This window comes from Danio rerio, chromosome 6 (genome assembly GCF_049306965.1).
Source record: "Danio rerio strain Tuebingen ecotype United States chromosome 6, GRCz12tu, whole genome shotgun sequence".
Classification (NCBI taxonomy): Eukaryota; Metazoa; Chordata; class Actinopteri; order Cypriniformes; family Danionidae; genus Danio; species Danio rerio.
Genome location: NC_133181.1, coordinates 52,152,928 through 52,274,419, shown reverse-complemented (window position 1 = coordinate 52,274,419; position 121,492 = coordinate 52,152,928). Strand labels below are relative to the sequence as shown.

Here is a 121,492-nt window from a genome sequence, read left to right as displayed (position 1 = left end):
CTAGATGTTTTTAAGACACTTCTATAGAGCTTAAAGTGACATTTAAAGGCTTAACAGGTTGTTAACTTGACAGGTTAGGATAATTAGGAAAGTTATTGTATAATGATGGCTTGTTCTGTAGACTATTGAAAAAATAGCTTAAATTGGCTAATAATTTTGACCTTAAAATGTTTTTTAAAAAATTAAATCTGCCTTATTTTAGCTAAAATAAAACAAATAAGACTTTCTCCAGAAGAAAAAAAATATTATCAGACAAAATATTATCATTTCCTTGCTCTGTTAAACATAATTTCAAGAGTTCACTTAGATATTGCTTGACAACTGTAAGCAGGTTTGGCATGCTGTCCCGGGAGAGAACCTGGAGCTCAGAGATAGTTGAGCCCAGGGCTCCCGCCAGGTCCATAGAGCATGTGAGGGGAGTACGAGATCAGGTGGTTCTCGAGAGCTCCCCTTTTTTGTAAAGGAGAAAAGGAGGAGAAAGGGGTGGATGGGGGGTTTCTTCGGAAAATGAAGATAAGGGAGTAATGTCTAGCTAGGCTACTTATAGTAAGTTAGGATCTATCTGATTGGCTAACTAATGAGTGTAGATAGGTGGCCAGCTGCAGTCAATTACATCACGTGCTCCTCTCGAAATTAGTTTAAAAACTTCACTTGGGATGGGAAATATTTAAAAAAAGAAAAAAAAATCAAAGGGGGGCTAATAATTCTGACTTCAACTGTCTGATAAGAAGTGGGTCTCAGACATGACAAAAAAAACTGCATTAAATTCCATTTCCCCCGCCACGTATGAGTTTATTTTACCCCAGTATTTTCAATGGAGTTTCTGCGGTAGCGCTTACATAATCTATCATCTCATTTTACGCTCGAACAACTAAATGAATGCTTAAGTCTATTTAAATTAATGTACTTTAATGAAATTACAACATCAATGCTCTAAAAGTAACCTTATGAAATTGACAATAGTCACATTAAGCTTTAATCAGAAGTTTATCATTGGCTGAAAACTCTAGCTGTGCATATAGCCCATTCCAAGCCCGACTTAGGCTACTCTGACAAAAAAATATCCTCAAAACTAAAACAGGAAATGAAAAGACATGCAAAATACTACATCAGGGGTGGCCTAGCCTGTTCCTGGAGAGCCACCTTCCTACAGATTTCAGTTGCTACCCATATCAAACACACCTGAACCAATTAATTAGGACCTGAACACCACGTGATAATTACAGGCAGGTGTGTATGATATGGGTAGCAACTGAAATCTGCAGGAGGGTGGCTCTCCAGGAACAGGGTTGGCCACCCCTGTGCAACATCATATAAATACCAAACACAAAAAGAAAGAAAAAGTAAAACATAGACATGGAAAACACAGCGAAAATGCTGACAGTGAAACTGTTTTAAAGAACAAACATGACAAAGGTTTTGGTCTGGGGCTTTATTGATTTAATTTATTAAGATGCTACATAGTCCAACAAAGTTGGGGTTTGTTTTATATACCATTATAGACTACTTGACTAGGAATATCAACCTTAATTTTCATCTTAGACTCATTATTTATTTATTTATATACATACAAAATGGTCACCTTCATGTTTACATCATATGTGAAGGTTTGGGGCACTATAATAAGGTTTAGGTGTAATTATGAGCCAGCTGATTGGCTGATAGGCCCCCAAAATCCCTCCCTCTCCATGGCAATCAAAATCCTTGGTGAACTATACATAAACTGCAGTCCCAAAAAAAATCACTATACCCTGAACATCTCCTAAAGTTACTTACAAAGCAAAGTTTTGCCGTTTCACAATACCGTAAGCTCCTCTGTTCTTAAAAAAAAAATCCAATATCAGCAGTAAGATGATCAACTGAAATGAAAGCTTCTCAATAAGGGGGGCTTAAGAGAAACATTAGCGAAAAAGAAACCCCCCACAACACCAAACTATGACACAAATACATATCAGGTCACAAAATGGTCCCCTGTAGGAAGAGTCTCTGTTCAGATGTCATTATTTCACAAAGATCAGACCGCTGTGCATGGGAAGATGACATTCTTTATATGTAGTGCATTTTTAATATCAACAGTTCTGTGCAATAAAAGCTTTATTCATAACTTAAATCCAAACATAACAACTAAATTAACATTAGAGGACAGCAAAGAAACAGAGGGCTCAGGAAAAAAACAGTGCAGAAATGTCAGGAGTGTGTTGTTGTTTTAAAGCCTTATGCTGCGAGATAAACCAGTGTTGTGTACATTTCAGACCACCGACAAGGCATATCGAAGCCATGCATTAATCTGGAAATGAGGTGTAGGCTCGGCATGGCTAAATTACAGGTTACAATACTCACACACGTGTCAGTTTTTAAAGGAATAGTTGGCTTGATAATGAACATTTTGCCACTGTGCACCACTTCTTACATTAAAACCCAAAAGAAGAAGCTGCATGTCTGATCTGCTCTTTTCCATTAAAATGGATGGAGATTTAACCTGATTTAAAGAGATAACTAAACTAAAAATTAAATCGTACTCGCTAATTACTCACGCTTAAGTGATTCCAAACATTTATGAGTATCGTTCATCAGTTGAACAGATATTTTAAGAACGTTGAGACATCCATATTAGGAAAAACTATATGCAAGTCAATGGTTACAGCTTTCCAAAATTCCTAAAAATATCTTGTCAAACAGGTTTGGAACGAGTCAAGCGTGGGCAAACGATGACAGAAATGTCACTTTTGGATGAACTACGCCTTTAAGAAGAAAAAAAACACACCATAAATATAATCCGAACAGCTTAAACACTACGATCTGAAGCCAAATAATAGCTTTTGGTGGACAAACAGACCCGAGTTAAACGGTTTTGACTCTCATATCTCATTAGCATCTAATTTAATATGCAAAACCTCATTAACATTCCATATCAAATGCATGCATATGCATATTCCCATTTACCAATTCAGTCCACGTCTAAAACAAAACCCGCATGGCTGCAGACATCTAGGATTATAGTAGTGTGAAAGATGTTTGGAGTAGTTTCATACAATTTCCACGATCTTTAGTTTGATCCTTTTCATAACGTGCATGTAATAAATCACCATCCATTTTTATTTGCATGGAAAAAAAGCATCTTTAGTGTTTCAAAGAAGCAGAACTAATCAAATGACCAAGGATTGTGTTGAACTATTTATTTTTTGTTCTTTTCTGCAGGGTAAAGTGAGAGGCGGCGGTGGGGTCAGAGTTGTTTACGGACCTGATGGTAAACTCTCCTCGTGGCGTCTTCAGATAGAAAGTTCATAGGGAGAGAGACCTTCAACCAGTTGCATGTACATGGTGCTTCAGAGATTATACTTAGCAGCTGCACTATTACTGTATAGAACGACTTGATCAATAATTTACTCAGGTCTACAGGCAGCAAAACCGAAACAGAGGCCCGAGAAAAAAGGAGATTTCACCTATGGAGCAGCTTAATAAAATATAAAGTATTTCTCGCTCACAACAGAGCCATGCATTCAAGCACATATATCCCTTACCAAAAACAAAAGCGTAAATCATAAAAGAAAAGTGAAAAATCTATTCTGAACTCGTTCGTTTTTGTGTGTGTGTGTGAGTGTGTGTGTGTGCAAAGCTTAATTCGGAAGTGTTTGTTTTAGAGACGCCTTCCTGACTTACAGCAGTTCACAGAGAAATATTGTTTTATTTTAGAGCGTGTGAACAGTTTCATCAAAAGTAGTTTGAAACATCCATCACTTCTGAAATCCATAAATAGCTCAAACTTTTAATCGCCAAAGCCACCGGTTTTGTCTTGAATGTCAATTGAAGGCTGATTGATCGCAAGTGAACACTGAATTTGCATGACAATTATCATATGCTAGCAGAACTGCACGATGTTTGACTTATATGTTGAATCATAATACCTGCTGGTACTCAAACATATCCGTCGGACTGAACGGAAAATAGAAAACATGTCTTCTGAGTTACAACGTGATTTAGAGTGATTGAAGATACACGATCTAAACTTCGGTGAACTGCTGCTTTAATGCAGGGTGTTTTTCGAGTAGGCATGAATTAAATGCACAGGTGACACTTCTTGTATACAATTTCAATTAGCTTCTGACCCACTTATAGATAGAGAGAGAAAAGGAAAAGAAATCAACAGTGATAAAACAACATTCACTCTACCACAACTCAATCTCACGTCTGGTGTTAGAAAATCCCTACGACATTTCGTTTTTAGTGGTTAAAATCTGACATTGGTTATCCGTTTTGCATCAGAAATGATTAAGGAAGAAGGGGCCAGAATGATTTCACAATTTTGAGGAGAGAGAGAGAGCTTGTATCAGATTATCATCATCATCATCATCTTTTTTTTTTTTTTGTGGTTGAATTTTTAGTTTGCACAAATTCCTTGATCTCTTTATTCAATTTTTACACACCTCGCTAAATCCAAAACTACCCAAAATGATAAGGCGTTCGGATTAAACGCGTTCTGCATTTTGTTTTTATCCGCAATGCATGCTTGTAGAGCTCCCCTGTTGGATTTTTTATTATTATGATTTTTTTTTTTTACAAGGCCAACTTGCCTACAATGACACCCACGACAAAAAACAGCACGATTAGAGCGATCACCCTGCTGCTCAGGCCCTCTTCTTTCACCCGCACCGCTAGAGATGAGTGCGGAGCGGACATTACTGTGCTCTTCCTCATCCGCAGGCCATCGTCTTCCTGCTGATAGAAGATAAAGAAGGTTAGACGACAGAAATAATCTGGAGAGTTATGAAACATGCTTTTGGCCCAAGAGCTCGACCACTCAAACAAGCAACTGTAATGGTTCGCAGCTGCAGATTCACTGTGCGCTGATGAGTAAAGACAGGTTATCTGCGCTTCCATCTCTGATACGCTTCACATCCTGTGGCTGTTACTAATTTAAACAATATGGCCAAAGAGAGAAAACCGTAATGCGGTGGTCAAACAGTATGGTTTGTTTAATGGTATCAATAGAGAACAGGGTTGTGGATTCATTCATTCATTCTCCTTCAGCTTAGTCTCTATTTCAGAGGTTGTACACTCATACACAATTTAGTTCATCCAATTCATTTATAGCACAAGTCTTTGGACTGTGGGGGAAACTTTACACAGAGTCAACCAGGACTCGAACCAGCGACCTTCTTGCTGTGAGGCAACAGTGCTAACCACTGAGCCACCATGCCACCCTTAATTTCTCGGTTATTCATTAACTCATTTTCTTTTCGGTTTAGTCTCTTTATTAATCTGGGGTCTCCACAGCGGAATGAACCGCCAATTTATCCAGGATCTGTTATACGCAGCGGATGTCCTTCCAGCTGCAACCCAGTACTGGGAAACACCCATACACTTTCATTCGCACACATAACACTATGGACAATTTAGCTTACCCAATTTAACGCATGTCTTTACACTGTGGCGGAAACCGGAGCACCCGGAGGAAACCCACGCGAACACGTGGAGAACATGCAAACTCCACACAGAAATGCCAACTGGCCCAGCTGAGGCTCGAACCAGCGACCTTTGTGCTGTGAGGTGGCATCGCTACCCACTGCACCACCACAACAACCACTTGTCAAATAATATAGTCAAATATATTTTGGTGCATTTAAATAAATCTGTTTTATTAAACAGCAATAAAAAAAAAATCATTAAAATAAGAGTTTGGTCACCTAACGTCTTTAGGAATAGAAAGGCAATGCATTTAAATTCAAATAAGTTAATGCAACACATATATATATATATATTTATAAATATATTTTTGTATGGTTTTTTTTCTTGGTTATTAATATTTGATCTAATATTTTTTCTCCAGCATGTTAAATTGGGTGTGCAAATCTTTAGACTGTGGTCTTAAGTTAAGATGATCTGATCAATCATCAGAAGGCGGTCTTTATGGCATTATTGGTTGATCGTTAGAAACACTTTGTGTTCAATTCTGCCTTCTGATTTTTGATAGACAGCCTCTCATTAGCACGTTGGGCTGAGGAAAAGTAAATACGGAACTATGTTCAGAAATGAATAAACATTTTAAAGTGAGGGTTACATTTTTTTTTTTTATCAAAGTTCGGTTTAGCATTATCTTATTGCCCCAATATTCATGTAATTTATTTAATTATTTATCTGTCCGTACTATGAATTATTTATATATTTATTTATTCAGGAATTTGAAGATTTAAATGTATATTTTATTTTACATTTCATGGTTTTAATTTCGTAGGAATTTGTGTATTTATTTATGTGTGTATTTATTTATTAAATAAATAAAAGCACCCTATCAGTATCTCAGAATTATTTCTAAAGGATTATGGGACACTGAAATAATATCTGCTTATTTGAATTAATAAATGAACAAATAAAAAACATCTATTTAAAATAATATAATATTAATTCATTAAGCAGTTTATTATAACCTTAAAATTATAACCAACCCCAGACTTTTAATATAATATCATATAATATTCATTATCTTTTCAGCTTGGTCCCTTATTAATCTGGAGTTGCCACAGCAGAATGAACCGGCAACTTATCCAGAATGTTTTACGCAGCGGATGCCCTTCCAGCTACAACCCATCACTGGGAAACACCCATACACACATTCACAAACATACACTAAGGACAATTTAGCTTACCCAATTCACCTATACCGCATGTATTTGGACTTTATATATTTGCATGGACACACATAACAAACCCACTCACCCTGATCTGTTTGTTCTCCTCTCGTAGCCGCTGCACCTCCGTCTGCAGTCTTTTACACTCCTCCATGATCTTCTTCACCTCTCCGTCATCCATACTGGAGGCCATGGACTTCATAGACAATGTGGACGATTCAGACTTCGACAGACTGGAAATCTTATTGCTTTCCATTTCATGCTGCGCCACCACAAATCAAACAAACACAGAAACATAAGCAAAGGCATGTCTATAAAAGACCTAAGAATCTGCTTTGTGTATTAGTTTTAGTAGACAGCATCATGAATGCAGTCAAGCCTGCATGAAAAAAAAAACCCATGCAACTCACTGTTTTCTCATTTTCAGCGGGCATGTCAAAGACACATCTCAGCTTGGAGTCCATCAGATCTTCAGGCTTGGCGTCCTTCCACTGAACGAGAGACAAAACACACGCATGCGTATGATTATACACCAAAATAAACACCTCTTGTGCCGTTTACAAACCCTAGCTTGATGCTAGGATGCTTGTTTACATCCTTGCTTGGTTTCTTGCCTACTTGGAATACTTCCAGAAAGCAATGTTGATTATAAAAATGACTTGCTTGCTTGCTTTTTTGCATGCTTGCTTGCCTAATTGCCTACTTGCTTTCCTGTTTGCATGCTTCCAGAAAAAAGCAATATTGATTGTAATATTTACTTGCTTGTTTACATCCTCGCTTGGTTTCTTGCCTACTTAATTGCTTGCATGGAATACTTTTAGAAAGCAGTGTTGATTTTAAAAAGTACTTGCTTACTTTTTTACATGCTTCCTTGCTTGCTTGATTACTTGCTTACTTGCATGCGTCCAAAAAGCAATTTTTAAATTACTTGCTTGTTTACATGCTTGTTTGCTTATTTACTTGCCTACTTACTTGCTTGCCAACTTGCTTTCTTGCCTACTCACTTGTTTACATGCGTCCAGAAAGCAATGATTATAAAAATTACTTGCTTGCTTATTTACTTGCTTGGAAAACTACCTGAAAGGAGTGTTGATTATAAAAAGAACTTGCTAACTTGTTTACATGCTTGCTTCCTTGCTTTCTTGCCTAACTGCTTACTTGACAGCTTAATTGCCTGCTTGCTTACTTGGTTTCTTATTTACTCGCTTACTTGCTTGTTCCGTTACATGGTTACTTGCTTGCTTGCTGTCTTGCCTACTTACATGCCTGCTTACTTATTTGCCTACTTGTTTGCTTACTTGCCTACTTAATTGCCAACTTATTCGTTTACATGTGTGCTTGCTTGCTTGATTTCTTGCCTACTTACGTGCATGCATCCAGAAAGCAATGTTTATAAAATTAAATTAAAACTTGCTTGCTTAGTTACTGTACATGCTTGCTTGCTTATTTACTTGCCTACTTGCTTGCTTGTCTATTGCTTGCTTGCCTACTTGCTTGCCTGCCTACTTGCTTGTTTACAAACACCCAGAAAACAATGATTCTAAAATTACTTGCTTCTTTACTTGCTTGCCAACTCACTGGTTTACATGTGTCAAGAAAGCAATGACTGTAAAAATGATTTGCCTTCTTATTTACATGCTTGCTTGCCTATTTATTTACTTTCCTGCCTAATTGCCTACTTACTTGCGTACTTGTTTGCATGCTTGCTTGGTTGGAATACTTCCTGAAAGGAATGTTGATTATAAAAAGAACTTACTTGTTTGCATGCATGCTTGCTTCCTTGCCAAACTGCTTACTTGATGGCTTAATTGTCTGGCTGCTTGTTTGGTTTCTTACTAACTCGCTTGATTGCTGGCTTGTTTGTTTGTTTACATGGTTGCTTGGTTTCTTTCCTACTTGCTTTTTTGCCAACTTACTTGCCTGCCTACTTACTTGCTTGCCTACTTACTTGTTTCCATGCATGCTTGCTTGTTTGCCTATTTACTTGCATGCGTCCAGAAAGCAATGCTTATAAAATTACTTGTTTGCTTGTTTACTTGCTTGCTTGTCTATTTACTTGCCTACTTACTTGCCTGCCTACTTGCTTGTTTACATGCGTCCAGAAAACAATGATTATAAAAAATACTTGCTTCTTTACTTGCTTGACAACTTACTTGTTTTCATGTGTTAAGCAATATATAAAAATTACTATATACTATAAAATTTACTTCCTTACTTGTTTATATGCTGGCTTGCTTATTTACTTGTCTGCTTAATTGCCTACTTACTTTTCTACTTATTTGCATGGTTGTTTCCTTGCTTAACTAATTGCTTGCTTGTTTGTTTACATGGTTGCTTGCATCCTTGCCTACTTGCTTTCTTACTTGCTTTCTTACTTGCTTGCTTGCTTGCATACTTGCCAACTTACTTGCTTGCCTACTTGCTTGTTTACATGTGTGCTTGCTTGGCTACTTACTTGCAAGCGTCCAGAAAGCAATGTTTATAAAATTACTTGCTTGCTTGTTTACTTGTTTGCCTAGTTACTTGCTTGCCTGCCAACTTGTTAGTTTACATGTGTCAAGAAAGCAATGACTATAAAAAATACTTGCTTCCTTAATTGTTTACATGCTTGCTTTCTTATTTACTTGCCTGTTTAACTGCCTACTTGCCTACTTGTTTGCATGCTTGCTTGCTTACCTAATTGCTTACTTGCCAACTTGCTTGCTTGCTTGCAAAACTACTTGAAAGAAAAGTTGATTATAATAAGAACTTGCTCGTTTACATACTTGTTTTCTTCCTTGCCTAACTGCTCGCTAGATAGCTTAAATGCCCGATTGCTTACTTGGATTCTTACTTACTCGCTTACTTGCCTGCTTGCTTGCTTACTTGGTTTCCTGCTTGCTTGCTTGCTTGTTTACATGGTTGCTTGCTTTCTTTCTTGCCTACTTACTTGCACCATAATAAAAATAAATAAAATAGAACAGAAAAGTGCCAGCCATATTATGCAAAGAGATGGAGAAACTGAAAGCCCTATTGAAAGCCTCTACCTAAATTATAAAGCAAGAAATAAAATGCAATTCATTAAAGTGCTAAATTACCAATACAAACATATAAAAATACACATAATTTAATTACAATGTCACACAAAAAATACAATAAAAACTAAATTAGTCATACCATATGTAGAATTTAAAAAATAAATATGAAAATAAATGAAAAATTTTATTTTATTTTTTAAAACTGTATAAAAAACAACCTGTTTTATAAGTATGGGATGATAAATAATTCCATATTTTAATACCTTTAAATCACATTAAATATTTACTACTTTCTTAAACTGAAAATTGAAAACAGAAGAGTAAAATAGCAGCGAACCTGACAATTTACTTTAAAACACATTCTGAATTGCTCTGGCATGTTTCCCTTAACTTGATAGCATTGATCCATTTTCTGCATGCCAGAGGAGCTGAACGTGGATGTTAGTTGTGTTACAATGTAAAATCGGTATTTGAGTTTTATATCAGACAGCAGACGGTGAGGCAGCTCTGTCGCTTTTAGAGCCATCAACAGTAACAGTGGAAATAGCTCAGGACAGTGAATAAGTAGCCAGATCGCTGCTCTACATTTTCTTTCTGCTCCTCCGTCCTGACGTTTTCATAACCTATTTATCGTTACATCTGTACGTGCATAAATGTACAGGCTGATCTATTTGGAGAGACATTCAGAGAGCTTGGAAAAATCATGCATGTTGGATGGCACTGTCTAAGATCATCAAGCACCATCAGGGTTATATGACATTTATTTTACTAGAACAACAAACTAACAACATTTTTACTAAAGGTTATACGATATTATTCTCACTGGCAATTTTAGCACAGATGACTTTAACTAAAAAGTACAAAATACTGTTTCACGAACTTCATTCATTTAAATAAATCTAAAAATCCATTCTTGAATAAAGTTTTTTTTGTGCTATTTTGACACTTTTATGTGGCATTAAAAAGTGTAATTAAATAAATGTTTACAATACAGAACACACAGTTAAAGTAAATTAATGTATTAACAACCATGAACAATACTTGTACAGAACTTATTAATCATATTTGAACATTTCCTAATTTAAACTTATTTTTAAGCTTTAATATTTAGGCATTTTACCATTAATTAACATTACCAAATAATTAACAATTAAATGAACAGTACCAAATAATTAACAATTAAATGAACAGTATTTCCACTAGCTAACATCAACAAACGTGAATATTGTAATAAAACTGTTTTTCATTGTTTGTTCAGTAAATAAATTAACTAACATTAAACAAAATTTCTGCAAACTATTGCGAGTAGCTTGTAGAAGGATACCCAAAACATTTGACCAAAGATATACAGTTTAAAAGCGAAGCTCAAAAAATACCAAGAAAATGTATGTACACTTTTGACTCTCTAGAAATTATAAAAAAAATTCTCCTCAAAAAAATTCTCTCATTTTTCTGGCATTTAGCAAATATAAATCATTTAGGTAATCCTAAAATACCTAAAATAGACCTAAAATAGTAATTGTTTAGTATGATTTACCATCAGACATTTTTTTTAAAAATGGTTACGTTACTTTTTTTTTAAGAGTGTATGTAAACTTCTGGTTTCAACTGTACATGTATTTACAGGAACATCTGTGGTGAAATACCTTTTATAGACAAGGGTGCCAAAACTTCTGACGACAGCTGTAACTATCCATATCCACATTAGTAGGAAAATAAACCATTTATCATCTCACTCTCAAGTGGAGTAATTAAAATCCATTTGGACACCACATATAACCAAAAACAATATGTATAAAGCCTTTTAGACTTCAACAATGGTTGTATAATACATTACAAACCTCATAGACGGTGTTACTAAAAATAGGAGCAAACGCAAGCAAGAGAAAAAGCTTGTGAAAAGGCGGAATAAAGCCTGAGAAGCAGGTGGCAGAGATCAGCACTCACCACTCCCTCAGTGTCGGTCATGTCAGGCGGAGCCAGCAGAGACTGTACCATAAACTTGTGTTTGCTTTTCTCATTCGGGTCATAATCGAAGGGCTGCAGCATCACTGTGAAGACAAGCACAAACAAGAACATGGATACATTATTTATTTATCATATTTTTGGGGAGGAGGACAGGAAAAAAATAGGAAATAATGGAGGGGATTTTGGGTGTACGTACATACAGTTAAAGTCAGAATTATTAGTCCTGAATTATTAAAATCAGCAAACAACAACATTAGCGGAATATCACATGCAGTCAATGTTGAGGTTTTAAGCGAATTCTAATAACGTTCACCCTAAAAAATAACTCAAGAGGTCTCTTACCATTACATAGTTTAATACATTGTTGTAACTTAAAAGTTTTAATCTAATCAGGAATTTAGAATGTTTAAGTTGTCAGAATAAATAGTTTTCACAACAGGAAAATATTGATCATTACATCAGCAAAAAATGTGGCTAATTTAAAGGTAAACCTGTCGGTCAGTTAGTTGGAAACAATATTTAACTTTTAGCAACCCAAAGAAATTAGGTTAATAACTCCCTTTTTCCACACAGATGGAGTTCTGGATTTCTAAGCTCCTCCCCCTTTAACAAGCAAGAAGCAAGTCTGGACAAGTTTTAGGAAACATTTTTAGACTGTTTGGCACAAAGGACATTTTAAGGGTGAGATATCAGAGTTGTATTTAATTTTCAAATCAATTTTCTCCGTTCCACTAGAGTGTTGGCTACTCCTGGTAAATACAGTTGATGCTTTCTGACTCGAAAAAGTTTTTTTTTTTTGCTTTAAAGGAATACACAAGAATTTGAAGAGGACCTTGAAAGGCAAGTGATGACAATTGCCATCAGTATATTTTGTAATTGAACCACAATACATGAGAAAGGCATGAGAATGAAAATCATGAATGGAATGGATCTCAAAGTGCTGTGCTCTGCTGATGGCCATTATATATGCTTTGAATCTAGGCTACCTCAAGGAACTTAAACATACTTGGGAAGTGTCTTGAACTTGATAAATACCAGTGCAAAAGTAATGTGTCCACACTGAAGTCTACTTATTTCAGAGTGGATTTTGCTCATTATGTTGCACTTTATGTTGTTTTGTATTTTTAAGTCTACACACTGATGTTTTTTTGTTATTTTTCATACAGTTTATATGAGATGGTACACATTTTTGTTTTGTAAAATATTGAAAAACTGTGGTGCAAAATTAAATAGAAAAATTTAAAATTACTGAAAAACAAAAATGTTGTTGAATATATTTCTTACAAGAAACTAAATGAAATTAAAAAAAAATTAAACAACTTGGGCTGATTAATTTATTTGTGGTTAAAACTTGCATGTATAATTATGGTAATTAAGTACATAATACTGGATTTATTTTAAATTTTAATAAAGGTCATTTGGCTAACATAATAAAGTTTGTTGTCTGAACTTTTTGTCGTAATTTGAATATATTGATGCAAACTGTTGCATTAATTTTTGTTTTTTTTGGTCTAAACAATATTATTTAAAGTGTACATTTGTGCAGTGAGCAGTGAAAAGTTTTTTCTAGTCATTTTTATCTCTGTTTAGTTATAATAAGCAAAATGTCAAAATTTAAAAAGTATTTAGATATCTGATTGATCAAAAAATGATTATCGAAATAATTGTAAAGAGAAATCGTGAGCTTTTTGATGTCCTTACCCAAAATGGGCATAAAAATAGGTAAATGAAAACATGAAAACGATGAAAACAAACTGGAGTTTATAAACAAAAACAGAACAAATTTTCATATATTAATTTTACTAAGTTTTTCAAAAAAATTATAGCTAAATCATTTGATTGATTCGTAAACCAGCAACATTTCAACTTTACCTAACCAGTCTAGCTATGTTTGTTCATGTTAAAAACAAATAAACAACAGATTGTTTTTAGAAAAACGTCTCTCGTTTGTCATTACGTGTGGTGACTTGGGTCACGCGATTACTATTTTGCTTTTCCAAACTTCTGTTAAGGGCACATAAGTGCATATAGATGCATTGTGGGACTTTTTAAGGCGCAAACGTTTCAGTGCACTAGAAGAGTTTTGCGATTAAGAAAGTGCTTAAAAATGGCTGGCGACTTGATCAGTGCACTGACTACTGAACAAAGGAGCTGATTGAGATGCACCCGAGTCAAACCTATACTGCCTGCATCAAATAAAATTTCCATATATTACAGAACAAGAAAGGACTAAACGTCATACCATTCAAACTTCCAGTACAGTCTAAATGTGCTAAAATATTAGTTCGTAAAGCATCCATAATATACAGAAATGACATTACTCTGCAACAAAAAGATTTAGCCATTCCTTTCATGCGCTCCGACTACAAATGTTTCTGATAAAACTTCAGCGACCCAGAAGAATAATTTTCTTACAGCTCCTAAACAGTGCTTTTTCGCATTAATAATAAAATAAACACAAAATACAAAGAATAAAATTATTAAAAAGTGTTAAAACAAAAGAAAGACATAATAGTATGATCTGCCTGATGTAGCACAGTGCTCCTTCAGTAAAGGCACAGCTAAACAAATGTGCTTTAAGTCTTGATTTGAATGTGGGTAATGTTGGAACTAGGCATGGGACGATAATCATTTTCAAGGTAGACCGTGGTTTGGAAAAGTCAAGGTTTTGAAACCGCCAAGATTTTTCTGTAATACCATTCCTGAGGTATGTGTAAGATTTTTTTGTTTGTTTGTTTTTTAGTACAACATTATCTCCAGTAGAAAAGATATCCAAAGATGTCGTTTTAAATTGTAAAGAAATCTGTGTTTTTGAAACTAATGAAGACAGCAGAAGTCAATAATTCATTTTCATTATTTAGCCTGACATGTTTACTGATTTAACATCTTTTAAATCTTTCAAAAAATATAATATATTGTTTTCAATGAGGATTTTTTTTTTTTTTTTTTTACTCAGACATTTAAAAAGAATATATTTTAGAGCAGTAATCACAATACCGTGATATTTTTATCCAAGGTTATCATCCCGTCAGAATCTTATACCAGCCCATGCCTAGTTGGAGCTCATCTGATCATTTCCGAAAGCTGATTCCAGCATATTCAAGAGAGATTCAACCTAGTACTGTCTGCATCAACAATAATTTCTGTATTTTACAAGAACAAGAAAGGAGCAAACGTCATAGCATAAAAACGTCCAGTACAATCTCCAAATGTGATAAAATATTAGTCCATATTTCACAGAAATGACATTACCCTGTAGCAAAAACATTTAGCCATTGCTTTCAAGAGCTCCGACTACAAACGTTTCTGATAAAACTTCAGCGACCCCAGAAGGGTAATTTCTCTTACAGCTCCTAAACAGTGTTTTTCACGTTAATAATAACACATTCAGCCTTTAACTCGAACCAGGTGCTAGTGTGAGGAAGTTCACGTCTGCAACCCCATCAGCACCATCCAAAGAAGGTTATTTGATGTCATTCCAATGAGCAAAAGCTAATTTAGAGCTGTTAGCATGATTTACAATGATCACTTTCTTATGGCTGGCGTGCGAGGACTCTGGCATGGTTGAAATCTGAAGGCCGATTTTCCCTCCATCGCCCTTTTAAAAGACAAAATTCGGATTCAAACGAGTCGGGGGTTAATGTGGGTGCGTAATTTTGGAAAACTATTGCTAAGTTTCATTAAAAACAAATGATCTCTTAATTTCAAAGGCTCTCTCAGATGTGGCTACTACACTGAAGGTGCAAGCCAACTTCCCCCCGCGAGTCAAAAACCTCACTCCGGTTTTGTGTGCCATTATGGCAATCAAGCAACGTCGATATAGCAAACTGAAAACAGACGCCTGAGACAGATTGGGAATGTCCTGTTTTGTCGGTCTTGATCTTTGCACTTGAAAGAATTGCGTTTGACTATCAGCATCAAGGTTATTTTTACATGCATCTGTGGAGGAAGAGGGCTTAAATGAATCCTGACATGGCTTTATTTGTACAGTTCACATTAGTAATATTAGTAAAAAAATATGTGTGGTATGTAGAGATTCAGATTTCTCACACATGGCAAAACCCTTGACCTAATATGTAGGGAAAGTCAAAGCATCAGTTCAAGTTCACGAGTTTTTTTTTTTCATTGATGAAATGCAATGTTATGTTATTAAACTGACATATAGGCTGTGTATAGAGTATAATACGTTAATTAGGACAAACAAAATAATGAAATAAACAATAGTGAACAATATTAACATGTAAATGTCATATATTTAACTGTTTACAAAACTGCAGCACAGCTTCAGCTTTCACATAACAGGTATACATTTACTGGCCACATTATTAGGTACACCTGTCCAACTGCTTTTTAACTCAAATTTCTAATCAGCCAATCACATGGTTGCAACTCAATGCATTTAGAAATGTAAACATGGTCAAGACGATCTGCTGCAGTCCAAACTGAGCATCAGAATAGGGAAGAAAGATGATTTAAGTGACTTCATGACCAGCAGGAAACTGAGGCTACAATTAGCACACCAAAACTGGACAATAGAAGATTGGAAAAGCGTTGTCTGGTCTCAGTCTTGATTTCTGCTGCAACATTCTGATGGTAGGGTCAAAATTTGGCGTCAACAACATGAAAGCATGGATCCCTTCTACTTTGTATCAATGGTTCAGGCTGGTGGTGGTGGTGCAATGATACGGGGAATATTTTCTTGGAAGACTTTGGGCCCATTATCAATTGAGCATCATGTCATTGCCACAGCTTACCCGAGTATTGTTGCTGACCATCTCCATCCCTTTATAACCACAGTGTACCCATCTTTTGATGGCTATTTCCAGCAAGATAACACGTCATATCATATAGCGCAAATCATCTCAGACTGGTATCTTGGACATGACAATGAGTTCACTATACTCAAAAAGCCTCCACAGTCACCAAAGCTCAATCCAATAGAGCACCTTTGAGATGTGTTGGAACGGGAGATTCGCATCATGGATGTGCAGCTGACAAATCTGCAGCAACTGCGTGATGTTATCCAGTACCTTTCCAGTATCTTGTTGAATCTATGCCACGTAGGATTAAGGCAGTTTTGAAGGCAAAAGGGCAGTAAGGTGTACCTAATAAAGTGGCCGGTGAGTGTATCATTTTAACAATATATTTCAATGCAATATTTTTAAATGAATGCACTTTAAACTGTCTTGTCAAAATACAAATTTACAAATATTTTAAATTAAATAAATACAGCAATGACAAGCACTCCTTCAAAAATATTTCAATTAAAATCACCAATCTACAATTTTTTATTGTGAGTGTATATCGAATTTCATAGCAACGACTTCAGTTTAAGATCAAAATAACAAAAATGTCTATTCTTTAGACTGAAACAAGCAGATTTAATTTCAAACTATGTGAATTAGTAAGAACAGACTTCTTGACATTTTTCCTGACGTTCAGACTGCGATCCGCTGAACAGATTTCAGTTGGATATGCCAAATATGTTGAGATTTTTTTTTTTTTCTGCTTGTCTAAACAAAACCAGTGACTATCCAGCGTAAGAATGAAAGGTTCTTGTTCTGAACAATAAAACAGGCGGCTCCTCGTGGACTGACTGACAGCTCTTCCTGGCAGATCCCAAATGACAGAATCCAAGAGCAAGGCAGTGATTTAATGATTGTTAAAGCAGAAGAGCATGCTTTCTTTAACAAAGAACATCTTTATGTGATGCTTCAATCTGAAGGATATGGAAAATGTTAGTCTTAAGATGGCTGGAAAGTTACAGAGAAGATAAACCAAAGCAATCTGTAATCGTTCTCCAAATATTTGGCCATTTTACAGTTTTGTCTATTATGATAGCTGTCAGGCTGTTATTATGACTCCCAATTTTTGTTGTGTTGTGGACAAGAAACATTATGGTGTTGCTTCCCAACCAATTTCATGTGAAGACGTGAATTTGAATGTCATCACATGTGAAAATTAAATGTAAAACACGAGAACTTTCTGAAACTAGGGATGGGTTCCAAAAGTCGGTATTTTATCATAACTGGTGCTAAATATAAAAGACCAAAGTATTGATGAGCTTTGATGTTAGCGGTTCTGCTATTACTACAGGAGAATTAAAGCTATCTAAACTTTACCTATAGCAGCATAATTTAACTCGCCAACCTTTTTTAATTTGCAATATTTGATACTCGTTTGCACTGTTGGCAATCTCACGTGAGAAATGCTTGTGTTTCCGCCCTATAGTCCAACTACGAGTGAGTCGAGAATAAAAACCTTCACAGTTCTCAGCTGTCACGCACACTCAGTGAAAACTTGCACTGCGGATCCAGGCGAAAGTATAAATCAGCCTGTACACAGAGCTTGCTCATGCCAAACACGAGACTCGCGAGGATGGCGATAGCTGAGAGAACTAAGCGGTCAAGATTATGGTTGTATTTTCCGAGTGAATACCGAAAATGCTCGGTGCAACAAACACAACAAGTTGTTTTCTTGTAAAAGTGGAAACAAAAGCAATCTGGCCAAGCATCTTACAAAGTGCATTAAAAGCGACAGACAAACGCAGTTTTCGACTGCCTAGCTGCAGTACCAACCTTACATGTTTCACATAATGAACTAATGCTAGCAGTCAATTACACAAGGTCTCTCTGAATTAGTATAATATTAATAGTTTAATAAACACACATCCAGTTACATTTAAAAAAAATAATAATTCTGTAGCAGGCTAAATAAAACTTAAACAAAACATTAAAAATGCTTTTACATCACTGTATTTACAAATAAATAAATAATAAAATATGAAATTATTAAAAAAAAAAAACAGTTCCATTAAGTTCCATTAAAAAAATTACAAAAAGTACTTATAAAAGTACAGAACCAATAAGTATCGATAATTGTATCGATAAAAGTAGCAATAGTGTTAAAATCTTAACGTTACCCATCCCTAATTTAAACCATATGTGAAATGAAGATGAGAATTGTGTGTTTTTGGAACATTTATTTGTGAATCCCGTGCGATCCCATGTAAAGCACATGTGAAATTCATGTGACTTCTGTAAGGGAATCTCTGCTTATGTACTGTCAACGAGTAAGCAGGACTAGTGACTTACTACAAAACAAAAATGCAAATAAACAACGTTTCCATCCAAAGTCGCGAATTAAACTTCGCTAAAATAGTCGCAAAAATAAAATCTTGTATAAAACGTTTGCGAATAAATCCCCGTTTTCATTCAATCAGTTAAAAATGTAATTTGCTGCAGTAGGAGACAGCATTGTGGCCCTTTTTTCTTATGTAATAATTTACTTGCGCCTCAGAATGCAAAACACAATGAATGTGCGGTGGGATTTGGAGGCACAATATGCTCTTTGGGAGCGCAGATGCTCAAGGCATTTCTGGAGGTAAAAATACTGAACCACTTTGATGACAGACTTTGGCTGAGGGATTGCAGAATGATCAAAAGACATTAAGATGTTCTACAGTGTAGTCGGTCCACTGATATGTCCAATAATGCTCTCCCAACCAACCCATTTTTGGCATCATATGATCTGCTAAAACAAAAATCACAAGACTTTTTTTGAGACCAATTCTGGAATTCATTCGGTAAATGTGTTTATGCATATTTTTTTAATCTGAGTTTATACTTCTCAGTCAGCACAAGCTTTTTATGTGCTTTTTCAAAATGTATGAGCATCTCTGCATTTCCATTAACCATTTTTTAGGTGATATTACAAAATGCTCATAAAAATAGGTGGCTTTCTAGTATAAAACATATTCCCAATATATGTTTTTCAGAAAAACCCAATGGCATAATTCCACCAAGCTGCACCAATACTGTAGTCTCTTTCATTTCACTCTGTTTGAATCATTTTTATGTAGAAGCTTCTGTGCTCCTATTGGTCAGTATCTCATGTGACAAAACTCATAGTGGAGGACCGAAGCTAAACTTAAGCTCGTGTTTCTCTTGGGCATCCCAGATGTACAATTGGCTCTAGTCCAACATGACAAACTATACATAATAAAACAATCCAGGGCTCCAGACTAACATTTGAGAGCACTGGGAGCAGTGCCAGCAAGTTCCAATACTTGATTTGGTAGCGCTGCACATGTAATAACATTTTTATGTAGAAATGTTATATCTCCTAAATTTGACAGTAGCTTGAGTTGAGAGTAGCAGTAGAAATCCATATGTAAATTTATTTCTTCACAAAAAACGTAACATCTGTAAAAATTCTAACAGCCTTATATTATACAATTGCAGATCAAGATAACTACAAGCCTAACAATCTCACAAACATAGCAAAAAAAGTAGCTTAACATTATTTTCTATGCAATTCATCATGAAAAACAATAGCTTAATGTACGCATGAACCGGAAGTTGCGACTGCTTTTTTTCCTCCAGATTGTGACACTATTACTATAAAAACAGAATATTAAATGAGAAAACAGTGGGTGTGGCTTGTTTTTTTCTACTGCGAGCTCATTGGATATAATATAGTAGGCATTTCATTCAGAAAGATTGAGAAAAGGGTTTTAAAACAGTCATTACAACCTAACAGACATCTCCTCCTCACCATTTCTGTTTGTCAAAACTGACAGTTGGAAGGGTGTGGTTAAGTATGTTAGCCACGCCCAATACCCAGACAGACGTAATCTGAGAATTTAAATGAAAACAAACAGAAAGTGTCTTTTCAGATTCAATTTGTTTCTTAATGATATGCACAGGCAAATTGTTCAACACAAAACTAGCAATGTGAGCTAACAAATTCAGGGCTTCTGGTAGTACCTAGCAGAGGTGGGACCAAGTCATTGTTTGGCAAGTCACAAGTAAGTCTCAATTCATTGCCCTCAAGTCCCGAGTCAAGTCCCGAGTCAAGACAGGCAAGTCCCGAGTCAAGTCCCGAGTCAAAGGCAACAAGTCTCAAGTCAAGTCCAAAGTCCTATAGTTTGATTTTCGAGTCTTTTCGAGTCTTTTTAACAGAAAAATGAACTGTAAACAGATTATGTATGGTTGTAAGATCTGTATTTATTAAACAAACCTTTTTTTATGAAAGAACATTGCTCAGATATATAAAAACACAAATGTAATTTTCTGAAAAAGTGCTAAACAGTGCTGCGTCTCGTCTACACAGCACATTGCACAAGAACGAGTTCCACTACAATAGAGTCCATTTTGCCTCACATCACACAGAAATTGCAGGTCTACTGCTGTCTAATTCATTAAGTTTAGTTGTGCTATGTTATGTCTTCTGTGATCAACTTGTGATTAACTAAAACTACATAAACAACCTCAATGAGGCAGCAGTAGACCAACAACTCCTGTATGCTGCAAAGTAAAATTGAGTGAACTTGGTATTTTGTCAATTGAATCTCGTGTGTGCTGAAGAGATGAAGATGCAAATCTGTCTAGCAGCAATGTAAAATTGTGGCACATATTCTCAACGAAGTAGGCTACTTTATACAAAAATTAACGTTGTTTTCTTCACATAACAATGAAGAACTTTGCTCTCTACCTTGTGTGACGCTCGTGCACCGATTTCCTCTGTGGACAAAACTGCTTGCGAGTTCTGAAATATACGCTGCTCACGCGCAAATTTTCTCGCTCTCAAATATGCACTGCTCCACACACACATTTTCCTGCGTGCTCTCAGAGATTATATACAGAATTTGAGTCTTGTGTTTCCTCTTCCTTTCGTGCTTTTTGATATGATTTATATTGAGGCACTATTTATTAACAATAACCAAAATACTAAAATAGACTTACATATTAAATTTTTAATCTAATAAACCATAACATTTTGGCTGTATGTTTTATGATGAGATATTTCCAGTTACAAACACTTAAAGACACAGAGAATAGATGTTGGATGTAAAGAATGCATTTTGTTTTACAAACATTTATTAATCACCCGAAAGGTGTACCATACTAATCAAATAAAAAAACATTTAAACAAAAATATAACTAACGCAAGCAGAAATGTAACTGTGATAAAAATAAGGAAACCATTATCAACATTGATAAACCATATCAACATTCTGGAATAATCAATTTATCAGGAGGATCTCTGGAGAGCAAAAGCAGGAAAGGTTTGAGGCGCCAGTGTGGACAAAAGTCAAGCAAACGCAGTGAGACTGAATACGTGCACGAGAGACCAGCCAATCAGATTGAAGTACCTGCCCACTGGTGAAAGTAATGTCAGAGCCAATCAGGTTTTTCTTTCTTTTTATAAAGAACGGGGTTCAAATCCCACTTAGGCACTTGTAAACTATCATTTTAGACCATTTTGTCAAAAATCCCTACTGAAAAAAACAGCTTGAACCAGCCTAGGCTGGTTTTAGCTGGTCGACCAGGCTGGTTTTAGAGGGGTTTTGGCCATTTCCAGGCTGGTTTCCAGCCATTTTTTTAGCCTAGACCTAGCTGGGAGATGACCAGCTAAAACCAGCTTGACCAGCCTAGCCAGGCTGGGAGCCCAGCCAAAACCAGCTATGTCCAGCTTAAACCAGGCTGGTCAAGCTGGTTTTAGCTGGATTTTGCTGGTCAGTTTCCAGCCTGATCAGCTAAGACCAGGCTGGAAATGGCTGGAAACCAGCCTAGAACTGACCAAAACCCCTCTAAAACCAGCCTGGTCGACCAGCTAAAGCCAGCTTACCAGCCTAGGCTGGTTTAAGCTGGATTTTTCTGCAGGGATATTGTAATGTTTAACAATTTATTAGAGCCACAAATTATCTAAAACTTGTTTTCATGTTTGAATAGGCAATAAATGTGCTAAATAAATTAAAATAGAAATACCCACAGTGAAACAGTTATATAAATTTAAATATTAGTTTAAATACATTCATAGTGGTTTTAAATATCTTTTAATATGTAGAGTTCAAATTCAACAAACTGAATAAAACAAGTCTTCGTTTTTAGTTTATTTAAAAACAATTACAAATGGAGTAATTCAACTCACAATTAAATGATCTCATTGAGTGATGGAATAATAAAGGTAAAACTTTAATTGAATGATCAGTCAAGTGTTTTCCAATGAAATCTGTTAAAATAAGAGTCCTACAAAACAGGAACAAAGACACTCATGAAACGAAATGTGATTGTCAATTGTATTTTTTATTAGATGGTTGGTTTTAAGTACCTTAAAAATAGTAGATAAGCCTTAAATATAGAGGGGGAAATACAGAAAAACAAACAAACAGAAATTCAACAATATAGATGCATTACATTACAATTTCACAATAAAAATTTAATTAAAAACCATGTAGAGGACTAAAATATTGGTAAGAGGCATAACATCAACAATAATACAAATACTTTTAAGGTTTTAAATAAAAATAAAAATTTTATTTAAAAATTCTAAATAAAATTAATAGTATCAATCCAAAATATAAAAAAGGTAACACTTTACAATAAGGTTGTATTAATTAATTAAGTTTATCTATGTACTAATGTGAACAAACAATGCAGTGAAGTACAGTTACAAATCATTACAGTATTCATTAATTAATGGAAATAAAATTATTGGTTAACCTTTGTTAAATCACAGTGCATTAACATTAATGTTAACAAGCATAACTTTAAATTGTAATAATGCAATAGTAAATGTTATAATAATTAAAAATTAAATAGTAAATAACTATAATTAATAAAGGTTTAAAAGTATAGTTCATTATTAGTTCATGTTAGTACATAGATTAACTAAAAAAACCTTATTGCAAAATGTCACCAAAAATAACAAAACACTTTTTTCACAGTTTTAAGAGCTTTAAAAATAAATTATATATATCTAGTTATTATGGCATGTAATTATTATTACTACTAATTAAATAGTTAGAAAATACTGTCAGAGGATGGGCAAAACACAAAAATAAAACATAATATGCGAATTGACACAAACGACCAAGTGCAAAAACATAAATTACAGCCATGTTCATTCATAATTATGTGAAATAAATGAGGAGAGGGTAAGTTTGGTTAAAAAAACTGAAGTTTATCGACTTATGCACAACAGTAAAACAATGCTTTTGCACAACAGTAACACATTGCGAGTAGTAAAGTCTCTTACCTTTGACAGATGTTGTAAATCCGCTCAATAAAACAAAAGGAGCAGATCGTGGATGTGTTTATTTCATTCTCCGAGTCAGAATGAAAATGGCATCTTCAAATTTCCCGCTGGTGCAAAAACACGGAAGTGCGCCACAAAGCGCTAGTGGTTGAAAGTATGCGTGCATGCTTTCTGTCACACACACACACACAGAGATAGAGCGCTCTGTGTCAACATACTTTTTATCTTTGGGCTTTTTATAGAAAGTAGCAAGTCTTTACAAGTCAATAGGCGCAAGTCCAAGTGAAAGTCCGAGTCATTTATGTTCAAGTCCAAGTCGAGTTGCAAGTCTTTTCATATTTTGTCAAGTCGAGTCTGAAGTCATCAAATTCATGACTCGAGTCTGACTCGAGTCCAAGTCACATGACTCGAGTCCACACCTCTGGTACCTAGAATAGCAAAGTTGAGTAAGGTAGGTCGAGCCTTCTCCTTTATGGCTCCTAAACTCTGGAATAGCCTTCCTGATAATGTCCGAGGCTCTGACACACTCTCTTACTTCAAAACTAGATTAAAGACCTATCTGTTTAGTAAAGCATACACTCAATGCATCACTTAGCGGGTTTCAACACAAGTTTCTACATCTTGTTTATATACACTATGAACAGCAGCTACGCTAATTATTCTCTTTATTCTCCATTTCCATCTGGGGATACTCATCCCGAGGTGCTCAGATTATGCAGAGTCACTGATTGGACCCAAGACCAGCGCCGAGATGATCCCAAGGTGTCCATATCCGGGACCAGGCCGTATCCTGAGCTGCTGCTGCGCTGTTGGTCATGGGGGATTGGAGAGCATGAGACTGATTCCAGTGATGCTCCAGGGACAGACGAGTCTTCGCTGAGGCCAGCTTCCAGCCTCCTCTGCAGCTCTGCACAAGACTTTTGCCCAGCGGAGAAATTAAAACGGTCATGCCGAACTGAGTCTGGTTCTCTCAAGGTTTTTTTTCTTCTTCACTCTCCTATTGGTGAAGTTTTTTTTCCCTCTCCGCTGTCGCCACTGGCTTGCATGGTTCAGGATCTGAAAAGCTACTCATCAGTGAATTTGCTCTTCAGTGTTTGGACTCTCAATAATGACTTCAAACCACAGTGAACTGAGCAAAACTGAACTGAACTTAAACACTAAAAACTAAACTACCATGATCCAGTTACTATGACCATTTATGTGAAGCTGCTTTGACACAATCTACATTGTAAAAGCGCTATACAAATAAATCTGATTTGAATTGAATATGGTTAGTTTTGATTTCATTTAGACTTTAAAGACATTTAGAAGAAATTCAAATGCAAAACTAATATTACTTGTTTACAAAAATACTCTTGCATAATTGTCTTACAAAATTATCCCACATATTCTCTTAATATTATTAATAAAAAATTTAATATAATGCAATTTGTTGCTATTACTCCACATTTCTGTCAGTGGTACTACAATTAAACCAACAGGTGATTTTTTTTTCAATCAAAAATCTTCCAACCTTATAATTGTTGAATAGGTTTTTTTGTTTTGAGGAAAATGTTGGTGTGCTTTCATTTGGCTTTACACAGGTTGTAATGTATCAGAGATCTCTCTAACAAACTCAAACGCTACTTACTGGATTTTACATGTAAACGACTGGTCTGGTGAAACGTTCTCTTAGGCTGCAGATGCATTTCAAACACGACAGAAAGCCATTTTTCATCAGTTCAACATCAGTATGATGGTATTGGCAGCACCATAGCCTCAAACAAAATTTAGTCAGGTAAAAGGTCACAAAATACAAGTGGCAGAAGTCTGGAGCCCTGCAATTGATTTTTACATCGTGATGTCCATGGTTTACGAATCACCCACACACCCTAAATCAAACGGATGATGCCAAAAACTGGGCTCATATTAAGCTCTCAAGCATGCAGACTGTTTATCAGATATCTCTATAATGCATATCTTCACTGAATGTCTTTCGAAATCTCAGTTTTTTGCTTTGAAAGTAAGCGCATTTGGCACACACTCCTTTTTTACACAGACTTTACGAGCTGTCTGCACAAACTGTTCTTGTATTCTTAGAAGAGAACTATTTCTAATCATGTTGAGCTTGTGTGTGTGTGTGTGGCCATCTTTAGAGCTGTTGTCAACTGCATAATAACAAATGTTGCCTTGGGTCAAGTGAATTCACGCGACAGCTCTGGTCATCTAAAGCAGAAACCACATCAAAACACCTGACCGCCGACAATCATTCCTCTGCGTAATTAAACTGAATCCCTGGAGATGAAAAGCGAACAACTCCATTAATTATGAAACATGACCTCGGAATCCCCTCGGCAAAAACCTAAATGGAGAGCAGGAGAGAAATGTGAGGAAATCCAGACAGCACTAATGCTTTAGGAAGACACACCTAGCTTTCAAAAGCAGAGGTTTTGAGTCATGGCAGGGTATTGATAAGTGTAATCGCTGTGCAATTTGATATCGCCATGGCAGGATAATGTGAACAACATTCAATTAACCTTAATCAACTGTGTTTAGCCCAAAGGTCATGGTGTCTGCACCTTGTCTGATGCGATGTGCAGCTAAAGAAATATTCTGGGATAAAAATAGCATGTCGTGCAATGGGTAACTGCAGGAAATGATTCTGACATGATGTTTATGGCATTGTATACGTTTATGGTTATTATATTACAAATGTAATAAAATACCCATTTTAAAATACACAAACTTTTATGTAATAAATATTAATTAAAATAGAATTTTTATAATATGACGTTATTATAGAGACAGACGAATAGATACACAGATGGACGGACGGACGGACGGACGGACGGACGGACGGACGGACAGATAGATAGATAGATAGATAGATAGATAGATAGATAGTTGACAGATGGTTAGCCAGACAGACAGAAAAATGAACAGACAGATGGATAGATAGAGGGATAGATGGATAAACAGATAGATAGACATTGGTAGAAGGATAGACGGATGGACGAACACAGATAGACAGACAAATAGATGGATGGACGGATGGATATATAGATGGATAGACAGAGAGATGGATAGACCGTTTGATAGAATAGGCAGAAAGATGGATAGACAGATGGACAGACGGATGGATAGACAGATGAATAGGCGGACAGACAGAAGGATAAACAGACGTATCACGGAAAGACAGATGCATAGACGGACAGACAGAATAATAAACAGACAAATAGATTAACAGACGGATGGATAGACAGATGAATACGGACAGATGGATGAATGGATGGACAGAGATGGATAAATGGACAAACAGATGGATGGATGAATGGATACAGACAAACGGATAGACAGACGGATAGACCGACTGATAGAGGATAGATGGATAGACAGACAGATAGATGGACAGACAGACGGACAAACAGAAGGAAACACGGACGGACGGACGGACGGACGGACGGACGGACAGACGGACAGACGGACAGACGGACAGACGGACAGACGGACAGACGGACAGACGGACAGACGGACAGACAGACAGACAGACAGACAGACAGACAGATAGATAGATAGATAGATAGATAGATAAAAAGAATAATGGATGGAAAGACAGAACTAAGATAGACAGACAGACAGACGGATGGATGGACGGATGGACAGATGCATGGGTAGACAAGACAGATGAATTGACAGATTGAAAGAAGGATAGATGGATAGACAGACAGATTGATGGACAGACAGACAGACGGATAGATAGAAGCATAGACAGATAGATAGACATTGACAGGACAGACAGACAGACAGACAGACATATAGACAGACATATAGACAGACATATAGACAGATAGACAGATAGATAGATAGATAGATAGATAGATAGATAGATAGATAGATAGATAGATAGATAGATAGATAGATAGATAGATAGATAGATAGATAGATAGATGAAGACCTTTTAGATTCAAGTTCTTCTAGACTGAGCGTTTAGTCTTCAGATAATGTTAAAGTGAAAAAAATACAGTACAAATGACTCGACAGAGGCAGAGTTTCTTCAATCACAGCAGATTCACGAGGGATTCAGAGTCTAAAGTTGCTCCTATTGAACTTTCAACAAGTAAGTTCCAAAGGCAGACTGACAGTGATGTCTGAGGGCGGGTGGAGACGCGAGGCTTGTCTCATCGGTCTGGATAAAAGTCAAAACCCCATTAAGAGAAATCCATTGTGTATCCCCTACAATAAACACGCCAGGGACGACTTAAAAACTAGTCTGTCATTGATTCACATACCAGTCAAGGCAAACTGAGTCATAGTACTTGTACACGCTGACAGGGAGCAGGCATCTCACCATGGAGAGGAATCACCAAACACTGGAATAAACCCGGATAATGAGAGCGATTGAAGAACATTCGTGAGACTGAGATTTCAAACGAGTTGAGTTATTAGGGAAAAGACTCAGAGGCCAACAACTGGTGTTACTAAAATATCTCTCGGTTATGTAAAGACTTCAGTCAGGCACAAAAGAGCAGTTGGGTATTGGATATAAAGGTTGTGAAACATAAACATTTCCCGCATTTTGCCAACTGGCTTTACACGTATGAGCTTATTGCAATAAAATTAAAATTTTCTCAACTTTCATTTAAATAGTTTTAAATAGCTTTTCAAATGTTTCTATTAACTTTATTTCATTATTTTAATAATTTTAGGTTTAGATTTAAAGTTTCTAGTATATTTCTGGTTTAAAATTTTCATTTAAGTATTTTAAAACCCACATTTTTTACTAATAATTATTAAACATCCTGCTAATCACTTTGAAAAAAAAATTCATTTATTTTTACCCTTGTTTTAATTTTAGATTTTTTTGTGTTTTTTTATTTAAATTTTTATTATTTTATTTATATTAGCTACACTTACTGTCCACTTTATTAGGTACACCTTACTAGTACCCGGTTGGACCCCCTTTTATCTTCATAACTGCCTCAATCCTTTGTGGCATAAATTTAACAAGGTACTGGAAAAATTCCTCAGAGATTTTAGTCCTTATTGACATGATAGCATCACACAGTTGCTGCAGATTTGTAAGCTGAACATCCATGATGTGAATCTCCCGTTTTAGCACATCCCAAAAGTGCCCCATTGGATTGAGCTCTGGTGACTGTAGAGGCCAAATAAGTACAGTGAACTCATTGTCATGTTCACGAAACCAGTCTGAGATGATTTGCACTTTATGAAATGACGTGTTATCCTACTGAAAGTAGCCATCAAAAGATGTGATCATAAATGGATGAACATGGTCAGCAACAATACTCAGGTAGGCTGTGGCATTGACACAATGCTCAATTGGTACTAATGGACCCAAAGTGTAACAAGAATATATCCCCCACATACACCACCCCCACCAGCCTGTATCAACTGTTGATACAAGGCAGGATAATTCCATGATTTTGCTGTGTTGATGCCAAATTCTGACCCTACCATCTGAATGTTGCAGCAAAAAATCGAGACTCAGACCAGGCAACGTTTTTCCAAGCTTCTATTGTCCAATTTTGGTGAGCCTGTGTGAGTTGTAGCCTCAGTTTCCTGTTCTTAGCTGACAGGAGTAGCACCTGGTGTGGTCTCCTGCTGCTGTAGCCCATTTGCACCCACTATTTCCTCTTTTTCAGATCATTCTCCGTAAACCCTAGAAATGGTTGTGTGTGAAAATCTCAGTAGATTAGCAGTTTCTGAAATACTCAGACCAGCCTATCTGGCATCAACAACCATGCCACGTTCAAAGTCACCTTAATCATCTTTCTTCCCCATTCTGATGCTTAGTTTGAACTGCAGCAGATCGTCTTGACCATGTCTACTTGCCTAAATGCATCGAGTTGCAGCCATGTGATTGGCTAATTAATAATCTGAGTTAATAAGCAGTTGCTAAGGTGTACCTAATACATTTTATTTATGTACGTTTCTCATCTAATATTTACATTTTTTTAGTTTCATTTTAATACACAAATGTCATTTTATTTTTATCTATTTTTATTTACTTTTATTTAACAATATTTACACTGCTTCCTCTGATCTGAATGCTCAATGCCACAGTTTTTATAGCGCCAGTATGTAACTATTATAATTGTGTTTAATATTACATTATTAAAATTTATACTACATTATTATAATCAAGTTTTTAAACCAATTTTTATTTTATTTATGTATTTAACTACCATAACCGTGCTAATGTCTAGTACTTGTTTTAGTCTTGAGTGAGATTTTGCGTCATTCTCAGCCTTTTGTTCAAAAACAACAAAACAAAAGGTGTGTGTTTTTGATGAGAATACTCCCTGTGGCTTCACACATAGTCACATCACCTTGTTACTGAAACCAAGATGTCGAAGAAAAAAGAAAAGAAAAATAGTGTCTGCAGAAAGCAGTAACACTTCTAATAGATACTGAAATCTAGATCCACACAGACAGAAAATCTCTACAGATATGTCCAGCAGTCAAGCAAACAGACAGACCTGTGACAGAACGTCAGAAAAGATTCAATATTAAACAATTTTTCTCAAAACTCTCCTAAATCCACAACTGCTGATCAATTACCTGATGGAGAAACAATGATTTGATAGCAATGTCATGTTTTTATGGGTCATAAACAAAACAAAATTATACTTCCCTTAATCTACTGACATAGGAAGTCTTCACATTATAAAACTTTCCTGTAAATTTCAGAACTTGCATTCTCGCTAGTCTAAAAACAGCGTATATTGAAGCCAATCTGCCAAAACAACAGGTTCTGGAATTACTACATTATTACACAACAGTGGCAATGCAGTGGCGCAGTAGTTGCTGTCGCCTCACAGCAAGGTCGCTGGTTCGAGGCTCGGCTGTGTCAGTTGGTGTTTCTGTGTGGAGTTTGCATGCTCTCCCCACAATCACGTGGGTTTCCTCCAGGTGCTCCGGTTTCGCCCACAGTCCAAAGACATGCGCTATAGGTAAATTGGATAAGCTAAATTCTCCGTAGTGTTTGAATGTGAATGAGTGTGTATGGATGTTTCCCAGAGATAAGTTGCAGCTGGAAGGGCATCCGCTGCATAAAACATGTGCTGGATAAGTTGGCAGTTCATTCCGCTGTGGCGACCCTGGATTATTAAAGGGATTAAGCCAAAAACGAATAATTGAATGGATGAATTACACAACAGTGCCTCTAAACTCCGCCTCCATAGAGGAAGATCAAAGTCTGCTTCTACATCACTGCTTGTTTGACTCCGCCCTGCTTGTTCAGCTTCATCTGCCTATTAGATTTACTACATTTTTTTTAAGGTATGTGGTTGCAAACAATTAATATGGTCTGATTTTAAAAAAACAAATTAAGTTGAACAAAACAAAATTTATTTGTTTGTTTAAAATCAGCCCATATAAATAAATAAAAACCTGTAGCAAATCCAATGAATCCTTTCTTTGTCTATGTATCTACACTGCAGTAGGTAAAATACCAGAGGTAAAAACAGCTCAGCACAGAAACCAAATGATAAAGATGCTCAGGAGAGAACAAGATGCAAATTTTGAAGAAAAAAAATCTCTTGACATTGGAAAAAAAAATGGATGAACTTTATTTTAATAAAGCTCTAGATGCAAAAGTTGGTACTTTATGGACTTTATTTCACTGTAGATCTGTTAACAATCAAGGTGGAATTCAATGCTGGATTTTCAGAAAGACTGAAAGTAAGATGGAGCTGTGGTGAATCTGTTGGATCCTGCAGTCTTAACACACCACACAAGTGTGAGAAACTTTTCATTACGAGACCACCATTGCTTTGTCTGTTATTACAGTTGGATTGATGTGTTCTCAGTATCCATGCATTTTTGACACCAACTGTATTTAGATGTAGGCTCTCAAAAATACAGTTGTAGTCAGAATTATTAGCCCCCTGTGTATTTTTCCCATTTTCTGTTTAAACAAATTTCTAAACACAATAGTTTTAACAACCAATTACTAATAACTGATTTGTTTTATCTTTGCAGTGATGACAGTAAATAATATTTGACTAGATATTTTTCAAGATGCTAGTATTCAGCTTAAAATGACATTTAAAGGCTTAACTAGGTTAATTAGGCAAGTTAGGGTGATTAAGAAAGTCATTTTATAATGATAGTCTGTTCTGTAGACAATTGAAAAAATATTGCTAAAGGGGGCTAATAATATTGACTTTAAAACGTAAAAAAAATATTTTATTCTAGCTGAAATAAAACAAATAAGACTTTATCCAGAAGAAAAAATAATATAGGAAATACTGTGAAAAATTCCTTGCTCTGTTAAACATCATTTGAGAAATAAATAAATAAAATAAATAAATAAATAAAATCACAAGAGAGCTAAAAAATTAAAATTTTAACTTTTTAAGAAGATGTTTACAGTGTTGGACACAGAGCTGTAGTTTCCAACTTTGGGATCTTAACTTAAAAACAAAGCATAAGCAAATTTAAAATACACAAAACTGTCAGCCAATCACAGCAGTGGTGTTTACTTCAGAATCTACAATTAGAGTCAACTATTCAAATAATCTTAACTGAATACTTCTATATGAAAAACTCTCATAACATAACTGGACCTCAGAGAACAGTAAAAAGCAAAGGGGGAAATGCAGTACATGGCCCCTTTAAATACTTGGCACTTTGTAACACTGCAGATGGTCACATGACATTTAATGCCGACATCATCATCTTAGTCGAAGCAGTTCTTCCACATTACAAAGATGTGAGTCATGACACTGTTTTTTTTTTTTAATGTAATGAAGCTGCATCTGCAACATTCACAAAACTCAAACATTTGAGTCACTAAAGCTCTGTCTGAATTAAAGGAAGCAGCGCATGAACACATGATAAAAAGATTTCAGCTTGGCTTATCACAAAATGGGCAAATCAATAAACAATGCTAATGTAAAGTTAACATTATTATCATTATCATCATAATCAAATGACAATCAAACACTAAATATCATTGGAAATAAAATTAAATATAAACTACATGCAATAAAATAGTCATATTATTTAAACTACGTTACCAAGTAAGAATAAACATAGTAAAATAAATTTTATACATCTATACGGTCAATATTTATATTATTTGCTTTTTATTATATTAGTAATATTTATTGTTTTGATTGCTTTACAATTAAAATAATGACAATTAATTATTGTCACAACAAGAACAAAACAATTCAAATAAAATGTTAATAATAACAAACTTCAAACTCTCCAACACGCAATATTTGGTATTGGTACTTAAACTGGTTCAAGTTAAAGATTTTGTGCAATAAAAGCCTGATCCATTGCTAATAACATCAACACAACAAACAAATAAGAACTGGGGAAGAACTGGAACACTTGTTTATTACGTTATACCCTGGGGAAAATGCCAGAAATGTTCCAACTATACAAATACTAAACACAAAGACTTTTGGTAAGTAGCAGAAAAGCCATAATTTGAAAATAATTCCAGGTTGTTCCTCTGACAAGGGCTCAATGCATAGGAATTGTACAGCACCATAAATGCCAGAACAAACAGACTGAGAAATAGTACATATCAGGGCTGGATGATAAAACGGTATCGGCAGGGGCGTTGCTAGACATAAAGTTCTACTGGTTTTCTGCGCACATGATGCAGATATGCGTCAGTTTGCTTTTTGATTAAACTACATTGCTTTCACCAGCATTGGTTCGGTTGCACATAGAGAATAACGTCTTTATTCCGGGATTACCACTCCTAATAAAAACACTTGTATATAAAGTAAATCATATCTCAGATCATTTACTGGGGCACGGGTGATTTCTACTGGGGCACGTGCCCTAGTAAATTGGGTCTAGCGACACCCCTGGGTATTGGTATTAATTACAAAAACCATTGTCAATAATGATTAAAAAAAGTTTGGTATAAAGTTTCGGTATAAAGCTATAGTTTTATTAAAATTGGCACCTTGGAAGAAAAAGCAATAGACTTAAGGTTATTTCCAATTGAGAAGTGTGGCTAGATGTGCACATGGCACCCACATGACGCACTCGCAATTTCCATGTACACCTATTTAAAAAACACGTACTTAAAATGCCACGAGCTCCTCAATGCATAGAAATTGTACAGGACAATAAATGGCAGAGCAAACAGACTGAGAAATAGTCCATATTTCAGGGCTGTTGTAACAATGATAGATATTACATTTTTTTTACCTTTTTGGCCACCATTTCACTTTTTTTACTTTAAAAGCTGTTTGCCACTTTCTATGCACTTTCTTTACTAAGTATTATTTTTGTTGTGTTTTTATTTTATTTTTTTTAAATCTTTTTGCTACTTTTATTGTTGTTTTAGACAAATAGAACTGCAATGAAAGTAAGGGCAAATGTAAATTGTATTGTTGTTTTTTAATAGTGCTGTCACGATACTGGAATTTGAAACCAATCTGTATTTTAAAAAGCCCATTTCCCACTAACGCTTGAGCAGGTTTAACGATTTGTGCATTTTAAAGCCGCAAAGATCAGTCAATTCATCACCGAATCGCTTGTATGTCTGCTCATGAACAGACTAGCTGATCTTCATGGCTTTAAAACACTCCAGTGTCCCTGTATCTGCAGTACCATTCAGTAAACAGCTGGAGTTTGGTGAACTGATGACCTTCATGGCCAATCACAGTCGTTTCTGTTAAGCATGTGTACCCTATGGCAAATAAACGCTGTATAAGAACACGCTCAACACTCAAATGTTTGCGGAAATGGATGTTTTTAAAAATGTCAGTACTGATTGGTATAAAATTCCAGTATCATGACAACACTATTCTGTACAATGACAATAAAGATTCTGATTCTATAGAAAATACACTGTATGGAGAGACTGACGTATGAGTGAAGACTTGATTCACAAAAGTGCAACAAGCATCAAGAAAAATGGACAGAGCATGTCATTGTTAACAATATGTGATGATGTGCTTCAGATGAATTGTGACTTGATTTTGTAACCTCCTATGACAACCTCTTTGTTTCTTCCCACCCCACTTTATTCCTAAATAAAAACTGTAAAAAAAAAAAAAAAAAAAAAAAAAAAAAAGACAAAGGAGGTGCATTTACCAGAGACATTGATCGAGGTTCCGGCATCAATCACTCCACTGTTTGGCCGCACACAGTATCGGCGTGGTGCAGTCGTCTTTACTTTAAAGCACACATTTCTGTCTGTGGGATTAGCAAGCTTTAGGGTGGTGGTCACCACATCTGTAAACGGACCTGAGGGCAGAAAGAAAAGACAATTAGTTGTTTTTTTTTTATGTTACATTTTTAAATTCACAGAGATGATGCTATTAAAGTGCTATTATGGTTTACTGCAACAATATCTTAACGTGATGATCAAGAGCCACATCTGCAGCCAGACTGCTTTAAAAGAGCAAATCGATTTACCACTTGTAACCGATTTCACCCCACCTAACCGTAATGATTCAAGACGAATCACATTAGTGGCACATTACAAAATTAGAGATACATCAAAAGGCCAAAAGAGCACAGTATTGTTCTCGATTCTGGCACTCGCTTTACACTGCAGCAAACAATAAGGGACTTTCAGGAAAATAGAATAAACTGAATTTGTTCTGCTCAAAGGCTGAAGCTAATCAGTTTAATAAGACAGAATCAAATGATTTAAAGACTGAATAGTATTACGACTGAGAGAACACTGCTTTGCTAAATCTTGGGGTTGGTCATTATTATTATTTTTTGATCTCTTATAGACCATTTTGTGGGATGTAAACAACAACAATAGTCCCAACGTATCTCCTCAACGCATCTACATTTTTTATTTCTATAGATTCTGAGAATCCAAAATGAGCCACTAATTGATAAATGATGTTATGATAGCTGTTTTAACATGAAGATATGATTGAATTGCCTCTTGTTACAGTTATGAAACAGTTTAATAACAAACAGGAAATGTTCATGGGCCAATGACATGCCATAATTGAAATGGTCTATCAGTGTTCCCACACTTTCATAGCCACCAAATTCAAGGACTTTTTAAATACCTAATAATTTTCAGTTGAGCACTTAAGTAATACACACTTCCAACATATATAGCGGCATGAAAGTCCTTACTGTACTTAACATTTCACTTACACTTAATATTTACATTAAAATGTCCTTATGATGATGTTTTGAATGTGTCGTTTTCACAAATGTTGAGCGTTTTAAAGTCATGTTCAATAAACAATCAGTTGAATTCAATACTGGTAATATTCAAATCCGGTTTCTGAAGTATTGATAAAATGCAGTATTTGTTATAGTTCATGTATAATAGAATTATAAATAATATATTAGAATATACTTTGTAAATGAAGAATTTCTTAGTTTTTATTCAGTTTTTGAAAGCAGCACATTACACTTGTTGAAATAACACAATAAACTTTCTATTTAAGCACTTTAAAGAACCTAAGTTTGTTTTAACGTAGTTTCCAGGCCTTGAATGCATGTCTAAAATTCAAGTACTTTCAAGCATGGGAATCATTTCTTATGCTCAACAAGGTAGCATTTCCTAGAAACATTGTGCAATATTGTGAAATATTATCACAATTTAAAGTATGCGTGAACTGGAAGTTGCCGTTTCACTTTTATTTGAGTATGTTGATGTTCTTTCAACTAAAACAGAAGATGGAGTAGTGAGTGGGTGGGGCTTTCATTTTGAGCTTCATTCCCTTATAGCAAATTAATGGTAAGAAGGGCGTGGTTATGAATATTGTGGATGAAGCGTCAAACTGAACTTCACACTCAATCACAGTCATATCTGTTAGGCATATGAACCATAGACTGTAAAATATATGGACGTAGTGTCCGTGACGTCACCCATAGGTTTCTAAAAAGCGCAAAAGAAGCCACAAGTAGGCGCGGCCAACCGTTGCCATTTTGTTCGCACGTCATCACACCCACGGCGGGATACCAAACAAGGGCAAAGAGGCGGAGAGTCAGTGGAGCTACAGACACCTGCTGGCATTTAGCTTGGACCTGGTTCAGACAAACTTTACTTTGGGAGAACGCTTAATACTTTATCACCTGTGACTCGTTTGTATTCTGACCACTTGTGCTTGGCTGTATACTATATCAATAAAGTGTTTAGACTTTTAAAAACACTGCTGTAATACATTGAGCCACTAAACATTGTTCTTATGATGTTTTTCAACAGGAGGAAAACGCGAATTACTTCCAAACACCTCAGATACAGTCTGTGTTAGTTAATGTAAGACTATTGATGAAATCCAGCATAACACTGTATGATAACGCTTCAGATGACTGTTCTAGAGCCTACAGCTAATCAATTCGTCAGATACTGGAGTGCATTACAGCTCTAAATATTATTATAAACGATAAATGATCTTAAATAAAACAAATACATGTATAGAGATGGTATATAAGTATATAACTTTACTCACATGGGAAACGGAGGCCACGTGAATGGTTTGTGAGCACAATTAAGTGCAGAGCATGCCATGCCATCTAATAATTGTAGGAAACAAGTCCAAAAAGCAGTTGACTGTGTAAAGCCACATAAAACAATACAGAAATACGATAAATATGCCGAGTTCAGTGGCTAATCTGCTGGAGTCAGCTGAGGTGATGTGACGGCGACCAACGAGACCTAGCTGTCAGTCAAGTGGCCACGCCCTTAAAATGCAAACTTAATATAACCTAATATAAAGGAAACGGATGAAAAAATTCACCCCCCTCACAGTTGTCATGAAGGGTAATATTACCTGTATTAACCAAAATCTTTTTTTGTACCAGGCTGTAAACACCTCTTTTCTGCTGTAAAGTTGGCCATTCTAACAGTGGGCTCAATTGAAATGTGCTCCGTTTTGGAGCCAGGAGCGGCCAGGACTAGCGGAATTTCGGATGAATTGCAGTTTTAGTTACTTCCGTATTGGCTTCCTGAGGGAGAGCGGGAGGTTGCCGCTTGATGTGAACACAATGGCCAATCAGCAGTGTTTAAAAACATGCTTTATAAGCAGCGCTCAAATGTTTTAGCGGAAAATTTCATTTTAAAACCTTCAGCATCGATTGGTACTGAAGTCCTTTACTGAACTTTTGACTATCGGGCTATTTTTATTTATTCCAAACTTCTGACATTCCCCGTTATTCAGCTAACTCTATGCTTTTTACACAGTATAATGAAAGTCCCCCAAAAATCTAAATTTACATAGTTTTGAATGTTTCACAGTGGCTCAGTGGTTAGCACTGTCGCCTTACCTCAAGAAGGTCGCTAGTTCAAGTCCTGGCAAGTCCAGTCAGCATATCTGTGTGGAGTTTGCATGTTCTCTCCATGTTGGCGTGGGTTTCCTCCGGGTGCTCCGGTTTCCCTCACAGTCCAAAGACATGTGCTATAGGTGAATTGAATAAATTACATAGGCCGAAGTGTGACTGTATGAATGTTTCACCTGGAAATATGTTGATTTTGTCATGTGTTGACATTAAATCAAAGATCAAGCCATTCTAATCAACACAAGCTGAAAGATCAAAACGCTAACATGACATGACTATCCATGATGTTTTTTTCTGTAAAAGGATTAATCATATAAAACAAATATATTAACCAAAACTATATCTATGTTTGTAGGGACACTATATATTAAGGCTGTGCGATTTGGGGAAAATATCTAATTGCGATTATTTTGACAGATATTGTGATTGCGATTTGATATGCGATTTGATTTTGTAGTCAAGCTTCAGCTCAATAATGTGTATGAGCTGTGGCATCAATTCTGTGACAGCTCTTAAAAATGGCCCGTTTTTGTTCGGTGTCTGTGAATTTGAAACCAAAATATTCCCATATTACCGATGTCCTGTTTATCTTTTATATTAATTCAATATATTAATAACTTAATATAACTTAACATATTTATTTGATTATTTTTTATTAACAACAAATACAGAATTATACAGTAATATCTAAAAATATATGCCAGGGTGTACTTAAAAAACATTCAGCAATTGAAAATCTTATATTCCTTAAGAATATTACAAGTCTTCTTCGCTTTTTTATTAAGTGTTCTCCAAACTGTAGTCCTTAGTTGAAGGAAATGAACAAAATTTGGCTTTGATCCGGTCCATTTTTTTACATATATGAAATGTTCCCATAATAATAAAAAGTACTAGAAAGGTTAATTTTTTTGCATGTATTGACATAATAAATGCAAATATCAAAATGTTGAATCTTGAATACAACATTTGTTTTCCTTTAAAGAGTATTTTCCACATCCACCCAGAAAATCCTCATCTACACTCACAAAGCACATGGACAATAGATTCCTGTTCCATGCAACAAAATCACAGGAATAATCAATATCCAAATTAAATCTCTCTTAAACCTCTTTAGCTGGATTTATACAAATCATGAAGCCCGACGATGAAAAACACATGGGGACACTCAATGTAAAGTTTTGATAAACAAATGATTGGGTCTCCCCCTCATGGTGCAGCGGTCCCTGCTCAAACACAAAGAGCAGATAACATCTCTGCTGGCCAAAGGCGACTTCTCAAGCTCTAAGATGCCTTCATTTTTTCGAAGATTTCTCTTAACATAAACAGAAAAAACTAACACATGTGGCAACATTTTTACACACTGCACAATTCATCGTTTTAGTATCGATATCGTTGGCAATCATCACATGGCAGGATAAGCAATGCTGAGTCTGATCTACAAGCATTCGGCCATGAGAAACTGTACCATTTGTAACAATAATACTCATTCATGTTAATGAAGTGTTTATACAACAATGTCTATGCAGTATTACTTTACATTTGATTATTCAAATTACTGTACCTGGATACTGTTAAACTCCTCGGAAATCAATAAAACATTCTCTGTTTCATTTGTATTTTTTTATTGTTTATTATTTTATTTTTTTACTTAATCTAAACTTATGTGTTGTTTATTATTAAGGAATCATCTCAATCAATCTAAAATAACCAATTCTTGAATGTCAAAAATGTCTTGAAAGTTATCATAGAATAACAATTCAAAATATTGCAATGTTAGATTGTTCTGATATCGTTCATCGTGTGTGATCACAATGCTGTTCATCTCACCTGCAAATGCTTTCAGACTTTCGTTTTCAAACAAAATCATTTAAGTCTGTGTAAACAGGAAGTTGCTGAAGAGGCTTGCGTATGATGTTTGAGTATTGTGCATAATATTGAGTATATATTGAATATAATGCTGCTTATAATGTTGATAATGACAAATGTCTGTGTTTTATCAGTAGAAGCGGTTTGTTTGTATGTAGTTGATGACAAAGTGCAAGCATATGTCTAACATAGTTATTAATCCAACTGTGAAGCGATGTATTCTGATGACACCATTGGTCTGCACATTGGAGACCAGGACAAAAAAAAGTCAATTTAAGTCTACCACTCCAAGTCTATACAAAATTTGGCATTTTAGCCGTACATATAAAATTATTATTGTGTTTTTTTATTAAAACACAATTGGGTTTAAGTCAGGGCTCTGGCTGGGAAATTCAAGAATAGACCTGATACAGTGATCAATCTTTTATGATTGGTGTTGTTTTTAAATACAATAAATCTATTAAGATAAAATTTGTAGTGGTGCTCATTCATTTTTGATGGGTGCTTCTAAATTTTTGCTTGTGCTCTTATATTTTTGAAGTTAGGAACACCAGTGCTACCAAGTAAGAGCATTGTTTTATTCTGATGTCATCGTTGTCCTGTGCATTGGGGACCAGGACCAATTTAAAAGTCATGTAAGTCTATCACTTCAAGAGTAATTTAGCATTTTAGCCATACATCTAAAATTACTATTGTGTTTTTTTATTAAAACACAATTGGGTTTAAGTCAGGGCTCTGGCTGGGCCATTCAAGACCAATGCTGATACGGTGACTGGACTTCCCTGATTGGTGTTGTTTTTAAATACAATAAATCAATTAAATATACAATTCGCAGTCGTGGTCATTTATTTTTGATGGGCGTTTCTAAATTTTTGCTGCTGCTCCTAAATTTTTGAAGTTGGAAGCACCAGTGCTGCCAAATAAAAACTTTTTATTCTGATGTCATCACTGTCCTGTGGATTGGGGACCAGAACCAATTTTTAAATCAATTTAGATCTACCACTCCAAGTCTATACAAAATTTTGCATTTTAGCCATACATTTAAAAATATTACTGTTCTTTTTTATTAAAATACAATTGGGTTTATATCAGGGCTCTGGCTGGGCCATTCTAGCTGTACATTTAAAATTATTACTGTTCTTTTTTTATTAAAATACAATTGGGTTTATATCAGGGCTCTGGCTGGGCCATTCAAGAACAGTGCTGATATGGTACCCAGTCTTCCCTGATTGTTGTTGTGTTCAAATATAATACAACCATTAATATAGAATTTGCAGTGGTGTTCATTTATTTTTGATGGGTGCTTCCTAATTTTTGCTGGTTTTCTGATTTAACATTGTCCTGTGCATTGGGGACCAGGACCAATTTAAAAGTCAATTTAAGTCTACCACTCTATAATTTAGCATTTTAGCCGTACATATAAAATTATTACTTTTTATAATCATATGTTTGAGGATTACCAATAATTTTACTAATAGTAAACCAATTTTTTAGCACACAATATTTAAAAACTATTGTTACGTGAGTTTGTTATCAATATACGCATTGAATCGAGGCTTGAGTGGGTTACACCCCTAAAAGATAACAAATCAGGCCATTTCTGATTTCATGTCAAATGTCAACCGCACATGTTAGTTTGGTCTCCAACATCCCCCACTCTTTGTGCTATGGCAGTGCTACATCAACTATGCAACACCTCATCTGGGTTAATTCTATTAAACTGGTTAAATTATTGAGAGACTGTGACACTTGAAACCCATACTGAGCCTTATGTTGTTTGAGCCTTTATGTTGCGTGTTGCACAAGAAAAGACGCAGACGAACAAAGTGCCTTGGGCCTTTAAAACCTTTTATAGAGAGTCAAACATTGCACAAGACCTAAACAATGGTCTATTCTGGCCAAAAGCCTTGTGGTACATGCCTCTTTCATTCATGCAGACCTTATGGAGAAACTAATCCTCTTAAGGCAAATAATTGCAAAGCATGAGTCACGCAGAAAGGCATCATACTTTTTAATAATTTCATTAGGTAAATGATAACGTCACGTTACTGATCAATGCAAAGTGCCTAGTAGGAAAAAGCACTCAATTTATTAAAAAATAAATACGTTTATATATATATTTGGTAAGGATGGACATTCAGAAATTAGGTATTAACTGTAAGTATTTTATTGCTTTTTAATTTGAAAAAAAAAAAAAAAAAATCACACTGTAAAAAAATGTAATGACAAAATTCAAAACAACAAATACTTTTATGTTGCTTTAACTTCTTTTAATAAGGTTTCAACTCAAGTTTTTAAGCTAAACAAATTTTAGCTTAATATTTTAGTCAATTTGAGATGACTAGAAAAGTTCATTTGATTCAACAACAAAAAAAATTTAGACAGCAAGATTTTTTACAGTTTATTTAAATTACAACATTTTATACAACCATTATTATTCAGTACCAAAAAATAACAGCTTTTTTATTTTAAAGTGAAGTTAATGGACAATATGCATGAACAATGATAAAATATAGTAAATATTAAGACAGCAATAAACTAATATGCAAAACCGCTAATATATAGTCATGTACTCCAAATTAATGCACGGGTCCTAAAAAAGAGGAGGCTTTCAAGAATCAAACCAAAGAATATATAATAAATAAAACTTTATTCCTGGACATTAAAATGTGTTCTATTTAATTCTACTTTTTGTAAGAGAAATGAATGTCTAGCATTCAACCTTTAAACATGATATATAAAAGACTCCAAGTAAAATGTAATTCAGTGTTATATTAGTTTGTGTACCACAAATAAATACTTTGTTATAGCCATGTAAGTTTTATCCATTTGTCAGCAAGAAGCTTTTAAATATACAAAATCTAAATTTGATATACTTTAAATATACATTTTTACTATGCATGCATATTAATATTGATCTTACAAGCCGGTGCAGCCTTAGGAATCTTTTATCAATATTTAGATATTTTATTTTCACTAAAAGTTATTTAAACTATTACTTGCATTTCATTTTGTGTCTGCGTAAAAAATTAAAATAAAAATCACATCACAGGGCTCAAAATTGCAACCATTTTGGCCATATATGCTCCCAAAAATGTATATATGTGACCTCATAATATATTTAAGAGCATTTGTGTGACTGTATGTATTTGTAACAAAACCTGCTTTGATTGAATGGTAAACTTTGGTGGACATACATTTTTAGGTCTCTCAATAAGTTTAATTGGGCTCAGTTGGATTTAAGTGAGGGCTCTGGCTGGACCAATCAAGAACAGTGTTGATGCAGCGACCGGCCTTCCCTGATTGGTGTAGTTTTCAAATACAATAAATAAATTAAAATACAATTTGTGGTGGTGCTCATCCATTTTTGGGTGGGTGCTTCTAAATTTATTAAGTTAGGAGCACCAGTGCGACCAAATAAATACTTTATTTTAAACCCTGCAATAACACATTTAATTTAATGCAGACACTAACAACAACCTCAACTTGACTTTAAAGTCAGAAAGTTGTAGGATATTGGTGGACAGCCATTTTTAGGTCCCTACAGAGATGCTCAATTGGATTTATCTCAGGGCTCTGGCTTGGCCATTCAAGAACAGTGTTGATACAGTGACTGGTCTTCCCTGCTTGGTGTTGTTTTTAAATACAATAAATCCATTAAAATACAATTTGCGGTGGTGCTCATTCATTTTTGGTGGGTGTTTCTACATTCATGAAGTTAGGAGCACCAGTGCGACCAAGTAAGCAGATTAACTTCGAACCCTAAAATAATACATTTAATTTGATCCAGACACAACCAAGAGCCTCAATTTAACCTTTAAGCCAGAAAGTTCTAGGATATTCTGCAGACACAAAACATGTTCCCTTGCGCACCTTAAAAAAAATCATTGTACACGTCATTTAGCATCGAAGAGGTTTTCCAGCCAAATAAGGTACAACAGCGGAAAAGCCTTCAGTATTTAAGTGTGCCTTTGGTATGGTTCTGAAATACCCAACACATCTGCCTGCAGTGAAGCTGCGTTGATGGAGAGAGATACTTGGCATCGGCACGTGTGCAGATGTGACTCGTCTTTCCAAGCCCGGCATTTCAACATCTGCCTCTCATTTACACCCTGCTTTATAGCCCTAGAACGTATTTATTACAGGGCCGTTTCATGATCATTATAATAATTCAGTTACCCAAGGTCTGAATCAATGAGCATTTATGTAATTTTGCCACGTAGTTCAAGGTATTAGTGATACTGAACAGGCCAAAAAAAGGTGCAGACCTGCTAAATCAAACAGACGTCACCGTATTTTAACAGCTTTGCCCCATTACTTCTATAACTGGATGGCCTCAGAATCTCAGAGGGATCAAACCACCTTTAATACTTTGCAAAAATCACATATAATTATTGGCTGGGGCTCAAACTCCACACTCTTAGACGCTTAAATATAAACTGCCATGTCTGGATGGTCAAGTTCTTGTTACCTGAAGTTAACTACTACTAAAGAGTATTTTAGGGGCGGAGTCTTTGGTAGGAGGTGTGGTGTAATGCTAATGATTTTAAAAGGTTACTTTGGCCCCATTATGGAGCAAAACCAATGCTAGTAGCGTCCTCTGGGGAGAAAATGTGATGTCCAGTGCTTAGAAATAAATGCACTGTGCCTCATTTATAAATCATAAGTCTGATCCTGTGCTTTGGACTACATCTAAAGACTACAGTAGACGCAGTGGATCTGACATCTTTTCGGTTTGTTAAACAGTCTTCTTTTGAAGTCAGATGAATAAACTCTTGACAACAACAGAATAAATGTACGGTTCTCCACGGTGCAGTGCTTATCGCTTCTGTTTAGATTGATTTTATATTATATTGTGTTTTATATTTGTTCATTATATATTATAATTTTATTATTATATTATTATTATTTTTTATTATTATTATTTAGTTATTTTTTAATTAAGTATTAAAATAGACAAAAAGGCAACAGAACTGACAAAGCCAATGTAATGCTCATGGTGCAAAATGATGAAAAGTACTGCAATATGACGCCATCTAAAGCACATACATGCATCAGGAAAATTACAAAAAAATGTATAACAAAATGCAAAAACAGGATGAAAAATCAAAAGAATGAGATCTGAAGAAAATGATTGATGTGTGTGTTTTGTAATTTAGGTTTAGTCTAGATGCCATTTACATACACTAATGCGTTTTAATTTTAAAATGCATATGTTTCGTTATGGCTACGTATTACATGTTTGACTCACACAAAAAAAAAAGAGCTAAAGACCCCATTTCTGTTTGAACAGAACAGAAATTCAAACTTCAAAACAAAATTTAAAAAATGAGGGCACATTGCATATTATTCAATGATTCATAAAGCCACTCTTATGTGGTCTCCAATAGTCTCATATCGTTTTTCTGAAACTCAAAAAACCGTTAGTCTGGCCAAGGAGCATTTTGGAGCAAACAAAACATACTAGTGTGAACAGCACCTTACAATTACACACCAATGAGTTTTGGTTTTAAAACATACATTTTGCTATAGTTATGCTTATGCCTTCCGTCCACACTACCCCTGAGTTTTCAAACCCTGAAACTGAGCTTTTTGAAAATGCTGAAAAGGCCATTTTGGTTTTTAAAATGCTGCTGCTCTCTGTCAGTGTGGATTGAGGGAAAATAGATACATCTGAAAATGAAAGCGTAGCTGCAGACATTCATCGATCTGATTGGGGCTTTTCCTCAATATTAAGTGCACAAAGTTCAGTCTTGCACCCTCTCCTTAAGTTCGCAAGTTTGATATGAAAAACAAACTGAGAGGACACATCGGGTAAATCTTCAAAGGGAACAGTGTAGATACTTTATAATGTCATTCACATCACCCTGGCTATGTTGTCACTATTTTAAAAAATTAAAATGAAAACATGATATAAAGAACTGCATATTTTCATTTTGATATTAAAAACATAACAGAGAGCAGAAATGTTGAGGCGTCGTGTAGCTACATATTTATCTGACCGTCATCTTCAATGTATGCATACTTATATTAAAAACAGATACTACATAACATAACTGCCTTTCATTTTCTTCAAAAAACACCCTGTCTCTTTTGCTGAATATCAGATTTAATAATCAATAATGGCCATTATAGAAGTATAACGTACAATAAGTTTATACAATATAGGAAATAAAGGCAAGCAATCGGTCAATATGCAAAATCAGTGTACGTGACTACATAAACTAATATATTAACCTATCTTTGCGCTCAGCCAAAACACGTTACCTGAGAACAAGAATAGATTCAAAAGACCAATGGATCGTTAGATAGAAACAAGATGAATTAAATATTACGTTTGACAACTATAGTGAGATGAAATCTAGCTGTGTATCCTTGATGAACTGTCTGACGTGCGCTGCTCTCACCTGAGGAGGTGTGCTCAGAGTACCCTCGACTGCCTGGAGCTCAGATGTGTGCATATGCTGCATGTGTGGTCATGTGATGTGCGTTTTCAGTGGTGTATTGTGTGGATGGAGATCTGTTCAGAAACCCTAGGTGAAACTAGGTGTGGACGTGGATTGTTTTCGTTCTGAAATGCCGTTTTAAAACTAAAATGTATTAGTGTAAATGGGGCCTAAGCAACCCCTGAATAAATGCTTGGTTTTTTTTGATCAACAATTCAAGAAAACCAAAAAAGTATGTGTGAAAGCGCATCCTAAATCAAGTTAGATTTCTCTGAACACCAGATTACATGATAATTGGTTTAAGTAAATGTATCTTCATTTAGGAATCCAGGAAATAAAGACAAACCTTGTGAGTAAGAAACATGCTCATGATGCAGCTTAATTCATTATAAAGATTTTGCATTAATTAAATACAATATTAATTGTCTGGGAGGAAAAACAAACAAAAAAATTTAATCCAAATTATAAAAACAACAACTGACATTTCACTTTTCACCCACTACTTAATCAGTAAAAATCTACAGGCGCTTTCTAAAACTGCCCTAGTTCCATAGTGGAACCAACTTGGGCTCATCTTGCTTAATTTTAATCTTTAATTAAATATCTAAATCCCATTCCCAGCATACACCTGATTTAAAGTCGACATTAATAGGCATTTACTTTTGAAGTTGCTGAAATTGAGGTGACACGAGTTGCTTCGGAGGAATCGTTCACTAGAACAGTATTGCACAACAAGCAAGATCATCAAAAGCAAACTATGCAATAAAAAGGTGCAATGGTTACACCTACAGTACATCAGCCCTGAATGGGAATGCTTATGAAAGGTTTGGACGTTGATAAGTAAAGACTGCTTGTGTTTAAAAGAGTGAGAGGTCCTTTTCGATGTTCATTTATCCCAGTATCTCTAACTTAAGACACCACTTAAGACAGAAGCCTTTATATTAAACAGTTAGCGATATGTATTTTGACAATACACTGTACACTGGGGAGACTAAACAGGATTCAGAGTATTCTGGCATCGATATACTAATCCTGCAGCCAAGAACATGTGTAATGTCACCTCACAGACTGCTGGTGTGAACAAACCGTAAAAGAACCACCCTTATTGTTACAACACCTACGAAACAATAAAACAAAACACTGACATCACAAACTATAACACCATTAAAAGGTTTACAAAAACACAGTTAAGCCTAGACAATTTACAAGGTGTCTCCTCTTGGCGATGTGCTAAAAATGTGCATATGTCCAATTCAGGCTGGCTCCACAGAGTATACAGGTAACCTGCTTCAATGACATTACAGGATAATTAATGATAATTCTTATTTCTCAGGAAATCAGCCAGTATGATATTACTCAAAGGGCATTTATCATGCAAAATTAAGTATACAGTAGTCAACATTTGATGTTTGATTGTGGATCAAAAAAGTAAAAAGAAAATTGTTATGAAAATTGTTTTAAAAATTATAGGACAAGAATGGGTGTTGTTTAATAGTTTAAGGAAAACTTTAATCAAATGCTTTGATCCCCTTCAAATGTTGACTACTGTAGTCTGTCCAAAGTCAAAGGATTGATTTAAACACAAGTATCTCTTTTAAAAATTTATTGTGGCGTTCCAATACTGATTGACAGGCGTATATTACCAAGTCTGCCAAGTGAATAATCATGTCCACAATAAAGGATTTGAAAAGAAATGGGATTAAATAGATCTGTTCCAACTTTCTGTCATTTAACCCTTAAAGACCTAGAGGTATTTTGAGGGCACCTAATGGGCCTATATTATTATTATTTTTTTAAAGCAGTTTTATTTTTATTTTAGCAGTCAGACTCAAGTGTCATATATTATTTTAAACAGGAGAACCTGAAGTTTCAATCTGTATCATTTAAAGGTCCAGTCTAAAACTTTTTTTGGTCCAAAAACATATGAACAGACAAAAAATATTCCAGAATTTTCCAGAAACGATTTTTAAAAAAAGTGGCATTTTCTAGTTATTATAAACAAAACCTTATGAAGTTTGTTTTTCTTTCTTTAGAAATACATATTATGATGTTTTATACTTCCACAATAAATTTTGTCTACATCCACCATTCCCTGAGCAAGTTATAGCAATTTATTTCAATGTTATTTCAAGGCGTTTTTCAATGGGGGGAAAAAAATGCATTTATTTACTGACAATGTATTTGCCCAAAAGTTCTGGGAATGAACTAAACAGGAAAAAAATGTTACAAAATAACAGAACACTGAAGCAAATTTGACTTTTTTCCAAATAATATATTTTTAGTTACCATAAACAACACCACTTATAATAAACAAATATAAAATAAGAAAATAATAAATAATGCGTCAAAGTCCAAATAAACATGGTGCAAATCCTCAGTAAAAAATAGATATAAATATTTACTATACTATAAATAGTTACATAACTAAACTAGATTCAATATGGACCATCCTTAGGTTTTATGTGCCAGCATGGATATGGTTGTCTGCGGATATGTAAAGTTATATGGTTCGCGTGCAATGCAGACAAACAGCCCAACCTTTATTTGCGTCCTTTGAAAACAACAAGAGCAGCAGTTCGTCTTTGCTGTGTCACTGTTTTGTCATGTTTTTGTGCTGTTGTGCATGCAAAAGTACTTAGTATGAGAATTATTTTATGCAAAACTTTTTTTAGCGTTTTATTTAGCCGCGCGTAATGTGCAGCCTATCTCTCATTCCGTGTTGTTCAAATAGCTGATTGTTGGTTCACAAAGCGAAACCTATGCTTATTGGTTGAGATAGAGCGAGTTTGAACCAATCTGGGCATGGAGGAGGGACAATGCATCCATATATCATGTCTGGTTTGTCCGGAGAGACAAGTGACGAGCGTTCCTTTGTCAAATCAGCGTTGTCAAAATTTGATGACGTAACCACACTGATTCCGGAGCCTCTGAAAGTCCGTGAATGTAATGTGATACAGCGATGGAAAGCTGAGATTCTCTTCTTTATGCCAATCTTTGAATTGTATGGATCGGATCAGCGGATCAAAAGTTATTAAACATTTAAGAGCAATACTTATTTTTAGCCGCGGGCGGCTGTCTCGGTCTTTAAGGGTTAACTGCACTTCAGAAGTCAGTAAGTGGTATACTTAAAATTTTTAAAGCATTTTAAAATAGTTTTTGAGCTACTTAATTCATAACCATTGGATGCACCACAGCTGCATAGCGTACACTAGGGCTGCACGATATTGGAAAAATCTGGTATTAGGATGTTTTCTTTTTCTGCTATAAATATTTTGATATGAATCCAGTTTCAGAAGATAGTTTGAATAGCACTATTTAGTAGTTTTTTTCTGGGGATTCTAACAGTATTCAAGTAGAGAATTTGAATAATCACAATATAAAACGCTTTTCTTACTTTGTTTTGTTTTGTTTTAATACCAAAAAATTGAAGTAAAATAATGTTTAGTTTTCAGCGTCAGGAAAAATTATTGAAAATTAAGAGTTTTTTTGTTGGGCTTATTCTAAGGAAATCACATAAATACAGTGTTTAAATACAAAAATGTGGCTCCTGGTCAACTACAAATCAGACTGGACATTAAATATCTTTGCGATGTGACTATTGTGAATGCGCACATTGAAATATCGATGCTGAAACAATATATTGTGCAGCCCTAGCGTACACAACTAGGCCTGTCACAATAATCAATATATCGACTTATAACCTCAATCATTTTTGACCACTCAATCAAAATGGTCCATCATGTTCACATAAAAATTAATGTCTTGATTACGCAGCTTCTGTTATCTCATCTCTGTTGAAGGTGTCAGTGGTTCAGGGAACTTTTCCAGGGATTTAACAGTCTTGAAAAGATGTTAAAGTAAACTCTATTTCAAATCTGCTGTCCACTTTCAGAAAATAGAATTATGATTCAGCACAGGTTTTTGTGCCTTGATTGTGTTTATGCCAATGTAAATCCTGTTTTAGAACCATTACAAAAAAGACATAAATTGGTGTTAAATGACAAAAATATCACTTTTTGCTATATTTTCTATGACAATATATGACACAACCAAAATGACTTATCGTTACAGCCCTATACACAACTATAAACGAGGACGCTTCAATCACGCTTGACTATAATGGATTTCTATAGCAGAATATTTACCTTGTAATAAATACTTACATATGTATCTGTTTGGTGGGGATCCTGACACATTTGCCCAGAGCAGATGAGCAGAAACTGCACAACCTGTTAAATGTGCATGCTTGTTTGCGTGTGTGTGTGTGTATATGTGTGCACAATGTTGCAATCTATGTGTTTCTCATTCAACTTTCTGAATGTGGTGGTAAGACTGTCAAGTTGCTGTGTCACTTTTGCTGTGTTTATCCTGACATCTGACCCTGGTTACCCTTCTCTGAATCGACACAACAAAGAGTGGGTGGGGAGTATCAGCTCATTTTCATTTAGGGCATACTCACACTTGGCACGGTTGCCTTGAAGCTATTAGCAAGCTATTAGCGTCTCCTCTCTCCCCTGATGGCCTGCACTCACACTGCATTTAACCTTCCGAGCCAAAGCATGCTTACAGAAGGTCATTGATGATGTGGTTCAGTTTAACAGAAGAGAAGCGCTCTCGCTTAACAGCTTTAGCAATAGCATTTTGTTTTATTTTAGTCGTTTTGGATGCAGTGACAGAGTTAAATATTTTGCCGAACAGATCCACAACTTTTGACGCCCATAAATTATCATAAATGTCCTCGCGCTGCAGGTATTAGGAAGTTGGCTGAAGGTGGCAGCTGTTGTGCAGTGAGGGTTTTGTATATTTAACAAAAATATGACAGTTTGTGTTCATTGAAAAGTAAGAATGATTAATAAATCCCTATGAAATTGTAAAAGAGGTCGGTGGGCTGAGCCCAGAGCTGGACACGAGCTGTGCTCTCTCCTCACGCGTGCATGCTGTGACATCACAAACAGACTCCTATTCACCTTATTCTCAGCTGACAAGTGGACGCTGCCATTTGAATCTTTTTGTCTCGCGACTTCCGGTCACATTCACTTCCATTCATTTTTTGACGTTAACAACTGCTCGTTACACTGCTTGATGTTGCAATTTAATATTTCCTTATTATATTATGCTACTTGGTCTGTGTAGTCATGCAAACATTTGTTTGTTGAGCAAGTAGTTTGACCGTTTTCTGCCGTTTATTATTCCTAGTCATTTCTCCCATAGGCGACTGAATCGGAAGTTCTAAGACAATCGCGAAAACAGGCGCACTTCCGTATTTTAGAATAAGGTCAATAGAGCTCGTACTTGATCATGCGCTGATCACGAGCACAGGCAGCCAATCAAAACGCAGCTTAGGTCTGCTGTACATTGAGACTGTTAACTGGTTTCATTCTGATCAGACAGAGAGAAAGGTTGCATGCTTTGCTTTCCGCCTAATTCCAGTCAGTTTTGTGTGCGTCAATGATGAGAAGTAAGTGTTTATGCATCATTTACATACCTGTTACCACTGTTTAGTCATTATAGTATTGTATTGAGATTATTGATTTATGCGCGAGCTCGTAAAGAATCGCGGACAGCCGCGGCTAGTATTAGCGATCTTTTATGTAAATATAATTGCTTTAATTGATAGTACATACATCGCCTATTTAATCCATGCTTTTTGTTATATTTCCGCCTAAGTTAAAAGCCTGTTAATAGTGAGAATTATTATTTTTATATAAGGTTATCTGCCTTGCTTCATCTACTTTGCTCATGCATGTCAGTTATAAATGTATATTGTTGTTTAGTGTTGTGTATAAATATTTCCTCTTGTTACTGTTATCCTTATTTTCTAAATTTACTTATTAATGTATATTTTCTTTCTTTTGTTTAGACCACACACACACACACACACACACACACACACACACACATACACACACACTCCCACGTAAAGGACTGTACCTATTAAAGTGTGATGGACATTAAAGAGCTTTAAATGGGGTTCAAGTCTCCGTGCTCTTACCGGCACTCTATGGCGACGATCAAATTCACCTAAAAACCAGCTAACTTCACTACAGAAATAGTCCATTAAAAATGACCTTCCGTCATCAGTTTCGCGCTCACACTACAAGCATACCATGAACTGTGCCCAAGTGAACCGCACTCTGGCCTCTAGCCACACCTCTTTAAACCGGGAAAGGGCCAGCCAACCAATCCGTGCCCTGGCATGGTACAGAGCACTCACACTCGTCAAACGAGCTGGGAAATGGGGATCTCAGGCACAGTTCAGATAGCCTAGAGTGAGTACACCCTTAAAGACACAAACAACTACAAATTTCTCTGACCCGAACTTGACATTTTCAACAGGGTTTAAATAATCTGAAGGGTATTTTGACCTGAAACTTCAGACACATTCTGGAAGACTTATAAAGACTTATTTTGCATCATGTAAAAAGGCCAAAATTGGAGTCATTTAAATTGTAATCTAGGCATGAAAATGAACTGTTCACTTTCTAGCTTCTATCCTGACAGACAACCATTTTTTACTTCCTTATTTCAGATGTATGTTTATAGAGAGTTCAAAGTAATAATAATTTCCCTGAGATGAGAAATACTAGAAAGAAATTTGAGATCAAATAGTGTGTAACATACTCATTTCTGAGCATATACAATTTTAGATGATATCAAAGGCTTTTTTGCCCATTCCCAGCACAAGCAGCTGATAAAATGTATAGCTTGAATTTTGTATAAAAGCATCTATCAAATGCATAAACATCATGTTGCTTTCTCTAAATCCTGTCATCATTTACTCACCCTTATATCATTCCAAACCCCGTGTTGTGAACACAAAGGAATATATTTTGATGAACGGTGGGAACAAAACAATATTGGAGTCCATAGACTACCATTGTGTGGACACAATGAGACATTTAAGAAACGTAAGAAACACTGAGGCATTTCTCAAAGTACCATTGTTTTAGCTTCCGCAGAAAAAAGGAGAAACAGTATTGGAATTACATCAGGGTGAGTACAATAGCAAAACTGTAATTTTTTGAAAAACTAACTTCAAGTTTTGCATGAATATGGGATGGCTGGTGAAATCTGATAAAGTATTTATTCTGCTTATACTATAAAACGTGACTATCATCTCATAAAACAGCCTGAATGGGTCAAACTGGTGAAAAGTAATGACACTTATGTCATTGGATTTCAAAGTTACGATGAAACGGAATGACCATTATGCCAAACATTCAAATGTAATGGGAGAAAAAAAGTAAATTAGAATAAGCAGATCTGCAGGTGCAGAGTTTAAGCAGACTAATGAGATTTTTACCCTACAAAGGTAGAATAAAAGCATTTACACAGCAATTATATATATATATATGATACACTTCAATACTAGGGTCTGAAGTGGATTACAGCTGGCATATTTTAGTCAGGCTTTTATGAATCATGTGATTCTAGAGAGTTATGATCGGGAACAGAGCATGTAAACACAACACATGTAAACTGCCTGACAAAAGCCTAGACGTCGAGCACAGCTGTAAGAGCAACAAATAATAACTTGAAAAGAGGCAGGAGGTAGACTTTTCTGATGAATCATCTGTTGAACTACATTTCATACATCATAAATCATAAATACTGCAGAAGCCCTCATGGACCCAATATTTTCATAGATATCAGTCAAGTTTGGTGACGGAAAAATCATGGTTTGGGGTTACATTCAGTATGGGGGCGTGCGAGAGATCTACAGAGTGGATGGCAACATCAACAGCCTGAGGTATCAAGACATTTGTGCTGCCCGTTACATTACAAACCACAGGAAAGGGCAAATTCTTCAGCAGGACACCACTCCTGCTCATACTTCAGCTTCCACAAGTTCCTGAAAGCAAGGAAGGTTAAGGTGCTCCAGGATTGGCCAGCCCAGTCACCAGACATGAACTTTATTGAGCATGTCTAGGGTAAGATGAAGGAGGAGGCATTGAAGATGAATCCAAAGAATCTTGATGAACTCTGGGAGTCCTGCAAAAACGCTTTCTTGGCCATTCCAGATGACTTTATTATTAAGTTATTTGAGTCATTGCAGAGATGTATGGATGCAGTTGTCCAAGATCATGGGAGTTATGCAAAATATTCCTTCTGTTTCCACTGCACCATGACTTTATATTCTATACTGTACATTATTTATGTTAAGTGACAAGACTTTTGTCTAAGCAAAGTCAGACCTTACTGTCCTAATGAAATAATTAAAAATTAAGGCATGATCATATTTTATTTTGGTAATAAATAAATAAATAATAAAATAAATTAAGAGTAATCTAGAGGCCTTTGCCCTTCATATAAGCCACTTCGGATGCCAAATAATCAACTAGAAGTCAAGTTATTATTTGTTGTTCCTAAAACTTTGATAGGTGACAAGCTACTTTTGTCAGGTAGTGTAAAGCAGTATCATATTTAGTGGTAAGGTGACATTAGTACAATAAATAGACCAGCATGCAGTCAATAAATCATTGTTAAGGGTCTATGCTGTGATTGTGAACTTCACGAGCTAGTGTAAGGTTAATTCTTATGAAAAACAACATGTTTTCAAGCTGGTTTGGCTCACAACGGCTTTGCTTCCAAAAGAATGTGTTCCTTGAAATGTCAAATATGCGAATTCTCATTGGATTAAAAGATTCTTATTTCAAACACCAACATAACTATGACATTATTATCTATAAAGTCGTATGAACTTTGAAGTTAGATAATAATACAGGTGTTTGATGTCTTCCTGACTGGGAACAGCATCAAGGTAGGCGGCCAGATTTCTCCATAAAAATATTAAACATCTTCTGTACAATTAAGCCAGAAATAAACAAAATACATCACACAAACAAGCATTCAAGTTGTTTATTCCTGCTTATGGCAGGAAATACATCTTGTAATTATCTGACCATGAGGAGAAATGTTCAGAGTGGATCAAAGAGAGAAGTAAATGTCACATAATGACAAAGAAAACTATTAAGACATGCATGTGGGATAAACAAAATGTTGCTACACAGTGTCATAAAAAACCCTCAACAGCACATTTTGTAAGTGACAGCAAAACACAAATGCAACATCAAGGGCATGGCAACATTGGTTGAACTGCTTCAGTTCATAACCAAATTAACCAACCCACCAATAGAGCGGTGTGTCAAGGCCTAAACAGACTAGCTGAAGCTAATGTCCTTGTCAGTCTTCTGCTAAACTTAGAACTACACATACTATTGACATTTTAAAAATTATGGCTTTCTTCTATGAGGGGATCATGCCACAAAGGCTTTTGTTTATAAAAGAACAAGACAAATACAAGTATCCCAGAAATGATGAGGAATGTAGCCAATGATATGGCGATTTAAAAGCTTGGAAAGTCATTCTTATTTTGTGAGTCTTATGGATCAGCTGATTGACATGGGCATGAAGTGTACAAGTGAAACTAGCATTAGTCTGTTTAGTGATAGTAATGTAATGATAGTCTAAATGACATTAACCTAGAAATCCTGTAAAAAAAAACAAATATGTAAATGGAAAATGATTTAATTTTAAATGTCGACCAAAGACCAATGTTTTATCCAAAACACCAGAATAGCTTTGTTTATGACATTAGTATCAACATGTCCACGTCATGCTGAACTTTGAAGTGGAATAATAACAAAGGTGTCTTCAGACTAACGCTAATAACTTCCTGACTGGAAGCAGCGTCAAAGGTAGGTTGTCAGTGTTGCCAGATTTCTCTACATGCTAGCTATTCTGACAAAAGAAGTTAAAACATAATAATAACCAATTGCTTCACCAAAAGAAACCGAAACACATCAACCCAGATTTTCATTATTGCAATATTTACAATAACAACTCTATCCTGCAAGCGTCTGCATAAGGGAAAAGATTAGCAATTGCCTTTGACAGCTCGCTCACAGCGGTCATTCAAATGGAGAAATCATCTCACAATGATGACAGAGATATATCATGACATGCACACACACTACACGTAGGATAAACACGCATTTCGCTATTGTATTATGTAAATAAGCAAATAGTGAGCACATCTGATTAGCGACATTTTACATGCGGACATGGCAACACCGGTTGAACCGCTTCACACTAACCGAATTAACCAGCCCACCAGCAGAGCCTGTATGTCAAGGCCTAAATCAAGCTAGCTCAAGCTAACACACTTGTCAGTCTATACAACAAACCACAAAGCGAACACCTTATCGTGTCACATTAGGTGTCATTTTAGCGGAGTTTGAATAATAAACCGATTGAGAAACACACCGCTGCGCCATAATATTATTATGATTACTCCAAGCACCGAGGCCTGCCAGAAACGCCATCTCGCCGCCTCCTTCAGCCCCCAACCACTAAAAAAACACACCCGCTGACCCTCCCTCTTCATCCAGGGCGTTTTATCCGCAAGTCCTCGTCAGTGTGGGGCTTTCTGGACTCACCTCGGAACCTGAGCTCGTGCTGCGGTTCCAGCAGCAGGACCTGCTCTGGCCTGGCCATCTCCCACTGCAAACGCTCGGACTGACCGCTCGGACTGACGGGGGCGACGGGCTTTGACGGCGGAGGCTGTAGTCGATGAGGACTTCTGTTACATTTATCGAAATAAAAAACTCCACGCGGCAGTGGAAATAGCTCAGTGTTACCCGATCCGCCAGCGACTGTTGTGATGCAGCAGGAAGGGACTGTTGGAGAGAGAGAGGGAGGCTGGCCGTGACGTCACTCCCTGCCCCTGCAGTATGCACTCAGTAGTGGCGACTGATGTGAAGGGTGGAGGTGCTGATCTTAATGGGTCATCTGTGCATCTTCAACACTGTAAAATATACTGTAAATGTGTAAATCTTATAAACTTTACAGGTAATTTAACTATGAATCAATTAAAATGATTCATTCAAATTCGTAAAACTCAATATTAAGTTAGCTTAAATACTTAAAGACTGATTGTGTTCAAACAATATCACCTATATACTATATAACTGCAGGTTAACTATGTTTACATATAATACCTTAATTATATAATAATTCAGTGTTAAACTAAATTAGCCGTAGTGCAGCTGGAAGGGCATCCGCTGCATAAAACATATGCTGGAATAGTTGGCGGTTCATTATGCTGTGGCAACCTCTAAAATAGAGACTAAGCCGAAAGAAAATGAATGAATGATTATTTTAAATTATTAGTAACTAATAAAGTTATGGTAACTAATAACCTAACTTTTCTGATTTTGAATGTAAAGCTGCTTTGAAACAAAAAATATTAATGAATTAAAATTATATTAAAATAGGTAACTAAAAAAGACTGATTAATTATGTTAATATAACATTTAAAAAATGCTGTCGTGACTTTTGATCATCTTTTTACACTGCATGTTATGGTAACTTTGCAACATGTGATGACCTCTAAAGAAAGTTGTACTGCTTTGCATGTTTAATAATTGAAAATAGTTCTTTCATTCATTCGTTCATTTTCCTTTGGCTTAGTCCCTTTATTCATCAGGGCTCGCCACAGTGGAATGAACTTCGCCAACTTATCCAGCATATGTTTTACACAGTGGATGCTCTTCCAGCTGCACTATGGCCGATTTAGTTCATTCAATTTACTGAGAGCGCATGTCTTTGGACTGTGAGGGGAAACCAGAGCACCTGGAGAAAACCCATGCCAACATAGGGAGAACATGCAAACTTCACACAGAAATCCCAACTGGCCCAGCCAGGACACGAACAAGCAGCCTTCTCAACAGTGCAAACCACTGAGCCACTGTGTCGCCTAAACATAATTATACAAGAGTTTTATTACTGTATTGTAAATACATCTCACTAAAACACCTGTATTTCTCTATTAGTCTCAATGAACAAAAGCATTATTCACACAAATATATTTGGGATATTTCTGAATATATTTTAGAAACATGCTATTATTGTGTCATAATTATTTTTTTTCACCTTTCAAAATGTTAAAAATGTAGCTGAAACTTTGAAATAAAATATTTTTAATAATGTATGCTAGTATACACTCAATGGCCGCTTTATTAGGTACACCTGTTTAACTGCTCGTTAATGCCAATTTAAATCAGCCAATCACATCGCAGCAACTCAATGCATTTAGGCATGTAGACATGACCTGAGAAACTGCATGAGAATGGGGAAGAAAGGTGATTTTCATGCACAACCATCTCTAGGGTTTACAGAGAATAGTCTAAAAAAGAGATAATATTCAGTGAGCGGCAGTTCTGTGGGCACAAATGCCTTGTTGATGCCAGAGGTCAGAGGAGAATGGCCAGACTGGTCCCAGCTGATAGAAAGGCAACAGTAACTCAAATAAGCACTCGTTACAACCGAGGTATGCAGAAGAGCATCTCTCCAACCTTGAGGCAAATAGGCTACAGCAGCAGAAGACCACATCAGGTGCCAAACCTGTCAGCTAAGAACATGAAACTGAGGCTACAATTCACACAGGCTCAGCAAAACTGGACAATAGAAGATTGGAGAAATGCTGTCTGCTCTGATGACTCTCGATTTCTGCTGCGACATTCTGATGGTAGGGTCAGAATTTGCCATCATCAACATGAAATCATGGATTCATCCTGCCTTGTATCAATGTCTCAGGCTGGTGGTGGTGTGATGGTGTGGGGGATATTTTCTTGCCACACTTTAGACCCATTAGTACCAACTGAGCATCGTGTAAACACCACATCCTACCTGATTATTGTTGCTGACCATGTCCATCTCTTTTTATGACCACAGTGTCCCCATCTTCTGATGGCTACTTCCAGCAGGATAACACGCCATGTCATAAAGCGTGAATCATCTCAGACTGGTTTCTTGAACATGTCAATGAGTTCACTGTACGTAAATAGCCTCCACAGTCACCAGATCTCAATCCAATAGAGCATCTTTGGGATGTGGTGGAATGGGAGATTCACATCATGGATGTGCAGCCAACAAATCTGCAGCAACTGTGTGATGCTATCATGTCAATATGGACCAAAATCTCAGGAATATTTCCAGTGCCTTGTTGAATCTATGCCACGAAGGATTACTAGTAAGGTGTACCTAATAAAGTGGCCGGTGAGTATGTGTGGTTATGCATGCATTTTAAAGATACACCACAATAAATGCAATTAAATGTTTTTATAAAAAGACATAATTAAAGTTAAAAAAGTAACCAAAATGCTTACATTTATCAAACATCAAGTTATTCATATACTACTGAAATATAGTCGTACTTCTCTAAAGATTTTGACTTTTTATGTAGATATTAGAATGTTTTTCAGATTCAAATAAAAAAATGGCAAATCAAATTGTAAAGGTTGCATAATGATGTTGCACTCTTAAAAACAAAGGATCTTTATTGCCATACAAGAACATTTATCATCTGTCTATTTCAAGGTTCTCTGCTATTTAAAGAAAAGGTTTATGAAGGAAACAAAAATGTTCTTTAATAGCATTAAACTGCTATTGCTGATATATTATTTAATAGAGTTTGTTCCTCAAAAGCAGTGCAAAAATCCAAAGGAATCTAAGAATTAACATGAATTAGGTTTTCCCCAGCCAAGTTTCTAGATCGCATTGTTAATTGCAGAATTAGCAGAGTTAATTTATGCTCGGACTGGCAGTTCTTAAAGGGCCGCTCGTTTTACTTTCCTCAGCACAATTAAAAGATCAGCACAGACCCCCTGCCAAAGGAGACACATACCACAAGTGTCATATTTATATATATAGCCCAGCAGCCAGCGCAGAACACATCCACAATCCCTCTGAACTCAAGGCAGACATTTGCACTTTTCTCCGATTGAATTTAAACCAATACAAAAAATAATCAGTGCATTTTAAATTTCATATCATTTTATTATTAATAAAGAGCCGAACAATTCCCTTTTGCACATTCACAAACGAACAAAAAACATGTTAATTCCAAGCCTTCTCCGCAAGACAAAATAATAGAGACACATAGATAAATGACAAAAAAACATTGGTTAATTTACGTCTGTGTATGCTGAATTACATTGGCAAGCTGTGGTAAAGTATATAACAATTGCCTGACTGCATCTCTGTTTATTTACACAGTTCATCCAATGTGTGGTATTATCTACAAGGATGTAATTCACAACTTTCTTAGGGCCAGCCCAAGACTGTTGGCACTGCTTTTCAACCTAAACGACCAATGCAAACTACACCAGACAGCACATCGAAGAATCCCATTCAAGTGTAGCATGTAGATCCATTCAAAGACATTAATGCAAAGCCTGTGTTCCCCAATAAGCAACTGGATAAGTGAACCACAGGTTTTGCACAAGGCAAAATATTTTTACCATTTCAATGCATCGTAAAGGCCCTTCAGTGAGATTAATAAATGAGAGATGTTTCCTTTTGTGATCAGCTTGACATGATGGAAAGAAAACCTTTGTTTGAGAGAAAGATAAATTAGTTTTTCACAAAAGCCATTGAAAGAATACGTTTGAAGGGTTTTCTCTGTGTTAATGCCAATAGAGAATAAAAGTTCAACTGTAAATAAAATACAGTAAAATTTACAGTAACTTACCGTACGACTGTAAATTTACAAGCACTCTGTAAATTAGTAATTACAATTTACTGTAAAAATTCACAGTAAATTAATGGCAATTTTATTTGCCAGTAAAACTGTAAATTTCTAAATGCACTAAAATAGTAATTACAATTTACTGTAACATTTACTGTACTTACAATTTTAGTTGCCAAGAAGAATGTAAATTTACACATGCACTGTAAATAAATAATTACATTTAGTATAAAATTTACAGTATATTACTGGCAATCTTGTTCAGAAAGAAGACATACACGTGAATTTACAAGTGCACTGTAAATTAATAATTACAATTTATTGTAAAATTTACAGTAACTTCCTAACAATTTTGGTTGCCAGTAAAACTGTAAATTTACAAGCACACTGTGAATTAATAATTAAATTTAGTACAAAATTTACAGTAAATTACCTGCAATTTTGGTGGCAAGACTTTAAATTTACAAGGACTCTGTAAATTAATAATTACAATCTTTTGTAAAATTTACAGTAATTTACTGGAATTTTTTGTTGCCAGAAAGACTAAATTTACAAGTGCACTGTAAAATAATAATTAAACTAAGTATAAAATTTACAATATATTACTGGTAATTTTGTTCACCAGGAAGACTATAAGTTTACAAGCGCACTGTAAATTAATAATTACAATTTACTGTCAAATTTACAGTAACTTGATGACAATTTTGATTTTCAGAAAGACAATAATTTACAGTGTGCTTGTAAAGTTACAAATTACTGTAAAATTAACAGTAACTTACTAACAATTTTGGTTGCCAGTAAGACTTTAAATTTCAAGCTCACTGCAAACTAATCATTAAATTTAGTATAAAACTTACAGTAAATTACCGGCAATTTTGGTTGCAAGACTGTACTTTCACAAGCGCACTGTAAATTAATAATTATAATTTACTGTAAAATTTATAGTAACTTCCTGGCAACCTTGGTCTCCAGGAAGACTAAATTTACAAGTGCACTGTTAATTATTAATGGCAGTTTACAGTTAAATTAGCAGTAACTTACTGATATTTTTTGTTTGCCAGTAAGACTGTAAATTTACAAGCACGCTGCAAATAAATAATTACAATTTACGGTAAAATTACTGCACATTTTTACAGTATTGTTTAAAGTGTACTTTTCCTCTATAAACACTCCAAGTAATCCTCCTTTTTATCTTCTAAAGGAAAATATTGTTGAGCTAAAAGTCAGAGGTTAACTACAATTACTGTAATAAGTCTATAAATCTCTCTGCTTTTATTACTGACAGCACATATTTTGGAGGGGAAAGTATAATTATTGCACTTGTGAGTTCCTGAAAACATGGCGTGCACTGGCAGCTCCGCAAATATAATCACAGTACAAAGGACGGGAAATGAAATGCCCAAAATATCCATTTTGAACACACATAATGTGCCTAATGCATGTGTAATAATATCCATGACAGACTTTTAAAGTACCAAAACATATGAGAAACTACAGAAGCGACATACTAGCAGAATATGCTGTTGTGTATTACACTGACATGTACATTTAGATAAAACACAATTCAAGCACATTGTATTCTTGTTATTGTGGGCACGCAATTGACAATTCAAAAATGTTATATTATTCACATACAAGTCGAAATTGTAACAGATAATGTTCAATTGGTTGTTAATCTATATTCTACATAGAGAAACCATTATGTTAATGCACTTCAACAAACAGTGTGCAGCATTTTTAAATGCAAGTTTCTAAGATTGTCAATAATAAGATGAGCAATGAACAATTCTTAAAGGGAAAGTTCACCACAAAAATGTAAATTCTGTCATCATTTACTGATCCTTCACTTGTTTCAAACCTTTATGAGTTTCTTTCTCTTGTTATACACAACAGAAGATATTCTGAAGAAAGCTTGAAATCTGTAACCATTGACTTCTACAGTTGTTTTTCCTATGGTAGTCAATGATGATAGGATTTCAGTTTTATTTGAAATGCATATTTTTGTGTTCAACAAAATAAAATACTTATAAAGGCTTGGAAACACTTGAGTTGAGGGAGAGTAAATATGGTGTACTTTTTCATTTTTGTGTGAACTATCCATTTAAGTTGTTTTTTTTAAGCTGTTATAGGCTCTAATGAAAACATTGAGGCTGAAAAATTGAGCATCAGCAAAATATTTGGTATCGCCTAATAACTTTAAAGAGTTTAGATGTCTTGTTGTTTGAAACAAGACTAGTTTCCAGATACAGTTCTTTCTTTTTTTTTTTTAAATCCCTGTCCAGATAATAAAAGCAAGTAAGATGTGCTGGCCAAACGTTATTCAGTAAGGGATGAAAAATGTTTATGAGACAATTTGGCAAGACCTCACTAAATCATTCAATCCAGTAAAATGTAATAAAAGGAACAGAAGGAGACAGACTGCCAACTAACACAAATGGTTAAAATGCTATTTCACACGGACGTAATGGACACAAAGAGTGCTGGAAAAAAGCCTAAAATGCACTAGAATTCAGGCATTTGGCTCATACCCACTAACATCAGAGTTAAAATACAAAAAACAGTTGGAGAAGCACATCTAATACTATAAAACTGCTATTTTTGTACATTATTGCCCAATTATGTACTGCAATCATTAATAATGGACATGCAACAGCACACATAAAAGTCTATTTGACCTGTTTGTTAGTCTAGAAAAAAGTTGAATTTTTAGTTAAGGATCTGGCAATCGTTTTTGGCTAACAAAACATCTGTTACTATTGTTAAATCAATACGTGAATACATGATTAAATCTGCAATGCTGAACTCACACATCATTGTTAACCTATTGATCGACAAGATCTGCATTAAACTCCTACTATTTCACCAAAAAATAAGCTTTATAGAGCTAGTAGAGATTATTTTTTTTAAGATTTGGCACTTTTGTGTGTGTGTGTGTGTATATATATATATATATATATATATATAACTGTAAATATAACTTCATCTTGAAAAAGAGCTGTTGGTAAAGGCTCAGACTCCTCTAACTAACACATATTAATATCCACCAAATAAATCCCAGAGTTATCTTTATCTGAATGTGTAGAACTGCCTCATAGTTTTATTTTTCATATACAAAATATAAATGAAAGCGCACACAGCCTTGTGTCCGGTAATGTGCAACACAAATACAAACAAACTGGAGAAAATCTCATGTAAACATGTTCATGCCACATATTATTTAAAGTAATATTTTCTGCAATTAAGCACAATTATATAGCTGTACTGTTCTTTATTTCTCTTAAATATTATTATACAGCAATGTGTTACTATTTTATACTAAAAGTTATTATATTATAAACACATTAGTCCTAATACCAGACGTTAACTTTACATTATGCAAAAAAATATATAATTATTATATGTGATTTGAGTATAATATGACCTGAATATGTTTATGAGATTTATTTTCATCATATAAAGATGTGCAAAAATAGTAAGACAAGAAAGCTGTGTTGCTTGCATCTGGAGTGCTGAAACCTTTAAAACCTACACTCATATAGTCAAACTACATAGAGTAGGACAGCATCTGATCTGTTAAGCGAGTGGTTTTGTTGCTGTTTGAATCTGGGTTGAGATCTAGAACAGAAATGAATCTGAATAAGGTACAGCAACTGTACATTTTCCTCTTTCTCACAAAAAGTGAACATTGCACTGGGATTCAGAATGTAAAATCTCATTCTATTCTTAACTGCAATTTGTATTTGGCTCCAAAAGGAAGTGACGTTAAGTAACTTCCCCAATGACATCACATTCTTCATTTGCTATTCTTCTTGGTTACTAAGAGAAATAGGGGTGAAAGGCTGGAGAGGATCTGGCTTTTTTATGAAGGCGTCAGCAGCAAGTGCGTTCTCTGGTCGATACTGATGGTTGGCGACGGAGTTTAAAACCCTTGACTGCAGACCCGCCCTCCGCATCTAAAACCGGGATCCTTTCACCTGTAAAAAAAGACAAAAATTAAAATGAGAATGACAACATTGTGTATAAGGGTTGATTTGTTTGTTTTAGAAGTCACAAAAACCATGTCATGCAACCACCAGATATGGAGCCAGATCAGTCTAAAATAGAATACATTCACAAAATATAATTCCTAACACAATTCACATTTACAAAATCCAAAGCAAGTTCACAAAACAGGATTAAAAAAAATGCATATCCTATTCAAAAATACACAAATCCAACAAAAAACAATTCATAAATGCACAAATCCAATTTGTAAATTAAAAACACGATTCATAAATACACAAATCCAATTCATAAATTCAAAACACGATTCATAAATACACAAATCAAATTCGTAAATTTAAAACACGATTCATAAATACACAAATCAAATTCAAAAATTCAAAACACGATTCATAAACACTAAAATCCGATTCGTAATTTGAAAACATGATTCAAGAATACACAAATCCAATTCATAAATTTAAAACACGATTCAAAAATACACAAATATAAATAAAAAAATTTAGAACATGATTAATAAATACACAAATCCAATTCATACATTTAAACAAGATTCAAAAATACAGAAATCCAATTCCTAAATTCAGAACATGATTCATAAATACACAAAACCAATTCGTAAATTCAAAACACGATTCAAAAACACACAAAAATCCAATTCATTCTGCAAAAATATTTAAGATTTTTACTTGTAAATTCACGAATTGTGTGTTGTATCAAGGAATGCATGTTTGCTTGTTTTTTGTAAATGCGTTATTTTTAAGACTGATCTGGCTCCACACAAGAAAGCTTGTTCCTCAATGGGGAAACTGCCAAGCTCAATGGTAAAAGATCTGTATCCACTGTAACCCATCCACCGCCCTGGGTCCAAGTGGCAAGAACAAGTATCCACCGAAGCACTATTCTCACCACCATCCGGATCAATTATAGATCATGCATTCATTATCATTTTAATAATAGATGGGAGTTGCAATAAACCTGCTTGATTAAGAAGCTCACTCAAGGAAAGACAGAAACAATTAAAAATCAGAGATATGAATGAATGTTCTTGTTAAAGAGACAGTTCACTTAAAGATGAAAATCTGCTGGTTATATATTGATCTTTTTTTTCTTCAGCACAACATTCATGCAATGCAATACCAATGTTACCACCAATTAGAGAGTTCAAAAAGAAAATTTCTGGCAAAACAATGTTAATACCCGTGTACCTGTCTGTAGAGGATGAGAGAGCTCTCGGATTTCATCTAAAATATTTTCCGAGGCTGAACGAAGGTCTCAGAACGAAGGGGATTGGATCGACATGAGAAAAAGTAATTAATAAAGTAATTTAAATTTATGTGTGAACTAACACTTCACCTGCAGATTTTCATTTGTAGAAGAACTATTCCTTTACTGAAGCAATGCACCTAGTTCACTCACTTATCTGTGTGAAGACCTCATTGATGTTAATGGCATTTTTGGCACTGGTTTCGATAAATATAGCATGAATAGAGTCAGCGTAGTCTTTGGCGTCCTTCTCTGATACCTCTCTGAAAAACAAAACAAATAAACAAGTAGTACTTGGTGAAATAAGAGATTTTACAAATATATAGTGTTGTCACGATACTGGAATTCAAAACCAATCAGTTCTGAGATTTTTAAAACGTTCATTTCCCGCTAACATTCGAGCGCTGCTGAGAGTGTTCTTAAACAGAGCTGATTTGCCATTGTGTTCAGATGCTCAACAAAAATGACTGTGATTGGCCGTGAAGGTCATCAGTTCACCGAACTCACCGCTGTTTACTGAGTGTAACTAAATATTGAGGGACACTGGAGCTTTTTAAGGCTGCGAAGATCAGTTGATTTATCAGTGTATAACTTCTATGTCAGCTTATAAACAGACCGACTGATTTTTACAGCTTTTAAAATGCTTTAGTGTCCCTGTATCAGTGGTTACACAGTAAAAATCAATTAGTTTAATGAACTGATGACCTTCACGGCCAATCATAGTCATTTCTGTTGAGAGCATTAACCATAGACTGTAAAAGATATTTAGGTAGTATCTGTGTTGTCACTCATGGGTTTCTGAAGAACGCAAAAGAAGCTACGAGTAGGTGTGGCCAATCGTCACCATTTTGTTCGCATGTCGTCGCACCGACTGCGGGATACCAAACAAGGGCAAACAGGCGGAGCATAAGCGAAGCTACAGATGCCTGCTAGCATTTTGCTTAGATGGGCTTTTCTTTGGGAGAAATGCTTAATACTTTATTACCTGCAACTTGTTTGTGTTTTGACCACATGTGCTTGGTTGTACACTGTATTAACAAAGGGTTTAGACTTTTTAAAATTTCAGTATATACACACACACACACACACACAACTACATATTACACATACATACATACATACATACACACACACACACATATATATATATGTGTGTGTGTGTGTGTGTATGTATGTGTATATATTTATCTATATATATATATATATATATATATATATATATATATATATATATATATATATATATATATATATATATATATATATATTAGCCCCCTTGTATATTTTTTTTTTTGCCCAACTCATTTCTAATAACTGATTTATTTTATCTTTGCCATGATGACAGTGCATAATATTTTATTAGATATTTTTCAAGATAATAGTATTCGGCTTAAAGTGACATTTAAAAGATTAACTAGATTAATTAGGTTAATTAAGCAAGTTAGGGTAATTGAGCAAGTCAATGTGTGATGATGGTTTCTTCTGTAGACAATCAAAAAATACAGCTTTAAGGCAGGGGTGTCAAACTCAATTCCTGGAGGGCCGCAGCCCTGCACAGTTTCGTTCCAACCCTTATTAAACACAACTAATCAAACTAATTGAGTCCTTCAGGCTGGTTTGAAACCTACAGGTAAATGTGTTGGAGCAGGGTTGGAACTGAACTGTTCAGGGCTGCAGCCCTCCACATCCCTGCTTTAGGGGGCTAATAATATTGACCTTAAAAAGGTTTTACAAAATTAAAAACTGCTTTTATTCAAGCCAAAATAAAACAAATAAGACTTTCTCCAGACAAAAAAATATTATAGGAAATACTGTGAAAATTCCCTTGCTCTGTTAAACATCATTTGGCAAATATCTAAAAAAAATAATAATAAATAAATAAATAAATTACATCATCATTCTGACTTCAACTTTTTATATTTGATAATTGTGAGCACTAACACACCATATTGAAAAGTAATCAGTTTCATAAATGACAACACTTTTAGAAACTCTCACAAAGAACGGAATGCAGATCTTATTCTAGAGATTTCAAACTTAAGCTTTTACCATTTAAGCTGTAACCAATGTGTGTGGGAGATTATCTGAGTGGGCTGAAGCTTGTAAAGCTCAAGCATTTTTTTGTGATGGCGGTGTATAACTAGCACACAGTAGCTTGTTGGAGGTAATCTATTGTGTGCTGGTTCTCTGTGTGCCTGTCACCTGATCACAGGTGCTGATCAGATTGCAGCCGTGCTACACGTTTCAGGCCCGTCACACTGACAGCGGATCAGTTTTCTAGCGATGCTTTGCTCACTTAGATTAACCCCTGGAGGGTGATGTTTTCCTTAAACATTTCAAATCGAATAGTTGCTTTTTTTGGATGCTTATGCAAAAAGTTGGTGTCATCATATTAGAGTGCATCCTCTACACTGCAAATGTTCACCTACAAATGATAATGTATGGAGCCAAATCAGTCTCAAATGTGCTCTGAGTTTACAAATTGGATTTGTGTCTTTATGAATCGTGTTTTGTGTTTACGAATTGGATTTGTGTATATATTATAGCGGGGCATCAATTAAAAAGGTGCCGCATGAGACCAGGAGCTCATCTCCCATTTCCAAAATGCATCACAAACTGCTTGAGAAACTGTTCTACCATGACAATTGGTGATGAAAATAAATGATTTTCAATAAGATGTACTTGTGTTTACTAACTATTTATTAAGTAAACATGAATTTTGAACTGTAGCCCTACATAAGCTCGAAATAGCGATTTCTGATCACCTTAATCCAATTAAAGTCATAACTGAACTAAACAGAAATGCAATTAAGACATGTGGAGTGTGCATATATTGGTGGCATTATTGAAGTAAACACTGTAATCAGTAAACACCGTCATGTAGGACTTTTCGCTATAATTTCCATCAAGATCCACACATGGAGCTGTCAGTAAAGGGCCGCATACGCACACAAAAACACACATTGAGAAATGAGGAAGTTTTTTTTTCTTTCCATCTGGCGTGCGTTTTTAAACTCCATAACTCTCTCACCAGTCCTTACTCCTTATTTGCGTCTAATACCCCAGTTTGTCACGGCGGCATGAATGAAATGTTCATGAGTGAATGTGAAACTGCCAAACTGCAGTTAAAGTCAGGCATGCTGCGGATTTGATTCAGAAGAGCTCTTTTTTGTCAGACGGCTCACCGGTCAAGTATACATCCGCACTAAAATATAGCTTGCCTAGAATAGACCCAGCTCCCAACCCAACTTTGAGAATAGATTAATGGCGATATTTTTTTTATCATGCGATAAGAGTCTTGTGTTAACGCAGCACGTTAATGGCTATAACGGCCCACGACTAGTATTTATGAATCATTTTTTGGGTTTACAAATTAGATTTGTGTGTTTATGAATCGTGTTTTGGGGTCAGGAATTGGATTAATGTATTCATGAATTGTGTATTGGGTTTATGAATTGAATTTGTGCGTTTATGAATTGTGTTCTGAGTTTACGAATTGGATTTGTGTATTTATGAATCGTGTATTGGGTTTACGAACTGGATTTGTGTTTTTGTGAATCATGTTTTGAATTTATAAATCGGATTTATGCATTTATGAATCAGGTTTTAAAATCATGAATTGGATTTGTTTTTATAAATAGTGTTTTGAATTTACAAATCGGATTTGTGTATTTATGAATCGTGTTTTAAATTTAGGAACTGGATTTGTAAATTTTTGAAACTGTGTTTATGAATCGTGTTTTGGGTTTACGAATTGGATTTGTTTATTTCTGAATCTTGTTTTAAATTTCTGAATTGGATTAGTATATTTATGAATAGTGTTTTAAAATTATGAATTGTATTTGTGTATTTACAAATTGTGTTTTGAATTTCCGAATTGGATTTGTGTATTTATGAATCCTGTCTTAAATTTACGAATTGAATATGTGTATTTATGAATCGTGTTTTGTGAATTGGAATTTGTAAATACGAGTTCTGTTGTGGATTGTATGAATTATATGTTGTAAATGTATTACTTTTGAGACTAACTTTGCTCCATAAGAACAGCCAAAGAATGTTCTCCCGTTTTAGTGTCACTGACATGTAAACATACGTGTTGGAAACTTCAATGCAAGTATATTAAATTTTTGCCTTCTTTTTCCACCAGCCAGAAATTGCACATCCAACAAAAATACTAGTTACATGATTAATTAATTTAAGTTTAAAGAGTATTATGTCTGTAAGTAGGAATTATTGTATTAATAACTGTATTTCCAAAATGAGCTTCCAGATTTACCTATGGAACAAATTTCTCAAACATGAACTAAAAAACTAAATGTGAAGAAAGAATAAATCTCAGCATTCAAAAGTGTAATAAATGATGTCTGTGGATCACCGAGAACAGCACCAGCTGTGCCAGAAAACGAAATATCTAAGCGTCATGTGCCAGACAGAACAATTGCAAGAATTTTCCCTGATATTTATTGCCCGAATGACTTGCGGTGTGATGGCTATTCCTCAGATTCAATGTCTCGGGTCTTTATGGTTTCGAAAAAGTGAAATACAACCGCACTGACAGCCGCCTAACACTGCCAAAAAAAACATTGGTGAACCAAGACATATCATTGGACCTGTGGGAAGAGCGAAGCAATTTAAAGTGGAAAGATAAATTACAGACCGCTGAAGAGTGGATTTCTTTTTCATCACAAGTTATGCTTATGGTAAACGCTATGTGTGTGTGTGTGCTTGTTTTCAATGAGTCGAGACAAGTTGACAGCAAATATGTGGGTCTTTTCCCCACGTCAAATTGAGTTGACAGCCACTGCGGGTGAATCCCTTCAAGTTGAATGGAGATGACAGGATGTGGAGTCTTTTGTGGCAAAGACGGTGGAATTCACCTGGCATCGGAGAGATCGCACTTGTTGCCAGCGATAGCCACCACTATGTTGGGTGGTCCGTGCTGGCGAAGCTCCTTCACCCAGTTCTTCAATGTCTGGAATGATTCCTGAATGAAAGATGAAGACAAGTGATACTGCTACATCATGATTAGACTTTAAAGTCAAATTTATTTTGCTAGCACACATTGTTATTCTTTAGGTGAAGAATGAATCCGTGCAAGTTAATCCACTGGAAAAAAAAAAGTTTGTTTTGGTAAATGTCAATCAAATTTGGAGCATTTGCTTCTGTGTTTGGAGTGGCGGTCCATCTCAGTTGACATCAGTTTGACGCTTCAGACACAATATTCCTGACCACACACCTTTTACCATTAGTTTGCCATGAAGGTGTGTAAAAAGAAAGCCCCGCCCCCTACTCAATATTCTGTTTTAGCTGGAAGTGCATCAACATACTGACATAAAAGTCTCAGCAACTTCCCGTTTACGTGGACCTCGAGATCATTATCTACTGAACTTCATGTTGCTTAAAACAGACGTCATCCCATTTCTTCTATTTAACATACAAAAGAAGTTAATTTGCAGATTGTCCAAGCTGCTCTTTTCCACTGAGTATAAATAGTAAGTAAAGGCTTTCAAGCTTCAATAAGCACCTATATGCTATAGTAGCCTATATGATTTGTGTACAATTTCAAGTCATCTTAAACCATATGATAACGTTGTGTAAGGAAAAAAAGCTGACATTTAAAGAAAGACTTTTTTTACAGCTCCCCTAGAGTTTTACCATTTTTGAATCATTCAGCCGATCTATAGGTCTGCCAGGAGCACTTTTAGCTTAGCTTGGCATAGATCATTGAATCAGATTAGACCATTAGCATCTGGTTCAAAAACAAAAAAAGTTTCTAAAATTGTTCCATGCATTTTTTATGTGATAGCATTCCTTGATTAATATACTGGATTGAGAGTATAGTTCCTAGCCACATTGGTCTATGAAATATACATTTTTTTCTACGCCTTGTTTCCACTGAGTGGTTTGGTTTAGTACAGTACAGTTCGGTACGAGTCACCTTTCTCAGTCTTGTGTCTCCACTGCCAAATGGTACCCTTTTGGTATAGGCGTGGTGTAAGACAGAATGCTGCGTTTAACGTCATGCTCGCTCAAAGAAAAGTCAAAGTAAAGCCATACAGACCGTTCACATGTTGCATATCAACCATTTTGAGAAGATCCTTAATATAAATAAATACTAAGTATAATTGTTAATTAATAACTTTTCTATGAACAGGATTTTATGCTGGCTGCTGTTCTGTGCTAGTCCGAATTACAGAACGTCTGAAATGATATAGCCTATATATAAAAACTAAAATAAATAAAACAAAGCCTATATGAACACATACAGAACCTTACAGTCTTCAAAATGTTACCAATTACTTCTAAATGACCGAAAACATACATCTAGGCCTTATTTGCGTTCAAAAACAATATTTACAATCTGTACAAACCTGTCATCTTTATTTTTCTTCAGCACCCGTAACCTCTTGTTAAAAAGTAATTCTGTCACTCCAAGTTCATAATACTTCAAAAGGCAATTATAATAAAAAACAAAAAATAAAAGAAATAATAATAATAATAAAAAAATTATTAAAATAAAAATAAATAGATGAATAAATGAAATAAAGTAAAATAAAAAATAAAATAAAATAAAAAAATTTTTTTAAATTAAATTAAATAAATAAATAAAATAAAATTAGCTATTTATTTGTGTGGTTTTAGTCTGCTGAAAGAATCATTTGCTTGTTTGTTTCGTTTGTTTTTTCGCTTTACTTTCGCATTTGTCCTTTTCTAAACGTATCTGAGAGACATTCAATAATCACGCTTAAGTTATCATCATAATCTCAAGTTCATTATTTCAAATATAGACGTGTGTTGGGTGAACGCAAACAGTGAGAGAAATCCTCGTAAACGTCAATAGAACACACACAGAAGATCCTTTTCTTATTTCTTGCCATGCGGCTGTTTGTCAAAAGAAAACAACAAGGACTGTTTGAGCTCGAGTCAACCATTGCTTGTTATACATTACTATTTCTTGTCTCAGCTGTGTACGCCTATTTAAAAATCTGCGTCTTAGTCCATCCTTTTGGTATTGTTCTGCTGTGCTGGTACTATTTAAAATGGTACCCAAAAGGCAGTACAATATGGTTCAGTTTTTTGGTACCTTTTATAGTGGAAATGGAGAAAAATATTATATTATACCACACTGCAACAAACCATATGGCCATTATTACATGACCTGGAGATCTGCTGAGTGAATTAAAAAAAATAGTAAAACGCAAACATTTAACTCTAGAGGAGTTGTAAAATGAGCCTATTTACAAAAACAGTGGAGTCTTCCTTTAACCCACTCTTCACTGAAAGTCTTACCTCAGCCCATAACTCTTTTAGTGTTCCATGGAAAAATATATATCTTATGTAGTTGAAGTGACATGAAGTTGAGTACATGATGAAAGAACTCTGATTTCTGGGTGAACTATCCCTTTTAATAGCTTTACCAGAAGAAAGATTTGTGTGGTAATAACGAAGAAATGTTTCAGTACCTCTTTAGTGATGTCATAGACGATGATGGCCGCAGCAGAGCCTCTGTAGTACATGGGAGCCAGAGCACGAAACTAAAAGTGGAACAGATAACATGCAGATGTGAGAGAAAAGACATGGCCTGTGCTTTAAAACAAACAAATAAAAGGAGTATTTAATCATCACTGATCACAACCAGTCATACTTTCTTATGAGTAAAGAGGCTGATCTCTGCAAATGCTTATTATATTTTTATGAAGTGTGAGAGTTTAAAGGAGTGAATTTACTGAAAGCTAATTTGAACCATTAAAATAAGTCAAATAATTTTTTTCTCAAAATTTGATCTCACAATTTACTTAATCTTCATTTCTATAGTGCTTTAACAACGGAAATTGTGTCAAAGCAGCTTAACATAGAAGTTGGAGCAAATTGAAACTGTGTCAGTCCAGTTGAAGTTCAGTTTAGTTTAGGTCAGTGTGGTTTAATTTTCACTGCTGAAAGTTCAGACACTGAAGAGCAAATCCATCGATGCACAGTTCCACAAGACCCAAACCAAGCAAGGCAGTGGCGACAGTGGCGAGAAACAAGCTTCAGAAATCGACAAAAGTAAAAGAAAAAAACCTCAAGAGAAAACCAGGCTCAGTTGGGCACTTTACTTCTGTCAGCTTTTTAAAGACAAAAAATATTATAGAGTTGCAATTCAGAGAAAAGGTTAATTCTGCAATTGTAAAAGAAAGAAATTGTGAGATATATAAATTCCCTTTTTTACCTTGCAATTTCAGGTTTATGTCAAGTTTATTCAGATTTTTTTCTCAGAACTGTGATTTCCATCTTGCAATGCTGAGTTCTTACTTAGCAAATCTGACTAACTATATGAATTCAGAATCCTGAGAAATATAGTCATAATTGAAAAAAGCTTATACATTTGCAATTGCTATTTTTAATTCTGAAAAAAAGTCAAAATTGTAAGTTTATAATAATTCAAATTTGCAAGCTAAACTCGCACTTCTGACTTTCCCCTCAAAATTAAGAATTTATCAGATATTTAATAAACCTTCAGATATTGAGCAATAGGCTTGCAGTTCTGTTTTTTTCTCTCAAAACTGTGATTTTGCAATTCTGACTTTTTTTTGGGAAGGGGGGGTGCAACTTTGTCCAGATAAGTCTAAAAATGAAACATTTACAAAATATAATTAATACATCCACAACATAATTTACATTTACAAAATCCAGTTCATAAGTTTAAAACACAAAAACTACACAATTCCAACTCATGAATTTAAAACACGATTCAAAATTACACAAATCCAGTTAGAAAATTCAAAACACGATTCACACACAAATCCAATTCATAAATTCAAAACAGGCTTTGAAACTACACAAATCCAATTGAAAATTCAAAACACTATTAAAAATACACAAATCCATGTTGTAAATGGAAAATTTGTAAATTCATGAATTTTGTTTTGAATTCACAAATTGGATTTTGTAAATGTGAATCGTGCTGTGAATGTATGATTTTTATTTAGAATTTTTAAAATGTATTTTATGTATTATTTGAGACTGATCATACAACTTCTATAGTATCTTGTGTCCTGAGAGGACACAACTATTAAATTTATACCTATAATTTTTGAAATGCAAACCTAAATTCCAATTCTCTCTTTTTCAAAGATGTGCAACTTTATATCTGTATTTCAAAATTGCAAGATATTAAGTCAAAATATTTAACAGACAGAATTGTGAAAAAGTCTGCAAACTTGAAAACGTAAAAATAATGTAACAATTCCAAGAAAAAAAGAAAGAAAAAGATTTCAACTCAGAATGTTGGCATTTTATTATCAGATTCCTGAGCTTGTAACCTACAACTTTAAGTTAATATCATACAATAATGACCTTTTTCTTTCTCCAAATCTTGAAACCTTTTTAGCTACCTTTTTTTTTTATTCCCTGACAAAAACAAGCTTCCTCACTCCAAGTTTCATGCTGAATTAAATGGACAAGTCAAACACAAACAAATGTGTGTTATTCCAACTTGTTCTCTTTTTAAACAGAACTTTTGGTGGTGGTTAGGAAAAACCACACTGAAAAAACCCTAGACATGAGCAACCTAAAGAAGAATTGGGTTTCAGACGGCCATGCCAAAGGGGCTTGAGTTGAGGAAGAGCACAGAAAGGCGTATCAACACATGTGGGAGCCATCAGGGGAAAGATGAGCACGACGTGTCAGAATAAGTTAACGTTTAATCATTACAAAATAGCATAGTTGGGTTGTTCAACCCCGGTCATCAAATATATACAAAAAAGTCTGAGATTAATAAAAACAAGCTGGATCCAGTATGCCATTCCACTGGAAAAAAAGAGGGTGAAAAGTGCATTGGAAAGTGAATTATTAAGAGAGAGACGGTAGTGAAAGAACGGTTCATTTTTTCCTGCAACATACTTTCTAAAGGCATGATCTAGGCTATAAAATAATTAAATAAATCAAATACACACTTAAGAAATGTATATTTTTGCCAAATTTACAGTTTTGGCAAATTATTGAATCAACGGTTATGAGCTGCAAATCGGTGCACGCTAAAATAAGGTAATAAAGTTGTCAATTATGCCCAGCTTCTTGAACAGAACAATCGTTTTGCTTCATGAAATCTCAATTTAATTAGCCACAAATATACAAACGATAACAATTAAAAGTGAGTCCTAGAGTTAAACTGTTGAGTTTTACCATTTCTGGCGAGAACATTTATATTAGATTAGATTAGCTTAGCATAATTCATTGACTCAGATTAGACCATTAGCATCTCGCTTCAAAAAATTAAAAAAGATGAATTTGATAGCTTTCCTATTAATAACTGGACTTATCTGTAGTCATATCATGTAATAAGACCAACAGAAAATGAAACATAGCTATTATCTAGGTTTATATGGAACTAGGAACTATCCTCTCATTCTGGTGTAATAATCAATGAATTGTGTTTTCATACCATGGTTGGAGCAGGCTCAATGACACACACCTATAGGGACTACTTTCAGGTTGTGTATAATTTCACAATTATCAAAAACTGAACTTTTTTTTAAAGCAAGATGCTAATGGTTTAATCAGATTCAATTATTTATGCTAAGCTAAGTTAAAAGTGTTAAGACCGAACTTGAAAATCGGCTGAATGACTTAAAAAAATGGTAAAACTCAATCGTTTAACTGAAGATGACTTGTATAATGAGCCTAATTACAAAAAAGTGGAGTGTTCCTTTAACGTTCAGCTGGAAAAAAAGAAAAAGAAAAAAGATTCCTTGACAACTTGGATGGCCTGAGAGTAAAATAACCATCAAATTTTCAATATTTGAGTGAACGATCCCTTTGAGGTAATAATTCTTAATAACTCTATTTATTTGACACAATACAATGTTTATTATTTAACTCGCACAAACTCTGAATATAAATTGAATTCATGTTAAAAAAAACAGATGACAGCTCTGTTTAATCCATCTCTTTCCCTGATGCAATGACATTACACACCTAAGGACTATTTTCAGGTCCTGTGTAATATCAATTATCAAAACTCTAAGCAAGATGCTAATGGTCTAATCCGATTCAATGATTTACGCTAAGCTAAAAGTGCTTACATCTGACTTACAAATTGGCTGAATGGATTCAGAAATGGTAAAACTCAACCGTTTAACTTATAAAATGAGCCTATTTCAAAAACAAAGTGGAGTGTTCCTTTAACATTCTGCAAAAAATAAAAAGAAAGGGAAAAAGATTCTGACAACTTGGATGGCCTGAGAGTAAAATAAACATCAAATTTTCATTATAAGGTTGTAAGATCCCTTTAAGGTAATATTTCTAATAACTCGATTTATTTGACACAACACAATGTTTATTATTTAACATGTACAAACTAAATATAAATTGGATTTATGTTAAAAATAACAGGTCAGAGCTCTGTTTAATCCATCTCTTTTCCCGAGGAAATAACATTATACACACATGGATTATTTTCAGATAGTATGTAATATCAAAATATCAAAACTCTGACTTTATGTAAGATGCTAATGGTCTAATTCGATTCAATAATTTATGCTAAGCTAAGCTAACAGTACTTGCACCAGATTTGAAAATAGGCTGAATGGAATCGAAAACATTAAGACTCAATCGTTTAACTCAAGATGATTTGAAAAAAGAGCCTATTTCCTAAATAAAGTGGAGTGTTCCTTATACATTCAGCTGAAAAACGAGAAGAAAGAAAGTTATCGACAACTTGGATGGCCTGAGAGTAAAATAACCATCAAATTTTCATTCATGGGTGAACGATCCGTTTAAGGTAATATTTATTAATAACTCTATTTATTTGACATAACACAACGTTTATTATTTAACTCATACAAACTCTGAATATAAATTGGATTTACGTTAAGAAAACAGGTCAGAGCTCTGTTTAATCCATCTCTTTCCCCGATGAAGTGAATAAATCAAGTCTGACTGACACGGTTTCTCACATTTATAGCTGTTTTTGGCAAAGTTTGCGGCACAAGGAAGAGGAAACGCTTTAGTTTGGCTTTTGACTAAAATTGCAGGATGTCTCCTCAGACACATCCCAGGATTCCAGACTGTGTGGTCCCTCTCCAGCTCTCCTCCTGCACTCTCTCTCATCCAACTTCCTCCAGTCACTCAAATCCTCTTGCCATCAAAGCAAAGAGTCAGTCTTAAAGAGACAGTTCACCCAAAACTGAAATTTCCCAATCATTTAGTCACACTCATGCAGTTCAAAAATGTAAAGAGTCTCTTTTATTAGCTGAACAAAAACATGATGATTTGAAGATTATCGAAAAGGGAAGTCCAGCAGGGGAAAAAATACCATGGCAGTCAATGGTTACAAGTAGTGTTTTCACGATACTGAATTTCGGTACCAATCGGTACACAGATTTTAAAAACTTTCATTTACTGCTAACATTCAAGAGCGTTCTTAAACAGCACTGATTTGCAATTGTGTTCACATGCTCAACAGAAATGACTGTGATTGGCCATGAAGGTCATCAGTTCACCACTGTTCACCAAGTGCAAATACAAACACAGGGACATCGTTTTAAAGCAATGAAGACCAGTCAGGTTATCACTTGCAAGTCAGCTCATAGACAAACCAGCTGATTGATGCGACTTTGAAATGTCCAGTGTCCCTGTATCTCTGTTTGCACTCAGTTAACAGCGGTGAGTTCGGGGAACTGATGAGCTTTATGGCCAATAAGTAATTTCCGTTGAGCACGTGAACACAATGGCAAATCAGCGCTGTTTAAGTCGCACCCAACATTGCTCAAATGTTAGCAGAAAATAGACAATTTAAAAATATTAATATTAATATTTTAATACTGATTGGTACCGAAATTCAGTATCGAGACATTCAATTTTGTGTTCAACAAAAGAAAAAGTCATTTGGAATGGGAGTGAATTTACTTCTTTGGGGTGAACTATCTTTTTTTAAAATGGACTTCCAAGCTATACACGCTATAATTTTTTTTTTTGTAAATACACCAAAAACAATGCAACAATTTATATGGGCTGTATTTAAACAAACAAATGTAGTAATGTTCAACTTAATTGGTTTGTTTAAATTCACTCAAATAAATTGTTTGCAACCACTTAACTTAAAACTATTGAGCAAAAACAAATAAATAGGGTTTTTTTCAGTGAACAGCATTTGGAATGATTAAGGTTTGTATGTAGCCTCTAATGTTCATCTAGGCTGTATTTAAGTGATCGAAAATACAGTAAAAACATTCCAAAAGTATTATTAAACATTTCTCAATGACAATAATGAAAATAGTTGTGCAGCTTTATGAATGGAAAGCTCAAAAGAGCTAAATTTAATTTATATACACTCACCGGCCACTTTATTAGGTACACCTTACTAGTACCGGGTTGGACCCCCTTTTATCTTCAGATGCCTTAATCCAGAGGTCACCAATCCTGGTCCTGGAGGGCCGGTGTCCCTTCAGGGTTTAGCTCCAACTTGCCTCAACACACCCCCCTGGATGTTTTAAGTATACCTAGTAACACCTTGATTAGCTTGTTCAGGTGTGTTTGATTAGGGTTGGAGCTAAAATCTGCAGGACACCGGCCCTCCAGGAACAAGTTTGGTGACCACTGCCTTAATCCTTTGTGGCATTGATTCAATAAGGTACTGGAAGTATTGCTCAGACATTTTAGTCTAAATTGACATAATAGCATCATGCAGTTGCTGCACATTGATGATACGAATCTCCAGTTCCACCACATCCCAAAGGTGCTCTATTGGATTGAGCTCTGGTGACTGTGGAGGACATTTAAGTACATTGAACTCATTGTCATGCTCGAGGAACCACTCTTCCAGCTGGAAGTAGCCATCAGAGGATGGGGACATTGTGGTCATAAAGGACTCCAAATTCTAACCCATCTGAATGTCACAGCACTCATCAGACCATGCAATGTTTTTCCAATCTTCTATTGTCCAATTTTGGTGAGCCTGTGCAAATTGTAGCCTCAGTTTCCTGTTCTTAGCTGACAAGAGTAGCACCCATGGTGGTTTTCTGCTGGCATCAACAAAGCGTTTGCACCCACAGAACTGGCGCTCACTGGATATTTTCTCTTTTTCGGACCATTTTCTGTAAACTCTAGAGATGGTTGTGCGTGACAATCCCAGTAGATCAGCAGTTTCTGAAATATTCAGACCAACCTGTCTGGCACCAACAACCATGCCACGTTTAAAGTCACTTAAATCCCCTTTCTCCCCCATTCTGATGCTTGGTTTAAACTGCAGCAGATCCTCTTGACCAAGTTGCTGCCATGTGATTGGCTGATTAGAAATTTGCATCAACAAGCAGTTGAACAGGTATACCTAATAAAGTGGCCGGTGAGTGTATATAAAACTTTTGGGGGGGGGTTATTAAAAGTTTCTACAGTACTGTCACAATCAAAAAAAAAAGAATTTTTGCTGCTTGTTCAAACTACTTAAATAAATTAGCTGAATCAACAATTCTTAAGTTTTTAATCCACTTAAATTAGTAAAGCCAATCAAGTTAACTGAATCTGTTTGTGTTGGGACAGCATGAAGGAATTGTGTGGAACCCTGCCTTTGTTACAGTGCACTCTTAAACTAAATGCATCCACAAAACCATTAAAGCAAAGAGCAAAAGTTGAAAACAGGTTTCTACAGCGCTGCTCTAAAGAGCAATGTGTTGGATAATTATCTAATCAAGAGCCTGACAGTCAGTGAAAAGCCTGATCACAGCTCTTGGAGGAGTACAGGAATCTGTGGAAAGAACTGTCTTCTTCTCACAAAATCACAATGGAGCTTGAAATTAGAAAAGAAAGAAGAAACACACTAGGAAAGAGGAACAGAGGGAGAGTGAAAGAGAGAGTGAAAGAGAGAGAGTACACTTCTAAAAGTCTGACAAGGCCTTAAGTTTCATCCCATCAGGCTCTGCAGCATCTTGAACAAAAGAAAGCAAAGAAAACTTGACCTGTTTAACCGCTCAAAGGCCATGATGATGAACCTGCACCATCTTTACCGGTGGGAAAACATCAAAGCGCTAAACAGGACCAGATGAGGGGAAAGAGGCGAGACAATCAGACTTTCCCATATGTTCAGAGTTTCATACTGAAGAGAGAGATTCAGACATTTGAGACCACTGCAGATATTTTGCAGCTCTCAAATGAAATAAATTTTAAATTATTTTATAGTTATAAGATAAATATATAACAGCATGATGGCTCAATGGTTAGCACTGTCGCCTCACAGCAAGAAGGTCGCTGATTCGAGTCCTGGCTGGACCAGTTTGGCGTTTGTGTGGAGTTTGCATGTTCTCCCTATACTGGAGAGGGTCTCCTCCAGGTGCTTTAGTTTCCCCCTCAGTCCAAAGACGTGCACTCTAGGTGAATTTAAGAAACTAGTCTGAGATGATTCGCGCTTTGTGACATGGCGTGTTATCCTGCTGGAAGTAGCCATCAGAAGACATGTACACTGTGGTCATAAAGGGATGAACATGGTCAGCAACAATACTCAGGTAGGCTGTGACATTGATACGATGCTCAATTGCTAATAATGGACCCAAAGTGTGGCAAGAAAATATCCCCCACACCATAACACCACCAGCCCGTTGATACAAGGCAGGATGGATATCGAGACTCATCAATCATCCAATCTTCTGTTGTCTTATTTTGGTGAGCCTGTGCAGATTGTAGCCTCAGTTTCCTGTTCTTAGCTGACAGGAGTGGCACCCGGTGTGGTCTTCTGCTGCTGTAGCCCATTTGCCTCAAGGTTGGACGTGTTGTGCGTTCAGAGATGCTCCTCTGCATACCTCAGTTGTAACGAGTGGTTATTTGAGTTACTGTTGCCTTTCTATCAGCTGGAACCAGTCTGGCCATTCTCCTCTGACCTCTGGCATCAACAAAGCATTGGCACCCACAGAACTGCCGCTCACTGGATATTTTCTCTTTTTCAGACCATTCTCTGTAAACCCTAGGAATGGTTGTGCATGAAAATCCCAGTAGATCAGCAGTTTCTGAAATACTCAGACCAGCCTGTCTAACACCAACAACCATGTTATGTTTAAACTCGCTTAAATCACCTTTCTTCCCCATTCTGATGCTCGGTTTAAACTGCAGCAGATTGTCTGGATCATTTAGACATGCCTAAATGCATTGAGTTGCTGACATGTGATTGGCTGATTAGAAATTTACATTAAAGAGCAGTTGAACAGATGTACCTAATAAAGTGGCCGGTGAGTGCAGAGCAAGTTTTTTAGATCAGAAAAAATATTAATTATTACCTGTTTATTTTAATATGATCATTACATAAAAAATAAATACATTTATTTTATTATAATCATTTATTTAACCTAATAAATAACTTTAAAAAAAAAAACAGCTCTCCTCTAGGGAAGTGTTATATCACAAGCAATATCGTATATCTTCCGCCATACAACCAGCAAAATTTTTAAGTGCAAAGGACATGATTTAAGATGATAAATGCCACAAATCTGCTACTAAAATTATCCCCAACATTTGTTTATTCTCCTTTATAGTTTATGCATGCTAAAAAGTCGCAGAAAGTGGACTCAGAGAGGCGAGAGAAGTAATTCCTTAACACTTGGTATGGTACTATTTTTTCTAGCAGCTTGTGTGGGCCGCTTGGCATTCTACATTTAGCATCACATAACATCACAGACAAACATGAGAAGAGATCATATTCCAAACAGCCTCAAGACAGCCATCAAATCATGACAAGCGTACGTTTCAGCTGTCTCTTCTAACACCGAGTGTTTAGAAACAGAAGAGCGTTTACAGATTTATTAAGAAGCCTGAACGCTTTCCAATGACATAAAAGGGATAGTTCACAAAAAATAAGCATTTACTCGCTATTTACTCAAGAGATTTGCGAGTTTCTGATTAAACAAAAAAGAAGATATTTTGAGGAAAGCTGAAAACTTGTAACCACTGACTTCCATAAAAGCACTATGGCAGTCAATGGTTACAGGTTTCCAACATTCTTCAAAATTTCTTCTTTTGTGTTCAACAGAAAAAAAAACTTAAATTGACTTGAAACAAGTGAAAACTGAGTAAATGATGACTGAATTTTCAATTTTGAGCGAACTGTCCCTTTTATGCTCGCATTTAAGAAACCTGCATGCAATACTGCCCCCTGTCGGATTTATAGAGACACCGCAAAAACAGAAGTGAAACAGAGCAAACATTGTATTTAATGGCTGTCAGCTTGTTGATGTGTTACCACAGTGTCTTTGTGTGTGTAGTGATTGTTACTGTTTACCCTTTCTTGTCCTGCTGTGTCCCAGATGAGGAATTTGTGAAGCTCATTTTGGTATTGCACAGTCTTTGTCATAAACGATGCTCTAAAAAAAAAATCGAAACAGGCATGATTAAAAAATAAAAATAGCATTAACTATATATCTAGACATGGGGGTTTTTCACGTTTATAACACATACGCACGCTAATAAGACTCTCAGCTTTGTTTAATACAGCTTTACTCTATTTAAATCTATTTATTATGTGGATCTACTTATAAGATAAATTCAGACGTTTTCAAGTGTTAATTCAATAATCTGAGCAAAAAATAAATACATTTTCACCCAGAAACTGCCATTCAATTTCACAAATAGCCACAAAAAATGCTGAATAGTAAAACTGTATTTTTTTCCAAACAAAATACCCCAATAATCTTTGTTTTATAATAATAAAAGTAAAACAACTGCTCTAAAAGTAGAATAGCCATGATTATAAATAGCATTAGGTTATAAATAGCCAGGTTTGACATTTTTATGACACATACACATGCTAATAAGTCTCTCAGTTTTGTTTAATACAGCTTTTCTATTTCTAAGTGTTTTACCAGATGTGAATTCAATAATCTAAGCAAAAATTAATTACATTTTTACTTATTACATTTCCCAAATAATTACAAAAAATACTGAAACTGTATTTTATATATACATATATATATATATATATATATATATATATATATATATATATATATATATATATATATATATATATATATATATATATATATAACATACTCTAATAATCTTGTTTTTTAACTGAAAAAACAAACAAAAAATTGTTTAAAAATAGAATAGTCAGGATTAAAAATAGCATTAAGCATTTTCTATTAAATTAAGGTATGCGGGTTTGCCAAGTTTATAACACATACACATGTTAATAAGGCTCTCAGCTTTGTTTAACACAACTTTTCTATATTTAAATCCCTTTATATCGGAGTGATAAATGAGGAAAATAGGAGCAAAAAAAAATACTTTTTCACTCAGAAACTGATTAATTATTTTTATGAATAATTACAAAAATATGCTGAATAGTAAAATAGTATTTCCCATATAGCACATTCAAATAATCTTTCTTTTATTTAAAATAAAAGAAACAAAAACAATTTCCATAAAAATAGAACAGGCATAATTAAAATAGCATTAGGCATATGCTATACAAATAGCCAGGTCTGCCAAGTTAATAACACATACACATGCTAATAACGCTCTCAGCTTTGTTTAATACACCTTTACTATATTTAACTCCATTTATATCTGAGTGATAAATGAGGGAAATATGTTAGTGACATGTGGATCTACTTATAAGATAAATTCAGAACAGTTTACTAGTGTTTTTGCCAGGTGTGAATTCAATAACAAGATTAAAAAAATAAAACATTTTCACTTAGAATATAAAATACTATTATATTATTATAATATATTAATATAATTATATTATTATTATTACATTAAATACTGAAAAAGTATTTGATCATACAAAATACTCCAACAATCGTAGCTTTAGTATAAAAAAAATATTGTGAAAACAAAATCTGTTGCAGAAAAAAACTCTTGGCAGTGACTCATTTTGAGCTGGATTTTTTTTGTCTTGAAAACATTTATTAGAATTGAACATTCAACTTGAAATACAGAAAAATCTTTATTGTTGAACACGAAGCCTGAAATGCATATCATTTAGACTTGTGTAACTCAATCGGGACAGTTCAGAAAAAAAATCTGTAACCCTCCTTATTTGTAATTATTATTGTTATTATTTTGTTTTCATTTTAATCAGTTAAAAGAACATGAGTCTGTTTTACATTCCGTTTTATCAGGCCAGCTAGTGTACCTAATCCCAGATACTGGCTTAACAGATATTGTTTTGTTATGTACAATACAGGATTATTATTATTATATTACAATACTAATAAAACAAATCATTTTTTGAGAAAACTCTTCCTGATACTCCTCCTGAGGAAGTTTCAAAACACCAAGTATCAACTTTGTTTGCTTGAAACAGTTTTGCTTTCAATTCAAGTTATGTCTTGCTGTTTGCTACGTGACAATCATTCAAAACCTGCACAAAATCACAGTTGGTTTGACATCAGTGAGTGTGTTTTGCTAGATGCTTACCCAATTGTTGGATTTATGTTTGGATCAAAACTATCCTCCACAAATCTACACACAATGCTTGACTTTCCAACTCCTGTGTCCTAGGAAACAAAACGACCATTAGTAACACAACACATGAATAAAAAAGTATACTATGGTAATTTAAAAAAAATTTGTGTAGACATACTGTGCATTTAAACAGCTTTATATGCATTTCTAAAAATCTGAATGAAAGCTTTTGATTTTTTTTTTTACTTTTATAATAAATATATTAATTATGCATCAATAATTACTTTTTTCAACCAAACTGAAAGCATAAACCATTAGTAAGCATCTTTTATTCTGTTTTATTTCATCAAATGTGATTTTAAAAAATGTTTTATAATACTACTTTTCAGAAAATGACAACTGGTCAGAATAACAAATGTTTTCATTGATCGAAAAATCAGGGTTCCCACAAATATTGATATCTTTAACCCTTCTGATATTAATATATTGGTATTGTGTCGTCTAAAACATATTATAAAATGTTCTGCAATTGGGCAAAAGACGATAACCATTTTGAAAGTTTACCATGGTTTTAAAATGTCAAGGTTTTAAAACCGCAAAAAATTTCTGTTATAGAAATCTAAAACTAGTTAAAGAAATATGTTTTGTAAACTAATGAATACAGCAGAGGTCAATGATTTATTTAAATTATTTAGCCTGACATGTTTTCTGTTTCTTAAAATAAAATATATTGTGTTCAAAAGGAAAAAAAGTTGTTGTTTTTTTACCCAGAAGAACATATTTTTAAGCAGTAATCACAATACCATCAAACCGTGAAATTGTGATATTTTTATCCAAGTTTTCATATACCGTCAGAACCTTATACTGGCCCATGCCTATCTGCAATCATGGCATTCATTTGTTTTCTTTCCAGCTTATTACCTTTATTAATCTGGGGTTGCCACAGCTGTATGAACCGCCAACTTATCCAGCATATGTTTTACGCAGCCGATGCCCTTCCAGCTGCAACCCACCACTGGGAAACATCCATACACACTCATTCACACACATACACTACGGCCAATTTAACTTATCCAATTCAAATACCACATGTCTTTGAACATGTGAGGGAAACCAGTGCACCCGGAGGAAACCCACGTGAACATGGGGAGAACATGCAAACAAATGCCAACAGAGCCAGCCGAGGCTTTAACCAGCGACCTTCTTGCTGTGTGGCGACAGTGCTACCCACTGCGCCACTGCATCACCCGTAATCATAGCATGCCATTGTTATTTAAAACAATGAAAAAATATTTAAATCACAAGCTTTTTATTTTAAATTTAAAAGAAATGTCATCAGTGGTTAAACGAATAAAACAAACATTGCGCTATAAACCAGAATGACTTTTTTTTTTAGATTTTCAAGCTGTCCCTAATTATTCATATATATATATATATATATATATATATATATATATATATATATATATATATATATACACACACTGTAAAAAAAATCTGTAATTTTATGGTTTATTTCTGGCAGCTGGGGTGTTGAAAAAAAAACATAAATAACGGCTGTTAAACTAAAGAAGTACCGTGAAATAACTGATTCTGTAAATTAAAATTTCTGGTAAATTTCTGTAATTCAACCGCTGCTATTTTACAGTACATTTCTGTAATTTAACGGCCGTTATTTATGCTTTTTCTGGCACCCCAGCTGCCGAAAATAAACCGTAAACGTATTGATTTTTTTACAGTATATATATATATGAGCAATATCGGCACTGGTGGGAAGCGTGCATTGGCACAAGGCCGCAGGGCCAGTGCCTTAGTGCCCCCACCAGTGCCGATATACAGCCATATCGCACTGCTACGAGTGTGATATTGCGTTTATACAACAGTTTGACGGCATAATTGTGTATAAAAGCAAAATCAAACATGGAGAGTCTCAAAAACCCTTTTGTATGAGGAACTACTTTCTTCCGGATTCAAATCATAAGCTGACAGTTTAACAGTTGAGCATGCATCTTTAAAAACTTTAGATCTATGTATATAATTGCACAACCATTAATATGAATTGGTTTTATTATACATTTATATTGTTTCACAGTTACATGACCCATGACATGTCAATGTTTTAGTGCATTTGAACAAAATTAATTTATTAAAAAGAGATATTTATTAAAATAATATTTTAGTCAACAAACTTATTTAGAAATCGAAATACCAAACAATTAAATAAAATTACAACCTACAAAATTTAAACTTAATTTTTAACTTTTTTCTCTAGATTATTCCTATTTTAAATGTGTATTTATGTTAGATTAGCTCCAGATTTGGCTTTAGTACTTACTAATCTAATGTATATGCACAAATGTAATATTGTAGCGTCCTATTAAAAATAGGAATTTAAAAGACAGATTTGTGAGGGATGTACTAATACATGCTGCACTGTGTAGGTCAAATATAGGTGAACGATTTTGTCAAATGGAATTATAATTAACCTGACATAAAGAATTAAAGCCTGACAAAACTACTATCAATCGATGAGGTAACGTTAAGCCCAGTTATCCCCTGATTAAAAAGTAACAGTTAACTTCTCTGACTTTTCTAAACATTGACTGTACACTTCTTCTGAATGGATGGTTTAATACGTCATCAGCCCACAAATATTACTGTAATGTTTTGGAAATCAACCAAAGCTTTCACAACAGAATAAAAACGCTGTCACGGTTTATTGGAAGTTAAAGCCAGCAATAACGCTGTGTTAGTCGAGCAACGGAGCAATAAAAACATTAAATATGCAATCCACCATAGCAACGTCAAGTCATAAAAAGTGGGAAAGAAATCTTACCCCAAGAAGGCATACTTTCAGCTCTCTTAGCGACATGTTGACCTCCAAACTAATGAAAACTTTCCAATCATTCCAAATAGTTTCATAAAGCTGCTCAGCAACTATTTCTATTTGACGTAAGCTAAAAACAACAACACACACAGTCTCTGTTCACACAACTAGTGTCGGATATCCACTGCTTTTGTAATATATACGAAGCCGATGAGGAATGTTGACATAACTGGTACAGTTTAAAGTAATACGAGGATTCAGATGTTATGTTAATGATCGATTAGTTGCGATATTAGCAGCTCTCTGGTCGCCATCTTGAACTCCGGTTAACGAGTCTAGTTATGGGAAGTCGTGCCCACGAATCGGTTCTTACGAACAGTTAGATTCACTGAACTGTTCAAAAGCAGTTTCCACTAATAAATTATTGCGTCATCACTTGGTAAAAAAAAATCTAAGATTCCTGAAATATTATGCAGAAAATTCTCGTTTTTAGTTGCCTTTCCTTATGGTTATTTGTTGAAATGTTATTGTAATTTAATTCGTTTAATTTAGTATTTATAGTATTATTATTTTATTATTATTAATGCTATAATTCTATTATTTTTCCTTTTCTGTCTAATAGTATTATTTGTATGTGATTTTTAGATATTTTTTCTTAAGACTATGTATATTATTGACCTTTTTAAAGATCAGTCTGTGATCCCTTGAACTTTGTTATGATGTTCTTGTATTTTCAGTGCAATTAATTAATTAATTAATTAATTAATTAATTAATTAATTAAATTTAAATTTAAATTTAAATTTAAATTTAAATTTAAATTTAAATTTAAATTTAAATTTAAATTTAAATTTATTTATTTATTTATTTATTTGGTTGTTTATTTATTGCTTGCACTGAAAATACAAGAACATCATAACAAAGTTCAAGGGATCACAGACTGATCTTTAAAAAGGTCAATAATATACATAGTCTTAAGAAAAAATATCTAAAAATCACATACAAATAATACTATTAGACAGAAAGATAAGAGAAGTTTTATTTAAAACTATTCATCGTTCATGCCGAGAATACTTTCATAAGATATAAAAAAAGATAATGATACTAATTGTTCATTTTGCAAGCAACACTCTGAGTTCGTAGTTCACTTACTTTGGCAATGCAGTTATTCTAACTTGCTTTGGAAAGTTTCTTCTCTTTTTGTAATTGAGAATTTGTTTGATTTTGTTAATTATAAACCAGAAACTTTACATAAAAAGAAAATATATTTTCTTAATCTTCTTACCTTATTAACAACAATTTATATACATAAATTAATAAATTAAATAAATTTTTAAACCAAAATTTTCTATATATATATATATATATATATATATATATATATATATATATATATATATATATATATATATATATATATATATATATATATATATATATTACTTACTGAAATGCAGGATTACTTTAAAAACAATTTCTAACTCTTTTACAAACAAATCTAAATTTACAAAATTGAATTAGTGCATGGTCTGATGATAAAATTAGGTTTCATGAATCAAAACAATTGACCTGTGGAATTTATTTATTTATTTTTTATTAATCCCCTGGGGGCAATTCATTTCGACATGGTGGTGCTTCACATACAGTATAACAAAAATGACACACTTAACATAATAAACATTAATACTTAACAACAAGTACACAAATTGATTAACTACATTTAACCTTATACATATAACCTAATTGCTTCAAGCGCAAAAGTAAACTTATAACGATTTGTGGAACATCTTATTGTCCTTAGACGTCGACCAAGGGGCATAGACTCTGTCTCCTAGTATTTTATGTGCCACCCTCAACACCTGCTGTTCGTAATAGTATGCAAGATTTTGCAGGGGAACTCCCAAAATCTTTGAACACATGATGCCTTGAAGACGACTCTAGTTTTTTATAGATAGTGAAGAAAACCAGCAAATAAAGGGAAAGGACAAGATACTTTCAATAAATGAATTGTAAAATGTCTTAAGAATAACATTCTCTACATTAAAAGAGTTAATGTAGCAAAGAGTTTCAGCAATAAAAACAGTCTTTGATGAGCCTTATTAACAATTGTATGTGTATTTAGATCAAATTTCAACCTGTTGTCCATAATTGTTCCTATACCTATATTCCTCCACAACCTCTACCTGTGTGTCATTGATTAGCACCCTTTGGAGAGTTGAACGTTATTTACAACCTTTTCAACTTCACAGCCTTGCCAAGGGATCCTGCATGTTCACAATAATCATATATGTATGCAATACACATGGACTCAAACTCACACATGAACTGATGCTGTTTGTTAACTTTCCACAGTCACACAAAGTGCATCATTCAGTATAAACATATGCTGCCAATTCCTTTTTGAATGTGAATTCAGCTGCTTGCACAAACCGATCTTGTCAGTTAATATAACTTCAATGAATAAAGTATGAGCAGTAGTGGAAAGAGTACTGAAAAATCATAGTAAAAGTACCATTACTTGCCCAAAAATGTAGCACAAGTAAAGTAAAAGTATCTGTTGTAAATATTACTTAAAGTATGAGTAAAAAGTAGCCTATTCAAAAGTACTCAAGAGTAGTGAGTAGTAAGTATTACCCTGTGAAAAGCAGATGCATTTACATGTAATTTGTGAATGTGTGTAAACGTAACATTCTGTAGTGCATTTACTTATTGCCCAGCAGGCACACAATGTCACAAGGACAACATTATTTTGACGTCTAATAATGACATCAAATGATGTTGATATTTGGTCGATTTTATTTTATGATATAAACTGACCAAAATCCAACGCCAATTCAACATCTTAAACCAAGGTCGTATTGACATCAAATACTGACATTTATTCGTCAGGTATGGCAGCCAAAATCCAACACCTGATAGACATTGTGGTAATGTCCACACAACGTCAAGCTGTAACATCATTAAACGTTGATACTTGGTTAGGTTGGACAATGACCTGATGTTGAGTTTTGACGTCAACATGATTTTTATGTTCAAACAAAATGCAAAGTCCCAATGACATGTCATGTTGACCTCTTGTGCTTGCTGGCTGTTTAAGGCCATTTTGGTCATCATACAGTAAACATCCGTCATCTTCTCATCAGTGCATCTAAACAGTCTCAGGGTCATTGTGTGTAAAGATTTTGGACATCTTCTCGTACACTTTTAATGCTTCCAAATAGTTTGCTGCAATTATAAATCGCCCATGTCTTGAGGTGGTTTAGTATGATGTGATTTACCTTCTATGTGTGATTTGATTGGACAGGAAACAAAGGACTAAACTTTCTAATCCCCATAGACAAGAAAAAATAAAGTAGTGACTGCAGGTTGAAAGAAAAGTAGTGAAGTAAAAGTACCGATACAGCACTAAAAATGTACTCAAGGGGAAGTAAAAGTACACATTTATAAAACTATTTAGTAAATAACAATTCCTGAGACAAACTACTCGATTGCTTTAATTTGAGTGTTTGTAATTAGTTACACCGCTGGTTGTAAACATTAGTTTAAGTATAAATAAAAGCCCTTTCAAAAGTACTCAAAAGCAGTGAGTATCCATTGAGTATCACATTGTGAAAAGCTGATGCGTTTACATGCAATTTGTGCATTTGTGTGGATGTAAACGTAACATCCTGTAGTGCATTTAGTGATTATTAAAGGCCGTTTGGCGATTTCAGTCATCATACAGTAAGTATCCGCCATCTTCTCATCAGTGATGCGCAGTCAAACAGTCTCTGGGTCATTGCGTGTAAAGATTTGCACATCTTCTTGGACACTTTTAATGCTTCCAAATGGTGCATTTCTAAAGGGCCCCTTTTCTATTCAGCCACTCCCCATTGACAAGAAAAACTAATGTAGAGAATGCAAGTTGAAGGAAAATAGCGAAGTGCCGATACAGCACTAAAATATACTCAAGTGAAAGTAAAAGTACACATTTTAATAACTACCTGGTAAATTACAATACCTGAGAAAAACTATTCGAATACAGTAATTTGAGTATTTGTAATTTACACCACTGAGTATCAGTATAAAGAGCCGCTGTGATTGCTTTTTATCTCTTAAAGTGTCAGTTGCTATTTTTGGCTTGTTATGTATAACCAAATACCACGGTTTGAGCTGAAATAGTACAATAAATACATTTTTGAAGAACCATTCATGAAAGAACCATTCAGTTCTTTTCTGTGAGACGGTTCAATTGATTCCCGGAAAAGATCCGACTCATGTGAACAACTCATTCACGAATCGGACGTCTGTAGACTAGTCACGTGACCGACATTGTCTTATTTTTTTCCTCACCGAGCGTTCGGTTGAGTGATACGGGAATTTGCGCTATTTACTCGCTATAAAGTGCTTTGTTTCGTTGACTTCCTCTTTGTTTTATATGTACTCGATCTTCACATAGATGCCGGGATTGAAATAAGAGCAGGAAATCTTTTGAGGAAGTGGAGTGACAGCGCCGCTGTAAATCAAGATGGCAGGTAACGTGCTTTAGTATGTTTATTTAAAGCTTTATGAGGCGGTTTAAAGAGAATCTGCTATGTTATCACTGTTGACTTTAATAATTTTTTATACCATTTTTACATTTCTGATGTTGTAAGAACAAAGGTCCCTGCCTGGGGAAATTTTAAGTGGATTAACACTAGTTGCGAGTTGGGGAGCTAACGGTAACATCCTGGGGTATTATAAAAAGTAACCTTACTGTAATAAACAGCTAGGTTTAGCCAACAAGGTAATATGTGATGTATTAAATAATTTATGGTGGAAATTATGTTGTACTTTGAATTAAATAGTACATACCAATGTAGTTTAGTTGACTGGAGCTTGACTGTCAGTTTGTTAGCCAGCCTGACCACCGGGGTCGATTCCGGTTAACACGCTTGGATAACATTAGCTTATAACCTTTAAAACGTACAAAATACGTGTCATACTTTAAGTACAGCCTGTATGCACTTTTACACTACAACATAAAGTGTTTCACACACACCGTGCCCTAGTAACTTACTGTTTAGCACGCAATGTCATGTAGTCATTTAAAGTTACCCTCAGTTGACAAGTGAGATATAGAGTAAACTAACATTGTGATACATGTTAAGCCTGTGTCATATAAGCTAGCATACTATCTTACGAAAATAAACAGCAGTTTTTGGACATTATGAGTGTTTTTTTTTAAGTTAAAGGCCTAAAATGCTGTCCAGCTTGGTAGCTTAGCTAGGACTGGGTTGTAAAAGACACAACCCAACTTTATGTGACAGATGCCAGCATGACTTTAAACTGACAGTTTATCTTCTTAAACACTTTTCACAAGTCAGCCTTTGATTTGAAATGTTGTGTTTGTTTCCCCAGGTCTGTCTTTATATTTTGAAGATGGTCATGATGATTTGGATGACTGTGAGTATACAGAACTCTTCAGCAAATTTTATCAGTGCGAATCTTATATATGGATTTGTTAATCTTATATGACCTTTTAGGAAAGTTTTATTTATCCTCAAATATTGATTAAAAGTAAAAATTACTTTGATTATTAAACTCAAGCAATTGTAATGCATTTATAAATACAAAATATAGTGCAAAAGACATTATTTCACAATACTTTTGTCATGGTAATATTTGCTGTACTGTCGAAATACTGATTTGAATAGAAAAAACCTTTGAGAAATTACGTTAACAGAAATGTTTTTTTTCTTAAATAAAAACCAGAGAAAAGAATATTTGCTTAATTGTGGTGAAAATGTTCATTTTTTACCCCTAAAATATTAATGTTTGTTTAATTGACTTTATAATATGATCTTTCAATGATTTTAAGGGTTTGTTCACACTGTAGGTTTTGATTTAACTAATAGAAACTCTCGTGCAATGTTTAGTTCATCTGTTGTGATTAAATATAAACACTGCCATCTGAACTGGTGCACATCAAAACACTGACAGAAAAATACTTTTAAGAAATGAGTCTGCTTTCAAACAAACAGTGGTGAACTGAAATATGAATGAAACATGAACCAAAGTCAGCTAAAGGAACAAAAACAGGACATGACTTAAGCATATCTGTTTTTGTCTCATGATAGTTGCAGTGTTGAAAACATACTTTAATTAATGGTAGATTTGTTGGTGATATTAGGAAATGTTTTTATTCGGGAAATGTTTAAAAGGGGTTTTCTGAAAGAATTTTTACCATTGATCAAACTGAAACAACTTTAAGACTTTTTATCAATGTTGTTATTTGTATATATTTTTGGACAATGAACGAATGATTAAGAAACCGTTATAATTGCAAATCACATATTGAATATTTAGTACAAGTATTGCCATGAAGAGTCAATGTTGCTGATGTGGCATTTTGCCCAATTAAATTCAACACAGACATTGGAAACGCATTTTCCCCTCCATTTTTAGGTTTCATGTTTAAAATGACAGCTGAAAGATCCAGGACCAAATGTTTAATTTTTCTTGTTTTGATCTAGACCAGTGGTTCCCAAAGTGGGGGTCATGGGACAATGAGGGGAGATGGGGGCCAAAAATCTAATTCATTTTATTAAACTATAAGAAATACCATAGTTTATCCATAGCATACAGAAGAAGAAATAGTAGTTAATTGACACATTAGTAAAACAACATGCAAATAAAATGCCATCAGCCTTTTAAATATTAATAGTATTTTTTTTTGCAACCCCTTTTAGTACGTTATATTAAAATATCAGATACAGCACATTTTAAAGCACCAGCTTCTACTTTCTGACACCGTTACGGCAATCGCATACATAAAAAAAAAATACAGGCCACAATTAAACATGGAGGATGTTCTCTGAGTGGTGTTCTCCAAAATTAAACAATGAATAGCTCCGTTCTGTGCAGGGTTTATGCCCAGCAAACAATTTTGTGTTTAATAGACGACTAATAACTAAACTTAGGCTGTCAGTGAAATTCTAATAGACATCTAAGAATAGCTCAAAACTAGACTAGTCGTCAAATAGACAGATTAGACGGACTTTAAATGTGTAGTCATTTATTTCTGTTTATTTGATGACTAGTCTAGTCTAGTCTTGGCCTTTTTTTAGACGTCTTCACTGAAAGCCCAAATTTAGCCTCGTTTTAGCCAAGACAACTATGTTTAGACATCTTTTAAAAACAAAAAATGCTTGCTAGATATTTTTATTATCACCTCAGAGGATATTAAGGTCACGAGTCACTGGCATTGTTATTTAGGGGGTCACAGGCTGAAAAGTTTGGGAATCCCTGTTCTCTTGACCAAAAAAATCAAGAAAGCCGAACAAGACTTGTTATTGCACTTAACAATCTTTCCTAGTTATTCTACAGACAGCTAAAGTGTAACCATCTTTGCAGGCAGAAGTTTATTGAATGAAATAAAAATTGATTTACTGTTCTTTCTACAAAAAATAAACCATTTCTCTTTTCATTAGAGTGGATTTCTAGTTCAATTTAACTGATTTGTCATTTGATAGGACCAATACACTGCATGTTAACTTGTATACTTGACCATTAACTGTCCCTATGGGTCTGTCTTGCAGTTGGATTCGATGACTATGGTTCGGAGTGTGAAGGGATTCGGATAACAGCATTCCTGGATGCAGGCCAGGATAATCTCACCCCTCTGGGCCGGCTGGAGAAATATGCTTTCAGTGAAAACGTCTTCAACAGGTGAGATGTGAAGCTCTGCAGTGTGAAACCAGTAACTGTGAGACGTGTTATGTGAGACCTCTGTGTTTTCCTCTGTCATGCAATACTTGGTGTTTTTTTAGGAGTAGTGTAAGATGTCCATAATGTAACTATCACTTGAATTCCAGTGTGAATCGATACAGAAGAACTTTTATGGCACAATGGTGGAACATGAGTTTCAAAATGTAAAGGCTTAAAGTACACCTGATATTAAGTTAGACCAGAAATAGCTGTAAGGAGCCAAAATTGTCATTGCAGAAGAATTTGGCTCATACTTAAAGCTTCTTATGTTATTACTGATATTATAGCTTGAAATTTGTTGGAAATATTGCGTTTAGACAATTTTGTGGTAAATTCTAATGTTATTGTATGCTTTATGTATTTTCAGGCAAATTGTGGCTCGTGGATTGCTGGATGTTCTCCGGGAGTTCAGTGCTAATGAAAATGACTTCATCAGTGTCATGGAAACGGTTGCCAGGATGTCTGAGGATGGAGGTTTGTATGGCTTTAGACTTTATTTGACTTGATTCCGTATGGTGGAACTCTGTGTAATGTCATAAATGTAATGCGATGTTACAGAACCGACAGTGCGAGCAGAGCTAATGGAACAGGTGCCAAACATTGCCATGTTCCTCCATGAAAATCGCCCCAATTTCCCAGAAGCTTTCTCACGGTACCTGGTTCCCATAGTGGTCCGCTATCTTACAGATCCTAATAATCAAGTGAGTTTTATTTAGCAAAAATATTTGTCCTGTGAGATGTTCTTCCTAATGGATGAAATAATTACAGATTTTTTTTTTGTTTATTTATTTGTCAGTATTGTTGTTGTCTGTATTTTTTTTTTTTGTATAATGTTTATTAAGAAACCTATGTTTGTAAAATGTCTATTGAATAAATGATATAGTGTATAATATAATACACACTACCTGACAAAAGGCTTGTCGCCTATCCAAGTTTTAGGTTGGTCATTGTGTATCAGAAGTGGCTAATATGAAAGGCAAAGGCCTCTAGATTACGCTTATTTTACCAAAATAAAATATGATCATGCCTTGATTTTTAATTATTAAATTAAGACAGTAAGATCTGACTTTGTTTAGACAAAAGTCTTGTCACTTAACAGAAATAATGTACAGTATAGAATATAAAGTCATGGTGCAGTGGAAACAGAATTAATATTGTGTCTGACTCCCATGAGCTTGGAGGACTGCATCCATACATCTCTGCAATGACTCTAATAACTTAATAAATAACAATATGGAATAGCAAAGAACATTCTTGTAGGACTCCCAAAGTTCATCAAGGTTCTTTGTATTCATCTTCAATACCTCCTCCTTCATCTTACCCTAGACGTGCTCAATAATGTTCATGTCTGGTGACTGGGCTGGACAATCCTGGAGCACCTTTACCTTCTTAGCTTTCAGGAACTTTGATGTGGAAGCTGAAGCATGAGCAGGAGCCCTGTCCTGCTGAAGAATTTGCCATCTTTTGTGGTTTGTAATGTAATGGGCAGCACAAATGTCTTGATACCTCAGGCTGTTGATGTTGCCATCCTCTCTGCAGATCTCTCGCACGTCCCCATATCGAATGTAACCCCAAACCATGATTTTTCCTTCTCCAAACTTGCTGATTTCTGTAAGAATCTTGGGTCCATGCTGGTTCTAGTAGGTCTTCTGCAGTATTTGTGATAATTGGGATGCAGTTTAACAGATGATCCATCAGAAAAATCTGCCTTCTGCCACTTTTCCAAATGGCATTGGAATGGCATTAACATGGCATTAAAACATCAATAAATGTAAATAAAATACATTTTTATTTTAAAGTTTAATTATTTGCCTTTTTTTAGTTCAAGAATGCTTGAGCTTTAGTGTTTTTTTTTACTTTATTTTTTAAATTTGTTTATGAAAACATTACACTCAATAGCGTACATAATTTTTATTAACAAATATACATTATCTCGGTGTTATTACCTGATACCACCCAGAACATGCACCAAAACAATGGCAAACAAAACAGCAATTATACAGCATCATCAAAAGAATCTCAGCCAGAATATTGGAATATTAAGCAAAATAGTAGACATGTAAAATGGCAGGAGAAAATAAAATATCACAGAAAAAAAAATTACAGAGCCTTGTAAATGGATCCATCTGAGGAAGGGGCCCCACATATTGTCATGAATCTTCTGTTTGCCAAATCTAGAAAAGTAATCTTTTCAGCTTGAGGGCAGAAACCATTTCAGCTAACCATTAAAAAAAAAAAATAAGAGGTGTGGTGGATTTCATCTCCATCAGAATCACTCTCTTTGGTAGCACCATGCCAAACATAAGAGAGGGTTGTTGATTTTTTGGCCAAGTTAGAGTCTTATTCAAACAATGCTAATTCCACATAAGTTTTAATGACTTTTTTGAAAGCCTGAGAATAAAGTCTGAAGATACTTTTCCAAATTTCAGATGCTTCTGGACAAAACCAGAATATATGACCATAGGTCACACAAAGGAGAGATAGAAGAATACAGCTTATTAAGTTTGGTTAGTGTTTTCGATTGAAAGTGCTTTAAAGAGGAACATTCAAAAATGCTGAGAAACATTTTTTTGCAAACATCATACTTTGCTTAATCCTTTACTGTTGACATGCTGAAAACTTTAGGGTTGAATTTCTAAACCTTCCTATTGTGTAATGATTCTGTACTACCAACAGATCATACCTCTTTTGTAATAAACTGTACATTTCACAACAACTATCAGATCACTTAAGCTATGTTCACTTTATTATTCATAATCTGAAGACAATATTAAAGTGGTTAAACTTATTATAGATCCTAATACCTCATTGTTGTTAAAATCTGTCTTTGTTTTTCCTTAGGTTCGAAAGACGAGCCAGGCTGCTTTGCTGATACTACTTGAACAAGGTTTGATGAGTAAACCAGATATGGAAGGAAAGGTCTGCCCTGTGCTTCTGGAGCTCACTGAACCCAGTAGTGAAGACGACCTGAAGATCGAGGCTGTAGCGGTAAGCTTTTGTGTTAAAGAGATTTATAGTTCACCCAAAAATTAAGATTTCCCATTAATTTACTCACCCACAGGTCATCCAAGATATAGGTGCTTTTCTCTCTTCAGTAGAACATTACAGAAGATTTGAATCTGAATCCATGGTGATTCATATAATGAGATCATCTTTTGACATAAAAAATAAACACATACAGACGAGTCCAAATTAATAGCTGACACACTGAGGCCTTGTGAAGCAAAATTATCTGTCCATGTAAGAAATTAAACGTTATTTACAATATTATTATGATCCACAACCTGGTCAAACAGTTCTAATCATAATCATGTTGCTTTAATGATGTTTGCACAAGAATACACGCTTGAACGTGAGCTCGGGTGACTCATTTTTTCAATAGATATTTGTGATTGTGTCATCAGCCCTTGTACATTCGTCTTTAAAGCGACAGGACTACAGTCTGACTACATTTGCACCTAGAACTGTTTGACTAGGTTGATAATATTCAATTTCTTACACGGACTGATCGTTTGGCTCAGACCTCAGTGTGTCATCAGGAGCCACAGCTATTGATTTGGACTTTTTTGTTTGTGAGATTTTTAACCTCAAAAGACTATCCCTATTGACTGCCATTTATATGAATCAACAAGAACCCTTAATTCAGCTAAAAATCTTCTTTAATGTTTTACTAATAAAAAAAGAGCACCTTCATCTTGGATGACCTGTGGATGAGTAAATTAATAGGAAGTTTCATTTTTGGGTAAACTATCCTTTTAAAGATAGAGCACTGCATTCATTGGACTTTTCATCGTACCTTTAATCCAGTTGGGATGAAGTTTATATCTTCATGATGTCCTCCAGGCTACTGTGCTAATTGTTTTTGTATGATTGGGTTGAACTCTTCACGTTTTGGTGCAGATCATGTGCAAGCTGGTGACCATGTTGACTAAAGACACGGTGGAACATCTTTTATTGCTGCGCTTCTGCGATCTCTGCAGTGACACCAGATTATTTCAGATCCGCAAGGTAATGATGCTCTCAAATGATCCAACCTGCCCATTTATCAGTTAAAACTTCTAAGGTAAATTATTTTATATTGTATTTAAGAAGAGGGTTTAAATCAAAAGAAAAGATATGCTGATCGAAGTGAAGTGTAGGTGCATTTTGTAATGTTAATGCAATTTGTGTCAGTGTTTTACACATGATGTACACAATAGAATGAAGTCAAAAATTGCTTTAAAAAATATCTGTGTTTTATAAATGCAACTTATAATTTGTTCGTTATGCAATTGTTTAGTGTTTCTCTCTCTCTCTCTCTCTCTCTCTCTCTCTCTCTCTCTCTCTCTCTCTCTCTTTTTCTCTATCTCTTAATCCCGTTCAATTCAATAATTGCTTGATTGGCATGACAAATGTTGTGTGTGTGTGTGTGTGTGTGTGTGTGTGTGTGTGTGTGTGTGTGTGTGTGTGTGTGTGTGTGTGTGTGTGTGTGTGTGTGTGTGTGTGTGTGTGTGTGTGTGTGTGTGTGTGTGTGTGTGTGTGTGTGTGTGTGTGTGTGTGTGTGTGTGTGTGTGTGTGTGTGTGTGTATATATTAATATATATATATAAATATATATATATATATATATATATATATATATATATATATATATATATATATATATGTATGTGAATATATGTATGTATGTATGTATGTATATATTTATATATATATATATATATATATATATATATATATATATATATATATATATATATATGTATGTATATATATATATATATATATATATATGTATATATATATGTATGTATGTATGTATGTATTAATATGTATAAGTTTAATTAAATAAGCATATAAATAATATATCATATTCAGTATATTGTATTATCATTCAATATATCATATCATTCATAAATATTGATAAATAATAATAGATCAGAATAAACTTTCTCTATCTTTATCTCTCTCTCCAATTCAATTTAATGATTGCTTTATTAGCATGACACATTTTACAAATGTATTGCCAAGGCAGTTCTAAAGTTTACATAAAGTAATATACATATATATTTAAAAACTAAAAAAACATAGTAAATAGTAGTATAGTATAATAATATATAGTATAATAATAGTAATACTACTACTACTACTAATAATAATAATAATAATTAAACAAGTAAAAATATTAATAATAATAATAATAAAAATAATAATAATAAATCTGAATAAACTCTACATTTAACAATTAACATTTATGGATAAAACAGTAATAATAATAAATAATAATAATAATCAGTATATTTACAATGATTCACTAATAATAATCTAGATGTCTCTCTCTCTCTCTCTCTCTATTAAATGTTCACTTATCAAGGCTTATTACAGTAAAAATAGCAATATTGTTAAATATTACAATATCATAACATAGAGACTCAATACAAAAGTTCTCATATTTTTACACAGTGGTGTTTACTACTGCACTTCAAAAAAGTATGAAAATATCATGTTTCTGTATTAATAATATTCTATTGTTTTTGAAGAGAGACAGAAATGACAGTCCTAAAAACGAAATGAATGCAAATGCCTCACAAAACAAGCTTGCAGTTTGCTGATTGCATGTGCATGTTTTTGACTTGTTTTGCCATTCAAATAGCTGCAGGAAGGAGAGTCAGGCTTACATTGTGTTAAAGCAAGTTGTGAAGAATGTTAATCTACTTTTGCAGCTCGTGCTGCATTGGCAGCTAGCTATGCTGTTTGTTTTGCAGCAGGCGTCTTTTTACAAAATAACAGAAGACCAAATCTGACCTCATTTCAGATGTCTAAACCATCTATTACACTTTTTTTGTGTGTGTGTTTCTCACCACCAGGTCTGTGCAGCAAACTTTGGCGAGTTTTGTTCTATTGTGGGTCAGGAAGCCACAGAGAAACTATTGGTGAGACTTTTTGTACATGTGGCTTGTGCTTGCTTGTATATATTTAAATGCAGGGCTAAAATGTAATTATATAAAGAGCTGCTTGTACTAAACACACAAAGTCAGTTTTTGTCTTCACATGACATCCTACTGTTTTAACCAGGCCTCTTTTTTCGTCCTAACCTCAGATGCCGAAGTTTTTTGACCTTTGCTCAGACAGTCTGTGGGGAATTCGGAAGGCCTGTGCAGATTGCTTCATGGTTGTTTCAAACTGCACTTCTGCAGAGGTGCGACGCACAAAATTGTCCCCCTTGTTCATCAACCTCATTAGTGATCAGTCACGCTGGGTAAGTGCAAAAGCAGCACACATTAACACTGTGCTCTTACATGCCGTGACTCAGCATGTAATTTATGTACTCACTAAAGGCAAACATGGTTTATCTGATGGTTAGCATACAGCAATGTGGAGTTGCACCTTTTTTCTCCCTTAGTTTAACATGCTTTATTACATTTTAGGAATTATACGTTTTTTATATAAATGAAAGCAACATCTGCTTTTATTCTTTTTGTTAAGTTTTTTTTTTTGTATTTGTTCATTTATTTCAGGTACGCCAGGCTGCATTTCATTCTCTGGGTCGTTTCATTTCAACATTTGCCAACCCTTCCATCACAGGATTACATTTCTGTGAGGATGGGACACTCCGTGAGATACCGAAAACCTTCTCAGAGAGGTAAATTAAAAAGGTTTCATGGAGAAAAAAAAAACTACATTTGCTCGTGATTTTTATTTAGTTTTTTTTTTCCCTTCTTCTTCTTCTTCTTCTTTTTTTTTTTTTTTTTTTTTTGGATCTGATCTCTATTCCAGAATTCTGAGCATTGACCAATACAGATCCGATTCCGACACTGTGCCAGTTTTTTGTTGTTGTTTTTAAGCATAATACAGTTTCTATAGTTCTGGTGATAACTTAAATAATATATGTTCTTTAGTAAAAATAACAGTCCCATAAGCCTGCTGTATATGACAGATGAGACAAACTAACTAAAAACATGATGCTTGCTGCAAACTAGGCTACACTATTTAAGCGTTCGTTATGACATTGATATGATCTGTTGTGGTTCAGCTTATGTTTCCTTTTTTAATATTAAGATTTTTTTTATCTGTAATTGGCTTCCCTAATCGTTGGTTAAAAAAATCTGCCTTTAGACAAAGCCTGATATTTTCCTGCAGGTTTGAAGCAGACTAAACCAAACCATTCAAGGCCAGTTTTACTTAATAATCCTTCGCCTAAACTCGCCACTAGTGAGATGTAGAAACTAAAAGCATGTCTTAAATATATATATATTTTTTTTGGTCAGAAAAAATCTTTTTTAAATCAATTTCGTTTGGTATAATTTGTTGATTTATTTGAATGTATTTTTGTTGGTCAGTTATCTTCAAAATAAACAAGAATATTTGAGGTTAAGTTCAAAACAAGGTACGTTTATAGGCCTATGCTTCAGCGCACAAACTATATATATATATATATATATATATATATATATATATATATATATATATATATATTATTGTTGTTATATATATATTTATATATATAATGGCCATTAATATAAAATAAAGGACAAGTTTTTTTTCTGTCTTTTGGTTCAGTCTTAAATTATCCTGTGAATGTTAAGTGAACGAAGAATAAATCTATTTATTACCTTCCTGATCAAGACTAAATAAGCAAGGAGAACCAAGCCAGAGTTGTGAACACACTCTTAGTTACTTTAAATATTGATTTATACTATTATTCACAACTTGACTTATTTTAATGATTTATTTTTTACTATACTACTATATTGGTGAAGATTTGCATTCTACTTAAGGTTCACAATTTTATGCAGCAAAGCAGTCTTCAACACTCATAATACGAAAGATTGCAGTAATAATTCAGAACATTCAATGTAGGAATATTTTACCTATACATTTTCTAATAGAAATTGTTTTAATAAATGTCTAAAATCTAAATTCTGATATTTATTTTCATAATATTGCTGTTTTTATAGTATTTCTAGCAAATAATGTTAGTCTCAGTGGTCATAACTTTAAATATATATTTTTTAGGTTTAACTTTTGAGCAGTAATGTGGTAACTATTATTGTTAATAATTCAAAAACATCTTTACAAAACTAAGTTAATAAGTCTATCAACTCAGAATGAATCTCTCCTGTCTTTGCAGTCATGGTATGGAAGTGACCAACAGCAACTCCAGTAACAGCCGCAATGCCTCCATCATTGGTTCTCCAAACACTCTCATTCAACCCCGTTCAGAATCACTTGAGTTCATTTCAGACACGCACATTTCACCGTCACATCCTCCAGAAGGCCATTCTCAAGAAAACTCCACCAGCCGGAGCCAGTATGAACGCTCGGCCCCTTTATCCCACCAGCAACTGGACGACAACATGATGTTCAACTCCTTCAACTTTTGGAGACCTCCACTACCTGACATCACCCAAGACCTGCAGCTGCTACAAGGGCAGGAACGAGATGTGACGCTCGAGGAAAAAGAACAAATCACGAGGGAAACAGAAGCTGACAGGAAAGACATCGTGCCAAGTTTAGACGCACAAGGCCCAGCCACCAGCTCGCAGATCCAAAAGGTTTTAGACTGTCTTCAACCTCATCTAGATGATCCAGACGTGCAAGGTGAATTTCAAAAAGAGCTCATGTTATTTTGCTTGTTTCTAGTGGAGGACAACATTCGCAAATACTCAATGTACAGGTTTAAGTGAATTTTCCTGATTCTTTACGTGTCCTAGTCCTTCCCCTGAAATGTGGGATGTTGACGCACATTGATCGTTACAAATATGATGATAGTGCACACCCCTGCTTTTCTCCAAGTCAGTAGTTATTTATTTCCCAATGTGTTTTCCACTTGCAGCACAAGTGAAGGTGTTGTCGGCTGCTTTGAAGGCTGCTCAGCTGGAGAGTCAGACGGAAGACGCTGATGATTCTATGTCAGAGAGTAACGGCTCCACGGGCTCCCCGACATCGGAGGAGCTCAGTGCCATGAGTGAACTCTCGCTGACAGACGCTCAGATCTCAGACTCGCCCTCCACGTCACCTGTGCTGGTGGATGACTCTGAACACAGCAGCGAGGTGAGAGAACAGCTTTCTTTCTTATTGTTGAAATGTGCAAATATTATAGCTTTGGAAATTAATAGCATATACTAAGGATTTCCTGGTTGATTCAGTTTCTATATACATTTTTTTCATTTTCATGGTTGCGGTGGTTTTTCTGTTATGTTAATTTGTTAAATGTGTTTTCTTTAAGTGAATATAATGAGAATGTCATTGACTACGTTTACATAGACATCAGTATTGTTTGCCTTAATCTGAATAACACAATAATCTGATTAAGTTGTTTATATGAGCTGCTTTTAGAATGTTCCTTTCATGATCCTGTTTTACATGTTTTAGTACATAATTCTATTAACATCATTGGGTTACCACGCTATCCACGTTTTCTCTGGAGTTTCACGAAATTTCATTTTTAATTTTAATAATGTGCCATCGCAGCTCACCATCTGCAATTTTATGTAATAAAAGTTGATAAATCATTATAGAGAAATGTAAGGCTGTTAATGTATTAAACATCTTAAATGCTATTTTACATTGTATTACCTTTTGCAACTTTTTTGATTATGCACGTTTAGTTATTTGTTAAAGAGCCCATATTATACATGAAATAGGGTCATATCCTGGTTGTAAGGGTCTCCAACAACAGTCTAATATGCATGCAAGGTCAAAAAACACTTTCATGGTCTTATAATCTGCATTTATTTTTACCTAATTATCCCAGCGACTCCTGTATGAATCGTCCAGTGATTCATTTGTTCCCAAACCCCTCCTTAGCGCGGAGCTAATCTGCGCTGATTGGACCGATGACAGTCTGTCGCGATTGGTCGACTGCCTTCAGTCAGAGAGGGAAATGCCCAATAGCTAATCAGCAATTTAAAAAGTAATCACAGTTCATACACGCTCGATAGTATAGACGTGGATTTTAGCTGCCACACTATGGCGAGTGGATAGTGCCACGGATAACCGAACGAAGGAGACAGTCGTGTACTCGCCATACCACACACACACAAAAACACACACACACCTCCGGATGACAACGCTCCCTTCAGCCCGCACCCGCCAGGTTTTAGCCTGAGAACCCGCTCCGTTTTCTGCCCGCCGCGCCCGGTCCCGCTAGAGCGGAGAACACAACCAAAAATCACCCAGTATACAGTCCAGACAGCCAAGCTGTCGTTCGTTCGTTCGTTCGTTCGCTCTCTCTCTCTCTCTCTCTCTCTCTCTCTCTCTCTCTCTCTCTCTCTCTCTCTCTCTCTCTCTCTCTCTCTCTCTCTCTCTCTCTCTCTCTCTCTCTCTCTCTCTCTCTCTCTCTCTCTCTCTCTCTCATACGCGCGCGTGCGCACTAACACACACACAAGCACCACGCAGACTCTCTCTTTCTAATTCGCATAGCAATATCCGTGATATTGCTAGACAGCCCGCTCCCGTCCCAAATTAAACCCGTTACCGACCGCTCCCGCGATTTATTCGGAAATTTATTCCCGCGGCTGTCCCCGCGCCAGATTTCTGCGGCGCGGGAATAAATTTCCGAATAAATCGCGGGAGCAGAACTCTAGCACGGAGCTCCATAAACAAACAGCACGCGTCGCGTTTTGAACGTGACTTTGCACGCGATAAGATCAAATATCCAGTTAACCTGATACAGTACACGCGGTTACAAGTAACAAATCACAACTAAATACATTTGCAAGCAAGAGTAAACGAGGCAACAACTTTAACCGCACGTACTTACACTTGAGAAATGGAAGAAACCCATCCTGACGTCCATCAGTTACTCTTTACTGATCCTTCCTTTAACAAACTCAGATGAAGTATTCTTTGTAGCATGTAGCTTCCAGAAGTTTCCAACTGCTTGGTTATAATGCTGATGTTTCATCTTTGGGTAGAGACTCAATATATCCATCTGCAGTGTGACTTCAATCGACCGGCATGTTTGTGTGCGTGTGTTTGTGGGTGTGCGTGTGTTTGTGGGTGTGTGTCTGGGTTTCTGCGTCAGAGGGCGGGGCCTCAGGTTTGAAATCTCCCGGGTTTGCGCGTGCACGTGAATAACTTGGTTTCGTTCGTACGTCATGGCGAAACACCTAATGAGTCGGTATCAAGGCGACTCGTTTGAAGCACTATGAGTCGACTCTTTTATAGATGAATCAACCGTTTTAAACACTGTATTCTTACAGATTTAAGCCTTAGCTGGATACTTCGCTTCACTTAGAGCTGTGTTACACACTACATGGAGGGGAATTTTCAAAAACCCATAATATGGGCTCTTTAAAGTTTGCCTGAATTTAATCTGTCAATATTGGGATGCTGTGTAGTTTATGTAGATTCAATAAAATCCTGCTAAAACTGCAGTGACCAAAGGAAACATTGTTATTTCTGTTGTTTTATAGGTGCCACCTCCTGGCGTTAGCATTTTTATTTATTTATTTATGATTCGTTTCTTACAATCAGAATTAAATGTACTTTTAAGTTAATAAGTTAATGTCGCCAATGTTACCGGTCTAAACCTAAAGTGTCGATGGAAACTTAAAACCTTTAGAAAGAGCATTAACCCTCGAGTACTGTTCAAATTGACTACCCTTTTGTTATGTTCGTGGCTGTTTTTGCACAGTTTGCTTTTATTAAAAGCACATTTTTTTTAATTGCAGACACTAAATTATCTTTCATTCTAGATTGTTGATTGTTTTCCTTGTTTGGAAGAGGTCCAGTTTGTCATTTTTACTGTTGATCATCAGTTGGCAACGTTAACCCTTTAGATTGGCCTCTTTTATATGGAGTTCTTTGGAGTAAAACAGCATATTATAGTGTGCGTTCATAAATACACACTAACTATGTTTATTATGTTCTGAGGGGGCTTGTTCCCCCCCCCCCCCCCCCCCCGCCCCCCCCCCCCCCCACATATTCCTGTAAGTGTGCAAAGGTCTTTCTCAAACTCTCTCTCTCTCTCTCTCTCTCTCTCACACACACACACACACACACACACACACACACACAAACACAAACACACACTATACTCCATATAAAAGCCAGAAACTAAGCTTTTTTTGCACTGCAACTGATGATCAACTGTAAAAATGTCAAATTTGACCTTGTCCCTACAATCAAGAATGCATATTTATAGTGTCATAGTTTTGCTAATTCTATCAAAAAATGTAGTTAAAATGGAAGTCAATGGGGCGAAAACAGCCACCAACATTATGAAAGGGTGGTATCAGAGTGTATCGAGGTTTTGAAAAATTCCAAAGCATTTTCCCAAAATATGTCAAAATAAGATTTATCACTAAAAATCATTGCATTTGCTGTAAAACAGAGAAAGTTGTGGCCAGATTGAGCCTCAAAATCACCCCAGAGTGGATGAACACATCCCATGCAGTACTTAAGGGTTAGAAAATGGTCATTCTCTGGTTCCTGTATGTACAGTACACTGTAGAAAATTCCTCATACATGCTAATGTGTACACACAGGAGTCAGACCTAATAGAACATGTGGAGGAAGACAAAGACTCGGATGCAGTTAAAGCATGTGAAGAGGAGAAGTCTAAAGTCCAGGTAATGCACTGCTCTAGATAAGTAACCTATGAAACCGAATCCAAAATCCATATGCCGGGGTTACAGTTAGCCTTTATTTTCAGATTGTTGTACTAACCACAGACTTAAATTGTTAATTGACTTTCAAACTATTAATGACAAAACATGACACGTTGATCAACTCTGAAGTTTGCTAACTGTCGTTGTTTGTGCCTTAGAATGTAATTCCTCAGCAGTTGCTGGATCAGTATCTGTCTATGACAGACCCCGCGCGAGCTCAGACCGTGGACACTGAGATTGCCAAACACTGTGCATTCAGCCTGCCCGGCGTCGCCCTCACACTGGGCAGACAGAACTGGCACTGCCTCAAAGACACCTATGAAACTCTCGCATCAGACGTACAGGTATAGAGATCTTTAAGGATAAATTATCATTGCCTGGTTTTGTAAATGTGCTAATTATGAGGTCTAGACACACAGTCTGTCTTAAAATGGCATTTGTCAAAGGAAGTGCTACAGTGGAAGGTGCAGATGTGTTAGATGTTGAATGTGTTACACTCAGGGTTCATACGTTTATGGAAAACCTGGAAAAGTCATGAAATTTCGACATGGCATTTTCCAGGCCTGGAAATCTTTTGTAAAAACAGCAAAAACCCACAAAGTTTTGGAAAAGTCATGGAAATTAATATAACAAATATCTGTATATGGCAGTTCATTCCGCTGTGGCGACCCCTGATTAATAAAGGGACTAACCCGAAAAGAAAATGAAAGAAAATATCTGTATATTTGAATTAGGGTTGCAAGATATTGCAAAAATCTGACATTACCATATTTTGTATTATTGTGATTATTTCTTGCGATGTGAATACAATTTCATCAGATGATTTAACAAGTTTATTTGGATTGATCAGGGGGATTTTGTAGAGGAGTAAATCTCGAATAATATAACAAATAAATTAGAAGCATAGATAAATAAAATATAGTAAAGATAAAAGTGAATGATAGTTTTCTTGTATTCACTATTCAGGTGCAGATATTAAATAATCAACACTGCATAGTCTTCATTTTATATTTATCCTTTATTAAAGTTACAAAAATTACTTGTGGTCGGATGTTTTAAAATGAGAAATATTGAAATGTTCACACAATCACAGGCCTTAAAGAGACAGTTTACTCAAAGATTAAAATGTACTCATTGTTTACTCACACTTCACCTGTTTTAATACTATAGGAGTTATTAAATGTTTGTTCAGTTAAAAAAGAAGAACAAAAAGAAGAAAACTCTTTTAAAATAAATGTTTGAAACAAGTTAAGTGTGTAATAAAAACGAGAGGTAATTTTTGGATGCACAATCTCTTTAAAAATGCATGCAGATGATAAACTTTTAGTCCATTATGATTTAACTCTATATTAATCTATAATCCCAACATTGCATGCTGCAATGTGTCTATTTCGGATGCACATATTGTGATATCGACGCTGATATTATATATTGTGCAGCCCTAACTTAAAAATAGGTTAGTTGTCTCTTCTGTCCTTGGCCAAAATCTTGCTCTCACATTTTTAGTGCTGTGCAAGCAATATCAAAATCAATTTGACATAGATATAAAAATAAATTTGAACAAAGTACTTGAAAGTTCTGGAAAAGTCTTGGAAAAGTCATGTAATTTTTGTAGTAAAAATGTGGAGGTGTGAATGCGTTACATGTTCAGTGTGTTACAGTGGCATCTACAAATGCTTTACATATGTTGAATGTGTTGCAGTGGAAGGTGCGACGGACGCTTGCGTTCTCCATCCACGAGCTGGCAGTGATTCTGGGTGATCAGCTCACCGCAGCTGACCTTGTGCCCATATTTAACGGTTTTCTCAAAGACCTCGATGAGGTGCGGATAGGAGTCCTCAAACACCTGTATGATTTCTTAAAGGTGAGTATTTCTTTTTTCTGTTCTTTTTTTTACAACTTGCATTTTTTTGACAGCCTTACTTATATTTGACATATTGAGCTAATTAAGAGACCACTTACAGTTCTCAGTTTTTCTGAAATCACTGCTTTTTAGGTACATGTTTTATTAAAATTGTTGTCTTTGTTTTATTCTGTAAAGGTCTAATAACATTTCAAATAAAAAAAATATTGTCAAGTAGAAGATTTGTTGTTTCAGAAAATTACTATCTCCGAATTAGAAATATTGTTTGTTCAGATTTTATTTTTGTAATTTAACGTTTTTTTTTATATAGCTTCAATTTATTCAGGTAATAAACTGTTTTGTTTAAAAATGATATTAAGACACTGTTTTAGGGCTGTGCAATTAATCGAAAATCCGATTTTGATTTCGGCTTCTAATGATGATGAAAAATCAATAATCGAGATAAACGATTATTCCATCATATACCGCCCCCTTTCCACTTGTACACGTGTTGCTCTGCAAAGCTCAGTTCCACATGAAAACGACTAAAAGCATGTGCTGTGATGTAACTTTTGCAGCACGGGATGCGCATCATTCATATTTTTAAAAGCGCGAAAGAGCACGTGCAGTTATGTGTGTGCACGCCACACGCTTAGCCTCAGACAGCAGAGCACATACACACACATCTAACGACATCTTAATGTGAGCGCTTTAATGGTCAAATACATGCACATTTGTGTCAGAGTGTGGTGTTTAGTGATTATTTATATTAACCCTCATTTGTGTAATAAACAAACAAGTTGAGAACCAAAAGACACGTTAAAGAGAAACCATATCAGAGCCGCACTATTCTAAAGTGACAGCGTGCGGTATTCCTGCTGCTGCCGCCTGTTTTTATTATTAATCATCAATAATAAAATCAAAAATACAGTGAAGATGCTTAAAGCACAGTTTAATTATAACAGATTGAATAACTCATCTCTAATAACTGATTTCTTTTATCTTTGCCATAATGACAGAACATTTTATTTTGCTAGATATTTTTCAAGATGCTAGTCTTCAGCTTAAAGTGACATTCAAAGGCTTAATTAGGGTAAATAGGCAAGTCATGTATAACAATAATTTCTTCTGCAGACAATCAAAAATATATATTGCTTAAGGGGGCTAATAATATCAAGCTATTAAAACAGGTTTCAAAATATTTAAACCTGCTTATATTCTAGCTGAAATAAAACAAATAAGCCTTTCTCCAGAAGAAAAAAATATTATATAAAAAATACTGTAAAAAAAAATCCTCTGTTGAACATCATTTGGGAAATATTTATATATAAAAATAAATTCACAGAAGGACGAATAATTTTGACTTCAACTTATAATCGTTTTGAATAATCGTGATTACAATTATGTCCAAAATAAACGTGATTATGATTGTTCCCATAATCGAGCAGCCCTACACTGTTTAATAATTCTTATTTAGCTTGCACATTTTTATACAGATAATTGCCAAGGGAAATTTATTTTAAACCTTAAGGGCCATGAAACCCCCCTCTTTCAGTTCAAGTTTACCTCAGAATTTGTTCAAAAAGTGCATCATGATGGGCGTGGAGCGCTGTGAGCAGAGGGCGGAGTGGGCGTGGTCAGAAGAGCAGGGGAAAAAGAGGGGAGCGAACAACTGTGCAGTTGGCTCACTAAATGAGACAAACCGTGAGGAGACCCATGATTTTATAGTTTACAAAGTTAAAATGCAAAGAAATAAACAATAATTTAATGTCCTGCTACATATGTTATTTGTAATTTTATATACACAACCACCGTCTATATCACTTTAAAGCTAATCATGTTTATATAAACACTATAAATGAGGGCTTCTCTCTTCAATCCCCGCGTCTAAATGCATTCACAGTGGAGCAGTGCAGCAGGGGTCTTTGCCTATTTATTTCAACCATTAGCCCTGCCGTTAATCTGGAGGATTTTAAAAATGGGCAAGCAGCAGATATAGGCGATCTGTGTAAATGAGAACGAACTCGGCTGATAAAAGTCTGCCATTCTCCAATTCTTATTCAGCTCTCCCGACAAAAATGACTGCTGCACATAAACAGCTTTGCTGTATCTGCCCTGACAGCATCATGGGGAAAAACAAGCAACAAACCCTGTGGATCATGGAAACAAACACATACGACCCTTCATGAACTGCTGTACTGCATGCCGTCCATTGACGCGGCCTCACCCAGTCATTGGGTCTCACAGCTTGGCAGATCTGCCTTGCCTTCATAAAGCACATGCTCTCATGAATAATTAAGAAGCAGGCTCTTCTCATAGGAAAATAAAACTCAGCTATGAGTAATAATGAGAAACTGACGCATCATCACTTCGTTAGCATATTTGCGCTACGTCCAGGATTTTGATCCCTCCCCATAAAATATTTGAAACCCGAAAGATGAAATTAGCTGACAAAAGCTCAAAATTATCAATATTTCTGCACAATTAAAGCTGACAGGTGCTAACTTTGTCTTAACTTATGCTTAACACACAAATCGGTTAAAATCTAAAAAACAAAGTACTCCAGGGTTTCTTGAACCTTTAAGTTTAAGCATTATTTTAGGTCATCTTGTATCAACTATATTTTAATCACTAAACATTTCGGCGGCATTTTATTTTACTGTGATTAGTCTAATCTCTTACAAAGACTTTAAGTAGTGATAGCAGTAAATCATTCCTAATTGCAAGCAATCAACCCTAAACCAAACCTTACGCTAAGTATCTTACAAAGTATTTAATTCCACTGTAACAAGCACACAATAAAGTGAAAGCCAATTGTTTTATTCAACAACCACTCCATCTTCCCTGTCCTCAAAAGTTATTTGTGTGCCCTTTTTTATTTTTATTTTTTTAGCTTCTTCATGCCGAGAAGCGGCGGGAGTATCTTTATCAGCTGCAGGAGTTCATGGTGACCGACAACAGCCGAAACTGGAGATTTCGCTATGAACTAGCCGAGTATGCACTACTTTACAAAAAGCTTCATTTACACGGTGTCCTTTGAAACCTCCAGGCGTGATCTCACTCTCATGGTATTGTCTTTGTATGTGTGTTCAGACAGCTTATCCTGATCATCGAGTTGTACAGCCACAATGACGTCTATGACTACCTCAGACAGATCGCACTTAACCTTTGCTCTGACAAAGTGTCAGAAGTGCGGTGGATCTCCTACAAACTGGTGAGACTTGTTTCCTGTGGCACATTTGGAAAAAACAACTCTCTGCTGGCTTTATTGGCTCCATTGTTTTTCAGTGGGGCTGATTCAATGATTTTTTGTTGTCTTGTGAATGTTTGTCAGGTGGTGGAGATCCTGCAGAAGTTGTATTCCTGTGAAGCTCATGACTTGGGACTTAATTTCATTAATGAGCTCATTATGAGGTTCTGCCACAGTCCCAAATGGGTCGGGCGTCAGGCATTTGCTTTCATTTGCCAGGTATGATGTTTGACTTCAAGAATCATTCAAAGGATTTACAGGGTTTCTTTTTAATCTTATTCATTTGTTCTTCACATTTGTTCGTCTCTTATTTTGTGCTGCTCTTTAACTTTTTAAATGAATGTTTTACATAGAATAGTCATGATGTTTCTTGACACACCGAGATGGATAAATCTGAAATGATGAGAGCACCATAATAGACTATAGTGCAGTTAAGTGTTAGTCAGCTGGTGACTTCTTTATATTGTCACTACACTAAACTTTCTTAATGCTTTCAAAATGAAAAACACAATATGTACGGAAACAAAGTAAGTTATTTTATTTCATCTTGCCTGAAATGTGGCAGAAAATTACTAATATTTTATGTAGTGCGATCATTTTTACCTGGTGTCCGTGGGGGTCTTATAAGTTGATAAATCAATTTAGAGAAGTTTTTTAACCCTTAAAAATATTCTAAAGTCTTAAAGTCTCAAAGTCTGCTGTTATACACGGTATTAAATTTCTCAGAAATTTGCGGACAATTTAGATTTATATATATATATATATATATATATATATATATATATATATATATATATATATATATATATATATAAAACTATATATTTGCATAATAACTGTTATATTAAACAAATATCATGTATATACACACACAGTTGCAATCAGAATTATTAAACCCCCCCTTAGATTTTTTTCCGCTTTTTTTAATATTTCCAAAATTATGTTTAACAGGTCAAGGAAATTTTCAAAGTATGTCTAATATTTCTTCTTGAGAGTGTTTTATTTCGGCTAGAATAAAAGAAGTTTAAAAAATTTTTAAAAGCTATTTTAAGGTCAAAATGTTTAGCCCCTTTAAGCTATTTTTTTATATATATATTACTACGCATGAATGCATGCATACATACATACATACTTACATACATACATACATATATACACGTGTGTGTGTGTGTGTGTGTGTGTGTGTGTGTGTGTGTGTGTGTGTGTGTGTGTGTGTGTGTGTGTGTGTGTGTGTGTGTGTGTGTGTGTGTGTGTGTGTGTGTGTGTGTGTGTAAAGAAAAGAATTGCCATGTAGTTTTATTTATTTTGTTATGTCTATTTTTTTTTTGTTTATGTAATTTAATTTCACTTCAAAAGAACTAAAGTCTGACATCATGGGGTTTGGATGTGAAACCTCTCATGTAATGTTTAATAGTATCTTATTGTGTATTGTTTATTGGGATGTTTTCTGTCTTTCCATATAGGCGGTAGTGGAGGAGGACTGTATGCCCATGGACCAGTTTGCCCAGCACCTTCTGCCCAGTCTTCTCAGCCTCTCATCAGATCCTGTGCCCAACGTCCGTGTGCTGGTGGCCAAGGCTTTACGGCAGAGCGTGCTGGAAAAACGTAAGACACACACGCACAAAACTTAAGTTGAAGATGGCTAGTTTTTTAACTGTTCACAAACCTTAAACCTCGCTTAAACGTTTCTTAAGGGTTATTTTAGGCTCCAGTTGTATTTATACAGAATTTGATAGAGCAGAGTACAGCTGTTTTAAAAAGCAAACAGCGCCATCTGCGGTTAAAAACTTAAATGAGTATTAATTCAAGAGTGAATAGTGATGCATTTTGAAAAAAATGAACCGATTTCTCAAACATTTTCATCACATTTCTCAAACAAACTATAAAATGTTTTATTAAAGCAACATTAAGTAGCGCTGCACACTGTTGAAAAAAGGTGACATTAAGATTTTTTGTATTGCTGCAATATACATTCACCGGCCACTTTATTATTTATTATCGTTAATGCACATTTCTAATCAGCCAATCACATGGCAGCAACTCAGTGCATTTAAGCATGTAAACATGGTCGAGAGGATCTGCTGCAGGTCAAACCAAGCATCAGAATAGGGGAGAAAGGGGGTTTAAGTGAGTTTAAACATGACATGGTTGTTGGTGTTAGACGGGCTGGTCTGAGTATTTCAGAAACTGCTGATCTACTGGGATTTTCTCACACAACCATCTCTAGAGTTTACAGAGAATGGTCCGAAAAAGAGAAAATATCCAGTGAGCGGCAGTTCTGTGGGTGCAAATCCCTGATGTCAGAGGAGAATAACCAGACTGGTTCGAGCTGATAGGAAGGCAACAGTAACTCAAATAACCACTTGTTACAACCAAGGTATACAGAAGAGCATCTCTAAACACACAACACGTCCAACCTTGAGGCGGATGGGCTTCAGCAGTGAAAGACCACACCGGGTGCCACTCCTGTCAGCTAAGAACAGATAACTTATGCTACAATTCTCACAGGCTCACCGAAATTGGACAATAGAAGATTGGAAAAATGTTCTGTTGTGGCATTTGGATGGTAGGGTTAGAATTGGGCATCAACAACATGAAAGCATGGATCCATCCTGTTTTTTATCAACTATTTCAGGCTGCTGGAGGTGGTGTAATGGTGTTAGGAATATTTTCTTTACAAACTTTGGGCCCATTACTACTAATTGAGCATCACGCCACAGCCTACCTGAGTATTGTTGCTGACCATGTCCATCCCTTTATAAGCAGTGTTCCCATCTTCTGATGGCTACTTCCAGCAGGATAACACACCATGTCATAAAGCGTAAATCATCTCAGAGTGGTTTCTTGAATATGATAATGAGTTCACTGTACTCAAATGGCCTCCACAGTCATCAGATCTTAATCCAATAGAGCACCTTTGGGATGTGGTGGAACGGCAGATTAACATTATGGATGTGCAGCTGTGAAATCTGCAGCAACTGTGTGATGCAATCATGTCAATAAGGACCAAAATCTCTGAGGAAATTTTCTAGTATCTTGTTGAATCTATGCCATGAAGAATTAAGGCAGTTCTGAAGGCAAAAGGGGGTCCATTACTAGTAAGGTGTGCCTAATAAAGTGGCCTGTTAATGTATATCGGGATATGAATCTAATTTTATAAGATCATTTAAGTAACCCATTAAACATCAATTTACATTGATCGAGAGTGTATATGCATAAAATTTAATACAAAAGAGCAAAGATACTAATAAGTAGTTCTTTATGGTTTTCAGACAGTCCGGAGATGCAGAAATTCAAAAGGCGACTGTAAAATAACACTATTCAGTAGTCAACATTTGAAGTAGATTAAAACCTTTTCATCAAAGTTGTCCTAAAACTATTTAACAACACCTATTTCTTATTTTTATAAACCTTTTGATCCACTTCAAATGTTCACTACTGTACTCAATATTTGTTGACTAGTCAGTACTGTAGTATTTATTCATTGTATAACTTAATACAATTATCATCATGATCAGTTGTGGCCCAAATGGTTTAAATTTGCTTTAAATTCTATGTAGTCACAGAAAAAAAAACTTTCGCTCTATTAGGGTTAAACTTTTGATTTGTTCAGCATTCTGCTCGAGTATAATCCCAGATCAACGTTGCCGATCCTGCAACCTGACTATTGCAGACCTCTCATATTAGGATATCGATGCTGAAACGATATATTGTGCAGCCCTAATATTTAGCTTAAATCAGTAGTCATGAGTACTGAGTGCCTTTTCTGTATACGCTCTGATTTCAGCGTATTTCAAGGACCCAGACAGCGCTTATTCGGATGAGCTGGAGAAGACTCTGTCTGTGCTCCGCAATGATGAAGACAGAGACGTGCGCTTTTTCGCCACACTGGATCCCAACAGAAACATTATGGACACCACAGCGTTGATCTAGCACCTTGTACAATCCGCACATGTGAACAAGCACCAGCAGGAACAACACTAAACGGATTCACAGACGAGCGTTTACAAATAGGAACTACTGACCAAGACCTTCGCATACACACACACACACACACACACACACACACTCACACACCGTTTCCTGTCCTAACACAATCCACATAATTAGTATATGCATATATTATGCATTGTTTTGATTTATACACAAAGTGGGCCTCATTCATGAAACTATCTATGGAACTATAAGCAATGAGGTGATGCAGATTTACTTTCCATTGTGGTTTTTATCCAGTTAGATGATTAAATCATGAGATATTGGAATTGAAAATCAAGGAAACTTTTCATGCGTGAGGCCCACCTAAACTCTCACTCACACAACAACCATTTCACCTCTCTGAATGGTGCAAGGTTTCATTTGCACCTTCGTGGCAGCGTAAGTATGTGGATTGTGTCATTTCTCCTCATCAAACCGTTCTGATGCGACCAGCTGCCCCTCCAAAGCAAACTGTACATTTCTTTTTTCTTTCTTGTGGATTTCTTAAAGCTAAAGGACTAAGAAGACAAGCAGACTGACACAGTGAAGTGCTACTAACTCAGGGAGACCTGAATTGTTTTTGTTTTTAAAGCTGCAATGCCGTAAAGTGGTATCGAGCTGAGCCCAAGTGATGATGCCTCAGAAATGTTGCTGCGTTCACCAACCTCCTGTTTACCCAACCCTCAGGATGCACACAGACTGTGGTGGAAAATGAGTTATTGCAGCTCAGGAGCCCCCCCCAAAAAAACTCCCTATCCTTTTTGTAGCTCGTCCTCGTCTTCCCTGATTGGTGGAGAGCGGTTTTATTCCTCGCCGTTTTATTAATAAAAGGGGCCAGTATTTTAGAGGCATGGGAGGTGTTAAACCAGTGCTTTCCAAGCAAACTTTAGAACCACTAGATGAAACTATTTATCAGGCTTTAAAGGAACACTCCACATTTATTTTGGAAATAGGCTCTTTTTACAAGTCATCTTGAGTTAAACCGTTTCCTATTTTTAATTCCATTCAGCCAATCTGGCTCTGGTGAGTGCACTTTTAGCTTAGCTTAGCATAATTCATTGAATCGGATTAGACCATTAGCTATATGCTCAAAAACAATTATACCTTCTGTTCAAAGCTTGACTGTTCTATAGTTAATTCGTGTCCTAAGACTGACAGAGAATCGAAAGTTGATATTTTCCTGGTTGATGGGGTTATAGGAACTATACTCTCATTCTGACCTAATAGTCAAGTGGCTTTGTTGTCGTACTATGGCTGCAGCAGGTGGAATGATATCATGCAGTGTCTGAAAAGAGTCCCCAGCTAGGGAACAGTGCTACATAATATCATTGCACCTGCTGCAGCCATGCGACTACAGCAAAGTTCCTTGATTATTAGGTCAGAATGAGAGTATAGTTCCTATAACCATATCAACCTGGATAATAGCAACTTTTCATTTTCTGTCAGTCTTATTAATGGTGAAACTACAGAACAGTCAAGCTTTAAATAAATCCTTTATCCAAACACTTTGATTTTTGAGCAATGCTAATGGTCTAATCCGATTCAATGATGTATGCTAAGCTAAGCTAAAGTAAAAGTGCTACCACCAGACCCATGTTGTGGCTGAATGGATTCACAAATGGTAAAACTCATCTGTTTTACTCTAAAGTAGAGTGTTGTGTTCCTTTAAGACTACAATGACATTTGATTTGTCAATTGTGAACTCGACCTGCAGATGGCGCTGACAGGTTGTCTAAAGCGAGCACACTGTTTAGTCAGATTTGCACTAGTTAAATCAAAGCACGCCATGATTCCTCTTATTCCAACAGATTTGCTTTCAGATTAATAAGCTATTGCGCTCTTGAAGTCGGACCATCCGTTTTTATTAAGCATGGCGGTGCTGCTCTTGGCATCGATTAACTCTCTATTAGATGCTGATTGGTTATCGGCATGCCTGTTTAACTGTTTAAGTATTTCAATTGCGAGACCGGACTTCCATCAGCATACAAGGGCAAACTTTGCCAGGAGCACTTTACTGTTCATTAAGGGTTTAATGGAAAGAGAATGACAGGTTCTTTTATATAAATAATAATAATAATGGTAATAATAAATCTGTTGGATCGTGAATTTTTAACAAGGCGACTTTCTTGACCAAACTCAAGTGGTGCTCGGATCCAGTGCGTTTATTCTCACAGATGTGTGTGTATATGGATTATGTTTATGGAATGTGTAAATGGAATTGTTTTTAAGAAAATATATTAGGTTTAGTCTAGTTCTGAAATGCAGCCTGTGATCAAATCGCTGATATGATTTTATTGATGATATCGGCAGGATTCAAGGCCAGTTTTTGTTCTTTCCCTGTGGCGAAGATTGATTTGAGGTTGTATGAAGGGGGACGTTGTTTTCCTCGTGTTCTCATGTGTGTTTGTGTGTCTTTTTTGTTTGTCCGATTGTTTTTCTTCCACTTATATGGACCCTGTTAATAGTAGATTTATATTTTGTTAGATTATGTTTTCTCCAATAGGTTGTTTTGTGTGTGTGTGTGTGTGTGTGATTTTCCTGAGGCACTGACATCACTGATGTCAAAAGCAAAAACCACTTCATCTGTCTGCGTATGTACTGATCTACTGGAAATGTTACACGATTAAGAAACAAGCTTTTAATTTCCCCCCCCAATCTTTTATTTTTCTCATTGTATCATGGTTAAAGATTTTATATCCTAACCTTTCAGGTTACAACCTTTGTAATTTTCTGTGCATCTCTTTTAAATACATTTTATGTATTGTTATTTTTAGTATTTGTTAATTAAAATAATATAAATTTGAAATCATTTTTGTGCCTTTTTTTTTTTGCAAACACTACATTTGGTCTATACTAGTCATGTATGCTTTATTGTAATATTTAAATTACAGTCAACATATTGTACACACTACCTGACAAAGTCTTGTTGTCGATCCCAGTTGTAAGAGCAACAAATAATAACTTGACTTCTAGTTGACCATTTGGAAAAATGGCAGAAGGTAGATTTTTCTGATAAATCATCTGTTGAACTGCATCCCAATCATCACAAATACTGCAGAAGACCTACTGGAAGCTGCATGGAGCAAAGATTCTCACAGAAATTGGTCAAGTTTGGTGAGGGAAAAATCGTGGTTTGGGGTTACATTCAGTATGGGGGCATGCGAGAGATCTGCAGAGTGGATGGCAACATCAACAGCCTGAGGTATCAAGACATTTGTGCTGCCATTTGTGTGGCGCAGTGGGTAGCACGATCACCTCATAGCAAGAAGATCGCTGGTTCGAGTCCTGGCTGGGTCAGTTGGCATTTCTGTGTGGAGTTTGCATCTTCTCCCCGTGTTGGTGTGGGTTTCCTTGGGGTGCTCCAGTTTCCCCCACAAGTCCAAAGACATGCGCTATATGTGAATTGGGTAAGCTCAATTGTCCGTGGTGTATGTGTGTAGGTGTTTCCAAGTGATGGGTTGCAGCTGGAAGGGCAAACATATGCTGGATAAGTTGTCGGTTCATTCCGCTTTGGCGATTCCAGATTAATAAAGGGACAAAGCCGAAAATGAATGAATGAATGAACTTTGTCTATGCTGTCTGTCTTGACCAGTACTCCCTGGTAAAAGAGATATTTTATCTCAATAGTACATTCCTGGTTAAATAATAAATACAAATTAAATTAGTTAAATTTGTATTATTTTAATAAAGTTTTATTGGAAAATTATAATTAAAAATGGCAAGCTTACAACTGGTTTAAAAGTTAGACTCTTAATTTGGTGAATTACATTTATAAAAGCCATTTTGAGTCTACTTTTAATAATCCAAATAGCTTGGAAAAAAGTGTACTATTAATAAATGATACGTTTAAAATACATTTCTACATCTTACAAATTTCTTATACTTAAGAGCAAAACAAATC

At 35.2% G+C, this 121,492-nt stretch overlaps 3 protein-coding genes and 1 long non-coding RNA gene across 6 annotated transcripts; 1 reads left to right on the top strand and 3 right to left on the bottom strand.

The window, feature by feature from the left end:
* Nucleotides 1-1,417: 1,417 nt before the first annotated feature.
* On the bottom strand, nt 1,418-56,957 carry vapb (VAMP (vesicle-associated membrane protein)-associated protein B and C). 3 transcript variants are annotated; one of them, NM_212647.2, is made up of 6 exons: nt 56,643-56,957; nt 34,727-34,879; nt 11,591-11,694; nt 7,037-7,117; nt 6,715-6,888; nt 1,418-4,716 (listed from the first exon to the last, which is right to left on the bottom strand). In NM_212647.2, exons 1-6 carry the CDS (start codon nt 56,698-56,700, stop codon nt 4,555-4,557), a joined length of 732 nt encoding a protein of 243 aa, NP_997812.1. In that variant the 5' UTR covers nt 56,701-56,957; the 3' UTR covers nt 1,418-4,554. The 3 variants fall into 3 exon arrangements, 2 of the variants coding, with proteins under 2 accessions (NP_997812.1, XP_073808689.1); XM_073952588.1 differs by having other exon boundaries at nt 1,418-4,713; nt 56,643-56,868; XR_012407183.1 differs by having other exon boundaries at nt 4,519-4,716; nt 7,037-11,326; nt 11,476-11,694; nt 56,643-56,868.
* Nucleotides 56,958-63,798: 6,841 nt separating this feature from the next.
* On the bottom strand, nt 63,799-88,489 carry rab22a (RAB22A, member RAS oncogene family). The gene is given in 7 exon segments (NM_205719.2): nt 63,799-64,707; nt 66,155-66,264; nt 70,879-70,985; nt 73,465-73,536; nt 83,241-83,322; nt 85,388-85,467; nt 88,212-88,489. Coding segments are annotated over 7 exon segments (591 nt in total). The 5' UTR covers nt 88,248-88,489; the 3' UTR covers nt 63,799-64,603.
* LOC141386362 (uncharacterized) lies at nt 78,950-82,093 on the bottom strand. The gene is made up of 4 exons (XR_012408216.1): nt 80,174-82,093; nt 79,978-80,085; nt 79,581-79,805; nt 78,950-79,380 (listed from the first exon to the last, which is right to left on the bottom strand). It is a non-coding gene; the product is annotated as an uncharacterized lncRNA (long non-coding RNA).
* Nucleotides 88,490-92,513: 4,024 nt separating the features above from the next.
* ppp4r1l (protein phosphatase 4, regulatory subunit 1-like) lies at nt 92,514-120,397 on the top strand. Its single transcript, XM_073954621.1, has 20 exons — nt 92,514-92,714; nt 93,580-93,624; nt 95,760-95,889; nt 96,296-96,402; nt 96,487-96,629; nt 98,770-98,916; nt 99,829-99,936; nt 101,774-101,839; nt 102,007-102,165; nt 102,425-102,549; nt 104,038-104,507; nt 104,743-104,960; nt 108,401-108,484; nt 108,682-108,867; nt 110,226-110,387; nt 113,260-113,360; nt 113,460-113,580; nt 113,701-113,835; nt 115,080-115,221; nt 117,404-120,397. The coding sequence occupies exons 1-20, from the start codon at nt 92,708-92,710 to the stop codon at nt 117,547-117,549; spliced, it is 2,802 nt and encodes a 933-aa protein (XP_073810722.1). The 5' UTR covers nt 92,514-92,707; the 3' UTR covers nt 117,550-120,397.
* The last annotated feature ends 1,095 nt before the right edge of the window (nt 120,398-121,492 follow it).

What these genes read in the sequence shown, in the direction of transcription:
- vapb (NM_212647.2), bottom strand. Translation starts at nt 56,700, where the DNA reads ATGGCCAGGCCAGAGCAGGTCCTGCTGCTGGAACCGCAGCACGAGCTC. An exon ending in AACCTCGATCAATGTCTCTG is followed by an intron (nt 11,695 to 34,726) that starts GTAAATGCACCT and finishes TTGTCTTCACAG; the next exon opens with TGATGCTGCAGCCCTTCGAT. An exon ending in AGGAGAACAAACAGATCAGG is followed by an intron (nt 4,717 to 6,714) that starts GTGAGTGGGTTT and finishes ATCTTCTATCAG; the next exon opens with CAGGAAGACGATGGCCTGCG.
- ppp4r1l (XM_073954621.1), top strand. An exon ending in ACTCTGAACACAGCAGCGAG is followed by an intron (nt 104,961 to 108,400) that starts GTGAGAGAACAG and finishes GTGTACACACAG; the next exon opens with GAGTCAGACCTAATAGAACA. An exon ending in TTTCGCTATGAACTAGCCGA is followed by an intron (nt 113,361 to 113,459) that starts GTATGCACTACT and finishes ATGTGTGTTCAG; the next exon opens with ACAGCTTATCCTGATCATCG.